This window comes from Coregonus lavaretus (assembly GCF_964263955.1).
Source record: "Coregonus lavaretus genome assembly, chromosome: 20".
Taxonomy (NCBI): domain Eukaryota; kingdom Metazoa; phylum Chordata; class Actinopteri; order Salmoniformes; family Salmonidae; genus Coregonus; species Coregonus lavaretus.
Window position 1 is genome coordinate 37,035,744 of NC_140007.1, and position 128,169 is coordinate 37,163,912.

The window sequence follows — 128,169 nt, forward strand, 5'->3', positions numbered from 1 at the left end:
AAACCCCTTTATAACCCATCCTTAACGCTCTGACAGTGTTCACGATTAAACTTGCAGCTAATATCTGCTGCTTCCTTCCACCTCCATAGGATAAGAGACAATGATCAGCCCTCCATTACATGCACAATTGGCCTTGCTGCTGAGTCGATTACAGCTCAATACATCCGTTTAGATAGGGCTGCTGAGATCTCAGACTGGCTGTGAGGTTGAGGATGGGCCAATAATATTATTCAGTACCGGTAATACCTCTGGGGTGTTTTCAATTCGCACTTCACAGCACTCATTCCATAGACTTATAATAGACTCATCCCTACAGTATGTTCTAGAATGGACTCATCCCCACTGTATGTTCTAGAATGGACTCATTCCGACAGTATGTTTGTTGTAGAATGGACTTATCCCTACAGTATGTTTGTTGTACAATGGACTCATCCTGACAGTATGTTCTAGAATGGACTCATCCCTACAGTATGTTGTACAATGGACTCATCCTGACAGTATGTTCTAGAATGGACTCATCCCTACAGTATGTTTGTGTTTGTTACCTACTGTATGGTTTACTTTACGTGACCTGTCTAGCACGGTCTGTTTAGCGCTCGTTGAAGGGGATGACTTGGCAGGATTTCAGTAATGAATTAGGTCTGTCTTTTCCCTGACACTATTTAATGCTCCTGAGAAGCCCAGGGGTACATCTATATACCTTCCCCTCTACTTACAGCTGTCCCTGAACCCTAACACCTCAGTTATCTACCTAAAGCCAGCAACAGATGGATACATCAGTTATACATTTATCTGATCCACACATCCAGTCTAACGTGGCAGAATAGTGTTACATCTCTCCATCGTCAAGAACCTGACACTAGAGGGATTTACTGTTCCATTCTCAGAAGAGAAATGTCTTTATCTGTGGACACTCCCTGTTATTTGGGGTAGACTATTGCCCTGAGATGAGGCTGTTATGTCTCCTATGGTGCCTAGCTGTTAGATGCCATAGGAGTCTACAGCCATGTCTCAAGGCAAAGGTAGACTTATGCTTGTGGTTACGTAGTGCATTGTTGTTTTGTGAGACGATTGTAACATTAGGAACCACCTTCTTGTGTTCCAGATGAGAACCATGTCTGATGAGACAGAACCAAGGATGTGTGATGAAAACCTGGAGTCAGACGAGGGGGACGTTGAGGACTACCTGGAGGAAGAGGAGGGAGACGTTGAGGACTACCTGGAGGAAGAGGAGAACAGCGGAGAACTGATGGACCGACTCAGAGAGCTGGAGGTGAGTCAACCACCATCACACTTGAATGAATACAAGACATATCAAATTATATCATGTTTTAAATATTATATAATTTCAACACATTCAGTGTATTTATTTATGTTTTCACATTTTAGAAACATATTTTAACATTAAACATTTACATTTATGAATAATCTATTGTCTTCCTGTTGCCAGGCAGAAAACTCAGCTCTTGTGTTGGCCAATGAGAGTCAAAGAGAAGCATATGAGAGATGTCTGGATGAGGTGGCCAACCATGTGGTCCAAGCCCTGCTCAACCAAAAGGTAATTCACAACAAACAATCCACCATTGCCAAAACACAATTTTGAACCACCAGCAGTAAGGCATGGGTTGTCATCGTGGTTAACTTGGTCATCGTGCTATACATTGTGTGTGTGTTCTGTGTGTCTTTGTAGGATCTGCGAGAGGAGTGCATCAAGCTGAAGATGCATGTGTTTGACCTGGAGAGACAGAACAGAGTGTTGTGTGAGCTCTTCCAACAGAAGCTACCCAACCAGTCAAGCTCTCACGACCAGGTATAAAGCAGCGTCACCATTTGCCCTGAGACATGGCTGTAGACTCCTATGGAATTAGACGCTGTAGATTCCAACGGCATTAGAGGCTGTAGCCTCCTACGGGCTGTAGACTCCTATGGCATTAGATACTGTAGACTCCTGCGGCATTAGAGGCTGTAGACTACTATGGCTTTAGAGGCTGTAGACTCCTGCGGCTTTAGAGGCTGTAGACTCCTGCGGCTTTAGAGGCTGTAGACTCCTGCGGCTTTAGAGGCTGTAGACTCCTACGGCATTAGAGGCTGTAGACTCCTGCGGCTTTAGAGGCTGTAGACTCCTGCGGCTTTAGAGGCTGTAGACTCCTACGGCATTAGAGGCTGTAGACTACTACGGCATTAGAGGCTCTATCTACACCCATGTCTCAGGGCTTCTGCTGAGTATTTGAAATGAATCTCTCAGCTGTTATACCTCTTGCTTCATGTTGTTGTAATGTATAGATTCATATAACAATGCTGTGCTTAAAGTGGTGTACATGATTGCATTGAATATCATGTTACAGGTGCAGCCGGGACCCCTCCCAGTGTACAATACACAGCTGCTGCACAATGTCTCTGACAAGCAGGTGGTGTCACAGAGCGAAGCACAAGCCAAGGTGAGGACAGAGCACTGTTAGCACTTAATCCTGAGACATGGCTGTAGACTCCTATGGAGTCAAACACTGTCTGGGTTACGTTAGCAGTCATGACATACTCTGTGGGGTCCAAGGTTTCTCAGAAGAAATTGCATTTTCTTTCTATTTCACTATTGTATTCAAGAGACCTGGACTTTCTAATCTCTGTTAAACAATGAGGCTGCAGTCTTGAAGTGTTATTGAATGAAGTGATTTCAATCTTGTTAATTACCTTTATTTAACCAGTTAGGTTATTGAGAACACACTCCCATAATAACAACCTGACAATCTTTCTCTCCACAGGGAAATGGGTTCCACCGCACACTGCCACAGGCCCCAGCAACTCCCCCCCGAGGCCCAGCTGCATCCATGGAGGCCCTGTCCCCATTCTTCAAGAAGAAAGCACACATTCTGGAGGTCCTCCGCAAGATGGAAGAGACAGACCCCCTCAAGTTTCACCCCTCTGCAGGCAGCATCACCTTCTGTGACTACAGCCAGGTCCTGATGTCCACAGAGGCTGTGCTGGCTGCTGGAGGCCTATGTAAGAAGCACCAGACACTCTGCTCCTGCTCAGACTCCAACACGCAACAACAGCAGCACATGAATGGTGAAGGGCAGTTATGTCCTACGCACCTCAAAAAGAGCACAGACAGTCCAGTAAAATGTAACCATGTTTGTGGTAGTACTGCAAAGCTCAACTTGACCCCGAACCATGTCAAAGGCATATCCACCACAGCTGCTATCAGTGAATGCCACATCAAGAGCACATCAGTGGAGAAACAACTGACAATGAATGATCACCAGCAACCAGCAGGTCCAAACTCTTACTTGTCAGTCACAGTTGTAGATCAGACTAGTCCAGCCAATCAGGGCCCAGAGGCGGGATTAAAGACTGGGCAGGTCCAGGACACAGAGGAGGAGAGCTGTCTTAAAGGGAAGTCTGATGAGGATAGTAGTTTGTTTACCTCCCAGCTGCCTGTCCCTGGAGTGAAGGACAATCCTCAGATAGCATACTGTGAGCTGGAAACCAATGGGTTTCTCCTCTCTTCCAATGACAGTGATAACGTGTTGAGTGATGTAGTTATTCCAGAGAAGGACAGTGGCCCAGCAGAGGAGGGGGCTCTCTCTGGGAGAGCCAACGTGGCCCTCAGCCCCATCCCTTCATCCTGTCTCAGCGATGTCAAAGCCGCTGCCATCAATTCCCCGTCCAAGATCCTCAAGTTCCTAAAGATCCCAACAATGGCAGAGAGGACCCAGGCAGGGGCCAGCCCTGTCCGTCTGAGCCCCCAGCTCACCCGCACATCGAAGATCCCCTGCCGCACTAACAACTATGAGGTGTACCACTCCCCTGTCCCCTCACGCAGAGCCGCCACCACAGAGAGGACCAGGCAGCCTCCCCCTCCACCCGCCAGGTCCGAGTCCTACCAAGCCACCACGCACTCAGCCTCAGCCCCCACCTCCCCGCCCCAGCCTGAGGACGCCTGCTCCCCTCCAGCCAAGGAGCTTTGCTACAGAAGCCTCTCGGCCCTCAAGGCCAGCAATGGTGTCCCTGATCCACTGGCCCCTGGCACTTCGCACACACCAAGGGCCTCTTTGCAGAAGGTCCCGTACTACGAGAACATGTCGGAACTCTCCACCTCGGCTCAGGTAGAAGAATCCAAGGTCCCAGAGAACGTAAACATATCATCTTTCTCTCATACCATAACAGAAAGTGACAGGAAGCAAATTAATTCACTACTACAGAAAGAGAATGTCCTGAGTCTCCAGCAGCAACATTTGTCCCCTGCTTCAGACTCCTCCTCCTCTTCCTCCTCCTCCTCATCTGCGTCTGATCAGGATGGCAACCCAGAGAGCCCAGTCTGGCACGGCCACCACAGTCTGCCCAACCCCTTTGCCCTCAGAGCAGCTCAGTCTCAGGGCAGCCCAGCTCACTACGCCAGCATGAAAGACAGAGGATCACAGGACCAGGATACTAGAGAGGCCACCATGCAGAACTCTGATCTCTCCCAGTCCCAGCCTCCAGCTCTCCCAGCCAAGAGACATGATCCCTCGTCCATTCCCAAAAGGCCTTCTGGGGTAGCATCTCCTGGGAGGCAGCCAGCCGAGTCTAGTCACACATTCAAAGACAGGCTGGCTGCACTTGGCAAGCTGAGGAGCTCTGAGGATTTACAAGTCAATGTGCTGCTGCCAGTAGACAAGCCAGAGCCTCCGAGTGATGAGAGTATAGTCTCTTTTAACGATGACAGGAGTAAGACAGCGGAGAGGCCTGTGGATGGTAATTTAGAGGAGCAGAGACACTCAAAATATACAGACTCTCTGGACGGTAAGCATAAAGGTATTCCTGGTAGTGTTGCTTTGAAGTTCCCAGGTGCCTGTCAGTCCTACGATCCAGCAGCTAAGTCTCTCTTTGGCTCTTCAGTCGGCAAGGCGGAGCTGGAGATGCTCTCATCCAGAGTGGGTGTGGCTAAGATGGACAGCCCCAAAGGTAAACTGGGCCTCCCGTCGCCAAACACTGACACTCCCATAGTTTTACGCAACAACATGAAATGCCCGGCTTCTCTGAACCTGTCTTACCATGGTAAACAACCTGTACCCAGCATCCCTCACAGCACCAGCAGCCCCAGCAAGGTACCTCCTAAGTCCCCGTCTAAACCGTGCCAGGGCCTGGCTCCCTCAGCTGGAACTGGGAAGCCCACCCTGGAGGCCCCGGCCCTGGTCCCACGGTACTCCTCCAAGCCAGAGGACAGAAGCAAACTCAACACAAACAAGAAGAGAAACACCACAGTGTACGGTGACAGCCTTCCTCCCCCGCTCCCAATGCCAACGTCAGAACCGCATCAGGAGGAGGAGAAGAGACACCTTGACCCTATTGTCCCCAGCCCCACACTTGGCCCCACGTCAGCCATCGAAGAGAAGGTGATGAAGGGTATCGAGGAGAACATGCTGAAGCTGGCAGAACAGGACAGAGGACAGGTATAAATGTTTGTTTTTTCTGTGAAATAATGTTGTTTTTCTTATGCATTATTTATTAGTGACATGTCTAATTAATTCAATCTGGAGCTGGAATTTTTGTATGTGTTAGTATAAAGTATTTCAGAGTGTTTGCTGTCAGCAATTCGATAAATAAAGACTTTGAACAGGTTACTGAGGTCAAACTGAAGGCCTCTAACGGGATCGCCAGCTGGTTCGGCCTGAAGAAAAGCAAACTCCCAGCTCTCAGCCGCAAACCAGACACACCACCTAAGGTCAAAGATGAGAAGAAGGGTGGAGAGTGGAGGCTGAATATCCCTTCCAAAATGGCTGGGTCTAAGTCTAAAGGAGAGGGGGTGGGGGTGGAGAGCCTGAATATCTCTATGCTGATGGAGAAGGCGGAGGGTCTGAGGAGAGCTCTGGAGGAGGAAAGGGCCTACGTGAACGGGGTTGGGGGGGTCGGGATGGACCGGTCTGGGAGGGGCCACTCCTGTGAGGTGGTGATGGACCAATCACAGGGCCAGCTGGCTGTGATGTACAGGGGAGCGCGCTCAGACAACTTCATGCAGCAGCTACTGAACAGGTGATGAATAGATATAAGCTATGGGATTCTATGTTTAGGATGGTTTTGTATTGCTTTTGTTTGAAGTAAAACAACTTAAGTTATTTTTTTAAAGTAACTATCGCCAAGCACTATCTGAAGTCGTACTCCAGTCTCTTTTTCTGCTCATTTATCACCTGATTTACTTAATAAATGACACATTTCAATAGGTGGTCAAAGTGTCCTCTGATATGCACAAGTGGGGGGTGGGGGCTTTTCCTCTTTTGTTCTCTATTGCTCCTCTATTGTGCCTCAAGCAAGGGGGGAGGCCGATGACATCAGAGGGCACCATCAGACTAACTCCTTGAATGGCTTACTCCATTAAGTTTGCACTATTTTGCTCAAAACATACACTCATACATTACTGTATTTCTAACAGGAATTTTATTTTATTTTTTATCGCCAGAGTACGTCTTTAATCAAGCTTAATCTAAAAAGGTCAAATGTTTGTGTTGCCTATCCTCTTTTTGAACAACATCCTACCTCTGTGTTGTGTCTGTGTGACTAAAGGGTGGATGGGAAGGACTTCAGTGGCATCAGTGTGGCTCAGAGACGCCTCTCCTTTGACTGTAAGACCTCCAGACCGTTCAGCAGCCACACCACCACCAGCGGAGAGGACATGCAGAAGGTAAGCTACAGATTCATTACAATTAGTATTTTTCTTTACTGTGTGTGTGTGTGTGTGTGTGTGTGTGTGTGTGTGTGTGTGTGAATGGAGAAGGTACAAGTGAAGATTAGTATTTCCACTTTATTCTGTGAGTGGGTTTTGAGAACTGTTTTTTATTTACTCAGGGTTCAGAACATCTGATCAGCAATGTCCCCTCAGATGAGAATTTAGCTGACCCAGTTCACTCTCATCACTTCGCAGGTAAGAAAACTGATCAGATTAATCATTTTATGGAGGCATTCAGTATTTCTCAGATTGTGTTAAACCTTAACAAATCAAATAATCTAATCAATAATCTAATTCGAGAAGGTTTTGAATTGAATCAGCCTGTGAGACATGAAGGGACATAAACTGATTGTCCCTGTTCTCTCCTAGCCTCTGGTGCTTCCACCTACACCCTGGACAGTGGCATTGGCACCTTCCCTCTGCCTGACTACTGTGGTGGTACACCTGGGAGAAGCCTGTCTAAGGTGAGGGGGGCTGGAGCTGAGCATGGCTCCTCTGGTTCTCCTGGCCGGGCAGGGAGGAGGGCTAGGACCCTGGACAGAGAGCCCTCATCAATGGAGCAGTGCTATCAACCTCACAGAGAGATGACTGCCCCGGTAATGTACGGGTCTGTACTGGAGGGGAAAGGCATGTCCAGGCAAACAGCTGGGGTCATTCATGAAGGTACAGTACTGAGAAATACTGTATACATCACAGTTCATAATATCAAATACTGTATATCACAATATGAAATGAATCACAATAACGTTACTCAATCAAATACTGTATATCACACAATACTCAAAATCAAACATATACCCGTAATACGTAATTCAGTATGATTACCGGTAAGAGAAAAAAACTGGAGCTTTTTTACAACCAAATCTCTATTTTTGATGTAAATGGCATGTTATAGAAGGGGCCAGAAACTTTTTTTCCATACGATTTCACTTGTTTTTGAGAAACATACCCAAAACAGCGATTAACTTCCTCATCCTCGTTGTGCAGTATGGGGGCTCTGAAAAAACATGAACAAATGCTGCAAAAATACCCAAATACATCCTTTAAGAAACTGAAAAGCTCTCAGTATAGTAAAATTGTGTCATTCCGAGTTTTATCCGCAACGATATATTCAATTTTGTTGCGACTCGAGCGATACCTCGCTGTCCATTCTAGCAGCAGGCTACACAGAGAATAAAAAATACAAATGAAAACGCTGCACACTGCTGTTCATGCTCCCAGGTGATTTTGTTACAACGTTTTGACCCTTAGGTCTTCATCAGGCATCCATACCCCAGGTGGAAGGTCCTATATATAGGGGCAGTGCTCAGTGACATTACTTCCTGAAACAGGAGGTAAAAATATATAATATCGGTTCACAATATCAACATTCAATATATACAAATACAGTGAGCTCCATAATTCATTGGACAGTGACAATTTTTTTGTTATTTTGGTTCTGTACTCTAGCATTTTCATACATATCGGATGAACCGTTTAGAAATGACAGCACCTTTTGTACATGGTCCCCCATTTTAAGGTACTACAAGTATTTGTTAAATTGGCTTCACAGATGTGTGTCGTTAGGCAGGTGTATTCATTTGTGTCGTTAGTGAATGCAGGAGAGCTGTTGATGAATAGTATTGATTCTAGACTTTGCTATTGCCTTTGGAGGTTGTTGTTGGGGTGTGACAACATGAGGAAGACAGCAGTGTCAATGCAAATGAAGCTGGCCGTCATAAGACTCAGAAATGAAAATCAATCAATCAGGAACATTGCAAAAACCCTGGCCATGCCCAAGTCAACAGTTTGGTTCATCATTAACAAGAAAAAAACAACCGGTGAACTCAATTATGTCAAAAGACCCGGTAGACCGAGGAAGACCACTGTAGTGGATGACCAGAGAATACTCTCTATGGTGAAGAAAACCCCCCTGACAACAGCCCAACAGATCAAAAACACTCTCCTGGATGCAGGTGTAGATGTGTCAAAGTCTACTATACGTAGAAGACTACACCAGCAGGACTACAGAGGGTACACTACAAGATGCAAACCACTGATAAGCCTGAAGAACAGAAAGGCGAGATTACAGTTTGCTAAAAAGCACCTAAAAGAGCCCCAAGAGTTCTGGAAAAAAGTATTGTGGACAGATGAGACAACATGTACCAGAGTGATGGAAAGAGGAAAGTGTGGAGAAAAAAAATTAATGCCCATGATCCAAAGCATACCACCTCATCCGTCAAACATGGTGGAGGGGGTGTTATGGCTTGGGCCTGTATGGCTGCCAGTGGAACAGGCTCACTTGTCTTCATCGATGATGTGACTGCAGACAGAAGTAGAACAATTAATTCTGAAGTCTACAGAAATACACTGCTCAAAAAAATAAAGGGAACACTTAAACAACACAATGTAACTCCAAGTCAATCACACTTCTGTGAAATCAAACTGTCCACTTAGGAAGCAACACTGATTGACAATAAATTTCACATGCTGTTGTGCAAATGGAATAGACAACAGGTGGAAATTATAGGCAATTAGCAAGACACCCCCAATAAAGAAGTGGTTCTGCAGTTGGTGACCACAGACCACTTCTCAGTTCCTATGCTTCCTGGCTGATGTTTTGGTCACTTTTGAATGCTGGCGGTGCTTTAACTCTAGTGGTAGCATGAGACGGAGTCTACAACCCACACAAGTGGCTCAGGTAGTGCAGCTCATCCAGGATGGCACATCAATGCGAGCTGTGGCAAGAAGGTTTGCTGTGTCTGTCAGCGTAGTGTCCAGAGCATGGAGGCGCTACCAGGAGACAGGCCAGTACATCAGGAGACATGGAGGAGGCCGTAGGAGGGCAACAACCCAGCAGCAGGACCGCTACCTTCGACTTTGTGCAAGGAGGAGCAGGAGGAGCACTGCCAGAGCCCTGCAAAATGACCTCCAGCAGGCCACAAATGTGCATGTGTCTGCTCAAACGGTCAGAAACAGACTCCATGAGGGTGGTATGAGGGCCCGACGTCCACAGGTGGGGGTTGTGCTTACAGCCCAACACCGTGCAGGATGTTTGGCATTTGCCAGAGAACACCAAGATTGGCAAATTCGCCACTGGCGCCCTGTGCTCTTCACAGATGAAAGCAGGTTCACACTGAGCACATGTGACAGACGTGACAGAGTCTGGAGACGCCGTGGAGAACGTTCTGCTGCCTGCAACATCCTCCAGCATGACCGGTTTGGCGGTGGGTCAGTCATGGTGTGGAGTGGCATTTCTTTGGGGGCCAGAGGTAGCCAGAGGTAGCCTGACTGCCATTAGGTAACGAGACGAGATCCTCAGACCCCTTGTGAGACCATATGCTGGTGCGGTTGGCCCTGGGTTCTTCCTAATGCAAGACAATGCTAGACCTCATGTGGCTGGAGTGTGTCAGCAGTTCCTGCAAGAGGAAGGCATTGATGCTATGGACTGGCCCGCCCGTTCCCCAGACCTGAATCCAATTGAGCACCTGGGACATCATGTCTCGCTCCATCCACCAACGCCACATTGCACCACAGACTGTCCAGGAGTTGGCGGATGCTTTAGTCCAGGTCTGGGAGGAGATCCCTCAGGAGACCATCCGCCACCTCATCAGGAGCATGCCCAGGCGTTGTAGGGAGGTCATACAGGCACGTGGAGGCCACACACACTACTGAGCCTCATTTTGACTTGTTTTAAGGACATTACATCAAAGTTGGATCAGCCTGTAGTGTGGTTTTCCACTTGTATTTTGAGGGTGACTCCAAATCCAGACCTCCATGGGTTGATTAATTTGATTTCCATTGATAATTTTTGTGTGATTTTGTTGTCAGCACATTCAACTATGTAAAGAAAAAAGTATTTAATAAGATTATTTCATTCATTCAGATCTAGGATGTGTTGTTTAAGTGTTCCCTTAATTTTTTTGAGCAGTGTATTTTATCTGCTCAGATAAAACCAAATGCCTCCAAACTCATTGGACGTAAACATACTGCTAGAGCAACGAAGGGGTTTTTGATGGCCAAAAGGTGGAAAATCCTTGACTGGCCGAGTCGATCACCGGATCTGAATCCAATTGAACATGCATTTTACATGCTGAAGAGGAGACTGAAGGCAATAAGTCCTCGAAACAAGCAGGAACTGAAGATGGCTGCAGTACAGGCCTGGCAGAGCATCACCAGGGAAGATACCCAGCGTCTGGTGATGTCGATGCATCGCAGACTTCAAGCAGTCATTGCATGCAAAGGATATGCGACCAAATATTAACAATGATTACTTTATTCTACATTATGTTAAACTGTCCAATGTTTTTTGATGCCCGAAAATGGGGGGGGACCATGTACAAAAGCTTCTATAATTTCTAAACGGTTCATCCGATATGTATGAAAATACCCTCAAATTAAAGCTGACAGTCTGCACTTCACCCTCATTGTCATTGTATCCTTTCAAACTGAAAGTGCTAGAGTACAGAACCAAAATAACAAAAAAATGGTCACTGTCCAATGAATTATGGAGCTCACTGTATATAACCATACATGAGGAATGTGATAAATACAGTATTTACAGAAAATATTCCCTTTTGAAGTAGTATCCTCTCAATATCCCCTCCGCTGCACGATATCTTGACTATTTCTATTCCAATGCATCTCAGAGAGCTCATAGGATGTCCAGCTTGTACAAAATGAAAAGCAACAGGGTTTTTTGTCTCACCTGTCCGTATATTGCTGCGGTGGTCACAGATCCCGGTCTGCAGGTTTTCCCTATGTAGGACTGACCACAAGGACACTGATCTTAAATCTTTGTCGTGTGCGGGGTGGGTGAGTCACATTGAGCACATTAGCCACATTTGTAATTTCCCTCTAGGACCTTCTTGGACAAGGTTTCCCTTTTCTCTTGTGTGTGTGATCAGATTTGACCACAATGTCTCTCACATTTGGGGTTCTTTTAAAGACCATACATGGGGGTTGTTTAAAGATGGGTTTCAGTTGTGGGTCAGTGTCATCAATTTACCAGTGCTTCCTGATAATGTCCTTAAATGCCTTCCCCAAGGGTGAGTATTGGTTGAAGCATGAGGGGACACGTTCAGCTTTTTCTTTTACTTTTGGTTGAAGGGTATAAAGACAGTTGGGTAAAACATGCCAATTATCGTTTTGAAGGGCTGTGTCTGTTTCTGGTAAGAAGCATCAGAGCTACATATCCTAATAATTTGGCTGAATTGATTTACAGGGAGACTTTTAATGAGTGGACGTGGATGGAAGCGGTCACCTTTAAGGAGGGTGTTCCTCTCCGTAGTTTTCCTGTAGAGATCTGTAGAGAGGGAGGTTTTGTCCTTAATAACCAACACATCAAGAAAACTGAGTTCTTCCTGGGTCCCTGCATAGATCAGGAAATATCATCCAAATATATCTCAGAATGAGGAAAATATTGGGGAGAAAGGTTCTGGATTCATCACCACCTGTTTTTCAAACATTCCTAGATATACTGTACATTCGGAAAGTATTCAGACCCCTTCACTTTTTCCACATGTTGTTACGTTACAGCCTTATTCTAAAATGGATTACATTATTATTTTCTTCTCAATCTACACACAATACCCCATAATGACAAAGTGGAAACAGCTTTTTACCTTATTTACATAAGTATTCAGACCCTTTGCTATGAGACTCGAAATTGAGCTCAGGTGCATGCTGTTTCAATTGATCATCTGTAAAATGTTTCTACAACTTGATTGGAGTCCACCTGTGGTAAATTCAATTGATTGGACATGATTTGGAAAGGCACACACCTGTCTATATAAGGTCCCACAGTTGACAGTGCATGTCAGAGCAAAAACCAAGCCATGAGGTCGAAAGAATTGTCCGTGGAGCTCCGAGACGACAGGATTGTGTCAAGGCACAGATCTGGGGAAGGGTACCAAAAAAGGTCCCCAAGAACACAGTGGCCTCCATTATTCTTCCTAGAGCTGGCCGCCCTGCCAAACTGAGCAATCGGGGGAGAAGGGCCTTGGTCAGGAAGGTGACCAAGAACCCGATGGTCACTCTGACAGAGCTCCAGAGTTCCTCTGTGGATATGGGAGAACCTTCCAGAAGGACAACCATCTCTGCAGCACTCCACCAATCAGGCCTTTATGGTAGAGAGACCAGACGGAAGCCACTCCTCAGCAGCCCGCTTGGAGTTTGCCAAAAGGCACCTAAAGGGCTCTGACCATGAGAAACAATATTCTCTGGTCTGATGAAACCAAGATTGAACTCTTTGTCCTGAATGCCAAGCGTCACATTTTTGTATGTATTTAAAAAAAAGTAATATATATATATATATACAGTGGGGGAAAAAAGTATTTAGTCAGCCACCAATTGTGCAAGTTCTCCCACTTAAAAAGATGAGAGAGTCCTGTAATTTTCATCATAGGTACACGTCAACTATGACAGACAAATTGAGAAAAAAAAATCCAGAAAATCACATTGTAGGATTTTTAATGAATTTATTTGCAAATTATGGTGGAAAATAAGTATTTGGTCACCTACAAACAAGCAAGATTTCTGGCTCTCACAGACCTGTAACTTCTTCTTTAAGAGGCTCCTCTGTCCTCCACTCGTTACCTGTATTAATGGCACCTGTTTGAACTTGTTATCAGTATAAAAGACACCTGTCCACAACCTCAAACAGTCACACTCCAAACTCCACTATGGCCAAGACCAAAGAGCTGTTAAAGGACACCAGAAACAAAATTGTAGACCTGCACCAGGCTGGGAAGACTGAATCTGCAATAGGTAAGCAGCTATTTTGAAGAAATCAACTGTGGGAGCAATTATTAGGAAATGGAAGACATACAAAACCACTGATAATCTCCCTCGATCTGGGGCTCCACGCAAGATCTCACCCCGTGGGGTCAAAATGATCACAAGAACGGTGAGCAAAAATCCCAGAACCACACGGGGGGACCTAGTGAATGACCTGCAGAGAGCTGGGACCAAAGTAACAAAGCCTACCATCAGTAACACACTACGCCGCCAGGGACTCAAATCCTGCAGTGCCAGACGTGTCCCCCTGCTTAAGCCAGTACATGTCCAGGCCCGTCTGAAGTTTGCTAGAGTGCATTTGGATGATCCAGAAGAGGATTGGGAGAATGTCATATGGTCAGATGAAACCAAAATAGAACTTTTTGGTAAAAACTCAACTCGTCGTGTTTGGAGGACAAAGAATGCTGAGTTGCATCCAAAGAACACCATACCTACTGTGAAGCATGGGGGTGGAAACATCATGCTTTGGGGCTGTTTTTCTGCAAAGGGACCAGGACGACTGATCCGTGTAAAGGAAAGAATGAATGGGGCCATGTATCGTGAGATTTTGAGTGAAAACCTCCTTCCATCAGCAAGGGCATTGAAGATGAAACGTGGCTGGGTCTTTCAGCATGACAGTGATCCCAAACACACCGCCCGGGCAACGAAGGAGTGGCTTCGTAAGAAGCATTTCAAGGTCCTGGAGTGGCCTAGCCAGTCTCCAGATCTCAACCCCATAGAAAATCTTTGGAGCGAGTTGAAAGTCCGTGTTGCCCAGCGACAGCCCCAAAACATCACTGCTCTAGAGGAGATCTGCATGGAGGAATGGGCCAAAATACCAGCAACAGTGTGTGAAAACCTTGTGAAGACTTACAGAAAACGTTTGACCTGTGTCATTGCCAACAAAGGGTATATAACAAAGTATTGAGAAACTTTTGTTATTGACCAAATACTTATTTTCCACCATAATTTGCAAATAAATTCATAAAAAATCCTACAATGTGATTTTCTGGAAAAAAAATTCTCATTTTGTCTGTCATAGTTGACGTGTACCTATGATGAAAATTACAGGCCTCTCTCATCTTTTTAAGTGGGAGAACTTGCACAGTTGGTGGCTGACTAAATACTTGTTTTCCCCACTGTGTGTGTGTGTGTGTGTGTGTGTGTGTGTGTGTGTGTGTGTGTATATATATATATTTTTATCACTGAGTTCTCAGAATTCCATTTTCATAGTCTGCAGCATTTTGCATCACTATTACACCTCCCTTGTCGGCAGGTTTTATAATGAAGGTTTTATAATGATAGTGGAGTCATTCTTGAGATGGAACAGCTGAATAGGGGAAACGGCTTGAGTCGCACAAAATTGAATATAATGTTGCGGATAAAGTTCGGAATGACAATTTCATGTGTACAACATCTAAAGACCTGCATCACCATACTGAGCGCATTTCCGTTTCTAAAAGGATGTATTTGGGTGCTTTTGCAGCATTTGTTCATGTTTTTTCAGAGCCCCCATACTGCACAACGAGGATGAGGAAGTTAATCGCTGGTTGGGGTAAGTTTCTCAAAAACAAGTGAAATTGCAAAAAAAGTGTCTGGACCCTTCTACAACACACCAATCACGTACATTCTTACATCAAAAATAGATTTGGTAAAAAAGCAAATTTCTCCTTGAATGACTTTTATACATTAACAATGTACTTTATGTATGGACTTTCATTTAGAATAATTCTGAATAAAATGATCTTTGTAACCTTTGCAGACAAAGAAGCCTATGGAGCTCACATGCTCTCCCCCCGCTCCAAGACCTGGACCTTCCCCAACCTGAAGACCCCTGCAGGGTCCACTGAGATGTACCTGGCCGTGGAGGAAGAGGTGGAGACGGCCCCCTATGGATCCCCATTTAGAGGGGTTGGTTGAAAACATGATAATAATGTCAGACTAACCATTTTGCATTTGTAATTAATTTAGAATATGATTATTAAAAATGTATTGTGGATGTGTGATATTTTACTATTGACAGTCTCCCTCTCCCTCCACTCCCCTCTCCCTCCACTCCCCTCCCCTCTCCCTCCACTCCCCTCCCTTCCCCCCCTTCCCCTCCCCTCCCCCCTCCTACTCTCCCCTCCCCTCCCCTCCTACCCTCCCCTCCCCTCCTACCCTCCCTCCCTCCCTCCCTTATAGAAGGCCTGTGGTTCCTCTGGATCTCGTAACATAGACCCCAGCAGTCTGCCGGTGCCAGCCCAGACAGGGCTGAGCCGACGGGGGAAGATACGCAGTACGCCCAGTGCCCCAGAGATGGGCCTTGGCCGGGAGGCGGGCCTGGAGCTGGTGAGGGAGAGGCCTGAGGAGGCCCTCTCCCCCAGCCGCCCCCAGGTCCTAGAGACCCCCGAGTCGCTCAGTGACTCTCTCTATGACAGCCTCTCTTCCTGTGGCAGCCAGGGATGACGGGGACAGGGGAGCAGAAAGACAGGTGATCTGCAGATCCTACTATGGTACCGACTGACCCACCTTAGTGGAACATGGAATATGGACTGTGCTAAGATATACCCATTTCACAGTATCGTGCCAACCTGAACCATATTGGGCTCCAATATTTTATTTTCACATTGTTCTTTCCAGAATGGTTCTAGCTACTATGGCGGATGATTAACCAGGCCAGCCGGATACAGCTTGGTCCGACCCTTGTCAGTTTGTCTCAGTAGTGTGAAAAGGGTACATGTGACGCTGACCACCATTAGAGGAATATGGACTGTGATAAGATGGTGTCCCCTTAGAACTTTCATGTATGCTTTCTCACCAGCTATGTTTCAAGGTTAACTGGAAATACCAACCTCTCCTCAGGATAACTACAACCCAAAGGATAGACTATTCACAATAATACTGTTTTATGACAGGAGAGAATTGGACAAACTGAACACACTGCTAACCAAAATAGTTATTTATATCATTGTAGGATTATGGAAATAGTGTGTTGAGCGATTAGGGTTTTTCGGTTCAATTATTAAAAAATAATCACTGTTTTCGATTTGTTATTTATTTTTTTGCATTAAATGCACTATGTGGGTTGAATACTGTAACACAGAATAAAACAATTAAAGTCCAATGATGGTAGTTACATTTACATTTGTCAGTGACTGCCCCTTACTGCTTATCACTTATTAACCATTTATTCACATTACTTTAAAATATTTCAGTTGTGTATATTACATTTGTTTTATGATTACTTTATTATTCCATTCCAAGTAATCTCATCTATATTGAGCTGCTGCCTATGCTGTCTGACAAAATCCCTATTTTAGTAGTTCTTCAAAATAAATAAGGCATACTTTTTATGACTGCTGAATACCAACTATCAATCACTTAGATCATATATTGTCAGGTACTGATACCTCACGAAGCAAGTGCTCTCTATCCCCATCCATCTCGATCGCGCATTCTTCTGTCTGCCTCACACTAACCCAAGGTAGCGGGCATAAAAGAAACACGGACCGAACAAGTAGCCGCGTAATGGATTATGGTCATTGTAGTTAATTACCACGTTTTCTGCGCTAAATTGTGTAGAATATTGACCTGTTGGAAACTACAACTCCCTACTACATCGCACAGTTCGGGCTTGATCTGATTTATCTCTAGAGAAACTGCGCATTGAGCTCAGAAAAAAAAAACTAAATGGATGCAAATAATTGAACGGACGTCAGTCAATTAGTTTAAAAACGAAAAATAACTGACATTTCGGTTAATCGCTCAGTACTAGGAAATACACAGATAAGATGACAATATCGAACATTCCCACACAAAAAATAAAATCTTATGTTGAAATTGAATATGCCTTGTTCATCAGTCTTACCCCAACCCTCACCAAAATATCTTACTGTATTTATTAGACTACAGGGCGCTGAAACACTGATCATGCAAGGACTCATTACCAATATAATACCAATAAATAATTCTATTTTCTTTATCAGTTCACACTAATGTACTGATTCCTTCATCTTGAGCTCTTAAAATGTTATTTTTTCCCCCACTATTGAATACATTTTAATTTGATGTATAAAATGATTTGTTGATGGTGTTAAGATTTTTTCTCTAACTGCTAAGAAAAAGCATTTAGTTTAGCTGACCATTCTTTGAAGGTAATATGCCAGCAATAATACTGAAAAGAGACATGGCTACATTATTGTCCAATTAATTATGTATTTATTTTATTGTTATGTTAAATCAACTGCACATTTGGAATTGTCAATTTTTTATATTTTTTGTGTGTAAATGCAGTCATCTGACTAAAATAGATTGTTTAACTTTGGATGTCATAACCTTGAACAGCTAAGATGTCAACATAATTTTTTTAAGGTTTTTATGATTATTTCTTGTTCATGTGTTCTCACTGACGCACAAATAAAAGAAAATTACACCATATACATGGCCCCGTGTAGCTCAGTTGGTAGAGCATGGCGCTTGCAACGCCAGGGTTGTGGGTTCGTTTCCCACGGGGGGCCAGTATGAAAATGTATGCACTCACTAACTGTAAGTCGCTCTGGATAAGAGCGTCTGCTAAATGACAAATGTAAATATATCTGCGTGTTTGCATGCAAGTACTGCAATGAAGAAAACTGCATTTGGTTGATCATTTAACACTTATTTGAATAAATATATCAAATTAGATTCACTGGTAAAGTATGTTTTCACAGTAGGCCTATACAGATAACGAAAATATCAACATCATTTGGCACATATCTTGCAAGAGAACGCATCGGCAGTTGATCCATCTATTCTACAGCCTTGAGCAGTCCTTTTTGTGTCACACAAGCTCAATCTGACCATAAAGTGCAATTGTAAATCTTCATGAAAGGTCAGCCGAATTACCAAAACGTTACCAATAGATTGTTTAGAAGTAAATAAGAGGAAAAGGAGGAGTTGTGACTGTACCGGTACCCCCTGTATATAGCCTCGTTATTGTTCTTTTATTGGTACTTTATTATTTTTTACTTTAGTTTATTTAGTAAATATTTTCTTAACTATTTCTTGAACTGCATTGTTGGTTAAGTAAGCATTTCACTGTAAAATATTTACTAAATAAAGTAAAAAGTAACACAAAATAATAACGAGGCTATATACAGGGGGTACCGGTACCGAGTCACGACTTCTTGTTGTATTCAGCGCATGTGACAAATGACATTTGATTTGATAAAGACATCACAGGTCAGGACGTAAGGTCACATCCCTTCCCTAAACTAAACAGATTGGGGGAATAGCATAAAAAATAATAGAACTTAAAATAAAACTGATTAATCTCCAAAAGATCAAACAGCCTGCTGAAAACCTTGTATTCATTTTTTTTAATGGCACAAAAAGAGTTCAGTTCTGCTTATGTAGGCCTTCATACAACTACTCTCCCTATAGGACAAGCATTATCACTGCAGCAGTGGCCTAAAATACAACCTTATCATAACTTCCTTTTGCAAGCACAAATCAAAGCACAAAAAGTACTGCAGACACTGGTTGTGTTCCTTGTCACAGTTCATTTTTTATTTGAAACTTCAACTGGATCTACTTCTCTTTCTTCTTGTCCTGAAAATATCAAATATCACCATTTGCATATTGTGAAATGTGCTAGTATGAGAAAAAGTCAACATTACATGAGATTAATATTCTGTCTTTGGGGAAAATAAAACATTACCTTCTCATTCATGGCAAGAAGAATCATGAGTTTTCTGAAAATGGTCACAAAGTCGAGGAACAGGTCCACGCAATGCCTTTCAAAAGAAAAACAATTACTTCATTTAAAATATATATTTCATTCTAATACACCAGCAAGTAAAACGTTTTACAACTGCTTATTTGGTGGAATATTATAAAGCTTTACCAGATGTAGTCCTTGTCTCCGTTCTCTGCTTTCTCAATGATGAGCTGAGTGTCGAACAGAACAAAGCCACACATAATGACCAGCCCCAGGTACATGTGAGCCTGTTAGTGAAGAGAAGAGCCATGTTACATCTGAGTCACCTTGCTGAGTGAGACCTCCTCACACAATTATATTACACACTTCCAAATGTATGAGTGGAATCACTTCACATCCAAGTCGTGAGAGATGGCTCTATAAATATTTAGGCTACCTTGAAGAGTATCGCTGATCCAAAGAACATGTTCACCACAGACACCAGGAACAAGATGGATACGCCAGACATCAGAGTACCTGAGAAGAAAACGAACACATTGTTTCAAGATATTTTTGGGGGGTTATATCTTGACTAAATTAACACGAATTCTGTGACATTTGTGAATGACTTGTGCTCCTCAAGGAGCAAAAGGGTTTATTCAAGTTAGTTAAGATATGACCAGAACAGATAACTATGCTACTGAATAGCGTAGAACATCTTTGTACCTCCTAGGAAGAGGTAGCTCCTACGCTTGGCGTACAGGGCACTGAGAGTGAAGCAGACGAAGATGATTGAGGTTCCAAGGAAGGCTGTCACAATGATGCTAGAGAGAGACCAGACAGACAAAGACACAATTTAAGGACAAAGTCTTCTTGACTCAATTGAATAACAAATAGTCCTAAGAAATTATTTCCAACAATATTTAATAGCACATAGGCCTAGATGTTCTACCTTGGGTTAATGGTGATGACAAAGTCCATTGCCGGTCCAAGACCAACACCTGGTGAGAAAGAAAAAGTCAATTTGACTTCAGGGGAGATTAAGTTCATGAATTGCCTGGCTGTGAATTGCAATGGACAGTGGATGCCCATTGATCATTTACATTGAACTGTTAACTGGCCCGGGGATTGTGGTGAATAACTAACTCCCTGCTATCAACCAATCAGCATCCAGGATCCAAACAACCTGTTTTATAACAATTAGTTTTTTACCCCCAATGACTGACAAATTAACAGTCAATAAGAGACAAAATTGTCTGTCTTGAGCCCTGAATTTACCTGTGAAGAAAGCAAACCCTGCAAGGATAGCCAGTCTCTTCTTCTCAGTCTCTGGGTTGTGTGGCGTCATGGACAACCAAACCACCATGCCCAGGGAACCCAGAAGAGTCAGCAAACCACCCTAGTGGAATAGGATAAAGCCAGTAGTATTTTTTAGTAGTTATAGCTTCACCATTGCCTAAAATCTATCTGAACGTTACTGTATTTACCAATGTTTGTCTATTATTATCGGGTGGTATGCTTGCTGTTTACCTGAAAGAGCCGTGTGACAACATGGACGTAGGAGCCTGCTGCAGCCACGAACATGCAAACTGCCAAGCTGGAGTAGACATTCTTCAGGTGTAACTGGGTAGATTGGGAACTGGGAAAAGCATTGTGTTAACCATGTCATCTCAGTAACTTAGCTAGCTACTATAAGTATGGAAAGATAGAACAAGGTTTCACTGGATGTATAAATCTGAAGCATCCAGTTGGAATTTCCATTCCCCATCAAATATGGTGAGGAGAGGAAGCCCAGTCAGTGGCTGGCAGTGGGAGAGTATGGAGCGAGATGGAACTGGGCTGGCATTCTGCTGATTTTCTCATCAAAGTAAAGCCAGATCTCAATACAGTTCTGTTTTGTAGACGTGACCCATGTCAAAGTTTCTAAAAATTGCGTTCTTTGGAAGGAGTGTAAGGGCGAATTGAGTTATTACACACGCACTCCACAGAATGATTTTTTTACTAAAGAAAATAAAAAATGCAAATACATGCTAGTTCGTGCTTGGTTCTGCCCAGGTCCTTACTTGTTCTATCCACTATGTTTCATTTGTTCCCATTGAAAACAACAGATTAACTATCTTGGGTTAGTTGTAATCAGTGGCGGCTCCTGAAAAAATTCTCAGGAGGGGCAATTTTTCTGATGATTTAGGTGACCTACACACATTTAAAAAAAGATATGTCCAGCAACAACATGAAGACAGGGGCAGCATATAAGTCAATACCAGAAGCATTTATTGACTGATCTCAAAAGTGTTGGCTTACCAGGGTTGGTGGAGCCCTCAGTTTCATCTTTGCCTCGCAAAGCTAACTCAAACACTCCGCAAAACTTCACACACTGGATTAGCCGGCTGAGGATGTGGCGGTTCTTGCTAATGTCGTAGTAAATATATTTGTTATAGTGAATATGGAATATGATATGTTGAGTAAAATGTTGTGCTAAGATCTATTTAGGTCAGGAGCTGGTTATAAGTTCTGTTCCTATCCAATAACAATGGACAAAAGGGTCCTATCTTGTCAGCCTTGTCAGCAGGTGGCCAAGGACAACACCCACGCCATAGGCCTCTCAGTTCTTCCAACTCACGAGTTCTTGCTCTGAGGACACACACACACACAAACACACACACACACACACACATCATCACTGTTAAACACACACACACACACACACACACATCATCACTGTTAAACACACACACACACACACACACACACACACAAAAATCCCCTCTCTTAGGCTGAACATTTGAAGACAGAGAACCCGACTCAGAGCCAATGCAACAGTGACAGTAGCCTGCAGGGGACCTCGCCCAACTCATCAGGACCAATCAGAAGATCAGAACTACTAGATTGAACCTACTTCATTTATTGCATAAAATGTCTGCACACAATGTTTCGGGGCTCTCTTCAGATAATAATAATAATAATAATAATAATAATAATATGCCATTTAGCAGACGCTTTTATCCAAAGCGACTTACAGTCATGCGTGCATACATTTTTGTGTATGGGTGGTCCCGGGGATCGAACCCACTACCTTGGCGTTACAAGCACCATGCTCTACCAGCTGAGCTACAGAAAGTGGATACTTATGGATGCGCATTGCAATTGTAAAATGTCAACACAATTGGAGACACCACGTCATTTTTGGAGACATGTTATTGACAGTAAACTATTGTAGATGCGACTGCTAACTAACTAAAACATTTTAGCTGGCTAGCTAATCATCTTAGCTAAATGTGGGGCAAACAATTCAGTTATTTACCGTTAATTTGAGGGATTGGGGTGAAAGAAATCGAGTTACATAGTGATACTTTACGATATACTGTATTGACAATATCGCAATATTTTAGCGCTAGTTGGCTGTACCTGCACCAAAACACCATTATTGTTCCTTCATAGCTTGTTCTCAATCTTTTCACATTGGGAGCCAATTTGTTTTCAGCACTTTTATTTCCATGACTGATCAAAACTCGTTCTCATGGCTTTCTGATCCCTCTGCAACAGACATATGGTGCGCAATAAAATCACAGTATCGAATCGCAATACGTATAGAATCATGAGACTCGCAATGCTGATGCATATATCTTATCGTGAGGTTCCTGGCAATTCCCAGCCCAAGTTCATTTGCCACAACAAATCTCTTCGCTAGCAAACGCGATGTCTTCTCCAAAACGGCAATGTGTCTCCAGCAATGTTTACTTTTTTGACGTTCTATGGCATCTCCACTTTCCAAGCATATATGACCACATGTAATATTTTGGTAAGTGATGCAAATAGTGAACTATGTAGGGCCAGGATGTAAAATATATGTAGCTGCAGCAATTTCTCTTATCTGATATGGTAAGTAATGGGGCTTAATTTATAGCTCCCTAAGAGTTTGACGAACGGGTCCGTGAACGCGATTCCAGATATATTTACCTCTGAATAAACTGCCTTTATTACACCATATCCACATCCAGTAAACTTGTGATTATCAACACTAACCTCATCGTTGTGGCGGCGGACAGCTAGCCTGTATCCCTCGTCATCCAGTTGAGTGAGTGGCAATGTCTTTTTTCGTTCGTACCAATTTTTGGAAAATCCTCGGGTGTAGGACTTTCCGCCTTTAGTAGAAACCTGTTGAATTATTAAATTTGGTCTGGGAGGTCCTAATTGTTTCGTTGCCAATTTATCTTCATTTGTTCGCCGACAAAAAGGAACTTATTTCAAACAATCCACTCTTTTCTCAGTTACGTTCATGGTTACGTAACGTATGACGAAAGTGCGTAAGTGCAAGCCCACAGACACCCATTGAGATTGTATTGAAGGCTCTGAAATTTGAAAAAAATAGATTTTACATGGGAGTCTATGACAGAAGTTCTGGGCGATTTTCAATCTGACTGAAATCGCCCCAAAAGGGGGTGGAGCCATTTGAAGCACGACTTTAGCCTGATTCGACATTTAGTGGCAGTGTGGCACTGTGGCAGATCAGACGTATAGATTACAACACTGATAACTACTGTTGCCGTGATATAATTGATTAGAAAAAAAATCCCTTCCTTTTCCCGTTTGGCAGTGCGTCGCCCATATCGCCCTATTGAACAGGCCGTCCCTGGTTGTAATTATCCTTGGTATGGCGCTGCATTATACAGAGCATTATTATCTGCATTCTGCTTACATTTGGGAGAACTTGAGGAGAACATCCAATTTGATGCTGCGGTCAAACACGTTCATATTGTGTCAGGTTTCTGAGATCTTGGCAGATCTAAAAACAAGGAAATGACAAAGATTCATGTAAAGTTACCAACGAGACTGTGCGTTAGTTAACGTTAACTAACTACACTAGCTAGCTAACGTTACTTAGACAGAATTTAAACTCAAATAGTTACGTTAGCTAAAACAGCATAAAATGTTAACGAAGAAAAGAGTAATACATACCATAAACGTACTTGGCACTAACGTTAGCCAGCTAGCTTTATTCCTTGTCTTTTCTTTCCTTCGACAAAAACTTTATGGCTATCCTTGTTTACTAACTGTACGTGTCATTCGATCTAGCGTCGCTACGTAGTGACATCATCACATTGCAAAAAATGAAGTAAATCTCATTGACAATTTATTCTATTGTCGGTGCAATCCGGAATCCTTGGGACGTCCATCCACGCATCGAAGTTGACGTTTAAATTGTTTAGGTTCGGGTTTAGGGTATGGACGTCCCAATGATTCCAGATAGCATTGACCTTTATTCTACGCCCCAAATGATGAAAATATCGTAAATTCCTTATACAAAACTATTGACTATTTCCACAAAAACACACACCGACAAGGAAATATAATCCAACTTTTATTTGGCAAAATTTGACCAGGTTGGCTACAAAAGACATGTATTTCTTTAAAAATAGTCCAATATTATTAAAAGTAGCTACAGCGTATCCCAAACTCGGTCCTGGGGACGTTTTGGTTTTTGCCCTTGCACTAAAAACAATGTATAGGCCTATATGTGTTACTGATTTACAATTTACATTTTGCTTTATTTTGTTTGATTATAGCAATATCAATGAGGACAACTTAATCTACACAATATCAACAACCAGATAGCTTTGGTTATTCATTAGGATTGTTAAACATTCATTCAAATTTCTTAAGTGGTCAACATGTAGCTACACAATAAAAAGAACATTTAACATTATAAAAACAAACTTGATTGTACCCACATAAAATAATCCAGATTTTGCTAGTTATTTGTCATTGATCTACCCCCTGAACTTGGTTATTGCTTTTTGGATAAACCAATGTCGTTCACATCATCTATGATGATATGAGGAGGCATTGGAAGGTTAAGAGTTGTGTTTGAAAGGCACTCTTTGGAGGAAAATAATCAGTGGTGTTTGATTAACTTGTTTACACAACCCAAAAACTCTTGGCACAAATTATAATTTGGCAGATGTTTTGAATATTGTTGTTTTTATACCCTCACTTGCAGTGGGCAAATAATATACAAATTAATACACAAATTGTAATATATATGTATATGAAAAAAAACATATCATTTCAGAATTAAGAGTACCACAACTACATATCCTTTTTTAAATACAGTATTTGACCACATTCAGTATGGCATTACTGTGCATGATGTCTCTAACTGCATTTGAAAGGTACAGTTGTCACAGTCTTACTTATAAAAACAACAAGTGCAATTTTGTCATTTAGTAATCCAAGAAAAACAGAAAAACATATGTGTTAGACTGGACCAAATATTCTAAGAGCGACAATATAATATACTTGTGCTGAGTAGCCTACCACCATGGCATCCAGTGTGTCTGCCTTCAAGTGACTAGAAAGAAATCCATCTTACAAAATGTGGTCCCAAATGATCAAATCAATAAGCTTTTTAAAGCTTTATAACATCACTGTATGCATGCTATTAATGGTATTCAGAAAAATACATTGCTATAATGTATATAAAGTCTCCAAAACTTGATGAAGACGTTATTTATTCTAATATATTCAGTACTTAATGGAGTGGCATTTTGCTTTGTTAGCCATTTTACAGTAAATAATGCAAATACTTACGTATCAATTAAACGTCTAGTACGTGAGCATATACTAACTGGTCATATATCTAGGAAAATGTAAGGATACATTCTGTTGGCATTCTGGATTAGACTGTGTGAACCGTATAACAAGTAGCACTGTAGTTCATCGTGACTACAGAAGAGGATTGCATAGTGAGAATGGAAGAAAAAACGTTACAAAATACAAATAAAAACAGTTTGAGCTGCTTGGTTTTTGTGTTTGTTTAGGAAAAAGGCACAAAGATACAAGTGTCCTGAGTCAGATCAGGCCATGCAGGCTTCTGATTTGGCAAAAATAACCACTTTATTCATATTCATTTGGAGTGACTGTAGTACTCTACAGTACTTTGGCAGTTCTCGCTCAGAACTATCAGACAGTGGTTGACAGACAGTCAGATGCTCCTAGTCAGAGAAATGGCGTTAGAATGTCATGAAGTGCTCGTCAGCAGGGTCCTCCATCATGGTGCTCGTAGCTCCCCCAGTCTGGTGTAGACATCCTCAGCCTGACTCAGGTCCTCAAACACAGGCAGCAGGTGGAGCAGCTCAACATCCTCCACATCATCAAACCAGGACACCACAGGAACCTGAGGGAGCATCAGAGAAACCATTCACTCACTTACTAATGCTTTCTTTGCAGTGTTGAGGTATTGACAACTGTATTTTCTTTTCGTATATAACTGTACTAAATCCAAAAGTTAAGTGGAATATAAGGTTAAACTTCAAAAAAGTGAATAGAATAGAATCAGAATTCAGTAGAATCAGAACTAGTATCATATTAATAATCACTTTGAATCCTGAAAGAGTTCACATTTGAGTTGACAGAAGTTGAATGAAACTCAAACTCACAGCATTCTCTGGGTGGAAGATGTAGGAGGCAGGAGAGTTGTCTAGGATGAGGGTCTTATGGAGCTCTCGGCCCAGCAGGCTGAGGTCTTTGACGTAGCATCCCTGGTGGAACACACAGGACTCCCGGAACAACCGTGCCCGGAATACCCCGCACTGATCCAACAGGTCAGTCACTGGATCTGCATACTGGGGGCGGGCAAGGAAGAGGGAGAAAAGGAGGAAGACGGGGACCAGGGAAAGGAGGAAATGGCAAGAGGAAGAAGGAAAGGGAGTTTGGTCAGGACTAACAAGGTGTCATCAAGGCACTCATGCTACTAATAATGTAACTATGGGTTACATTATGCAATGTATGCTAGCTCATAATATGCAAATCTACAAAGCAGGCTTTGGTACTACAAAGGTCACCTTGTGCATGGGGAAAAGGCTACGGAGGATTGTGAAAGAGAAAAACTTTTAAAGACTTTCTAAACTAGAATACAATAGGTTTTTTCATTAAGAACAACAAAAAAACAGGGCAAATGTCACGACAAGATAAGGTTTCATTAGAAGGTATTTTCAGCTTACCTTGGCAAGACTGGCAGTGAACAGAATACACTCAAACAGCTCTCCCATTCGTTGTAGAAACTCATCCACATATGGCCTCTTCAGCACATATACCTGAAAACAAACACCTGGCATGAAGCTTTGGTAACACTTTACATTAAGTTGCTCTTTTACCTGTTTAGTAACACAGACATTTCTACTTGTTACGTAGTATTTCAGCAATTGCTTTATAATTGAACAGTAATAAAGTATCTAGAAGAAAATATTTGGAAGCAAACATTAACTCTTCTTTCTCTGCTGTGTCCATTTTGTGTCCATCTCAGTTGCTGGTGGCCGGTTCCTGAAACAAGTAATCAAGAATAGGCCGTGCAGGTGTTAACCAGCCTATCCTGGATTACTTGAACCAGGCAGAGGCCCATGGAGAAGAATCCCAAACACCACAACAGTACTCATGTTGACCTGAAGTGCATGTCGTTTTGCATGTACAGCAGGCTCCAGTACATTTCAATACATAGAGTTCAAATATTACCTCTGGTGAGCAAAATCTTCTGAAAGGTGAACTGACTAAGCTGTATTGAACTGTTTCCTTCCTTTCCCATTCCACTGTTGTCCAGTAGAGGGCTCATCTAGTGCTCATAACAAACATCTGTCCTGAGACCCATCCCATTTTAACCTTGGCAAACACTGAACATAACATACGCATACAATACCCAACCACCTCTACAAGCACACAGATAACATATCCAGATGAGAGATTTTACCTGGTGTGTGGTCCCCTCAATCTCCACAGGCACTATGAAATCTGCATTACTGATAGGCTGAGGGAGAGAAGGAACACCGTGGAAGATTGTTGTTATGATGCTCCTGGGCTTTACAGTCATACTGTATGTAATTACATAGGATCAAATTGCTAAACTATAAATCATTCCATAAATCAAACAATACACACAAAATGTCATGTCATTCAAAATTATAATTCACTTCATGAAATGTCCTCTTTTAACTTAGCATTTGATACAAACACCCCTTACAAAACCACATGTAACAGTGAGTGGGTGAAAAACCGGTAGCTACCTTGAATGAGCTATGTACCAGTGTCTCATCCAGGTCTATGACCACACATATCTTCCCCTGGTCCTGGGGTGTCATCTCAGGCAGCAGGCTGGGCCCTGATGACAGCTGTGGTGGAGGAGAAGACAGGGGACATACACGGTCACTATCTTTAGCCAGTACTACAGAGTACAGTACATGACTGTGCAGAGCATTCATGGAGAACAACACATCTTGCCCTTTTTACTAGGCTTTTCTTATGCTTCATAAACACAGTGCCTCACTCTACAAGCACAGAGAATAACTGCAGTTGAAATTAAATCAATTTTATTTGTCACATGCGCGGAATACAACAGGTGTAGACTTTAATGTGAAATGCTTACTTACGAGCCCTTTCCCAACAATGCAGAGTTAAAAAGTAAGAAAAATTTGCTAAATGTAAAAAGGAAATACGAACACAATAACGAGGCTATATACAAGGAATACCGGTACAGTGTTAATGTGCAGGGGTACGAGGTAGTTGAGGTAATATGTACGTAGGGGTAAAAGAGCTCTAACAGTGTAATAATACTGTAAGAATAGAATATCAGATTCAATTCAGAGACCCAAACAATACCCATGCTTCACATCAGCTACAGCTTCCTCATTGCTCCAGTGCTGCCTGGAGGACACTTAGCAACGTGAACAAAAAAGAGGCAATAGTATTGTTTGTCCCTCTTGAGATGCCAAAGCCAGTTCTTCAATATAGTCCGAATTAAGATAACTCCAGATATATGTAATTCATTTTTACGTGTTTGCCGAGGAGGTCTGTCATGCAATTTTACATCTAACTAAGATGTTTGGTGCAGTATTTCTCAAGTGAAAATATTTGCATGAAAACGAGTCGTCTCTCGTTGAATGACAACAAAACAATTAATTGAAGAATTCCTACGGTTGACCAATTACCGACGAAGGGGCATAGACTTCGGCTACTGAACTTCGGCTTGCGTCAGGAAAACTTTTTGTGTGCACGAACAGCTGAAAAAACCCTTGGCGAAGACCAAAACGAACTAAAACATCACAAAATGTTGTCATAATATATGCAGGAACTGTTTGGGATTGGACGCATGTGGACGCCTTCACATGGTGCTAGCGCCCCTACAACTGACAGCCTCACTAGTGGCCAGTGGGCAACACACACCTTGTCATGCTTCTGTAAACTTCGGTTACGAAACACCAGGTACCAAATACTGTACATATCTAATGTCTCCAACATGAACTGACATGCACATCACATTATCCACTCTTTGTAGGCCCACTGCACCTCTGTTTAGCCTTAGTGGATTGCAAGACACTCAGCTGTCTTATCATCATAGGAGATCAATATGAACAGACCTAAACTACTCTGTATCTGCCAACAGTCATGGTTATAGTGTTCAAGATGTTCCCAACAGGTGCAGAAGCCATTTTATATTGCATCATGCTGTCATAACATCAACGGGCAATAATCCCACACATTCTCACAGGGTATTGCTCAAGATAGGAAAGCTATCAATCACTTGTGTAGTTATTGTCTTATATAAAGATATTACTTTCCTGTAATAATTATGGCAGAGTTGTTAAACACATGATGAGGAAGTTGACAGTTGTAAAATAAATAAAAACTGAGCTAAGCCTGACAGTTATTTGGGTTTAAAAATACTTTGCTAAACTGTACACACGGGATTCATGTCCTGTAAAAAAACTCTATGACTGGGCAAATTACAATGTGTGAAACTTTGTGGCAAAAACAATTATTTTGAATCTGAGGAAGTGGTCCAAACAAGCTTAGCAAACATAACAAAATGGAAAAGGACACTTTTTAGGCTACATAATAGTCCCACACTTGGTTGAAATACAGTAAACTACAGCCCATACACTCTATTTTCGATATGGATAATTACAACAACAATGCTGCTGAGATGTTGAGAGGAATATATTCTGTTACCTTGACAACATCCCCATTGTCCTGTGGCTCCAGCAAGGCATCTTGTGAAGGTGATGGTGGTTTTGGGGCATCCTGTGCTCCTCTGAGGCAACAGAAGAGTGCTTTGAAGATGTTACAGCTCCTAGGCTTCTTCGGAGAAGACCTGCTCACCTCGCCTGTCACAAGACCAAAAGGAAGAATGCTGTAGGCCTATGACACAACCAAGCTTTTGATCCAAACTCTGAGTGATATATGGCTTTGTCCCAAATGAAAATGCTATTCACCAACACATTATGGTGATTCAACCTGCAATGAAGGTTCTTATAATCCAGGTACAGATGTTTTGTTCACCCTGTTGCAGGATAACTTTTCTGCAATGCATTTCAGACTTGATTTTCCCTTACGATACGAAAAATTTATCAACCCTTACAAAAATGTCCATGAATTATAATCCACATTTCCTGTTGCTGCAGGATTATTTTCCTGCTGTAGCAAACTGGCTCAAATTAAGATCCTACATCTGTAGATGCATGGGGTTAGGGAAATGTATAATGTGAATTTCACAAGATTTTCCCATAAAGTAGAAAGGAGGATTTCCCCCATTTTGAGAGACATAGTTACTGCACACATGTAGAACTAACTCCGTGCTCCCTTCACGAAAGGCTTCCCTCTACACTACAGGGATGCCAGCCAGCCTGCACACGCACGTACGGACACACGCACAGTTGCGCACACACACACACACACACTGTCAGAATGCGACGGTGAAATGCGGTAGGCGAAGTCAAACGCAGGACACAGAGCTTACTGGAAACGTACTTTACTCGAAGGTAACCAGAGTAGAAAACAATCTCCACAATAGGAGGAAAAACAACCCGCACACGAAACACTGCCGATGACGAATACAATAACACACAACACACAATGAACGACAGAGGGTTAAATAGGGAATACAATACAACATAATGGGGAACAGGTGTACACAATCAGGACAAAACAAGTCAAACAGCGAAACATAGATCGGTGGCAGCTAGTACTCCGGGGACGACGAACGCCGAAGCCTGCCCGAGCAAGGAGGAGGAGCAGTCTCGGCTGATTCCGTGACACACACACACACACACACACACTCAAACACAAATAAAAATTGGCCTTTAATGAGGTTGCTGCTGCTGGAAGCTGGAAGAGGCTGGTACATGTTATATAATCACAGAGAGGGCGGGAAAACCCACACTCTTCACCAGGCAGTGACTGTGTCTCAAATGGCACCCTATTCCCTACAGGGCCCTTGTCAAAAGTAGTGCACTATATAGGGAGTAGTGTGCCATTTGGGACACAGTCAGAACCTTCTGCTGTAGAAAAAAAACACAGACAGAAAACATTCCAACCGTTTCACTGACTCTCCTGGAACAAGATCTCTGGCTGGTATGGAGTGAGCTGAAGCCAGTCACACCTCAATGCTCCAAGCCCCTTTTGATCAGTCAATGTAAAAATGTGTCATAGTTCACAAAGGTTCCACCACAGGAGGCAAATAGCATCTATTCTTTGGTTGGATATGCATGTATGAGGGTTCATATAAAAATCAAATGCATGGATGGCTCTGATATACAGAACACTGATGGCTGTACTGACTAAAGATATCAAAGGGATTCATTTTAAACAACGGATTAAAAAAGAAAAAAAGTGATTGTTTCAATGCAAATCTTCAGGAGCCTTGTTCACACATTTGAACATGCTCAACATGCTTGTCATATTTTGTGAAGGAGTGTTAGTTATTATGAGTCTCTTGATTCATAACCTCCACCCTTGATCCTAACTTTTAATTTCCCACCTTCCCTCATTCTCTTTGTTACATCTTTGGGGGGTGTCAGCAGCCATAGGAATGATGATGCACTACAAAAGTATGTGGACACCTGCTCGTTGAACATCTCATTCCAAAATCATGGGCATTAACCCTTTGCTGCTATAACAGCCTCCACTCTTCTGGAAAGGCTTTCCACTAGATGTTGGAACATTTCTGCAGGTATTTGCTTCCATTCAGCCACAAGAGCATTAGAGAGGTCGGGCACTGATGTTGGGCGATTAGGCCTGTCTCACTCTCTGCGTTCCAATTCATCCCAAAGGTGTTCGATGGGGTTGAGGTCAGGGCTCTGTGCAGGCCAGTCAAGTTCTCCCACACCGATCTCGACAAACCATTTCTGTATGGACCTCACTTTGTGCACGGGGGCATTGTCATGCTGAAACAGGAAAGGGCCTTCCCCAAACTGATTCCACAAAGTTGGAAGCACAGAATCGTCTAGAATGTCATTGTATGCTGTAGCGTTAAGATTTCCCTTCACTGGAACCAAGGGGCCTAGCCCGAACCATGAAAAACAGCCCCAGATCATTATTCCTCCTCCATTAAACTTTACAGTTGGCACTATGAATTCAGGCAGGTAGCGTTCTCCTGGCATCCGCCAAACCCAGATTAGTCCGTCGGACTGCCAGATGGTGAAGCGTGATTCATCCCGCCAGAGAACGCGTTTCCACTGCTCCAGAGTCCAATGGCGGCAAGCTTTACACCACTCCAACCGACACCTGGTCACGAAGCTCCCGACTAACAGTTATTGTGCTGTGTTGCAACCGAGGACAGTTGATTTTTACACGCTACGCGCCTAAGCACTCGCCGATCCCTTTCTGTGAGCTTGTGTGGTCTACCACTTCACGGCTGAGCCATTGTTGCTCCTAGACATTTCCACTTCACAATAACAGCACTTACAGTTGACCGGGGTAGCTCTAGCAGGGCAGATATTTGATGAACTGACTTGTTGGAAAGGTGGCATCCTATGATGGTGCCACGTTGAAAGTCACTGAGCTCTTCAGTAAGGCCATTCTACTGCCAATGTTTGGCTATAGAGATTGCATGGCTGTTTGCTCAATTTTATACACCTGTCAGCAACGGGTGTGGCTGAAATAGCTGAATACTTTTGTACATATAGTGTACATAACCAAGGAGTTGGGGAAGAACATATGGGAACTCAATAGAAATCATTTTGACATGTAATAATTTTAACGTGTTTTAAGGTGAATTCCTCTAGGAATTCTATAGGATTTTACATGGTGAGTTTACAGAGTGATTTCTTTCCAATTCCACTCCTGTAAACAACCATGGTCTATCTATATAAAGATACAGGACCCTAGGCCCTGGCCTGGGTGACATCGTTCAACACATATAGAATAGAATATATAGAATAGCCCCTCCCTGGGTCACAGGAAACAGATATGCCACGGGTAACAGGTTAAAAGCAGTAAAAAAATGAAATGTATGTTACTTAAAGCATTTGTGGTAACACTATGTGAAGGGTACCTACATAAGGACTTCATAAAGGCACTTACGGACGGGCCACGGTAAACGGCAATTGAACCGGGAGAAAATCTGCCTACCTGTGTAGAGACCAGCGGTCCTGGTTGTTGTCAGCTCGAATGTTGTTATTAAAACATTGGTTGACAAGATGAACTCTGCTCATTGGTCAACCATGTGTGTCGGCCGGTCAAGACTTCAGCTAATTTAATATTTTGGTGCCTCGAGAGCAGAGCCAGCGGCGCCGCTCACGGGAGCGAGCACCAGGAACCACACTGCCCGTACACACTGCCCATACAACCATACTGCCCGTACAAAACATATCTAACTGATGGGATACACAAGCTCCCGTTAGGCTTACAGAAATAACTGCCTATAAAAACATATCTAACTGATGGGATACACAAGCTATATTCCTTGCCAAATGATGACAGTTTTATCACAAATTCAAAATGGACTGGTTGATTGATGTAGGAAAATATGTGTTCCAACAACAAGCTGCAGATTAGGAATAATTGTGTCCCATCTACTTGATTCCTTTTAAAATGAGTTAGCCTAGGCTATAACCCCCCTAAACATAGACAGGTTCCACACTGAAAATATGCAAAAACATTAGTTTGATAAAGACAAAGAGCATATTATCACCAGAATCATTAAGCACTCATCACCATGCAGTGTTCAATGTGAAATTGTTAATCCATTAAAATAATTCCAAAGAATAGGCATAATAAACTAAATTGAACATCTGTATATCGAAAAGACAGATTTTGAATTGTAACCCTGAAAAAATTGTCTTTCAACTTGCCAAATTCAGCCCCATTTCAAATGATCACTCTTTGAGAATAACTTTTCCAGACTCGAAATGCGCATCACCTTACACTGACAGCTTTTTTCATTTGGAAAAATATTCTGTAATTTGTTATATAACATGTTTTCTTTACAATACAATATGTGTGTCTTTTTAAAACGATTGTGTTCCGCGATATAATATAACCAGTTGATAGTATGGTTTCAATAAATTAATCTTAAATGGCACTTGCTTTTTTATTGACTGAATATGGCAATTAGGATTTGTTATCTGTAATGGTTATGATAAATGAGGCATTGTTGCACACTGTTGGCATTGGCCTATAGATAAATGTACACATATGTTTTTCCAGTGCAGGCCTTGTGTTCTAAAAATAGATACTTTTTTCCATTGGAGTACTCGAAAAGAAATCATGCTAGTACTTGAAAGGTCAAAAAAATTAAAATGTCCATCCCTAATTCATGTGGTTGTTGGCATATGCATTTATGAAATGCTCATGTATTGTTTATGGATGCGTTATGAATGTGTTATGAAGTCTCCCTTATGTAGGTACCTGTCAAATAAAGTGTTACCGAAATTGTTTAGGGCTGACATGTATAGGCATATTACCCAGCAGGTTACATGTAATTTTTACAATTATTGATGTTGTGGATATCATGTATCAACACAAACATAACATGCTAGTGCCAAAATGCCATTTTAAAGGGTAGGATAGCCTATTTCTGAATACATCAAAACAAAATTCGAATAAATTAGAAAAGAAACAATCTATAATAATCTATTAGATTTGTATCTGTTGAGCAAACATAGGAGCAGCAGGGTTATCCTATCACACATAATCTGGTATTGTAAATCAACCATAACCATACAGCAGTACCCGTCCCCTTAATTCAAACCGGACTGCCAGAAGCACGAAAACAACGAATCTTTGAAACCGCGCTTTACAATGGGCGGCGGAGGGAGGAGGGCGTGTGCTGAGGGGTGTGCTTGTGCATTCCACTGTCAATATCGACCGCGGCACCTGGCATTTCTACGGTTCTGCTTCTCATCCGCAACGGTTTTCGGTTTATTTTCCAACAGCAAATTGTATATCATACACCTGCCAATCTTTGTATTGTATAGGCCTGTGGTGTGGTATTTTTATAATGACATTCGGATAGTGTGCCACACTGGCGCGCATTGATCTGCCTTGATGTGTCTCTAGCCTGAGCCTGCGAACAAAAACAAGACATGGCTGTGCTGTGTGTATGGCAGCCTAGAGACAGATGTGACAAAGTAATATATGGAACGGCGACATACAACAGCTGGAAATAAGATATATCCCAAATGATAAACACAGGGTAGGCTAAATACGGGGGTGGTTTGGTTGAACATTTTACACGCGAAATTATTCGTCTGTCAATTAATGAAATTATAATTATTAGCTAATAATCATATGCCTAAATGTTTAGAATGATGGCATTGGATGTTGTAGCCTTGTTTTGATCCATATAAATACTGTAGCATCAACATTACTGAATCATTTGATGGCCTTGAAAGTCCAATCATTTGCGTAAAATGGGAAATAAATATTGATTTGAATTGTTTACACTGACTGAATATTCTTGGCAAAATTGCATTCGTGATGACAAAATACATTTTTTTCAAATAGCCTTTACTCTTGCATTGTCAAAAATGTGTTTGTACCAGAGGGGTTTTCCCTTTCCAATTATGCAGGTGTTCAATAACACCTTTGAAAACTAAGCCATGTTCGGCATCAGTTGCATGTGGCGGCTTGAATCATCATGAAATATAATATTGATATTCACCGTAGTCTATTTATACGCAAATTGAATGTGTACATAGCCGACCGTCAAGAAGAGCAGTGAGCTCTAGAATGTCGCGCGCAATATCAGCGACGTTGGAACTGTCAAATGGACGCGCTGGGAACATGTTTACGTCAACGTTAGAGTGCTTGCATTTGATTACTTAACGAACCTCCTCCATATCATAACTATACAATTATAATTAAACCCATGTTTAATCAGAACAAACAATAAAAACGGGGACATATCCTATTCTTACCTGTTTTCGGTGACAATTGAATGTCTTCTTTCTGCACTTGAGTGATGATAGAACTTTCCATCTGACAAGCACAGAGCCCTCAAAATCCAATCCGTTCCCCAAACAGAGATAAGCAGCCTTCATTAGGTTATATTGACAAGTTACTAAATGATTGCCCTGATAACTGTCATCCGTGGCTTTGTTGGATCTGGAAGACGCTACAATTCATCACCAACAATGCATCTTTATTTCTTGCTTCTTCTGGGAGGGGCAGGGCGCTTGGATATGTTTTCGTCTTTGCGTTTCCCTCGGCTGCGCGTCTCAGTTTACTTTATCACTAGTATATTTCTGAACCGAACGGCCCCTTCCTGTCTCTGCGAAGACCTCACTTTTCGCTCCAACAACATGGAGAATACATGCGAAAGAAGAAAAACAACCGAGGAAATGGGGCAAGGGGGCGGTTTCAAGTTCCCCTTACTACAGATAAACAACACAGTCAAAATGCTATTACCGAGAGGACGAAAAGAAAACAGATTACATCGGCGGACATATTTCTCAAAAAGAGAAATGGTTATGAATAGAATTCGATTTTAAATGTGAGATGTATTTGTTTTTTTCGGGGCTTTGTTTTTCTTCGAATGGGACACCAAGGGCGCCTTGAAACCGTTGCTCGTTTTGGATTGGATCTTTGAAAAGTGGGAGTTGCAAAGGCATTCCTCTCTATTCTGCACACTCCACACCAGAAATATGTTCCAGCGCTGGTTTTGTTACGACTGAATAAGCATTTATGATTGTAATACATTGGATTACTAAATTAGGCACTTTTCTTCTTCAATATATCGTCATTATAATAATACAATAATAATAATAATGTTTTCATTGATATTGTCATTGATAATATTATAAATCTTTAGTTAATTGAGATACAAAGGACTTCAGTAATTGCAGTAATGACAAAGAAAAAAACTGCACTTCGAACTTAATCATTCAAGTTTATCCACAGTTTATCCACAGTAGATTGTTTCCTTACAAATAAATGTACATTTGTTGCTAAATATAATGTTTATGTCCATCATAACTAATGGTCATCTGTTTAGTTGATTTGTTGTAATTTTCCAGCACTCCAACATGACAACACTTCATCATATACAGATGTAGGAAGAGGTAGCTAATTAAGTCTTTATTGTAAAATGCAGTTAAAATGCAGTGCTGCACACATCACATACAGTGCATTCAGAAAGTATTCAGACCGCTTCACTTTTTCCACATTTTGTTTTACGTTACAGCCTAATTCTAAAATGGATTCAATTGTTTGTTTTCCTCACCAATATACACACAATACCCCATAATGACAAAGAAAAAACAGGTTTTTAGACATGTTTGCAAATGTATTCAAAATTAAAAACGGAAATATCACATTACATAAGTATTCAGACCCTTTACTCAGTACTTTGTTGAAGCACCTTTGGCAGCGTATACAGCCTCATGTCTTCTTGGGTATGACGCTACAAGCTTGGCACACCTGTATTTGGGGAGTTTCTCCCATTATTCTCTGCAGATCCTCTCAAGCTCTGTCAGGTTGGATGTGGAGCATCTGATCGGGTTCAAGTCCGGGCTCTGGCTGGGCCACTCAAGGACATTCAGAGACTTGTCCCGAAGCCACTGCTGCGTTGTCTTGGCTGTGTGCTTAGGGTCGTTGTCCTGTTGGAAGGTGAACCTTCGCCCCAGTCTGAGGTCCAGGGTGCTGGAACAGGTTTTCATCAAGGATCCAGACGAGCTAAACCACCTCTATGCTCGCTTCGAGGCAAGCAACACTGAAGCATGCATGAGAGCACCAGCTGTTCTGGATGACTATGTGATCACGCTCTCCGTAGCCGATGTGAGTAAGACTTTTAAGCAGGTCAACATTCACAAGGCCGCAGAGCCAGACGGATTACCAGGACATGTACTCCGAGCATGTGCTGACCAACTGGCAAGTGTCTTCACTGACATTTTCAACATGTCCCTGACTTTTAGTCTGTAATACCAACATGTTTCAAGCAGACCACCATAGTCCCCGTTCCCAAGGACACTAAAATAACCTGCCTAAATGACTACCGACCCGTAGCACTGACGTCTGTAGTGCTTTGAAAGGCTGGTCATGGCTCACACCAACACCATTATCCCAGAAACCCTAGACCCACTCCAATTTGCATACCGCCCCAACAGATCCACAGATGATGCAATCTCTATTGCACTCCACACTGCCCTTTCCCACCTGGACAAGGGGAACACCTACGTGAAAATGCTACTCATTGACTACAGCTCAGCATTCAACACCATAGTGCCCTCAAAGCTCATCACTAAGCTAAGGATCCTGGGACTAAACACCTCCCTCTGCAACTGGATCCTGGACTTCCTGACGGGCTGCCCCCAGGTGGTAAGGGTAGGTAACAACACATCTGCCACACTGATCCTCAACACGGGGGCCCATCAGGTGTGCGTGCTCAGTCCCCTCCTGTAATCCCTGTTCACCCATGACTGCATGGCCAGGCACGACACCAACACCATCATTATGTTTGAAACGACACAACAGTGGTAGGCCTGATCACAGACAACGATGAGACAGCCTATAGGGAGGAGGTCAGAGACCTGGCCGTGTGGTGCCAGGATAACAACCTCTCCCTCAACGTGACCAAGACAAAGGAGATGATTGTGGACTACAGGAAAAAAAAGAGGACTGAGCACGCCCCCATTCTCATCGACGGGGCTGTAGTGAAACAGGATGAGAGCTTCAAGTTCCTTGGTGTCCACATCACCAACAAACTATCATGGTCCAAACACACCAAGACAGTCGTGAAGAGGGCACGACAAAGCCTACTCCCCCTCAGGAGACTGAAAAGATTTGGCATGGGTCCTCAGATCCTCAAAAAATTCTACAACTGCACCATCGAGAGCATCCTGACTGGTTGCATCACCGCCTGGTATGGCAACTGCTTGGCCTCCGACCGCAAGGCACTACAGAGAGTAGTGCGTACGGCCCAGTACATCACTGGGGCCAAGCTTCCTGCCATCCAGGAACTCTATACCAGGCGATGTCAGAGGAAGGCCCTCAAAATTGTCAAAGACTCCAGCCACCCTAGTCATAGACTGTTCTCTCTGCTACCGCACGGCAAGTGGTACCGGAGTGCCAAGTCTAGGTCCAAAAGACTTCTCAACAGCTTCTACCCCCAAGCCATAAGACTCCTGAACAGCTAATCATGGCTACCCGGACTATTTGCACTGCCCCCCCCACCCCATCTTTTTATGCTGCTGCTACTCTGTTAATTATTTATGCATAGTCACTTTAACTCTACCCACATGTACATATTACTTCAACTACCTCAACTAGCCGGTGCCCCCGCACATTGACTCTGCACCGATACCCCCCTGTATATATAGCCTCCCTACTGTTATTTTAATTTTACTTCTGCTCTTTTTTTCTCAACACTTTTTTGTTGTTTTTTTATTTTACTTTTTTATAAAAAAATAAATGCACTGTTGGTTAAGGGCTGTAAGTAAGCATTTCACTGTAATGTCTGCACCTGTTGTATTCAGCGCATGTGGCCAATAACATTTTATTTGATTTGATTTGATCTCTCTGTACTTTGCTTCGTTCATCTTTCCCTTGATCCTGACTTGTCTCCCAGTCCCTGCCGCTGAAAAACATCCCCACAGCATGATGCTGTCACCACCATGCTTCACTGTAGGGATGGTATTGGCCAGGTGATGAGCGGTGCCTGGCTTCCTGCAGACGTGACGCTTGGCATTCAGGCCAAAGAGTTCAATCTTGGTTTCATCAGAGCAGAGAATCTTGTTTCTCATGGTCTGAGAGTCCTTTAGGTGCCTTTTGGCAAACTCCAAGCGGGCTGTCATGTGCCTTTTACTGAGGAGTGGCTTCCGTCTGGTCTCTCTACCATAAAGGCCTGATTGGTGGAGTGCTGCAGAGATGGTTGTCCTTCTGGAAGATCTCCACAGAGGAACTCTAGAGTGACCGTCAGGTTCTTGGTCACCTCCCTGACCAAGGCCTTTCTCCCCCGATTGCTCAGTTTAGCCGGGTGGCCAGCTCTAGGAAGAATCTTGGTGGTTTCAAACTTCTTCCACTTCTTCCATCCTGTCTCAATGCTCTATGGACAATTCCTTCGACCTCATGGCTTGGTTTTTGCTCTGACATACACTGTCAACTGTGGGACCTTATATAGACAGGTGTGTGCCTTTCCAAATTATGTCCAATCAATTTAATTTACCACAGGTGGACTCCAATCAAGTTGTAGAAACATCTTACAGATGATCAATTGAAACAGCATGCACCTGAGCTCAATTTCGAGTCTCATAGCAAAGGGTCTGAATACTTATGTAAATAAAGTATTTCTGTTTTTTATTTTTAATACATTTGCTAAAATAAAAAATAAAAAACTGTTTTCACTTTGTCATTATGGGGCATTGTGTGTAGATTGATCAGGGGAAAAAAATATGTAATACATTTTAGAATAAGGCTGTAACGTAACAAATTGTGGAAAAGTGAAGGGGTCTGAATTCTTTCTGAATGCACTGTACCTCCTGAGTTGCACTGTTTCCATTTTTGATTGTTGTCTAAAAATAAATTTCACCAGCTCCACAGAACACACTGAAATGGATGAACAAATGTGTTTCTTATCATTTTTAAATGCTTTTGACGCTGAGATGCTGAGGTGTAACAATAACACCTTCAACAGCAACAGAGGGTGAATTTCAGAACCCCTGTAGTGCAGTAAGGGCTGAGCGCATTAAGCTGCGACTGACTCTGTGTGATGTGAGTCAGGTGTATACTGTGAGTGGGAATAAATGGAAATAAGATAACATATTGATGAAATGAGAGAGGGACATAAATCAGGGAATTCTGCATCTCTTTTGGTTGGGAATTTGGGAATTCTACATCTCTTTTGGCTGGGAATTTGGGAATTCTACATCTCTTTTGGCTGGGAATTTGGGAATTCTATATCTCTTTTGGCTGGGAATTTGGGAATTCTACATCTCTTTTGGCTGGGAATTTGATATTTCTGCATCTCTTTTGACTGGTAATGTGGGAATTCTGCATCTCTTTTGGCTGGTAATTTGGGAATTCTGCATCTCTTTTGGTTGCGGGATGTTTTGGAAGCCAACCTGTGTGTCCTAACAGGAGCACTGAGCAGAGGAGGCAAAAGACGGAAGATGATGTTTCTTTATGACTAACCCAACTAACAACACTGGAGCAGAGAGAGAGAAACTCTGTGGCCCTACTGCCAGAATCATGGATCCGGATCAAAACCCGAACCACAAAACCAAGGCATAAACAAGAATGGCACAGCTGTTTGCATTCCTGCGTTCAGACTGTTTTTACACAGCAACACAGATGCATTGTGAATGTATGTCAAATTAGCATCAACTGGATGACCTGGAAAATGTCATGAGGCTCAACGTAAAAAATGAGGCCACTGATTACACGAATGAAACTTGAAATTGTTTATCTGTGCTTATTTTCTGGTGGTGCTTCTTGTCTGTCTGCCTTTAAAGTGGCTCTCTCCTGGTCATGTTGTCTTTGCATTCCTCCAAGCTATAAGAGCTGAGAGAGAGAGAGAGAGAGAGAGAGAGAGAGAGAGAGAGAGAGAGAGAGAGAGAGAGAGAGAGAGAGAGAGAGAGAGAGAGAGAGAGAGAGAGAGAGAGAGAGAGAGAGAGAGAGAGAGAGAGAGAGAAAGACAGAGAGGGACTGAGAAAGAGACAGAGAGAGGGACTGAGAAAGAGACAGAGAGAGGGACTGAGGAAGATGGAGAAAGAGAGAGAAGGGCAGCTGATGCTGAGGCCCTGTTTAGACTATGAATTGCAAAGTGACACACAAGGGCACAACAGGTATAAGTACTGTTCAGTGTCCAGTAATGGAAGAGCTCAGGTTCAAACACTCAGATTACATGCTATCGTTTCCATTTTTAGCAGCAGTAGTGTATCTATCATCAATTTGGCATCTTTATTTAAAAAGATGAAACCCAATTGTTAACTAGTGAAAGAGAGTAGTGTTCTTCCTGTAGGAAACAAACTTCACAACTTGGTGAGACCTGACAAAAATTCACTCAACAAACATTAGAAGTGGAGCAGGGAGAGAGGATTAAGGACAATGAAAAAAAGCTAAGGGTAATTCAAATCATCATGCGACATTGCTTTAAATAATGTGTTTTTATTATTAGTTTTACTCAAATTATGTAGATTACAAATGAACCATTATGGTGTCACACTAATACTGCAACTAATATACAAGTAGCCTACATGATGTTGCAAAACAGCCCAGCAGCAATTGATTTCCCAAATAATCACTGAAAGATAATTGAGATTAACATTTTATGTTATAAAATTGTGTTATAAACATGATGAGAAGTTCCAAGCAAAGCTTTTTTAAAATAAATAATTAGACAAAGTAATTTGAAATATTATATCTAATTCTTTAGTTCCAATCTTAGTTAACTGAAAAGAGCAAGGTCAGAGCATCAGAGATCCATCAATCTTTGTACAAAACAATACAAATGTGCAGATAATGATCTATTCACCATCAAACTTAATCTTATTAAATTCTGTTTAAAAATAATTAAATGTAACACAATAATAATACAATATTCATTTGAGAATACACTGTTCAGAATAAACATTAACATACAATTATTGCATATCTCCAATCAGACTCTGTAAATCTAGCATACATGTCCAATGTCTGCCCCCTCCATACTTGGCTATGGAGACTATGGAGATTGATCACATCTGAGCTTTATGTAGGACTGGGACTTTAGGTCTACAATCATGTGATTTGCTGGAAGCCCCCCTCCCCTCCCCTCCCTCCTCCCTCCCCTGCCCCTTTGTGGCCTCTGCTGGGCTATGTTTCCAGGAAAGGGGCCTGCTGGACAGGCTGTAAGAGAGGCCTATGCAGGGAAAGATTGGCTCATAGAGAAAAACAAAAACTCCCTCCTCCTTACATAAGGTTGCTGCCTCCATGACAGGAAAACGTTCCCAGCCACCACAATGCAAAGAAAACCTGTTTGGCGCTCTATTTTATAGTCACAGTATTTTTTTTTTTTTTTTTTTTTTAGTCATTTAGCAGACGCTCTTATCCAGAGCGACTTACAGGAGCAATTAGGGTTAAGTGCCTTGCTCAAGGGCACATCGACAGATTTTTCACCTAGTTGGCTCGGGGATTAGAACCAGCGACCTTTCGGTTACTGGCACAACGCTCTTACCCACTAAGCTACCTGCCGCCCTCAGTATGGCACTTGCGGACTGAAATATGCTAAACTCTTATAACAGTGACTCTATCAGTCTTCTAAAAGAAATGTAATGACATAATTGTGCATACCAGCATAATAATTCCAATCAAAAACATGAGCTATGCATGTGAACTTGATGCATACATAATGGTAGCAATTGCATCCAGAAGCAATCAAGACTTATATTCGAGGTGAAATAAGATGAACATGGTGGATCTACAGATTTAAAAAAATAGTGATGCACTTTCACAATATGTAAAAATTAATGGCATTGAATGTTTGTTGTTCAGACTACAGTGCTGGTAGTCTAGTACTTTTAAACATTACCGTGAGTTTGAGTCGACAGTGCCTTCCTGTGGCGGAGTTGAGGAATGCTAGGTTTCTGTCAAGCACATGCGTTATGAAACCTGTGCGTTTGAGGCTATGCAATTATCTTTCGCATTTAACCCAACCCCTCTGAATCAGAGAGGTGCGGGGGGCTGCCTTAATCGACATCCACGTCATCGGCGCCCGGGGAACAGTGGGTTAACTGCCTTGCTCAGAACAACAGATTGTCAGCTCGGGGATTCGATCCAGCAACCTTTCGGTTACTGGCCCAACGCTCCTACCCGCCAGGCTACCTGAAAGTGCTACTGCACAAATTGTACGATACCAAAATGTAATAAAGGTTTTTTTATTTGATATTTTTAAAGATTATACAGACAAAACAGATAGAGGGCAAACACACGGATCCCCTAGCACATCAAACCCAAACTCAAATAGATGGTCCTATTGTTGATGTGATGGTCAATGAGATCTAACATGGAAAAATGGTTTCAGGAGTTGAGGAATGCTAGGCTTCTGTCAAGCCACATATGTTATGAAACCATTTTCCCATGGTAGATCTCACTGACCACCACATAAAAAAATAGGAGCATCTATTTGAGTTAACAATTTCAAGATGTAATTCAGTCACTAAGTGAATAAATAATATATTGACATTTACAGTACCATTTCCCGATCCTTTTCTAGATTCATCACAAAGCAAGTCCTATTACCATTAATATGTCAATTAACTTAAAATGCAATACATACAAATATAAATTAATCATTACATTTACTTAATAAATGTTCTTTACTTATGCATATTCATTAAAGAACAATTGTCATAAAGTGAAATATCCTTACAAAACTTTACAGTCATTTCAAGTAAAAAGAAAATAGAAAAATCATACAATTTGTATATCTGGCAACCTTTCCTATCTTTTGTAGAAGTCATGGACACAGATAATATAATAACTCCATAAACTAACCTAAATAAGAATTTGTATCACTACTTTTCTTTCCTTTTTGTTTGATTATATATTTTCCTTATTTGATTATATCACTTCTAATTCTATGTCATGCCTGTTTAATTAAATTCTGGTATTGGGGTGGGGCTCTGTTGGAGCATGGGGGGGTTGGGATGGGTTTGATGTCTTGTCTGTATAAACTTTTAAAATGTCAATTAAAAAAATGTGTACAACCTGTACAGTAGCACCTTAAAATATCCCAAGGCTCCTTGCATAGCCACACACACACACACACACACACACACACACACACACACACACACACACACACAAACACACAAACACACAGGAGTCACTAGAAATGTCATAGCTACACGAGAAAGGCACACACAAATGTCATAGCTACACACAGACACACTGACACACACAGACACGCTCAGGAGTCAAACACTGCTTGCTGCTGTATCAGAACTGTGGTGTCATTCCTGACCCTGCCGGTGACATCCAGACAGGACGCCCCTAGTGCTATCAGACATAACCACGCCTAGAGAGAGGGAGGGACGGAGAGACAGAGGGGAGAAAGGGGTGTGAGAGCGATTCAGTACAATGTATAATCATTCTACTGCCAGGACGGCATTCCTAAACATAGAACTGTCCTCACGCAAAGTTTGTCAAATGGTTAATAACCGACTCAATGGATGAAGATTAAAGTGGTCCTCTAAATAACCATTTTAGTTTGGTATGCTTCGTAAGGACATAGAAATCAAAGTGTGAAAAACCTTTAAAAATGACTACACAAAGCTATCAGTAATAAAGAAAACAGCCTTAACTTAAATAAATACCTACCAGGTAACCTACAAATCCCAAATATCCTATACAAAGAAAAGCAGCCAGCACATACAGCCACACGCTGTCCAGAGCGGTCACATAGATGACTACAAAGTACATGTTGATACAACACACCAACAAGATCACAACTCCTCCCCCAATCTTCCAAAATCTGAAAGAATGGCGATAGCAACAGAAATCAATCGTATGAAAAAAATTATACGTTTAATCTTCTCATATTATCATATGATGTTCTTTAAAATATACAATTTAATGTAGCTAACATTTTATAGTTTTCACCATATTCCCGGTATACATACAATCCACTGGCAAATTCAGTCATGAGGGATGACAAACTGGTGAAAGTGAGGATGGGAATCAAAGCAAATGGCAGCCATGAAACAGAAAGCAGCCATGAGAAATGGTCCCACTTAAATTTGACAATCCCCTATAGATGTACCAATTATCAACCAACTACTCTGTTGGAACGCAACAGCTTGCCTGGGGTTAGGTTTAGGGTTGAGCTGTCACGACGTCCGCCGAGGCTGCCTCTCCTCCTTGTTCGGGCAGGCTTCGGCGTTCGTCGTCACCGGCTTACTAGCCACTGCCGCTCCATTATTCATCATTCCATTTGTCTTGTTTTGTCAATCACACACACCTGGTTCTTATCCCCTCATTAGTCCGTGTATACAGTGAGGGAAAAAAGTATAGATTCCCCTGCTGATTTTGTACGTTTGCCCACTGACAAAGAAAGGATCCGTCTATAATTTTTATGGTAGGTTTATTTGAACAGTGAGAGACAGAATAACAACAAAAAAATCTAGAAAAACGCATGTCAAAAATGTTATAAATTGATTTGCATTTTAATGAGGGAAATACGTATTTGACCCCTCTGCAAAACATGACTTAGTACTTGGTGGCAAAACCCTTGTTGGCAATTACAGAGGTCAGACGTTTCTTGTAGTTGGCCACCAGGTTTGCACACATCTCAGGAGGGATTTTGTCCCACTCCTCTTTGCAGATCTTCTCCAAGCCATTAAGGTTTCGAGGCTGACGTTTGGCAACTCGAACCTTCAGCTCCCTCCACAGATTTTCTATGGGATTAAGGTCTGGAGACTGGCTAGGCCACTCCAGGACCTTAATGTGCCTCTTATTGAGCCACTCCTTTGTTGCCTTGGCCGTGTGTTTTGGGTCATTGTCATGCTGGAATACCCATTCACAACCCATTTTCAATGCCCTGGCTGAGGGAAGGAGGTTCTCACCCAAGATTTGACAGTACATGGCCCCGTCCATCGTCCCTTTGATGCGGTGAAGTTGTCCTGTCCCCTTAGCAGAAAAACACCCCCAAAGCATAATGTTTCCACCTCCATGTTTGACGGTGGAGATGGTGTTCTTGGGGTCATAGGCAGCATTCCTCCTCCTCCAAACACGGCGAGTTGAGTTGATGCCAAAGAGCTCGATTTTGGTCTCATCTGACCACAACACTTTCACCCAGTTCTCCTCTGAATCATTCAGATGTTCATTGGCAAACTTCAGACGGACATGTATATGTGCTTTCTTGAGCAGGGGGACCTTGCGGACGCTGCAGGATTTCAGTCCTTCACGGCATAGTGTGTTACCAATTGTTTTCTTGGTGACTATGGTCCCAGCTGCCATGAGATCATTGACAAGATCCTCCCGTGCTGATTCCTCACCGTTCTCATGATCATTGCAACTCCACGAGGTGAGATCTTGCATGGAGCCCCAGGCCGAGGGAGATTGACAGTTATTTTGTGTTTCTTCCATTTGCGAATAATCGCACCAACTGTTGTCACCTTCTCACCAAGCTGCTTGGCAATGGTCTTGTAGCCCATTCCAGCCTTGTGTAGGTCTACAATCTTGTCCCTGACATCCTTGGAGAGCTCTTTGGTCTTGGCCATGGTGGAGAGTTTGGAATCTGATTGATTGATTGCTTCTGTGGACAGGTGTCTTTTATACAGGTAACAAACTGAGATTAGGAGCACTCCCTTTAAGAGTGTGCTCCTAATCTCAGCTCGTTACCTGTATAAAGGACACCTGGGAGCCAGAAATCTTTCTGGGGGTCAAATACTTATTTCCCTCATTAAAATGCAAATCAATTTATAACATTTTTGACATGCGTTTTTCTGGATTTTTTTGTTGTTATTTTGTCTCTCACTGTTCAAATAAACCTAACATTAAAATTATAGACTGATCATTTCTTTGTCAGTGGGCAAACATACAAAATCAGCAGGGGATCAAATACTTTTTTCCCTCACTGTAAGTGTTCCCTCTGCCCCCCTTATCCTTGATTGTTTATTTGTGAAGCTACTCGTACCTTGTTATTGCCGGGGTAGATATTTCCCCTGTGCCTGTTAGAGCTACCGTTACCTTGTATTGCCAGGGTAGATTTTCCCCTGTGTTTGTTTCATTTGTTTCTTTCCAGCGCATTTTGTGTAAGACAGAATAAACTCTGCATTCGGTGATTACCCTCCTGCACCTGACTCCTTCTATCACATTTACGTTTTATTCATTTAGCAGACGCTCTTATCCAGATCGACTTACAGGAGCAATTAGGGTTAAGTGCCTTGCTCAAGGGCACATTGACAGATTTTTCACCTAGTCTGCTCGGGGATTAGAACCAGCGACCTTTCGGTTACTGGCACTACGCTCTTAACCACCCACCCACTATGGAGTCAGAGGAAGAAGAGCACATGCCTGGAGTCGTGGCACGGGTCCAGGAGCATTTCACGATGCTGGCCAGCTTGGGGGAAGCGATGGATCAGGTTCTTCAGGTCGTCCAACGCCTGGAGAGGAGAGGACCCGATCTGTCGAGACCAGCTGGCCAACCGGATCCAGCCACCTACACCCCAGCACCCGGAGGGATCCAGATATCCCGACCACGGGCGTTCGACGGGACGGCGACGATCCGCCAAGGATTCCTCCTCCAACTGGAGCTTTACTTCTCCTGCATCAGGCCGGCGCCATCGGAGTAGGAGAAGGTGTCTGTACTCGTTTCCTGCCTCTCGGGGAAAGCCCTGGAGTGGGCCAACGCGGTTTGGAACGAAGGACGAGCCGCGTAGGAGGCGGGTGAGCGGCTGGTCCACCTGAGGCAGGGGACGAGGACCGTGCAGGACTTCGCGTTGGAGTTTCGGACGCTGGCAGCGGGGTCCAGGTGGAACGAGCGGGCCCTGATCGACCATATCCGGTGCCATCTGTGGGAGGACGTCCAACGGGAGCTAGCATGCCGGGACACCATGTTGTCTTTCACGAAACTGGTGGACATGGCCATCCGTTTGGACAACCTGCTGGCAGCCAGAGGACGTCCTAGTAGGGGTCTGCCTGTTTCCACCCTGGACGACTCGGATCCCGAGCTGATGGAGCTGGGTGGAGCCGCCGTCCGAGAGAGAGGAGGACAACAGCGACAGTGCCACTCTGGTGGCACTAAGGGACAGTACACCACACGTCGTAGTCAACGCTCTTTTGGGCCTGGAGGCGGCAGGCAGGGCACTCTTGCATCACCCCAGGTATCGAACACCTACACTCGTTCAGAGCTCTCTGCTGCACACTGTACCCTACCTATCCACTTTCCCAATCACATGGTAGTTCCCCAGTGTAAGGCGCTAGTCGATTCAGGCGCAGCTGGGAAGTTTATGGACAGAGCATTCTCACGCCGTCAAGGCATTTCATTGGTTCCCCTATCCATTCCACTCCCCATCAGAGCACTTGATAGTCGACCATTAGGGTCTGGGTTTGTAAAGGAAGTCACTGTACCAGTCACCATGATCACCCAGGAGACTCATTGTGAGCAGGTTACTTTTTCGATTATTGAGTCTCCTGCTTTCCCTGTGGTATTAGGTATCCCTTGGCTAGCACTCCACAACCCCACCTTCTCAGAGGGTTCTCATGGGGTGGTCGCGAGAGTGTCAGGGTAGGTGTCTAGGTGTTTCCCCCCCCAGAATACCTTGATTTGGCGCACGCGTTTTCAAAGACGCAAGCGACTAAATTACCACCTCATCGGGCGGGGGATTGCGCGATAAACCTTTGGGTAGACGCTGTACCTCTCAGGAGTCATGTGTACCCCCTGTCGCAGGCTGAAACGGAGGCTATGGAAACATATGTCACCGAGTCCCTGGGCCAGGGGTATATACGTCCCTCCACTTCACCCGCTTCCTCGAGTTTCTTCTTTGTGAAGAAGAAAGACGGTGGTCTGCGCCCGTGCATTGATTATCGATCACTGAACAAGGAAACGATAAGATTTAGTTATCCTCTTCCCCTCATTCCTTCAGTGATTGAGTCAATGCATGGGGCGCGCTTCTTTACTAAACTAGATCTGGAGTGCATACAACCTGGTGCGTGTTCGGGAGGGGGACGAGTGGAAGACAGCATTCAGCACAACCACGGGGCATTATGAATACCTGGTGATGCCCTATGGTTTGATGAATGCCATATCCGTCTTCCAGTCCTTTGTGAACGAGGTGTTTCGGGACATGCTTGGTCGTGGTGTGGTGGTCTACATCGATGACATCCTGGTGTATTCCGCTATGCGCGCCGAGCATGTGTCCCTGGTTCGCAAAGTGCTGGCCCGACTGTTGGAAAATGACCTTTATGCCAAGGCAGAGAAGTGTATGTTTTTCCAGCAGTCCGTCTCCTTCCTCGGATACCGCATTACCACCTCAGGTGTGGAGATGGAGGGAGATCGCATTTCAGCCGTGCGTAATTGGCCGACTCTTAAGGAGGTGCAGCGCTTCCTTGGCTTTGCCAACTACTATCGGAGGTTTATCCGGGGCTTTGGCAAGGTCGCAGCTCCCATTACATCCCTGTTGAAGGGTGGGCTGTCCTGGCCTTCAGGAGACTGCGGGGTCTGTTCACCTCAGCCCCGGTACTGGCCCACCCCGATCCATCACTACCGTTCGTAGTGGAGGTGGATGCGTCCGAGGTAGGGATAGGCGCTGTCCTATCCCAACGCTCGGGCACACCACCCAAGCTCCGCCCCTGTGCCTTCTTCTCTAAGAAGCTCAGCCCGGCGGAGCAGAACTACGACGTTGGTGATAGGGAGCTGTTGGCTGTTGTCCGAGCTTTGACCGTGTGGAGGCATTGGCTCGAAGGGGCGAAACACCCTTTCCTCGTCTGGACGGACCACCGTAACCTGGAGTACATCCGGGCAGCAAGGAGGCTGAATCCTTGCCAGGCCAGGTGGGCCCTATTCTTCATCCGGTTTGATTTTACACTGTCATACATTCCGGGTACGAAGAACGTGAAGGCAGGCGCACTGTCCCGGCTGTATGACACAGAGGAGAGGCCCAGAGACAACACTCCCATACTTCCGTCCTCCTGCATTGTGGCGCCGGTAGTATGGGCGATGGACGCGGATATAGAGCAGGCATTACGCACAGATCCATCTCCGGAAAGTACTGGTGGCCTACCTTGGCTAAGGACGTGAGGGTGTACGTCTCCTCCTGCTTGGTGTTTGTCCAGAGTAAGGCACCAAGACACCTCACAGCGGGTAAGTTACAACCTTTACCAGTTCCACAACGACCATGGTCTCACCTTAGTGTTGATTTTTTGACTGATCTTCCCCTCTCCCAGGGTAATACCACCATCCTGGTCGTTGTGGACCGCTTCTCCAAGTCCTGCCGCCTCCTTCCTCTGCCCGGTCTCCCCACGGCCCTGCAGACTGCGGAGGCCCTGTTTACTCACGTCTTCCGGCACTACGGGGTGCCAGAGGATATAGTGTCCGACCAAGGTCCCCAGTTCACGTCCAAGGTTTGGAAGGCGTTCATGGAATGTCTGGGGGTCTCGGTCAGCCTGACCTCTGGGTTCCACCCTGAGTGAAATGGGCAGGTGGAACGGGTAAATCAGGATGTGGGTAGGTTCCTGCGGCCCTACTGCCAGGACCGGCCGGGGGAGTGGTCGGTGTTCTTGCCATGGGCAGAATATGCCCAGAACTCTCTCCGCCACTCCTCTACTAACCTAATGCCATTCCAATATGTTTTAGGTTACCGACTGGTTCTGGCACCGTGGCACCAGAGCCAGACCGAGGCTCCTACGGTGGATGACTGGTTTCGGCGCGCGGAGGAGACGTGGGACGCTGCCCACGTTCACGTCCAGCGCGCCGTGCGTCGTCAGAAGGCCAACGCTGACCGTCACCGCAGTGAGGCCCCTGTTTTCCTAACGGGGGATCGGGTCTGGCTCTCGAACCGGAATCTGCCCCTCCGCCTGCCCTGGCGGAGGCTGAGCCCGCAGTTTGTGGGGCCGTTCAAAGTCCTGAGGAGAATCAACGAGGTCACATATAGGTTATTACTTCCCCCTGATTACCGTATTAACCTCTCGTTTCATGTGTCTCTCCTCAGGCCGGTGGTGGTTGGTCCGCTCCAGAAGTCTGAGGTGCGGGAGGTTCCTCCACCTCATCTGGACATCGAGGGGGCTCCGGCGTACTCTGTCCGTTCCATCCTGGATTCGAGGCGTCGGGTGGCTGGCCTTCAGTACCTCGTGGAGTGGGAGGGGTACGGTCCGGAGGAACGGTGCTGGGTCCCGGTGAGGGATAACCTCGATTACTTCCTGTTGCAGGGTTTCCACCGTCGCCATCCGGCTCACCCTGCTCCGCGTCCTCCTGGCCGTCCCTGAGGCTGCGCGTCAGGGGGGGGGGGGGGGGGGGTACTGTCATGACTTCCGCCGAGGCTGCCTCTTCTCCTTGTTCGGGCAGGCTTCGGCGTTAGTCGTCACCGGCTTACTAGCCACTGCCGCTCCATTATTCATCATTCCACTTGTCTTGTCTTGTCAAACACACACCTGGTTCTTATCCCCTCATTAGTCCGTGTATAAGTGTTCCCTCTGCCCCCCTTGTCCTGGTGGGTATCGTTTATTTGTGAGAGTAGTGTAGCTCGGTGGAGCTACTCGTACCTTGTTATTGCCGGGGTAGATATTTCCTCTGTGCCTGTTATTGTTGGAGCTATCGTTACCTTGTATTGCCAGGGTAGATTTTCCCCTGTTCCTGTTTCGTTTGTCGCTATCCAGCGCATTTTGTGTACGACGGAATAAACTCTGCATTCGGTGATTACCCTCCTGCGCCTGACTCCTTCTATCACACTCGTCACATGAGCCAGGGTGTGGAGATGAAGCTAGTGCTAGGGTTAGAGTTAGGGTTGTGGTTGAGACTGGGGTTAGGGTTGGACCGGGTTGTGGACATGAAGCTAGGGTTAGGGTTAGGGTAATGGCTAGGGTTGAACCGGGTTGTGGACATAAAACTAGGGTTAGGGTTATGGTTCAAATTCAACTTTATTTGTCACATGCGCCGAATACAACAGGTGTAGTAGACCTTACCGTGAAATGCTTACTTACAAGCCCTTAACCAACAATGCAGTTCAGGCTAGAGGGTTGAGGCTAGAGTTAGGGTTGAACCGGGTTGTGGACATGAAGGTAAGGTTGAGGGTTAGGTTTGAGCTGGGGTTGTGAGCTAGGGTGACCACATTTAAAATAACCAAATGCGGGACAACAGGATGATTTTGCTGGACATTCGTGGGACATTGTAGCCTACATGAATTTTTTAAAAAAAAGGTCAGCACCGATGTTCCCTCTAATTCCTTCCGGCACTGAGCAAATTTCAGGTCTGCCGAGCGCAAACTTGAACATTGTGAAAATTCTGTGCAACTTCCAGCGCACGTTTACTGTGAACAATGAGGCTGTACCCACTTTAAGTAACAGTTTTAACAGTAGCCAAGTAAGCTACTGTGGCTATTTTATCATAATGTAGGCCTACCATAAAAAAATAATGGAGAAAATGCATCCCATAACATTTTAACATTGAAATAGCTGTTCTATCATTCAGCCTACAGTAGCAGCCAATGTGTGTTGTTCAATGTAGGCCTACATTCCATGAGACTTTTGAAAAAAACATGCAGGGCTTGACATTAACCGGTTTATCCACTTGTCCTTCAGACAAGGAGGTGACTGAAAATGTTTTTGTGTTGTTTGATGCAAGAAACCACTTTACAAAATAAAAAGCATTATAATTCCCATTCCACTAGTACAGAGAATCAGACAAATTATGCTACCCTCTGCCTATTGGCTACTTAGCTTATTCAAGCCTGTCTCAAAATGCAACACTGCCCCTTTAAGACAAAAAAAAGCTCTCTACCTGACTTGCTTTTCAAAGATGTCTAGAAATGTACATGTTTTGTGCTCTTGTAGGAAGCAATCACTCCCCTATTGCTGACTACAAATTATCTATAACTGGGCTAATAACTCACTAACTAGCAAAGGATATGAACAAAATGTGCACGTGGCTACATGCAGCTCTTGTTTTGATCTCAAAACAAGCACATCTACTCACAACCACAGCTGTAAACACAGCCCAGTTCAAAGTAAATGGCACAGATCCATATATGGCAATGGTCTATTTGCATATAGGCCTACTGCAGCTCTGATTGGTTATGGCGTACTCTACATGCAACCAGGTTATTGTGAGTTTTTAATTTTAAATTTTTCCCCCTCAAAGATTTCAGTTTGTTTTTCAATTGAATTGTTCACGTTATAGGTCACATTAAAGGTGGAAAAAGTTCTGACATGTTTAATCTTTGTCTCACAAAAACCTGGCATTTTAACAGGGGTGTGTAGACTTTTTATATCCACTGTATCGTCTCAAGAATGTTCTATTTTTTAACACCCTCAACACCAAGTTAGGCATATCTAATTTCAAAATAGGCCATCATCACTGTACATTTTGAATGATAATTCTTCACGGTTTACCGGTCCAAACTGCATCTGCATGCCAATCATTTGATCTCAATCAGTTTCATGGGAATATCAGTTTCTTGAATTACTGTTTTGTGAGCAAATTAGAGCAGATGGTGTTAACTAACTGTAGTCTTCCTGTATTTTGTTAAAATCAATGCGCATTCTGCCTAGTGGCGCACGCTTATTTGTTTTTGCTACATAAAAAAAAATTACGACTATTCAGCTAACCATCCTAAAGTCTCATAAGAAATTAGGTGGTGTTTTTGGTCTAACAGTAACGTTATACTATGCTATTATACTTGGTTATGTTATGTAGAATACTAATGAATCATTATGTGATCTTCCAAGACATTGATTCAGCTTTGATCTAACTTTACCAAAAGAGCACCATTGCGAGAAGTGGCTGAGCTCCGGTGTGCTCCAGCAGCACCACACCCCTGATCCCACACCTAGCCTACTATTTGGTGATGCAGAAACGAGAGACCACACGTGTGGCTGTTTTATTAAAATCTGGGAATATTTGGCCAAGGAAACCTTTCTGGTTGGTCTCAGGGAATGTAAAGCAGTTAGGAAGGATAAGGGATACTTTAAAAACGGGATTGAGTGAAGCAGCAGCAAATATGTTGAATGAGCAACTAATGAGCATGGAGACTGACTCGTCTGGTTAAAGATTTGTATTTTTTAAACCAAAAAAACCTGCATGCTCTGCAGCACTTTGTGGAAGTTGTTCATGCCCGTCAGGTGGGTGACGTCCTGTCAGAGTGCGACGGTGAAATGCGGTAGGCGAAGTCAAACGCAGGACACAGAGCTTACTGGAAACGTACTTTACTCGAAAGTAACCAGAGTAGAAAAACAATCTCCACATAAGGAGGATTAAACAACCCGCACACGAAACACTGCCGATGACGAATACAATAACACACAACACACAATGAACGACAGAGGGTTAAATAGGGAATACAACATAATGGGGAACAGGTGTACAACACCTGAAACACCGAAACATAGGTGGCAGCTAGTACTCCGGGGACGACGAACGCCGAAGCCTGCCCGAGCAAGGAGGAGGAGCAGCCTTGGCTGATTCCGTGACAGTACCCCCCCCTTGACGCGTGGCTCCAGCCGTGCGCCGACCCCGGCCTCAGGGATGGCCAGGAGGACGCGGAGCAGGGCGAGTCGGATGACTCCGGTGGAAGTCCCTCAACATGGAGGGATCTAGAATGTCCCTCCTGGGGACCCAGCACCGTTCCTCCGGACCGTACCCCTCCCACTCCACGAGATACTGCAGGCCCCCCGTCCGACGCCTCGAATCCAAGATGGAACGGACTGAGTACGCCGGAGCCCCCTCGATGTCCAACGGGGGCGGAGGAGCCTCTCGTACCTCACTCTCCTGGAGTGGACCAGCCACCACCGGCCTGAGGAGAGACACATGGAACGAGGGGTTAATGCGGTAATTAATGGGCAGTTGTAACCTATAACATACCTCGTTCAATCTCCTCAGGACTTTAAAGGGCCCCACAAACCGCCAACCCAGCTTTTCCTGCAGGGCAGGCGAAGGGGCAGGTTTCAGGTCGAGAGCCAGACCCGGTCTCTCGGTGCATACACCGGAGCCTCACTGCGGTGGCGATCGGCACTCGCCTTTTGCCCCCTGATGGCCCGCTGCAGATGGACATGCGCAGCGTTCCAAGTTTCTTCCGAGCACCGAAACCACTCGTCCACCGCAGGGGCTTCGGTCTGGCTCTGATGCCAAGGTGCCAGAACCGGCTGATAACCTAACACACACTGGAAAGGCGTAAGGTTAGTGGACGAATGGCGGAGGGAGTTTTGGGCTATCTCTGCCCAGGGAATATATCCCGACCACTCCTCTTGCCAGTCCTGGCAATGTGACCTCAGAAACCTACCCACATCCTGGTTAACTCTCTCCACCTGCCCATTACTCTCGGGGTGAAAACCTGAGGTAAGGCTAATCGAGACCCCCAGACGTTCCATAAATGCCCTCCAGACTCTAGAGGTGAACTGGGGACCCCGATCAGACACTATATCCTCAGGCACCCCATAGTGCCGGAAGACGTGTGTAAACAGGGCCTCAGCAGTTTGTAGGGCAGTAGGGAGATCTGGCAGGGGAATGAGACGGCAGGCTTTAGAAAACCGATCCACAACGACCAAGATCGTAGTGTTCCCCTGGGAGGGGGGAAGGTCCGTGACAAAATCCACCGATAGGTGAGACCACGGCCGTTGTGGAACGGGTAGGGGTTGTAACTTCCCCCTGGGCAGGTGTCTAGGTGCCTTACACTGGGCGCACACCGAGCAGGAGGAAACATAAACCCTCACGTCCTTAGCTAAGGTTGGCCACCAGTACTTCTCACTAAGGCAGTGCACTGTCCGACCAATACCCGGATGACCAGAGGAGGGTGACGTGTGAGCCCAGTATATCAAACGATCGCGAACCTCGAGCGGCACGTACCTCCGACCCTCTGGACACTGTGGAGGAGTAGGGTCGGCACGTAACGCCCGCTCGATTTCCGCATCCACCTCCCACACCACCGGTGCCACTAAACAAGACTCCGGGAGTATGGGAGTGGGCTCAATGGACCTCTCCTCTGTGTCATATAGTCGGGACAGGGCGTCTGCCTTAGCGTTCTGGGACCCTGGTCTATAGGTGAGCTTAAATACAAAGCGGGAAAGAAACATTGACCACCTTGCCTGGCGAGGATTCAGCCTCCTCGCTGCCCGGATGTACTCCAGGTTACGATGGTCAGTCAGAATGAGAAAAGGGTGTTTAGCCCCCTCAAGCTAATGTCTCCACACTTTCAGGGCTTGAACCACAGCCAGCAGCTCCCTATCCCCCACGTCATAATTGCGCTCCGCCGGACTGAGCTTCTTAGAATAGAAAGCACAGGGGCGGAGTTTAGGTGGCGTACCCAAGCGCTGAGACAGCACAGCGCCGATCCCAGCCTCGGAAGCGTCCACCTCCACCTGGAATGCCAAAGAGGGATCCGGATGCGCCAGCACCGGAGCCGAGGTAAACAGGTCCTTCAGACGTTTAAACGCCCTGTCCGCCTCAGCTGACCACTGCAGGCGCACCGGACCCCCCCTTAGCAGAGAAGTAATGGGAGCTGCTACCTGTCCAAAGCCCCGGATAAACCTCCGGTAGTAATTGACAAAACCCAAGAAGCGCTGCACCTCCTTTACCATGGTGGGAGTCTGCCAATTACGCATGGCAGAAACGCGGCAATCTCCATCTCTACCCCTGACGCGGACAACCGATGTCCCAGGAAGGAGATGGACTCCTGGAAGAACAGACATTTCTCCGCCTTCGCATACAGGTCATGCTCTAACAGTCTACCAAGCACTCGACGCACCAGGGACACATGCTCGGCTCGTGTAGCGGAGTATATTAGAATGTCATCAATATATACCACAACACCCTGTCCATGCAAGTCCCGGAAAATCTCGTCCACAAATGATTGGAAGACTGAAGGAGCATTCATTAACCCGTATGGCATGACGAGGTACTCATAGTGACCCGAGGTGGTACTGAATGCTGTCTTCCACTCTTCCAATCGCGCCCCGTGTAATGACTCCGTCATACTAGCAATCAGAGGGAGAGGATAGCTGTATTTGATGGTGATCTGATTTAGACCACGGTAATCAATACACGGGCGTAAACCCCCATCCTTCTTCTTCACAAAAAAAGAAACTTGAGGATGCAGGGGATGTAGACGGCCGTATGTAACCCTGTCTCAAAGATTCGGTGACGTAGGTCTCCATAGCGGCTGTCTCCTCCTGAGACAGAGGATACACGTGACTACGTGGAAGCGCAGCGCCTACCTGGAGGTCTATTGCACAATCCCCCTGTCGATGAGGTGGTAATTGAGTCGCCTTCTTCTTACTGAAGGCGAGAGCCAAATCGGCATACTCAGGTGGAATGTGCAAGGTGGGAACTTGGTTCGGGCTCTCCACCGTCGTTGCCCCTACGGAAACGCCTACACACCGCCCAGTACACTGATCAGACCATCCCTGGAGAGCTCTCTGCTGCCATGAAATGTTGGGGTCATGAGATGTTAACCAGGGAAGCCCCAACACCATGGGAAACGCAGGAGAATCAATCAAATACAAACGTACTATCTCCTCATGACCCTCCTGCGTTTTCATCCGGAGAGGTGCCGTGACCTCTCTAATCAATCCTGACCCCAACGGGCAGCTATCTAGGGCATGAATGGGGACGTGCACATCAACAGGTACGATAGGAATCCCTAACTTATAGGTGAACTGGCGATCGATAAAATTCCCAGCTGCGCCTGAATCTACTAGCGCCTTATGCTGGGAGTGAGGAGAAACCTCGGGAAACACCACTTTAATACACATATGATCAGCAGAGAGCTCTGGGTGAGTTGGGTGCCTACTCACCTGGAATGACTCATCAGTGCGTCGCCCACTGCCTCGATTCCTAGGAGACCCTCCCCAGCACCGACCAGCAGTGTGTCCTCTGCGGCCACAGTTGGTGCAGGGGACGGCCTCCCTCCTGGTCTCCCTAGCACCAGCACCCCCGAGCTCCATAGGGGTCGGCTCGGAAGTGCTGGGGGATGGAATGGACGGCCCCGAATCCGGACATCCGCGGGTAGCCAACAGGGTATCCAGGCGAATCGACATGTCCACCAGTTGATCAAAGCTGAGGTTGGTGTCCCTGCAGGCCAATTCCCGACGCACGTCCTCCCTCAGGCTGCATCTGTAGTGGTCGATGAGGGCCCTCTCATTCCATCCCGTGTTGGCAGCTAGCGTCCGGAAGTCCAGCGCGAACTCCTGCGCGCTCCTCCTCCCCTGTCTAAGGTGGAATAGACGCTCACCCGCCGCTTTACCCTCTGGGGGATGATCGAATACTGCCCGGAAGCGGCGGGTGAACTCTGCATAGCTGACCGTAGCGGCGTCTATCCCACCCCATTCGGCGTTGGCCCACTCCAGCGCCTTGCCGGACAGACAGGAGATGAGGGCGGACACGCTCTCGTATCCCGAGGGCACCGGGTGAATGGTTGCTAGGTAGAGTTCAACCTGGAGTAGGAAACCCTGACACCCGGCCGCGGTGCCATCATAAGCCCTCGGGAGCGAGAGCCGAATCCCACTGGACTCCGGAGATGGAACGATGGCTGATGGTGGTGGTATCATAGGAGGAGGTGTGGGCAAACCTCCACTCTCCCATCGCCTCAAGGTGTCCATCACCCCTTGCATGGTGGTGCCCAGGTTCTGGATCATGGCCTCTTGGTGGATTACACGCTCCTCCAGTGATCCCCTTGGCACCGCCGATCCTGCTGACTCCATGATGGTGTGTTATTCTGTCAGAGTGCGACGGTGAAATGCGGTAGGCGAAGTCAAACGCAGGACACAGAGCTTACTGGAAACGTACTTTACTCGAAGGTAACCAGAGTAGAAAACAATCTCCACAATAGGAGGAAAAACAACCCGCACACGAAACACTGCCGATGACGAATACAATAACACACAACACACAATGAACGACAGAGGGTTAAATAGGGAATACAATACAACATAATGGGGAACAGGTGTACACAATCAGGACAAAACAAGTCAAACACCGAAACATAGATCGGTGGCAGCTAGTACTCCGGGGACGACGAACGCCGAAGCCTGCCCGAGCAAGGAGGAGGAGCAGCCTCCGCTGATTCCGTGACACGTCCTGGAAGATTGCTACCAGCAGGGTGGGTGTGATGGCGATCGAGCGGGTCAGCAACACACGAGAGAAACGAGACCAGTGTAGGTTCAGAAAGCCCTGTAGGGACGAGACAGGGTTCAAGATATGTAACTCTGATTTTCATTTAGCTAATATAAGGTTTTATATGATGTTTCTAGTGAGAGAGCTGAGCCACTGTCATTTTATCTTCTTACCATCACAAACGCACCACAGCCTGATTCCTGATATCATTTAGTCAAAGACAGCTAGTTAAAGCAATTAACAGATCAATACATCTAATTGATCCAGGGGTTGACTTGTAATTAGGGCAGAGTTAAACGTGAGTCTAAGAGGATCTCATCTGTCAATTCAATTGACCTTGAATGAATGAACAAATTATTTATTTATTTATTTTATTTCACCTTTATTTAACCAGGTAAGCCAGTTGAGAACGAGTTCTCATTTACAACTGCGACCTGGCCAAGATAAAGCAAAGCAGTGCGATAAAAACAACAACAACACAGAGTTACATATGGGGTAAACAAAAAGTAAAGTAAATAACACAATAGAAAATCTATATACAGTGTGTGCAAATGTAGTAAGTTATGGAGGTAAGGCAATAAATAGGCCATAGTGCAAAATAATTACAATTTAATATTAACACTGGAATGATAGATGTGCAGAAGATGATGTGCAAATAGAGATACTGGGGTGCAAAATAAATAACAATATGGGGATGAGGTAGTTGAGTGGGCTAATTACCGATGGGCTGTGTACAGGTGCAGTGATCGGTAAGGTGCTCTGACAACTGATGCTTAAAGTTAGTGAGGGAGATAAGAGTCTCCAGCTTCAGAGATTTTTGCAGTTCGTTCCAGTCATTGGCAGCAGAGAACTGGAAGGAATGGCGGCCAAAGGAAGTGTTGGCTTTGGGGATGACCAGTGAGATATACCTGCTGGAGCGCATCCTACGGGTGGGTGTTGCTATGGTGACCAATGAGCTAAGATAAGAGTGATTTATAGATGACCTGGAGCCAGTGGGTTTGGCGACGAATATGTAGTGAGGGCCAGCCAACGAGAACGTACAGGTCACAATGGTGGGTAGTTTATGGGGCTTTGGTGACAAAATGGATGGCACTGTGATAGACTACATCCAATTTGCTGAGTAGAGTATTGGAGGCTATTTTGTAAATGACATCGCCGTCAAGGATCGGTAGGATAGTCCGTTTTACGAGGGTATGTTTGGCAGCATGAGTGAAGGATACTTTGGTGTGAAATAGGAACCCTCTCTTGGCAGGTTTGTTGTGGTGCCATATTCTTTCCATTATTTAATAATGAATTTAATGGTGCTCCGTTGGATGTTAAAAGTTTCGGATATTTTTTTATAACCTAACCCTGATCTGTACTTCTCCACAACTTTGTTCCTGACTTGTTTGGAGAGCTCCTTGGTCTTCATGCTGCTGCTTGCTTGGTGGTGCCCCTTGCTTAGTGGTGTTGCAGACTCTGGGGCCTTTCAGAACAGGTGTATATATACTGAGATCATGTGACACTTAGATTGCACACAGGTGGACTTTATTTAACTAATTATGTGACTTCTGAAGGTAATTGGTTGCACCAGATCGTATTTAGGGGCTTCATAGCAAAGGGGGTGAATACATATGCATGCACCCCTTTTCCGTTATTTATTTATTATAATTTTTTGAAACAAGTTATTTATTTCATTTCACTTCACCAATTTTGACTATTTTGTGTATGTCCATTATGTTACATCCAAATAAAAATCAATTTAAATTACAGGTTGTAATGCAACAATATAGGAAAAATGCGAAGGCGGATGAATACTTTTGCAAGGCACTGTAGTTGTAGAAAATATTGTTGAGTTTTTTTAGTGATTACTGATCGATTCATTTATACATTTATAATTAGTAGGTTTTGTTATCTGTTTTAACAAACTTTTTTTTTTTTTTTTTTTTACTTATGTATAGGTCCCGTATAGCTCAGTTGGTAGAGCATGGCGCTTGCAACGCCAGTGTTGTGGGTTTGTTTCCTACGGGGGGCCAGTATGAAAAAGTAATGTATGCACTCACTAACTGTAAGTCGCTCTGGATAAGAGCGTCTGCTAAATGACGTAAATGTATCATATATAGTTTTTTGTGGTGTGGTTTTCATATAAGCCCTTGGGCTTCCAACCACACCTGCACACCGTTTTTTATTATTGTTGTCTATCACTTGTTTTCTTTGGTGCAAATAAATAAATAAATAAGACTAATACAGAAAGTAACAGATTATGAGCTACTGTCAATGTATGAAAGGCTGTGGAGGAATTAGATTCAGTTCATTCAATATTGTCAGGTTTCCATGAGAGTGTGAGCGACAAAAAAGGATGCTCACGGTGGGGTAGTGGTGGTAGCAGACTTCTGCCAGGTGCATCCCAGTGACCACGCCCAGTCTGGCTGCCAGCCCCTGTAGCAGCACACCAATGATGGTGGCTCCCAGAAGAACCCACAGCAGCTGGATAGATGGTAGATGGGAGGAGAACAGAGGTGTCAGTTGTCTACAATCAACCCCTGAATGCTTCTGGTGTTAACTCAGAGGATTAGGCTTATACTAAACTTAGTTGAATGCTCTGACTGTAAATGTAATGCAAATATAAATACACTGTGAATGTAAAGGCCGGTTTCCCAGACCCAGATTAAGTCTGATCCCAGCAATTGAGCTTGCTTTTTAGTCCAGGAAGAGGTTTAATCTGTCTCCGGGAAACTGGCCTTTTGGGTTTGAATGGAACGTTGAAACTTCATGTACCTTGAACCCTGCTTTAGCAGCTGACTGAAGGTCTGACTCTATATTTCCTGGGTCTAGATAGGCGATGCTCATCAGGAACCCTGGTCCTGTGAAGGCCCACAGTTTACGGAAACTGAACCACATCTAAACCAGGAGGAATAGGGGTATAAACATTCATTGCTCAAACATAACACTGTATAACATTTTAAAATATACTTACAATTTCGAAAATGTTGTACAGTGTTGTATAATATTATTCTGATGCACTGTTGAGGTCATTTGATCCACAAAGAGCTAAAAGAGCCCTTTCCCCCTCATACCTGACTGCCATCACCTGGAATAGGGACCCTCTGGTCGAAATAGGTACTAGATACATCAACCCCTCCATTCTGGCCCTCTGGGAAGACAGAGTGGGAGGGGGCTCCTCGTTGTGTCTGTGTGGTCTCAACTGCTTTCCCTTGTGCCATGTCTCCTGAAATAAGAGGCACAGTGAGAGAAATGTAATTAAAACAGCTGAACAAGTCAAAGTGGTCCTCTGTAGCTCAGCTGGTAGAGCACGGCGCTTGTAACGCCAAGGTAGTGGGTTTGATCCCCGGGACCACCCATACACAAAAATGTATGCACGCATGACTGTAAGTCGCTTTGGATAAAAGCGTCTGCTAAATGGCATATTATTATTATTATAAAGTCAAACCAGTTCAGGATATTACATAAGGTTTAACAATGTCACAGAACGTGCACCATTTTATTTTACAACTTAAAACTTTACAACTTTTACAGCGCAGTAATGTCATCAAGGAAACAAAGCGACAATGTTACAAACAAAACACGGGTTACTCTACATTTATATTTAAATATATGAATAAGAAAACATTTATCAATCCAACCGGGCGGGGATCTTTGTCGTTGATGTCACGTAAAAATACAAAAAACTTGCTATTGGTATGTCACAACCAAATAAGGTGTGTTAGTGTGTTATTTTTAATTTTTTTAAATCTATGTATAGTTAGACGTAGAATGTGGGGTTGTGATGGTCCTCTGTAGCTCAATTGGTAGAGCATGGTGCTTGTAACGCCAGGGTAGTGGGTTCGATCCCCGGGACCACCCATATGTAAAAATGTATGCACACATGACTGTAAGTCGCTTTGGATAAAAGCGTCTGCTAAATGGCACATTATATTATAAGGAAGTCTTCAAGTGAGTTCCTTCCTGCCAGTACAGCTGAGCTGACAATTATGAACTCAGTGGCACCTATAAACATTATCATGGATAAAATCCAAGCATGCTGATTGCAATAAATAGAATTCAGTGGTAGAGATTTGATTGCAAGAGCAAACACAGTACAACATTGACAAGCACAAGCCGATCTGAAAGTTATTTGAGCCAGCAGAAAGTACTGTTATGACACTGTAAAACAGCACTCAACGTTGAAAGGCTCAGTGGCAGTCCAAAAGACACACCAACTCAAACAGCTTCCTTTCTGTAACGTGTAGCCTACTTACACTGTTTGGTTTCTGGGATGTGTTTGTCATGGTAAACCCTGAGTTCTGTGTTGTGAAACAAACAGTCAACGTAACAGAAATACTGCTCCTACCATAGTAGACTTTACTGTTCTATTTCTAGTGCTCCCTTACCTTCTCCATGCTTTGGCTCCTGGCCTGTGGGGAGACTGGGAGGTAGAGAGGAGATGTGGATGTTCTCAGGATGGGGGTTTCTCTCTGCAAACACAAAGATATATAATTTAGGGTAGTTTATGGCGTGGTAGGCTACACAAAAGATACCATAGTTTACTGTACACAAAACTAATCCAACCCATTCAAAGAGAACTGGGACTTTCCACAAACTGTGCATTACAGGGTCTTGTGGAAAAATGCCACCCACAAGCAATTGGACTGACTGAGTTGAATAAAAAGCATACATTTTTTTGGTGTCAACAATTCATCAAATTATGGTGCCAGTTAATAAATCTTGTCCTCAAACATGGTGACAATCGAAATATGTTTTATACTTCATGCACTGAATAAGGAAATCATAATAATGCATTGAACATGGTGCCGCTATAGAGCTCTGATTGATACGTGCCACCATCGCAGAGTCACGACTTCCGCCGAGGCTGCCTCCCCTCCTTGTTCGGGCAGGTTTCGGCGTTCGTCGTCACCGGCTTACTAGCTGCTGCCGATCCATTTATCATCACTCCACTTGTCTTGTCTAATTATTCACACACACCTGGTCCTTATCCCCGATTAGTCATTGTATAAGTGTTCCCTCTGCTTCCTTGTCTGTGTGGGTGATTGTTTGTTGTGAGCTGTGTGTAGCTCGGTTGAGCTACCCTTACCTTGTTGTTTGCCAGGGTAGATATTTCTGTGCCTGAGTTTTGTTTTCGCATGCTTGCGTAACTGTTTATCGACGGAATAAACTCTTTGGATGCGTATTACTCTCCTGCCCCTGACTCCTTCTATCACACGCATCACAGAATCACCCACCCGTTATGGAGTCAGCGGGAGAAGAACGCATGCCTGGAGTCATGGCACGGGTCCAGGAGCACTCCACGATGCTGGACAGCATGGGGGAAGCGATGGATCGGGTTCTTCAGGTAGTCCAACGCCTGGAGAGGAACAGACCCGATCTGTCAAGACCAGCTGGCCAACCGGATCCAGCCACCTACATCCCAGCACCAGGAGGGATCCAGATATCCCGACCACGGGCGTTTGAGGTGACAGCGGCGCTGTGCCAGGGATTCCTCCTCCAATTGGAGCTTTACTACGCCAGCATCAGGCCGGCACCATCGGAGCGGGAGAAGGTGTCCGTCCTCATTTCCTGCCTCTGTGGGAAAGCCCTGGAGTGGGCCAGCGCGGTGTGAAATGAAGGAGGAGCTGCGTTGGAGGACTACAGGGAGTTCGCTCGCCTCTTTCGGGCGGTATTCGACCACCCGCCCGAGGGTCGAGAGGCGGGTGAGCGACTGGTCCACCTGAGGCAGGGGACGAGGACCGCGCAGGACTTTGCGTTGGAGTTCCGGACGCTGGCAGCGGGATCCGGGTGGAACGAGCGGGCCCTGATCGACCATTTCCGGTGCCATCTGCGGGAGGACGTCCGACGGGAGCTAGCCTGCCAGGACACCATGTTGTCCTTCAATAAACTGGTGGACATGGCCATTCGGTTGGACAACCTGCTGGCAGCCAGAGGACGTCCTGATAGGGGTCTGCCCGTTTCCAACCTGGAAGACTCGGACCTCGATCCGATGGAGCAGGGTGGAGCCGCCGGCCGTGAGAGCGGAGGAGGACAGCGACAGTGCCACTCTGGTGGCAGGAATGGACAATCCACCACACGTCGTAGTCAACGTTCTTTTGGTCAAGGAGGCGGCAGGCAGGGCACTCACGCATCACCCCAGGTATCGAACACCCACACTCGTTCAGAACCCTCTGCTGCGCACTGTAAAATACTTGTCTCCTTTCCTGAGCACATTGATGTTCCCCAGTGTAAGGCGCTAGTCGATTCAGGCGCAGCTGGGAACTTTATGGACAGGGCATTCGCACACCGTATAGGCATTCCGTTGATTCCCCTATCCATTCCACGCCTCATCAGAGCACTTGATAGTCGACCATTAGGGTCCGGGTTGGTTAAGGAAGTCACTGTACCAGTCACCATGATTACCCAGGAGAATCATTGTGAGCAGGTGATGTTTTCCATTATTGAGTCTCCTGCTTTCCCTGTGGTATTAGGTATCCCTTGGCTAGCACTCCACAACCCCACCTTTTCATGGCCGCAGAGGGTTCTCACGGGGTGGTCGCGAGAGTGTCAGGGTAGGTGTCTAGGTGTTTCCGTTGGTGCAGCCACAGTGGAAAGTCCAGACAGTACCTCCACTGTGCGCATCCCCCCTGAATACCTAGATCTGGCGCAAGCGTTCTCTAAAACGCAGGCTACTAAATTACCACCTCATCGGGCGGGAGATTGCGCGATAAACCTCCGGGTAGATGCTGTACCTCCCAGGAGTCATATATACCCCCTGTCACAGGCTGAAACGGTGGCTATGGAAACATATGTCACCGAGTCCCTGTGCCAGGGGTATATACGTCCCTCCACTTCACCCGCCTCCTCGAGTTTCTTCTTTGTGAAGAAGAAGGACGGAGGTCTGCGCCCTTGCATTGATTATCGACCACTGAACAGGGAGACGATAAGATGTAGTTATCTTCTCCCCCTCATTCCTTCAGTGATTGAATCAATGCATGGGGCGCGCTTCATCACTAAACTAGATCTCAGGAGTGCGTACAACCTGGTGCGTATCTGAGAGGGAGACGAGTGGAAGACAGCATTCAGCACAACCACGGGGTATTATGAATACCTGGTGATGCCTTACGGTTTGATGAATGCTCCCTCAGTTTTCCAGTCCTTTGTGAACGAGGGGTTTCGGGACATGCTTGGTCGCGGTGTGGTGCTCTACATCGATGACATCCTGGTGTATTCCGCTACGCGCGCCGAGCATGTGTCCCTGGTTCGCAAGGTGCTGGCCCGACCGCAAGGTGTGGAGATGGAGGGAGATCGCATTTCAGCCGTGCGTAATTGGCCGACTCCAACCACGGTTAAGGAGGTGCAGCACTTCCTTGGCTTTGCCAACTATTATCTGAGGTTTATTCAGGGCTTTGGCAAGGTCGCAGCTCCCTTTACCTCCCTGTTGAAGGGTGGGCCGTCCCGGCTCCGCTGGTCTGCTGAGGCTGACCTGGCCTTTAGCAAACTGCGGGGTCTGTTCACCTCAGCCCCAGTACTGGCCCACCCCGATTCATCACTACCGTTCGTAGTAGAGGTGGATGCGTCCGAGGTTGGGATAGGAGCTGTCCTGTGGCCGGGCTACCTGGCTGGCTTTGTCCGAGCCTTAGGACTAGGTCATGTTTAGGATGGATACAGCTTTTGTCAAATTTGACGTCAAAAGTTTAATATTTTTAGCGTTTTAGCTAACCTTAACCCTAACCCTTTTCCTAACCTTAACCTAATTATCCTAACCTGCTACGTTAATTCTCCTAACCTGCTGCTTAAATTATCCTAAACCTGCTACGAAAAGTCAATTTTGACAAAAGCTGTATCCCTTTATAAACCATAGGACTAGAGACGTTGAGGTAGTCAACAATGAATGTATGGCATTGGGCCGCCATCTATCAGAATGATTAGGCCATACACCTGAATTAGACTACATTATGAAGAGACAATTAGGTGGTAAGGTCTCTAGGTGGCGACAAATAGCCAAAACATAACTTGTCCTTTCCTCAGTATGCAGAGTGCAGAGATCATACCATATTACATAGTAATAATGGGCCTATGACAGAACCTCTATTGTAATAATGGGCCTATGACAGAACATCTAATTTAATAATGGGCCTATGACAGAACCTCTAATGTAATAATGGGCCTATGACAGAACCTCTAATGTAATAATGGTCCTATGACAGAACATCTAATGTAATAATGGGTCTATGACAGAACATCTAATGTAATAATGGGTCTATGACAGAACATCTAATGTAATAATGGGCCTATGACAGAACTTCTAATGTAATAATGGGCCTATGACAAAACGTATAATGTAATAATGGGTCTATGACAGAACATCTAATGTAATAATGGGCCTATGACAGAACATCTAATGTAATAATGGGCCTATGACAGAACTTCTAATGTAATAATGGGCCTATGACAGAACCTCTAATGTAATAATGGGCCTATGACAGAACTTCTAATCTCCATAAATTACCTACCTATATGTAATTGTATTTACAACATGAAGCAAGATACAACTTGCAAGAGGGCAATGTTAATAATCAGATGAATGAGCCACTCATTTCATACTGTGTAAGTAAATAAAAATAAAAAACAATGACACAGGAGTGAAATAGTGAATAGCAAGAGATTACATAGATCTCCATCTTTAATCCAACGCTTTACTTTTTATCAAATCTGAATCGTCAGCACACAGCAGCGAGTTAGTCATCTCTGTTTTAGCTGAAATAACACACTGCCATTTGACAGATTCAAAAAACAGTTTGGTGCAATGAAACCAGATGAATAAAAGCTTTTCTGAAAAAGCACCATTCTGAATAGAGCAAATTTGTAGAAGTGCTTAAATGTTACATGATGATGATGCTGCATAAAAAATTATATACCCATGCAAAATTCACCGTGAAATGTACAGATATCTTTATTGCAGAGAAGATAGGACTAGGAGTCATTTGAATGTTACTAAATTCATTATTTTCATTTTGTAGTATATCCCTTGATCCCTGTATTTATTGTTTGCAGTAATAACTGCTGTTTTCATATGATATCTTAGATATGATGTGTTCGTTGTCCTCCGGTCTGTAGCCTAATCATTGTTAGCTACAGCAATATTTCAGTACTGCAAAACTCGATAAATAAGAATTATTCAGTTGTTTGAAAATGCTTGGCGTGGCATAAGGAGTTTCAGGCACCTCCTTAAATCATACTCCCTTTAAAAAATTCTAAATGAGTAAAAAAGAAATCATACCAAAAAAACGCAGGAGAAAATAAAACTAAAACAAACATTTATTTATTTGTGCATCCTGAAATCGGGCCGAAAAATATCTGTTGTCACCTTGGATTACGTTGTTATAAAGCCTTGCATGTTTTACGTTGTTCATAATATCAGTTTTTCAATTATTACAAATGTGCATCTCTAAACAAACTCCTGGAAAGATCCTCATAGTTCAGTATATTGTTGTTTCAGGGCATTCCCAAACATCCAACATATTGTCGCGAACCCGGGTCGCCCAGCCCTTAGGTAAACTCGCTAACCACTGCTCCAGTAGGATTAACCCACTTGGGAGGGATCATAATGAGCCTACCAAGGCAAAGGTCGTTACAATATCATAGTAGCTTGACTGCAGTGCCAGACATTGTCTTGTCTGTACATGTCCTTCCCTGGGCTGGGTATCGAAATCCAGTTCCTCAATGGTGTTGACAGAATCACTTGAAAGAACCGACCAGATTAAAAAAGAAAACAGGATACCCAGCTTTAGTCTTTTCTTCCAGCCCTTCCACGTTCAGTCTCATACCGTTGTCACCCTCATCACCACCTCCCGGTTGGCTGTGGAGCCAAAGCGTGGGTTGTGGGGCCGTAGCTGGCTGAGGATGTGCAGGATGGTGTAGCCACAGTGGTGGTCTAGAATAGTCCTGAACCTCCGGTTCCGTCTCCCACTGCCGCCACTACCCAGGCCATGGGAGTTACTCCGTGAGCCCCGACCCCCACCCTTACTGCTACTCAGCGGGTCCCCCAAGTCATTGGCTTTTATATAGTTCAATACTTTCCACTGCTGATTGACGGCCTGCCAGCGCTTGAATATTCGGTACACTGATGAGCCCTCGTGGATTATAAGGCCTGGGGAGAGAGATGTTTTTTTTTACAGATACGGGAAAAGGCAAGATATCCAATGGTTTTAAAGGCTTTTGCATGAAATACTTTCAGCAACTAATAAGTAAGAATCAGCCAACTACAATAGCACTAGTATATAACTGGCATTTGGCATAATCACACCGTGCAGATACGTAGCTAGTACCATCTGTTTTCAGGTTGGCAATGCACCATTTCACACAAAACAAATCTATCTACAAAGCTTTACGTGTGTGTGTGTGTCTGGGCGTGTGCATTTGTGTGCATGCCTGCCTTCCTGCCTGCCTGTCTGCCAGCCTGCGTGCCTGCGTGCATGTGTGTGTGTGTGCAGGTGCCTGTGCATGAGAACTTGTGTGACTGTGCCAACGGTCCAGTTTCATATGATTCATCCTCCTCACCTATGCACACAATGTCCATAAAGCCATACATGCCGTAGCAGATCTGGAAGAGCAGGTCCTGGCGCTGCCACTTGGCCGAGGGGCTGAGGGAGGACCAGATGAGCCAGGAGATGCTGGCGATGAGGAACAGGGAGCCCAGGATGATGGCAGCGATCTGGACCTTCTCAATCACCGTCAGGGAGATGGCCTGCCACTGAACAGAACAAACACGAGGGCCAAGAAAGGGACAGTAAGAAAGGGACGGTAAGGGACAATATGGTGAAGTCCAGTCCTCACACCTTCATCATTGCGAGTGCCCAAGATTTGTTCTACCAAAGTGAGTATCTGTAACGCCTAGACTCGTGCACCAGAGCAGAGCACTGCATACTCCTGATTGCGGTATTGTGCATTGTTTAAAATCAATGCATCAGCAGAAAACTGTGAGATAAAATCTGTAGCTACTAGAAAAATATCCATTCATTTGGAAGATGAGAGTAGACCTAGTGCACAATGCACATACGACTGGAGTGGATGAGAGACCCCTAGCCCCTACACCCTAGACACTTGTGTAGATCTGAAAGGATAGGTATGAGCAATATGTTGAAAATCATGCAGTGGGAAAGGTGGTGCTACTACCATATTGTACTGCATGAAGTACCTAGGAGCTAGGGTCTCATTCTAGCGAGAGAATGAGGGGTTGGACGGACTGAGGAGATGTACCTGCAGTGGGTTCTTGGTGCTGATGGCCAGAACATGGTACTTGAAGTAACACAGCTCACAGCTCCAGGAGCCTCTCTCGCTGATCCAGCGGATGAGGCAGGGCTGGTGGGTGCAGCGCACAGAGCCCTTACAACGACACGGGCTCAGCAGCTCTCCCTGCATGAGACAGAGGGGTAGAATCAGAATTACTAGAACATATATTTCTATTCAAGTCAATGTTCTGTGATGTGCGTCTGAATTCAAAATATTTTGGGAAAAAAACAATATTGGATTATTGATAGCCCTCAATGTCTCTCCAAAGCTACTGGTTTGGTGTATGTCTGTCTGGCACACTCAGTAAAAAGACAATGGGTGGGTCCACACAGGTTATGGGACCTTAACTCAACATCACAATCCTCCCACTTATCCTCCTGAGAACCAAGGAAAATATTGTTTTTCCTAATCATATTTTTTGTGATCCAATAACTGTTTAGGGTTAAAAAAAGCATCCTACAATTTCCACATTTTAATTTTAATTTTATTTTTTTATTTTACAGCATGTCCACTGTAGTGGACAACAGGATCATTTGAGTACGAAAAGAGACACATTTGGTAGATACAAATTTTTACAGAGTTCTTACAGATTACAGAGTTTTTATGAACTAAGAATACATACATTTTGGGCTGTAGATTGATTATTATCCAAGAATACAGACATGTTGATTATACAATACACATTAATCATTCTTGAATCCTTTTCCTTACATTTCACAAGGATAGCTTTACTATTAAAGCTTAACACTTTGTTATGTCCATATCCTTTGATTGGTCCCCTTGAATCCTTTCAGTGTTATTTGAACAATGAACATATAACTAATGTGTAACAGATTTATTTTGGATTTTTTCCTTCTGTCAAACTGAATCCAATCTAGCTTTTTCCTTCACTCTTCATTTTGTTCTTAGTATTTTCTTTGTTAGTGGTGAAAGTCCTGGAAGCAATTTCTCTTTTTGGTAATGCAGAGGAACATCTTGCATTTGGTACATCTCATGTACGTCTTGCTCTTGCAGCCCTTATTTCTGCATCTTTCTGCATGCTTGGTATCCATCATCTCAGGCATGTGCATGGCTCCTAGTCTGCGCACAGATGGCTCTGGTTGTGGGATCCTCATTTTAGATGGTGGCTCATACTCATCCTCACTCTCTTCACAGCTGTTTTCCAGTTCCGGACTCTCCAACAGCTCCTCAGCTAGGAGTAGTTTGAAGTCCAGGTACTGATGTGTGTTCTTGGATGGTCTGTGCAGAGCTTTGCTGTCAGACTGGTATTGTATCCAGGAGTTGGTGATGGCAACATCAAAGAAGTGACTGATCACGTGCGATGTCCACTTCTTGGTCCTGCTTGACATACGATAGAAGCTAAGCATGCGATCACAAAGATCTACGCCACCTCCTGAGACCCAGCCCATTGACTTATGTCCACTGTAGTGAACATTTGAGTTTCATCCCTCTTCTTGGAATCTTTTGTGCAAGTCTCTTAATTCCTGATGTACTGTACAGAGGACATCCTGGGCTTTTCAGTGATATGTCATTTGATTGGCTGGGAGGCCGGGAACCGCCTCTATCTTTCCTTTCAAAATGGACGGCATAGGAACAAGCACATTTTATGGAAAGATGAGAGGTAAGTCAAATATTGTTTGTCTATGGTTTTGTTACTATGATAATCATATATTTTCTTGTTCATGAAGGTGTCATGGATTTAAAATCATTACAATAGTGCAATATTAAAAACGACCCTCACTAATTAAGTTGGTTGTCTTGTATTTTTACATTTTAGTCATTTAGCAGACAGTCTTATAAATAAAATGCCATTTAGCAGACGCTTTTATCCAAAGCGACTTACAGTCATGCGTGCATACATTTTTGTGTATGGGTGGTCCCGTGGATCGAACCCACTACCTTGGCGTTACAAGCGCCGTGCTCTACCAGCTGAGCTACAGAGGACCACCACTTATCCAGAGCAACTTACAGTAGTAAGTGCATACATTTTCATACTGGTCTCCCATGGGAATCGAACCCACAACCCTGGCATTTCAAGTGCCATGCTCTACCAACTGAGCCACACGGGACCCACAACTTGCACAACTAACTTAATTCGTTTTTATTATTTTACACATTTATTTTGGGATCCGCCTGTAAATGGAATTTACCTGATGACGTGTGAGTGTTTAAGTGTTTATTTGGATCCCCATTAGCTTTTTGTTTATTTGGATCCCCATTAGCTTTTTGTTTATTTGGATCCCCATTAGCTATTTGTTTATTTGGATCCCCATTAGCTATTTGTTTATTTGGATCCCCATTAGCTTTTTGTTTATTTGGATCCCCATTAGCTATTTGTTTATTTGGATCCCCATTAGCTTTTTGTTTATTTGGATCCCCATTAGCTTTTTGTTTATTTGGATCCCCATTAGCTATTTGTTTATTTGGATCCCCATTAGCTATTTGTTTATTTGGATCCCCATTAGCTTTTTGTTTATTTGGATCCCCATTAGCTATTTGTTTATTTGGATCCCCATTAGCTTTTTGTTTATTTGGATCCCCATTAGCTATTTGTTTATTTGGATCCCCATTAGCTTTTGCAGCGGCAGCAGCTATTCTACCTGGATAAGGCGTGGAGAAGGAGTGTCTCATTTCATACAAGCGCATTTTGTCCACTTTCCGTTCTAGCAAAAATGTTGACCATTTTAATTGAAAACAATCACAGTAAGGTACTTCATTGTTACCCAGAAATGATTTGATATTGAGATAAAAACAGCTGTATTGTACCTTTAACATTGATTTCCCCCCTGGTTCCCTTGTTAAAAACGTGTTATTATAAGATACTTTCATTGACTAACCACATACCGATTTGAGTGGGGGAGAGGAGCTACAGGCCCTTCAGTCATAAACGTTATAATAACTGAACTGAAATTATAAAGACGTTATAATAACTGGGCTGACATTATAAAGACGATCTAGAGAAGGTCAGCAGAATATGAGGAACTGAATAAAAACTTAAACAAACATTTGTTGTACAGTAAAATGTCAAGCCAGGTAAAAGTAATCCAGTATATCCAACCACCCATCCATCCATCCATCCATCCATCCATCCATCCATCCATCCATCCATCCATCCATCCATCCATCCATCCATCCATCCATCCATCCATCCATCCATCCATCCATCCATCCATCCATCCATCCATCCATCCATCCATCCATCCATCCATCCATCCATCCATCCATCCATCCATCCATCCATCCATCCACCCACCCACCCACCCACCCATCCATCCACCCACCCACCCACCCACCCACCCACCCACCCACCCACCCATCCATCCATCCACCCACCCACCCACCCATCCATCCAGGCACCCATCCAGTCTGAAGCAAATGCTGCCAGGCATTGCCCAGAGCCTTATATTTGGCTTGTATTCAAAATACAAGGCTCTGGTACAGCCAATACTGAAGCTAGCTGTGTACACCAGTAAGTCAAGTGGAATGGTTGGTGATGGTGCACACATAGAACTAGAATTACTAGAACGGGCATAGCCCCTCAGACCACAGAACTAGATTATATTTCTATGCCTCATACCCCTTCACCCATCACCCACATTGACTTGAATGGGAATTCCCGTTCTAATTCCCGTTCTAAATGTTTTATCTCTATGGGTGATGGTGCACATGCCATGGAGTCCTCCTCTCCTGACAGTTCATAAGTACGTCCCACAGAGCAAGGTTATTATATTTGTAGAAGTAATTGGCCAACTGACAGGGACATGACTCTGTCCCCTGTTGTGATGTGACCCACTTAAATAATGAAATAACAATTAAATGACAAAGTGACTGGGACTAAGATAATAGCTCATCACTGTAAAAAATTATCTAGTTGTTTCAACTAATTATTATTAAGTAACTGGTCCCACAACTTTTCTTTTTTGTTTACTAAACTTTTCAGTCCAAGTGTTAACTGAACAAAAAAAAATAGTTGGCACAAGCTCCAACTTTAGAAAACTTTAGCAAAAATTCAGTCAATTTAAAATCATGTGTTTGTTCAACTTGTCTCATTCACCTAGAAATTATTATTTGGGCATCTTACCTAAAAAATGCTGTGGAACTACAGAAGTCAGAAGTTTGGACACACCTACTCATTCAAGGGTTTTTCTTTATTTTTAAAAATTTTTACATTGTAGAATAATAGTGAAGACATCAAAACTATGAAATAACACATATGGAATCATGTAGTAACCAAAAAAGTGTTAATCAAAATATATTTTATATTTGAGATTCTTCAAATAGCCACCCTTTGCCTTGATGACAGCTTTGCACACTCTTGGCATTCACTCAACTAGCTTCATGAGGTAGTGACCTGGAATGCATTTCAATTAACAGGTGTGCCTTCTTAAAAGTTAATTTGTGGAATTTCTTTCCTTCTTAATGCGTTTGAGACAATCAGCTGTGTTGTGACAAGGGGGGGGGGGGGGGGGGGGGGGGGGGGGGTATACAGAACATAGCCCTATTTGGTAAAAGACCAAGTCCATATTATGGCAACAACAGCTCAAATGAGCAAAGACAAACAACAGTCCATCACTACTTTAAGACATGAAGGTCAGTCAATCTGGAAATTTTCAAGAACTTTGAACGTTTCTTCAAGTGCAGTCGCAAAAACCATCAAGCGCTATGATGAAACGTGCTCTCATGAAGACCGCCACAGGAATGGAAAACCCAGAGTTACCTCTGCTGCAGAGGATAAGTTCATTAGAGTTACCAGCCTCAGAAATTGCAGCCCAAATAAATGCTTCAAAGAGTTCAAGTAACAGACACATCTCAACATCAACTGTTCAGAAGAGACTGTGTGAATCAGGCCTTCATGGTCGAATTGCTGCAAAGAAACCACTACTAAAGGACACCAATAAGAAGAAGAGACTTGCTTGGGCCAAGAAACACGAGCGATGGACATTAGACCGGTGGAAATGTGTCCTTTGGTCTGGAGTCCAAATTGGAGATTTTTGGTTCCAACCGCCGGGGCTTTGTGAGACGCGGTGTGGGTGAATGGATGATCTCCGCATGTGTATTTCCCACCATAAAGCATGGAGGACGAGGTGTTATGGTGTGGGGGTGCTTTGCTGGTGACACTGTCTGTGATTTTATTTAGAATTCAAGGCACACCACAGCATTCTGCAGTGATACACCATCCCATCTGGTTTGGGCTTAGTGGGACTATGTTAGATTAATTTGTATTTTAAGATATTTTAAGAATAATGACTAAAGGATTTCACCCCAAATACAGTATAAATGTGTAAACTGTGTTAGAATTATAATGTATTGTCAACCTACTAACAGAGGGGGGCGGGACTAAACATTCTAGGGTGAAGGGGACTGAGAAAACGGGTTACAAAAATGCCTTTGTGTGTCAAGGGGTATAAAACAGGAGTGTATGGGTTTTGGCGCCAGAGCTCTCCATGAATAAAAATACAGATCATTCTTGCTGGTTGTGGACCTTGAATAATTTAGGATTAAAACCAGAGCCTTACAACCTCTGGTAATGATTCAAGCTTAGGTTGAATTAGAGATAGAAATTCTCGTAACAGAGTGGTCCTTTGAGCGGAGCTTAAATACGTCTTTGTCGTTCTAAGGACACCGAAACCGTGCACGGGCGGATGATTGCATCCGTGGAGAATAGTCCTGGCCTTTGACGTTAAGGTTATAAACAGGCCGGTGATTACTCTTATGAACGATAAAGACGTTAACTAGTTTGAAAAAGCATTTAAATCCAAACTGCAAGGAAAAGGTCAATAATTTTTATTCGTGGATTTTGGTGAAATGATTTGAACTTGTATAAGAATAGTAATTATTGTGAAGGGCAGAGAATAGTTACCAAAATCTCAAAGGAAGTAATAATTATTATGATGGAAGGAAGGAGGGTCCGTAATTGACCCTAGGTAAATAGCTATTACCAAAATAATCTAGTCTGAAATGACACGAGGTGAATGGCCATCACCAAAGTAAACTAGTTAATATTTAGATTGTACGAGGTACAGTGTTACGATATAAACAGGAAGGGGGATAATTTTCGTCGTGTGCTATGGATACATTAAACAGGTCAAAAGTCGCGCAAACAACTGGGGATTTGCTCTAACTCTGTCTGTTTCATGAAACTGGAGCAGTTACGACCTCTAGGTTACAAATAGGGTTAGCAAATGATTGTATAATGTTGTGTACGTGTGAGACTTGAGAATCCATCGGAATACGTGATAATTGTTTCAAGGAGGGATTGAATTAGTTGCGTGAGAAAAAATGGTTATCTGACTCCTTTCATGAAACCGGAGTTTAAAAAAAACCTCTGGGTTACGGGTAAAATAATTTTAAATGGTTAATTACAAAAACAGATCATAACATTGGCTCAAGAGACGCACTAATAATAGCTCCTAGGAAAATAATTCTGGATTGAATTATTACTAAACGGGGGGATTTCTTATTTTTCCACCATGGGAAAGAAATATTCTAAAGAGGTCCGAGAATTAACGGGGGATAAAATATATATGTTAGGAGGAGATCGAAGAAATATGTTTTATGGATCCATTTGGGAGAAGAGGTATGGATTTATTGGGCATCTCGGTGTGGAAAAGGTAAAAGTTATGATTAAGCAGATGCATGTAAACTGTGGAACGGATTTGAAAAAACAGCAAGGGGAGGGGCTAGAGACAGCGAGGGTCTTTTTGAAGCGCGAAGGAGAGAGGAAGTGCTTTAACTGTAACAAAGGAATATTTGGCAAGGGTGTATGGCCCCGTGTAAATACTGTAACAGAACAGGTCATAACCATCGTGACTGCAGGGGTAAAGGAAAGGGCAGTGTCGGAGATAGGACAGTCTATTTTTTGGTTCAACGGGTAAAATGTTTGAAAAAATGATTCGTGTCGATTAAGAATTGGCTAAAAACACCACGAAGCGATTATTTGAGAGGTACCTATAAAATTCCAACGATATATACGTATGAACTTTCTCACCCAAACGTAGACGTACGTCATGACTGAGAAAGTAGAGAATATTTACATTTGCATTTTTGGTCATTTGGCAGACGCTCTGGTCCGGAGCGACTTGCAGGAGCAGTGGGGGTTGGGTGCCTTGCTCGGGGGCACATCGGCAGATTTTTCGCCTGGTCGGCTCGGGAGTTTGAGCCGGCGACCTCTCGGTTGCTAACACGGTGCTCTTGGTTACTGGGCTACCAGCCGGCCGATATGAGTTTAAGGTTGTGCCGTTGTTTGATTAGGTGATAAGGTTATGTGATAAGGTTTAATGGGTAATCGGACCATAACTAAAGTGGTTATAGAAATAATGTATAAATAGTAGAGAGCCAATAGAGGGTTCCATTGAACTATTATGTTGTGTTGGGCATTTGAATGTCATAAGGTGAAATCTGTGTGTATGAGGGAATTCAACGACTGGTATTGTCACGCTCGTCGTATACAGAGGAGGACCAAGGCGCAGCGTTGCAGGCAAACATACTCTTTATTTAGAGACACGATCAAAAACAACAAAACGATAACGTGACAGTTCACGGTCTAACACAAACAGACTAGAAACAAGATCCCACAACATTTGTGGGCAAATAGCCTCTATAAATATGGCTCCCAATCAGAGACAACCAGCCACAGCTGACACTCGTTGCCTCTGATTGGGAACCACTCTGGCCAACACAGAAATACAACCTATAGAATATCCACACCCTGGCTCAACATATAGAGTCCCAGAGCCAGGGTGTGACAGTGCCCCCCCCTAAAGGCGCGTACTGCGACCGCGCCTAAACGTACACACACCAGGGGAGGGCTGGGTGGGCATTCCTCCTCGGAGGCGGTTCCGGCTCCGGGCTTGACCACCACCCTTCCACCATCCCCCCGTGGCGCCCCTGGTCCGGTCTGGCCCCACTGGCTGGAGCTGGACCGGACATCGTAGAAGCGGACCGCTTTGGCTCCGGTGTGGAGCAGCTGACCGGTACCTTACCAGGCACCGGTGACCCAGGCACGGGTTGTGCTGGACTGACGACGCGCACCCCTGGCTTGGTGCGTGGAGCCGGAACGGGCCGGACCGGGCTGACGACTCGCACCCCTGGCTTGGTGCGTGGAGTAGGAACGGGCCGGACCGGGCTGACGATGCGCACCCCTGTCTTGGTGCGAGGAGCAGGGACAGGCCGGACCGGGCTGGCGACGCACACCGTAGGCTTGGTGCGTGGAGCAGGGACAGGCCGGACCGGGCTGGCGACGCACACCGTAGGCTTGGTGCGTGGAGCAGGGACAGGCCGGACCGGGCTGGCGACGCACACCGTAGGCTTGGTGCGTGGAGCAGGGACAGGCCGGACCGGGCTGGCGACGCACACCGTAGGCTTGGTGCGTGGAGCAGGGACAGGCCGGACCGGGCTGGCGACGCACACCGTAGGCTTGGTGCGTGGAGCAGAGACAGGCCAGACCGGGCTGGCAACGCACACCGTAGGCTTGGTGCGTGGAGCAGGGACAGGCCGGACCGGGCTGTGGAGACGGATAGGAGACCTGGAGTGAAGAGCTGCCACAACCCGTCCTGGCTGAATGCCTACCCTCACACACTCTGTGTGAGGCATCAGCACAGGACGTACAGGGCTGTGTACCCGTACTGGCATAACAGCACGTGACACTGGCGCAGGATATCCGGGACCGAGGAGAGGCTCTGGAGGCCACGAGCGCTGAGCCGGCACACTCCGTCCTGGCTGCATGCCCACCTTCGCACAACACGTGCGGGGTGCTCGCACAGGACGTACCGGACTATGCCGGACCACTCGTGGCACAGTGCGCAGCTCCGCATACTGCGGAACCTGCCCAGTCTCATGCTGCCATGCCTGAGTACGGGGAGTTGGCTCTGCTCTCCATCCAGGCTCCGCCAACCTGCCTTCTGGCCCCCAAAACCCGGTGGCCTCCTCTCCTAATCTCCCAATTCGCCCTGTGGCAGCCTCCTGCTGCCCAGTCGCCCATGCCGTGTGCCCCCCCATAAAAAATTATTGGGGGTGCCTCTCGCCTGTCCGACCACGGCCCGGTTGACGCCGCATCTCCACTCCTGCCTGGGTCTCCCCCTTCATCGCCTTCCGGTACCGGACGGCCTCCTCCTTCGTAATCTGCCCCCAGCCGAGGAGGACATCCACCAGCGTTACCTCCTGCGTGTGTTCCTGGACACGCTGCTTGGTCCTGGTTTGGTGGGATCTTCTGTCACGCTCGTCGTATACAGAGGAGGACCAAGGCGCAGCGTTGCAGGCAAACATACTCTTTATTTAGAGACACGATCAAAAACAACAAAACGATAACGTGACAGTTCACGGTCTAACACAAACAGACTAGAAACAAGATCCCACAACATTTGTGGGCAAATAGCCTCTATAAATATGGCTCCCAATCAGAGACAACCAGCCACAGCTGACACTCGTTGCCTCTGATTGGGAACCACTCTGGCCAACACAGAAATACAACCTATAGAATATCCACACCCTGGCTCAACATATAGAGTCCCAGAGCCAGGGTGTGACAGGTATGAATGATAACCGGATACTACTTAGTATTTGAAGGAAATCAATTCCACAAATTAAACTTTTAACAAGGCACACCTGTTAAGAAGACGCACATATTCAATGGGGAATGGGTGTAGGGAGAGAGAGTTTTTACGGGTATTAAAAGTTGCATTAGATAGCTTTAGTAGTATTCTAAATAGGTCTATGAAAATATGTTACAAGTACGAATGACATTATGTCCTAAGAAGGAAGATTTGTAGGGAAGGTCCCCGCGCCTCCCCCATAATGTAGGAAGGAGCAGGAGAGGGGGGGGAGAGGTGAGAGACAGTACATAGTTCAGATGGTAGCAATGTCAAGTGTATGCTTATCAACGATATCAAGTATTTGTTTTATTGATTGGGGCCGAATCAGAGAGAACGGTTAAAGAGATTGAATAGCGAACTGAAATGGGTTAGCGGGAAAATACAAATAGTTGGTAAATTTTAGAACGATAATTTATTTTTGTTACGGGGAAGCAAGTGGCATTGGCTGTTGTGCTGGGGGAATAGCGCCAGCCTGTGGTGGGTTCTGGATTTGTTATAAAGAAACGTATATTTTAAACTAAAGTGATGGAATAGGCTACAATTATAACATTATCAGTAAAAGGGCACAATATAATTTGTAATAGTTATTACAATCATTATTGATAGTTATTACAGTTATTATCATTGATTCAGTAATGATAGAAGGATAGTAGAGGAAAGGCAAGGGATTAAATCTCATTTAGGGAAATAAGAAGAGTATGAAATTTTAGGGAGAAAATACCATTAACTGAGGGAACATTTGATGTAACCGTGATTGTATTGGCTAAAAACTGAAATATGACATTTACAGGGGGGACAGGAACAATAGAAGGGGAGACAGATTTTCCTAAGGGGTTGAACAAATAATTGATAATGGATCATTTGAGATGAGATCACATGTAGCAGATTTAGGGTAATCAATTAAATAATCATTGTATACTCGAGGAATTTTGAGTGGTTTTATGGATTAGTTATGAGGAATTAGATTGATACAAACATTATTGATGGTTTAGGACTGGGGATATCTGTATCATGTTTTGTGTGTACTACCATCTTTAGATTACTGGTGGTAATTGAAGGTTAACAAAATGTATAACCAGGAGAAAGAGATTACCTTATCTCATTGGAATGTTGCTAAGGGTGAGGGGGAGCAGTAGTGATGTTAGGCAGTATTTAGGTCATAAAAGGGAGCTACCAAATTAAGTTGAGCCTGGCTATCTTTGATTGTTGTTTTTCAATTGGGTTTTTCAAATAAAAATAACAACACACCCAGCATGATGTTTATAAAGGGTTGTTATGTTGAATTTAGGGGATTTTCAACAGTTCATAGGTGGTATTTACTATGCTGTGGGATGGAACGGTTTGTTGGGGGATATTTGAACCTAAATTAATGCAATAAGCTGCAGTAATCAGAGGAATGTACAATCTAAGGTGAGACAGCTATTGCCTAGATCATTGATTTAGCAATAGGATCAGGAAGATAGGGACTAGAGAAAAAAAAATAGATGAAGAATTATGAGCTTTTTGGTGAGGATGGACTGCTGTAAAGCTTGGGTACTCCATTATGTACTGCATACTGGTAAATTAAGTGATCTTATCTATGGGAAGGCAATGGCAGCCCATGGTAAAATCATTTGGAACTCTGAGGAGGAAGAACAGTTTATGTTGTTGCTCTCTTCCCAAACAGTCTTAGCTTTTCATACATGTATCAGGGAGGTTACCAAAATGGTAGAGAGTAAATAGGGATATGACATTGGTCATGATTTAAAGATGGTGAGTTTTTTTTTTGTGGGCTATTAGATATAACTGGGTCAATCACGAATAAAGAGGCAAAAGACAGTCTCAAAAATGAAAGGCATGGCAATTGGTTGATAAATTACCTAAGTGATTGTTTAGGTAGGTGGTAATATTGACACATGAGCAGAACTATGTGTCAAGAGGGGGGGAGAGGCTAATGGTAGGATTAAATAATATACGAAGGAGAGGACAAAATACTTTTAAAAAAAAACATTTTTTTAGATACAGTCTAGAAAGAGAATGCAGTCAGAAATTGTTAGATTAATCTGAACATGTGTGAAGATAGTTTATTAACCACACCCGTATGTCAGAGGTTTTTTGCCCCACAGGTGAACTAAAGGAGAAGGTGACCCACTCTATCTAACCAGGTGACTGGTGAGCATCCAGTCACTAGAAGAATAACTGGAAGGAGGCCTGTTGGGAAGGGCCCTATCAGGTTATATTGGTCACTGCCTTGGCTATTAGAATAGCAGAGAGAGTAACCTGGGTCCATGTTACCCACTGCAAGAGGTAAGACCACATACAAGCACCACTGAAACACACACAGAATTGGAGAGCAAAACTGGACCAATAAGGTCCGGGGATCACCTCTGTCAACGAAGATCTCCTACCCCGACCTATCATCACTGTAGTGTGTTCTTAGGGTGTGAGTATGGGGTGGTACCAAGCAGAAGGACTAAAGGCAGGAGAGGGTTGGCGGTTTTGGGGAATATGGGTGACCCTGAGCTGCATCATAGTCTCGGCAATAGTCTTGGTATGTCAAGATCCACCACCACCTTGCATCAATTACGCTATGGCCTTACCATTATTAAGAAATAAAAGGGAAGCGACCCGACATACTGACCGTCAAGGACGAGTGATCTACAAAATAGGAGTCAGAGAAGGGTGGGGAGTAAGATTCAAAATTAGGATTAGGGATCTTATCAGGATGGATAAGCAAGCAACGTGGGATTATAAGATCCCATTGTATTTATGTTGAGCTCCCTCGGCGGATTGTTCCTGGGCTCAGGTATTTAGAGATACTGGGGGACGGAGATATGAGACGGGGGGGGGGGGCTGGACGATGTCCAGATGGAGGATAAGAAGGTATAACAACATCCCCACGGAGATGGTAGTAACAATAGTAAAGGTCACTAAAGAGGATGTGAAAATAACTTACTGGGCTTGCGCGGACGAATACGGACAGGACACTTGTCTAAGATTACATTTGATGGAGTCAAAAGATATGGAGGGAACAGGTACTGTCATTAATCCATTAATAGCAATAGATCAGTCAAGGGATGACGGAGTCAATTCGACTAACCCGTCCACTATGAAAGATTTTCTCCTCCAAGAATGGAACCAAGGGGAAGTGGAGGGGGTCCCTGATGAGAATCTCTGGTTAAAGTGGATGAAGTACACCGCTAGGGCCTTGGGGGAGACCAATTGTTATGCATGCTCCATTGGGCGACCGACAATGTTGACCGCCCCAATGCCAAAGGCAATGTTTCCCTGTGTATTAGACCTGGGGTCCAATCAAAAAGAGCCCAATTGCACAGGGATTGGGCTGGCAAAGTTGACTTACTCGGCCAGCCCACCTAGATTCACTTTAACTCCTGGCGAATACCAGTGTTACAGACATAGAAATGGCACCCGTAACTTGGGTGATTTTGATGGCTGTAAAGAGATAATTAATGTGACTGATTTAGATAAGGAAGGGAGGGGAAAAATTAGGAACCTTACCATCCCTCTGACTGATGTAATAATAAATAAATAATATGCCATTTAGCAGACGCTTTTATCCAAAGCGACTTACAGTCATGCGTGCATACATTTTTTTTTTTGTGTATGGGTGGTCCCGGGGATCGAACACACTACCTTGGCGTTACAAGCGCCGTGCTCTACCAGCTGAGCTACAGAGGACCACGTGTGGTGGGCATGTATTAACAAAGGGAGCATTCGACAGACATTACCAGAAGGATGGGTGGGTACTTGTGCACCAGTATTGTTGGTCCAAACCTGTAAGAATTAGTCATCAAAGACCAGTGACAGGAAGAATAATCAGGAGGAGGAGAAATATAGGTCAGGAAGGAAATAGCCCAATTTGGATAGATGGTATAGGCATCCCCAGGGGTGTTCCAGACGAATACAAAGCTATGAATCAAATATGGGAGGGTTTTACCACAACATTTTTCTGATGGGTGACAATAAACAAGAATGTGGATTGGAAAATTATATCTATTACAACCAACAACGATTTATTGACCAGACTAGAGATGCAGTAAAGGGGATCTCCGAGCGATTATCCGCCATCCTGCTCATAACTTAGTAGAGGTTAGTTCTAAATCAGGCAGAAAGGGCCGGTGTCTATAGAATGATAAGCCATTGTTGCACATTTATCCCTAACAACACAACACTGGATGGGACAGTCACCAGAGCTCTTACAGAATTAACTGCACTAAGTGAAGAATGAACTGAGAACTCAGAAGTTAGTACATCGTGGATAGGGTGGTTTGATTAAATATTTGGTCAATGGAAAATATTTGGTCAATGGTGTTTGTATGGGTATTCTTGTATTATGTGGTTGTTGTCTTGTTCCCTGTGTCCGAGGATTGGTGAGTCAGGCGTTGGTGAAATGCAGTATCTAAACAATGATGAGAGATGGACTGACTCCGGACTCTGACCAGGGGAATGTGGAAAACGATCCTCCAGGCTTGGTGGATGACGAGGATTTGGACCCTGAAAGACCGCAATTGGATGAAATGTTTATTAGTTCTGACGTGATATCTGAGATTAATCATGCTTGTAAAATACATTTATCCTGAATGTGAAGACATTTAGTCAAAGGGGTGGATTGTTAGATTAATTTGTATTTTAAGATATTTTAAGAATAATGACTAAAGGATTTCACCCCAAATACAGTATAAATATGTAAACTGTGTTAGAATTATAATGTATTGTCAACCTACTAACAGAGGGGGGCGGGACTAAACATTCTAGGGTGAAGGGGACTGAGAAAACGGGTTACAAAAAGCCTCCTAAAGGTGGGCGGAGCAAAATGCCTTTGTGTGTCAAGGGGTATAAAACAGGAGTGTATGGGTTTTGGCGCCAGAGCTCGCCATGAATAAAAATACAGATAATTCTTGCTGGTTGTGGACCTTGAATCATTTATGATTAAAACCAGAGCCTTACAACCTCTGGTAATGATTCAAGCTTAGGTTGAATTAGAGATAGAAATTCTCGTAACAGACTATCATTTGTTTTTCAACAGGACAATGACCCAACACACCTCCAGGCACTGTAAGGGCTAATTTACCAAGATGGAGAGTGATGGAGTGCTGCATCAGATGACCTGGCCGCCACAATCCCCCAACCTCAACCCAATTGAGATGGTTTGGGATGAGTCGGACCACAGAGTGAAGGAAAAGCAGCCAACAAGTGCTCAGCATATGTGGGAACTCCTTCAAGATTGTTGGAAAAGCATTCCAGGTGAAGCTGGTTGAGAGAATTCCAAGAGTGTGCAAAGCTGTCATCAAGGCAAAGGGTGGCTATTTGAAGAATCACAAATATAAAATATATATTTTGATTTGTTTAACACTTTTGGTTACTACATGATTTCGTATGTATTATTTCATAGTTTTGATGTCTTCACTATTATTCTACAATGTAGAAAATAGTAAAAATAAAGAAAAACCCTTGAATGAGTAGGTGTGTGTCACGGATTCTGCCGAGACTGCCCTTCCTTCTGGCTCGGGCAGGCTTCGGCGTTCGTCGTCACCGGAGTTCTAGCTGCTGCCGCTCTATGTTAGATGTTTCTATGTTCACTTGATTGTTGTCTGTTGTTGCGCACCTGTTCCCCATTATGTTAGTTTGTCTGCCTATTTAACCTGTACACGTCCACTGTTTGGTGTGCGTGTTTATTGTATGTACGAGTGTCATTAGTGTGAGCGGGTTTTGCTCCTCCTTTGTTGTTTTGGAGGATTTTCCTTGTATTTCTTTACTACTCAGTAAAGTGGTTCTTCATCTCATTCTGTGTCCTGCGCTTGACTCTGGCCTACCGCATTCCACCGACATTCGTGACAGAAACACGCACCACTATGGAGTCAGCAGGAGCAGCAGTAATAACCGAGACGATGGAGCAACAAGTCCATCGTCAGGAAATCATGATTCAGACACTCGGGGTCACCATGGAACGAGTATTCCAGACAATGGAACGATGGGAGAGAGGTGGTTTCTCGTCACCATCTCCAACCACTCAACCACCTACAACACTGGTCAGCGCTTCGCCATCTGGGTCCAGTGGGATTCGGTTCTCGCTCCCAATGGCATATGACGGAACACCTGCCGGGTGCCAGGGATTTCTCCTCCAGGTCGAGCTGTACCTGACCACCATTCACCCGGCGCCCTCGGGATACGAGAGCGTGTCCGCCCTCATCTCCTGTCTATCAGGGAAGGCGCTGGAGTGGGCCAACGCCGAGTGGGGAGGAATAGACGCACGTACTGTCCGCTACAAGGATTTCACCCGCCGCTTCCGGGCGGTATTCGATCATCCACCAGAGGGGAGGGTGGTGGGTGAACGTCTGTTCCATCTATGACAGGAGATGAGGAGCGCGCAGGAGTTCGCGCTGGAGTTCAGAACTTTAGCAGCCAGCGCGGGATGGTATGAGAGGGCCCTGATCGACCAGTATCGCTGCAGCTTAAGGGAGGACGTCCGTCGGGAGCTGGCCTGCAGGGACACCGATCTCACCCTGGACCAACTGGTGGACATGTCCATCAGGTTGGATAACCTGTTGACAGCCCGCGGACGTTCTGATCAGGGGCCGTCCATTCCATCCTCCAGCACCTCCGAGTCTACCCCCATGGAGCTCGGAGGTGCTGCGGTTAGGGAGACGGGAAGAGGGACCGTCCCCTGCACCAACTGTGGCCGCAGAGGACACACTGCTGGTCGGTGCAGGGGAGGGTCCTCAGGAAGTCGAGGCAGCAGGCAGGGCACTGGTCGACCGTCTCAGCTGAGTAGGCACCCGACTCACCCAGAGCCTCCTGTTGCTAATTTGTGTATAGATATTGTTTTTCCGGAAGTTTCCCTCCATTCCCAGCATAAGGCGCTAGTACATTCAGGCACGGCTGGGAATTTTATTGATCGCCAGTATGCTCGTAGTTTAGGGATTCCTACTGTGTCTGTTGATAAACCTTTCCCTGTGCACGCTTTAGATTGTCGCCCGTTAGGGTTAGGCATAATCAGGGAGGTCACCACCCCACTTCTGATGATGACGCAGGGGGGTCATGAGGAGAGGATTAGCCTCTATCTGATTGATTCTCCTGCGTATCCTGTGGTGTTGGGACTTCCCTGGTTAACCATTCATGACCCCACGATTTCATGGCAACAGAGGGCTCTTAAGGGATGGTCCGGTCAGTGTTCAGGGAGGTGTGTAGGAGTTTCCTTGGGGGCAACTACGGTGGAGAGTCCAAACCAGGTTTCCACTATGCACATTCCTGCCGAGTATGCTGATTTGGCTATCGCCTTCAGTAAAAAGAGGGCGACTAAATTACCACCTCATCGTCCGGGGGATTGCGCGATAAATCTCCAGGTAGGAGCTGCACTTCCCCGGAGTCACGTGTATCCTTTGTCTCAGGAGGAGAAGGCGGCTATGGAGACATATGTCACTGAGTCTCTGAGACAGGGATGCATTCGGCCATCCACTTCACCTGTCTCCTCAAGTTTCTTTTTTGTGAAGAAGAAGGATGGTGGCTTACGCCCGTGCATTGATTACCGTGGCTTAAATCAGATTACCATCAAGTACAGCTATCCATTACCCCTGATAGCTAGTATGACGGAATCATTGCACAGGGCACGCTTCTTCACAAAACTGGATCTCAGGAGCGTGTACAACCTAGTGCGTATCCGGGAGGGAGATGAGTGGAAGACGGCATTTAGTACCACCTCTGGACATTATGAGTATCTTGTCATGCCATACGGGTTAATGAATGCTCCATCAGTCTTCCAATCATTTGTGGATGAGATTTTCAGGGACCTGCACAGACAAGGGGTAGTGGTGTATATTGATGACATACTTATATACTCCACTACCAGGGCCGAGCATGTGTCCCTGGTGCGTAAAGTGCTTGAAAGACTGTTGAAGCATGACCTGTATGCTAAGGGAGAGAAATGCTTCTTCTTTCAGGAGTCCATCTCCTTCCTAGGGTACCACATGTCCGCGTCTGGGGTGAAGATGGAGAGTGACCGCGTTTCGGCCGTGCGTAATTGGGCGACTCCAACCACGGTAAAGGAGGTGCAGCATTTCTTGGGGTTTGCCAACTACTACCGGAGGTTTATCCGGGGCTTTGGTCAGGTAGCGGCTCCCATTACCTCGTTGCTGAAGGGGGGACCGGTGCATCTGCGGTGGTCAGCTGAGGCGGACAGGGCTTTTAGTTGCCTGAAGGAGCTGTTTACCTCGGCTCCAGTGCTGGCTCATCCGGATCCCTCCTTGGCCTTCACGGTTGAGGTGGACGCGTCCGAGGCTGGGATAGGCGCTGTACTTTTTCAGCGCTCGGGCACGCCACCCAAGCTCCGCCCCTGTGCTTTCTTTTCGAAGAAGCTCAGCCCAGCGGAGTGCAACTATGATGTGGGGGACTGTGAGTTGTTGGCGGTGGTCAAAGCCCTGAAGGCGTGGAGACATTGGCTTGAGGGGGCTAAACACCCTTTTCTCATTTTGACTGACCACCACAATCTGGAGTACATCCGAGCGGCGAAGAGGTTAAACCCTCGCCAGGCAAGGTGGTCCATGTTTCTAACCCGTTTTGTTTTCACCCTTTCTTACAGGCCGGGCTCCCAGAATGCTGAGGCAGATGCTCTGTCCCGACTGTATGACACGGAGGAGAGTTCCGTGGAGCCCACTCCCATACTTCCGGCGTTGTGTCTGGTGGCACCGGTGGTGTGGGAGGTTGATGCGGACATCAAGCGGGCGTTACGTAACGAACCCTCTCCTCCCCAGTGTCCAGAGTGTCGTAAGTACATACCGTTAGAGGTCCGCGATCGTTTGATCTATTGGGCTCACACGTCACCCTCCTCTGGTCATCCTGGCATCGGTCGGACAGTGACCTGTCTTAGTGGGAAGTACTGGTGGCCCACCTTAGCCAAGGACGTGAGGGTTTATGTTTCTTCCTGCTCGGTGTGCGCCCAGTGTAAGGCTCCTAGACACTTGCCTAGAGGGAAATTACAACCCCTACCCGTTCCACAGCCACCGTGGTCCCACCTATCGGTGGATTTTATGACTGATCTTCCTTCCTCAAGGGGGAACACAACCATCCTGGTCGTTGTGGATCGGTTCTCTAAGTCCTGTCGCCTCCTTCCTCTGTCCGGACTCCCTACGGCCCTACAAACTGCCGAGGCCCTGTTTACACACATCTTCCGGCACTACGGGGTGCCTGAGGATATAGTGTCTGATCGGGATCCCCAGTTCACCTCAAGGGTGTGGAGGGCGTTCATGGAACGGTTGGGGATCTCGGTTAGCCTTACCTCAGGTTTTCACCCCGAGAGTAACGGGCAGGTGGAGAGAATTAACCAGGAGGTGGGTAGGTTTCTGAGGTCGTATTGCCAGGACCGGCGAGTGGAGTGGTCGGTTTTCCTACCCTGGGCAGAGATGGCTATAAACGCCAACCGCCACTCCTCAACTGACCTCACACAATTCCAGTGTGTGTTAGGTTATTAGCCGGCCCTGGCACCGTGGCATCAGAGCCAGATCGAGGTACCTGCGGTGGACGAGTGGGTTCGGCGCTCGCAGGAGACCTGGGACGCTACACATGAACGCCTGCAGCGGGCCAGCAGGCATCAGAAGGCGAGCGCCGACCGCTACCGCAGTGAAGCTCCGGTGTATGCACCGGGGGACCGGGTCTGGCTCTCGACCCGAAACCTGCCCCTTCGCCTGCCCTGCCGGTAGTTGGGTAGGCGGTTTGTGGGCCCATTTAAAGTCCTGAGGAGATTGAACGAGGTATGTTATTGGTTACAACTTCCTGTTAATTATCGTATTAACCCCTCATTCCATGTGTCTCTCCTCAGGCCGGTGGTAGCTGGTCCACTCCAGGAATCTGAGATACGGGAGGTTCCTCCGCCCCCACTGGACATTGAGGGGGCACCGGCGTACTCGGTCCGTTCCATCCTGGATTCGAGGCGTCGGGTGGGGGGCCTGCAGTATCTCGTGGAGTGGGAGGGGTACGGTCCGGAGGAGCAGTGCTGGGTTCCTAGGAGGGATATCCTCGATCCCTCCTTGTTGAGAGAATTCCATCAGAACCATCCCACTCGCCCCGCGCGTCGGGGGGGGGTACTGTCACGGATTCTGCCGAGACTGCCCTTCCTTCTGGCTCGGGCAGGCTTCGGCGTTCGTCGTCACCGGAGTACTAGCTGCTGCCGCTCTATGTTAGATGTTTCTATGTTCACTTGATTGTTGCGCACCTGTTCCCCATTATGTTAGTTTGTCTGCCTATTTAACCTGTACACGTCCACTGTTTGGTGTGTGTGTTTATTGTATGTACGAGTGTCATTAGTGTGAGCGGGTTTTGCTCCTCCTTTGTTGTTTTGGAGGATTTTCTTTGTATTTCTTTACTACTCAGTAAAGTGGTTCTTCATCTCATTCTGTGTCCTGCGCTTGACTCTGGCCTACCGCATTCCACCGACATTCGTGACAGTGTGACCAAACTTTTGACAGGTACTGTAGTTACACACACAGTGCTTTTAACATAGTCCTTCTAACATGGAGTTGCCACCCCCACCCCCCCCCCCCCTTTTGCCCTCAGAACAGCCTCAATTCGTTGGGGCATGGACTCTCCAGTGATCCTCCAAGTAATCATTAAGTTGAAGTGGTGGAAAGCGGTGCTGAAAGAGAGGTTCATATCATGTCAGTCTAAAGAAGATTGATGCTACTTTTAAATCACTGTTAAAATGTATTCTGAATATGTTTGTTTGCCTCTGCTTCATAGTCTATTCACTGAAGGCCCGATCAACTAGCCTGAGAACCAGACCATGTGGTACAGCTGGCCAGAGCCAGGTAACTGATCAACGTGTCTTAAAGGTTTAATGCAGCCGTTTTTTTCTCAATGTCAAATAATTTCTGGGTAACCATATAGTAACTAACTGTGATTGTTTTCAATTAAAATGGTGAAAAAGAAACAAAAATAGCTTCTTAGCAAAGAGCAATTTCTCAAGCAAGAATTTTGCTATAGGACTGTCTGTGAGTGGTCTGAGTGGGGAGGGGAAAGCAGAACATTTGCTGTTATTGGCAGAGAGGTTCGAAACTCTCTTTCTTATTGGTCTATTAAGTAATTCACTGCCTGGTGATGTCAACAGGCAGGCCAAAATGTCATCCCACCAAAACAGACTGAAATTTCAGGCAGTCTTTTCTTACACTAAAAGAGCATGATCATCATTATCACAATTTCACAGTATTATTCCAACCTCATAGTGTGGAAATACATTTTTATATTTATTTAACTAGGCAAGTCAGTTAAGAACAACCCGGACGACGCTGGGCCAATTGTGTGCCGCCCTATGGGACTCCCAATCACAGCCGGTTGTGATACAGCCTGGAATCGAACCAGGGAGTCTGTAGTGACGCCTCAAGCACTGAGATGCAGTGCCTTAGACCACTGTGCCACTCGGGAGCCCTTTATACATTGAGTGTATAAAACATTAAGAACACCTTCCTAATATTGAATTGCCCTCAGAACAGCATCAATTCATCGGGGCATGGACTCTACAAGGTGTTGAAAGCGTTCCACAGGGATGATGGCTCATGTTGACTCCAATGCTTCCCACAAACCGGTGTGCCTGCCACCTACTACCATACCCTGTTCAAAGGCACTTAAATATTTTGTCTTGCCCATTCATCCTCTGAATGGCACATACACAATCCATGTCTCAATTTTCTCAAGGCTTAAAAATGTTTCTTTAACCTGTCTTCTCCCCTTCATCTACACTGCTTGAAGTGGATTTAACAAGTGGCATCAGTAAGGGATCATAGCTTTCACCTGGATTCACCTGGTCAGTCTATGTCATTGAAAGAGCAGGTGTTCTTAATGTTTTGTACACTCAGTGTATACATAAATCACGTTTTTGACTGCACTGGGCCTTTAAGGTTAAATTACAGGTGTAAAAAAACTGCCTGTTCCTTTCTGTAGTTTTTCATTTCTGAAATGTCCCATTGAGTTTGCAGATGCTATGAATTAGCACCTACTGTAGATTGTAATAACACTAGGACAAACATAACATTTTAGAAAGTGATTAAGTGGTGATTTCCATCTGTGCTCCAGTGGCACGTACACCATAGCTAATTATCTCAAGACCATGATTATCCAGCTCAGCCAGGCTGTACTGTTTCTGCACATCTGTTGTGTCAAGCTTTGGCTGAGGACCAAATATTTGTTCATTGTTCTGCATCATGCCTATACTTTCCTTGGCTTATAGGCCCACAAACATAGCCTGGGTACCAGTCTGTTTTCCGCTCTTCTGCCATTCGTTACAAGTTCATTGCCAGGACAATTATTATTCACGTTTACACGTGGACCGTGACATCAGTCATGCGATAATCCACGTTTTTGTATAGAGTACTACAAGAAAAATAATAGTTGTCAGTATTTTCTCAACCAAATCAATTTGTCAACACAGAACACACCAACTCAAAACTGGTCAAAATATAGCCAGGGCATATAGGTTAACTATAGGCCTATAGGTGCACTAACATTCAGCACCATGGACAGCGTAGGGCTATTGCCTATGGTCCAATTGAGCAGTGTTGTGTTGTGGCGCGAAAAGCGGGACAACGTGAAGGCGTATGTATCTATCTGGGACAGTACCTGTTCTGGGCCCTGGAAGCAGATACGACAGCGCAGGCTGCTTGCGGTGCTGGTGAGCGACACGGTGTCCATGCCTACTTGCAGTTTGGGGCCCTTCTCCTCAAAGCCCAGGCTCCGAGGTCGAGGTTCCGTCCCGTAATACTCCTCCTCGTCATCCCGGGAGGAGCAGTCCACAAAGGGAGGCCAGCCGCAGCCGCCCATCCCTAGACCCCGCATGCTGGACCCTCTATCTGCGTCGGATCTGTCGGGCTGTCTCGAATTGTCTCGCATAAAAACCAGTACTTTCAGTTCATTGAAAAACATTCGGATCCGATATTTGAACATTTTTGACTACATTAATTCTTCAGAAGGGAATGAAACCTATTTGACAATAAGGTGTCATCAAGAAAAGAGAAAATATGTATTTGATTTAGAAATGTTATTATTGTTATTATTATTATTATTATAGTTATTATTATTATTATTGGTATTATTATTGTTGTTATTATTTTTAGCCAATTATTGTACTACATAGGCTATGGCTATTTTTCACCAATACATCTTCTGAATAACATCACTGATAAGCTTAAAAAACTTGTAGGTTAGGCCTACCCTACTGTAAATATGCTGTCAAATGGTAAGAAATAAAGGACCACGTCTTGGTTGTTGTCTCTCTGATGGCATGTGTTTCTAAAACAATGCGGAAGAGAGATTTTCCTCTTAAGAAGCTCAAGACACTCAATATTCATTACCGAACAACTCTGCGAATGCAGCCTAGTTATATGTTTCCTCCACACCTACCACCACAAATACGTGACAGGCCTATAACGTACAATTTCAGAGTCCATTGCCTGCACTATCGATCTTAATTCTACACAACGTCAAATGCATTGCAGTTGGGGTTTGCAGCAAAAATCCATGTTTTGCTACCCAAAGCAGAAGACAGCCAGAGTGTGACTAGTGGAAGAGAGAGCAACATAGAGCCATAATAAAATGTAGAACGAGGTGACGTAGAGCCATAATAGAATGTAGAACGAGGTGTAAAAAACAACAACATTCCATTTCCAGCCACACAGTCATATCTGAGACTGTTGTCAAGAATCATAATCCAAAAGGTTGCCGACAAAACGATATAATGGAAGTTAGGTGAAGACGTGTGATTATATCGTTTTTTTATTGTTCTTAAGTAGCATCCCAGCGGTCAGATCATGATTATAATTTTTTGTCTATTCCTCCTCGGTAATGTTTCGGATTGATCCATCAAGAATGATCCACCCCATTGCACCCAACGTCCACCCAGAGTGGATCCAATTTACAATCCAGTGAATTTGCATGTTAAGTATAGCTGTAAATACAGCCACCCAAAACAGCGATACATCACATCTTCATTTGATATCCATCAGCATTTCTCTTCTGTGTCTTTTATCTTTGCGTTGAAAATATGGTGCACTGAAATTTGAGAATAACAGACCAGAATTCAAAACAACAGTTGCTGCAATCTTTTAATTACAGACCCATAGATAGAGATGTCTACGCATCCGAGAGGGCAATTACAGCGGTAATGCCATTGATATGGTAGGCTAGCCTCTCAGATGGTGACGATGAGGATGATAGCCTACTGCTCGATCGCGCTGCCTGATTTATCCTCGGAATGGTCGACTTTGATAGTGAACCAACGCAGCACCTATACTTCCGGAATTAATTCTAGCCTACTAGAATGAAAAACGGTATGACACTCCTATAATTTTCATATTTTCTACTCTACAGTCATTAGTCTGTTTCTTCTGTATGATATGGATGCACCCTCTCTGGATCCCTGTAGTTAGGGATGGGGAGGGCAGATTCCGTTTGGCTGTTGTAGTGACAGGAGACGCTGTCGTTGTCCAAGGTGCTGATCTCGCCTAGTGACGTCTACAGTCACAGTGTCACATGGACTACTACACTCCCGGGAAATATAAAGGATGATGCCTGCCTGAACGTTTCTTTCTTTCTTTCTTTCTTTCTTTCTTTCTTTCTTTCTTTCTTTCTTTCTTTCTTTCTTTCTTTCTTTCTTTCTTTCTTTCTCTCTCGCTCTCTCTGTGCGTGCCGGTGATGTTACGAATTCACTTCCCTTCTTTTCCAACATTCTTTCTTAGACCTGTTTCTACACTCCGCATAATCAACGACATTTGATCTATGGGGTCTGTCTAATTCGACCAGGACACGTTATCATTAATACACCAGCAACAATAACACTACTTCACTATAAGATCCATGAGATTCATAGTGTCATGGTGACGGAAAAACCACTGAGAAAGCCACACACACACACACACACACACACACACACACACACACACACACACACATACACACACACACACACACACACACACACACACACTCAATTATTGGCTGTTGCTTGACCACTGGCCGGCCCCCACACTCAACATTCTGAACCCATAGCAATGCCCTGCCTCCCTGCACAGAACCCCCTTTACTCTCAGATTGATCGGAATGGATTTTTCAGACATACTCTTTGCTCTTGAAGATCTTTGGACATGGAGCTTGGCTTGAGATGCAGTGCCATGGGTAAGCTACTATGTGAAGTCTCCATAAACGGTGGAGGAAGCTGATACCATATTGGAACTGTTTTATAATGAGGTATTCATGATATGTGGATGTTTATTTTACATATCATGATTCCTATAATTCTCATAGCCTCTCACAGATCATATTAGCTCTGGTCCAGGTAGTTCCTCCATGCGCACTAACGCCCTGGACCAGAGCTACGATCATATTTGCTTTCCATATTCCTACACGAAAATCCCTGACAGTAATTTGAGGAGTAGTTTCAGTGACTCACAAACATCCTGCCCAATCCCCACTCTCATCATCTGGCCCCATATGATCACTTAATGTACCATTCCTACCAATGACTGTATGGGATGTGATTCATACTGTAATAGAATGATGGGATCACAAGATATCCTTCCTCTCTCCCATACTGCCAGGCATAGCAGGGCTGTCTTTAGTGAGCCCTATAACAAGCACCCACCACCATCGTCATGGAGGAATTATGATCACAACAGGATATCGTCTCCCATACTGCCAGTACCAGGCGTAGCAGGGCAGAGCCCTCTTTAGGAGCATCCTGTCTCTTACATTATCACAATGCATCCTCTATCACAGTGCTAGGCTGGATGATTATTGCAAGCTATCCTCTCTCTCATAGTGCCAGACGTAGCAGAGCAGCCCTCTTCTCTTTATGAGCACTAACAACATCCAACCCACCCACCCACCCACCCATCCATCCATCCATCCATCCATCCATCCACCCACCCACCCACCCATCCATCCACCCATTCATCCACCCACCCATTCACCCACCCACCCACCCACCCATCCACCCACCCACCCACCCACCCACCCATGTACCCTGTTGGTCTGTTACATTATTGATAGGCTTATTGAGCTGCTTGTCTCCTCTTACTGAATCGATGACAATGATTTCCTCTCCTGTTAGCCCTGGCTGCATTGTGACTGAGAGGAATCTACATCTAAATCCAGACACATCATTGTTTTCTCTTGTCTCATGGTTGCATGGTTTCATCTATAGAAATAGTGTGAATTACATTCTTGTCGTTCTATTTCTATGGTTTTAACATCATAATTCTTCCTTCTGTTATGTGAAGAGCTCAGTATAATATAGAAATATCAGTTACTTTTATGTGGGTATTGATGCCCTGTTGCAATGTGTATTATAATAATTGACAATTAAATGGCCATGTAATCAGATCGATAATATAATCCATAATTTTAACATAGGACGCATATGATATTCCTTACTTACAGCTTTGAAAAGGTATTGTACAGCACACAACACAGCCACATAAAATGGTTGACCACAGCATATTCAGTAATTTCCACAGAATGCAAAATATGTGGTTTATCTCTCGTCTTCTTTCGTGTGCTGCCTTGCAGAGCTCTATGCTATATCTGTATGGGGCCAGATGGTCGTCCCTGTTGGTGTAAATCTCCACAGCTCCTCCACTCCTCCAAGTTAATACTCCCGGCATATGGACATTCATCACAGGGTAGGGACAGGGCTGCGTCCCAAATGGCACCCTATTCACTATATAGTGCACTACTTTTGACCAGAGCTCTATAGGCTAGCCCTATGAACCCTGGTCAAAAGTAGGGCACTAAATAGGGAATAGGGTGCCATTTGTGACAGGGACTGGCAGTGGGCCCGCAGGAGAGCACGCTGACAGGATGGGGGATGATGGAGACCAGCTAGGTGTCCGAACCACACACACACATACACACACAGCAAGGTGTCCAAACCACACTGCCGTACGCACACAGGAAACTTAGAGGACCCAAAGCCCTTACTAGGCACATTTCACTTACATAAATGTTCCTACGTCACCCTAGGGGACAAGCCCGGCCTGTATGAAGGTAGACCACCCGGCCAAGTCGTATACATAGCCTATTAAAATGCCATCATGTGATTTGGTTACACTTAAAACAGCCCATTTAAGGGCGGGCGTTATACATTTGCATGAGCTATGGTGCAACTAATAATATGATTGCTCAATATGTCAATATCTTTCCCCTATCCAGATAGCCATAAAATCCATTTATACAGTGCCTTGCAAAAGTATTCATCCCGTTTTTCCTATTTTGTTGCATTACAACCTGTAATTTAAATGGATTTCTATTTGGATTTCATGTAATGGACATAAACAAAAAAAGTGAAATGCAAAAATAACTTCTTTAAAAAAATTCAAATAAATAAATAACGGAAAAGTGGTGCTTGCATATGTATTCACCCCCTTTGCTATGAAGCCCCTAAATAAGATCTGGTGCAACCAATTACCTTCATAAGTCATATAATTAGTTAAACAAAGTCCACCTGTGTGCAATCTAAGTGTCACATGAGCTCAGTAATTATACACCTGTTCTGAAAGGCCCCAGAGTCTGCTACACCACTAAGCAAGGGGCACCACCAAGCAAGCGGCACCATGAAGACCAAGGAGCTCTCCAAACAGGTCAGGGACAAAATTGTGGAGAAGTACAGATCAGGGTTGGGTTATACAAAAATATCAGAAACTTTGAACATCCCACGGAGCACCATTAAATCCATTATCAAAAAATGGAAAGAATATGGCACTACAACAAACCTGACAAGAGAGGGCCGCCCACCAAAACTCACGGACCAGGCAAGCAGGGCATTACTCAGAGAGGCAACAAAGAAACCAAAGATAACCCTGAAGGAGCTGCAAAGCTCCAGAGCGGAGATTGGAGTATCTGTCCATAGGACCACTTTAAGCCGTACACTCCACAGAGCTGGGCTTTACGGAAGAGTGGCAAGTAAAAAGCCATTGCTTAAAGAGAAAAATAAGCAAACACGTTTGGTGTTCGCCAAAAGGCATGTGGGAGACTCCCCAAACATATGGAAGAAGGTACTCTGGTCAGATGAGACTAAAATTGAGCTTTTTGGCAATCAAGGAAAACACTCTGTCTGGCGCAAACCCAACACCTCTCATCACCCCGAGAACACCATCCCCACAGTGAAGCATGGTGGTGGCAGCATCATGCTGGGGATGTTTTTCATCAGCAGGGACTGGGAAACTGGTCAGAATTGAAGGAATTATGGATGGTGCTAAATACAGGAAAATTCTTGAGGGAAACCTGTTTCAGTCTTCCAGAGATTTGAGACTGGGACGGAGGTTCACCTTCCAGCAGGACAATGACCTAAGCATACTGCTAAAGCAACACTCGAGAATCTGTGGTATGACTTAAAGATTGCTGTACACCAGCGGAACCTAACCAACTTGAAGGAGCTGGAGCAGTTTTGCCTTGAAGATTGGGAAAAAATCCCAGTGGCTAGATGTGCCAAGCTTATAGAGACATACCCCAAGAGACCTGCAGCTGTAACTGCTGCAAAAGGTGGCTCTACAAAGTATTTACTTTGGGGGGGGGGGGGGGTGAATAGTTATGCACGCTCAAGTTTTCTGTTTTTTTGGCTTATTTCTTGTTTGTTTCACAATAAAACCTATTTTGCATCTTCAAAATGGTAGGCATGTTGTGTAAATCAAATGATACAAACCCCCCAAAAATCCATTTTAATTCCAGGTTGTAAGGCAACAAAATAGGAAAAATGCCAAGGGGGGTGAATACTTTTGCAAGCCACTGTAACTATGGTGGTAGCAATCTGTCATGGATGGATAGAATAGGGAATTAAGGAAACTCAAGTTATGTTCCCTTTGTTAATAAACTTGTTCATGCTTACTCAACAGGATTTGCCATTCATTTGAATTGGTAAAGTAATGCATGCAACTAAATGGTGTATTATTACCCAGAGTCTGCTGTCATGGTAACCAACAAAAGGATCAATAGACTTACACTACCGTTCAAAAGTTTGGGATCACTTAGAAATGTCCTTGTTTTCAAAAGAAAAGCAATTATTTTGTCCATTAAAATAACATCAAATTGATCAGAAATACAGTGTTGAAGTTGTTAATGTTGTAAATGGCTATTGTAGGTGGAAACGGCTGATTTTTAATGGAATATCTACATAGGCGTACAGAGGCCCATTATCAGCAACCATCAGTCCTGTGTTCCAATGGCACGTTGTGTTTGCTAATCCAAGTTTATCATTTTAAAAGGCTAATTGATCATTAGGAAACCCTTTTGCAATTATGTTAGCACAGCTGAAAACTGTTGTGCTGATTAAAGAAGCTATAAAACTGGCCTTCTTGAGACTAGTTGAGTATCTGGAGCATCAGCAATTGTGGGTTTGATTACAGACTCAAAATGGCCGGAAACAAAGAACTTTCTTCTGAAACTCGTCAGTCTATTCTTGTTCTGAGAAATGAAGGCTATTCCATGCGAGAAATTGCCAAGGAATTGAAGATCTCGTACGACGCTGTGTACTACTCCCTTCACAGAACAGTGCAAACTGGCTCTAACCAGAATAGAAAGAGGAGTGGGAGGCCCCGGTGAACAACTGAGCAAGAGGACAAATACATTAGAATGTCTAGTTTGAGAAACAGGCGCCTCACAGGTCCTCAACTGGCAGCTTCATTAAATGGTACCCGCAAAACACCAGTCTCAACGTCAACTGTGAAGAGGCGACTCCGGGATGCTGACCTTCTATGCAGAGTTGCAAAGAAAAAGCCATATCTCAGACTGCCCATCTTAATCTTTTCTTTTTATTGGCCAGTCTGATATATGTATTTTTCTTTGCAACTAGAAGGTCAGCATCCCGGAGTCACCTCTTCACTGTTGACGTTGAGACTGGTGTTTTTCGGGTACCATTTAATGAAGCTGCCAGTTGAGGACCTGTGAGGCTCCTGTTTCTCTGATATTTTTCCCACTAATTGGTATTTTGGCCAGTCACATCAGATCTTTTCACATCAGATGTTTTTCAAAGCTAATCTGATCGATCAAAATAACAATTATTGAAAAAAAAGATCAGAATTGGGCTGCCTGTCTAAATGCAGCCTTATACTCATAGATCCATGTTTCCAGACACAGATTAAGGCTAGTCCTGCATTCAAAAGCACTTTCAATGGAGATTCTCCATGGAGTATGCCTTTTAGTCTAGGACTAGGCTTAATCTGTGTCGGGGAAACTGTCCCATACTCTTGTGTCAGAGAATTTCCTAAATATTTGTTCCAGTCCCGATGCTTTATAACCTGACATCACACTTACAGTATGTGGTATTTACATTCAATAGACAAAGTAGGACAAATGAACAACCTCTATCACAGTGTTCCACAACTGGTGCGTCGCAGGATTTCAGTTTTTGGTCGAAAAAGACTGTAAAATCACCAGGGATTTAGCTAGATGTGTTTCATTTAGGAAAGCTGTTCCCAAGTATTCCCACGAATAAAGATAAATATGTGAAAGTGTCTCAATGTAATCAACGTACAAAATGATTATTTTCAAATACAATCTATTTTTGGCTGTAGTTGTGGTCAATTTGCAGTGTACAAATTATTAGAATTAGGACTATATTCCGCCCCCTCCGACCATCTGCTCTGACAAAAATAGGCCAGAGGCTGAATCTAGTTGCCTACCCCTGCTCTATCATATTGATTGCTGTGTGAATGTGAGTTAGTCAGCTGATCTCCCAGGGATATATTTTTATAAAGTCCATCTATTCTATACTGAACAAAAATATAAATACAGTTCATGTAAGGAAATCAGTGAATTGTAATAAATTCATTAGGCCCTAATCCATGGATGACTGGGCAGGGGCGCAGCCATGGGGGGGGGGGGGGGAATTCTCTGGTAACAGCACTGGTGGACATTCCTGTAGTTAGCATGCCAATTGCACACTCCCTCAAAACTTGAGACATCTGTGGCAAAACTGCACATTATAGAGTGGGCTTATATTGTCCCCAGCACAAGGTGCACCTGTGTAATGATCATGCTGTTTAATCAGCTTCTCGATATGCCACACCTGTCAGGTGGATGGATTATCTTGACAAAGGAGAAATGCTCAAATTTGTGGACAAAATTTGACCGAAAATAACCTTTTTGTGCATATGGAACATTTCTGGGATCTTTTATTTCATCTCATATATGTAGCGTATATATTTTTGTTCAGTATTGTTCCTCTCGGCTCCTTTCAGGGAAGTGAATGTGGATGTTATGCAGCTGAAATGGTGTAAGTGCTGTGCTGCCACCGTGTGGTACATAGATAGAGCTGCACATTGTAAAAACAAGCAAATCCTTAGCTGGCCAGGGATAAAATATGTTTATTACACAATATTTACTCAAATGTGAATTGAGATCATTTTCTGCCCAGGAGTGAGTCTCAAATAAGTCAAGGTAAAACATTTCTCCCATCTTGTGATTTTTATTAGGAAATGTCAGTCTCATAAATTCCAAATAGGTACAATTGGGATAACAAGTGCACAGAGGGTATAAAGTAGGGTACATAGTCTATAAGGTACATAGTTAATATAATGCATACTCACACACACACACACACACACATACAGTGGGGAAAAAAAGTATTTAGTCAGCCACCAATTGTGCAAGTTCTCCCACTTAAAAAGATGAGAGAGGCCTGTAATTTTCATCATAGGTACACATCAACTATGACAGACAAATTGAGGAAAAAAAATCCAGAATATCACATTGTAGGATTTTTAATGAATTTATTTGCAAATTATGGTGGAAAATAAGTATTTGGTCACCGACAAACAAGCAAGATTTCTGGCTCTCACAGACCTGTAAATTCTTCTTTAAGAGGCTCCTCTGTCCTCCACTCGTTACCTGTATTAATGGCACCTGTTTGAACTTGTTATCAGTATAAAAGACACCTGTCCACAACCTCAAACAGTCACACTCCAAACTCCACTATGGCCAAGACCAAAGAGCTGTCAAAGGACACCAGAAACAAAATTGTAGACCTGCACCAGGCTGGGAAGACTGAATCTGCAATAGGTAAGCAGCTTGGTTTGAAGAAATCAACTGTGGGAGCAATTATTAGGAAATGGAAGACATACAAGACCACTGATAATCTCCCACGATCTGGGGCTCCACGCAAGATCTCACCCCGTGGGGTCAAAATGATCACAAGAACGGTGAGCAAAAATCCCGAACCACACAGGGGGACCTAGTGAATGACCTGCAGAGAGCTGGGACCAAAGTAACAAAGCCTACCATTAGTAACACACTACGCCGCCAGGGACTAAAATCCTGCAGTGCCAGACGTGTCCCCCTGCTTAAGCCAGTACATGTCCAGGCCCGTCTGAAGTTTGCTCGAGTGCATTTGGATGATCCAGAAGAGGATTGGGAGAATGTCATATGAAACCAAAATAGAACTTTTTGGTAAAAACTCAACTCGTCGTGTTTGGAGGACAAAGAATGCTGAGTTGCATCCAAAGAACACCATACCTACTGTGAAGCATTGGGGTGGAAACATCATGCTTTGGGGCTGTTTTTCTGCAAATGGACCAGGACGACTGATCCGTGTAAAGGAAAGAATGAATGGGACCATGTATCGTGAGATTTTGAGTGAAAACCTCCTTCCATCAGCAAGGGCATTGAAGATGAAACGTGGCTGGGTCTTTCAGCATGACAATGATCCCAAACACACCGCCCGGGCAACGAAGGAGTGGCTTCGTAAGAAGCATTTCAAGGTCCTGGAGTGGCCTAGCCAGTCTCCAGATCTCAACCCCATAGAAAATCTTTGGAGGGAGTTGAAAGTCCGTGTTGCCCAGCGACAGCCCCAAAACATCACTGCTCTAGAGGAGATCTGCATGGAGGAATGGGCCAAAATACCAGCAACAGTGCGTGAAAACCTTGTGAAGAAAACGTTTGACCTGTGTCATTGCCAACAAAGGGTATATAACAAAGTATTGAGAAACTTTTGTTATTGACCAAATACTTATTTTCCACCATAATTTGCAAATAAATTCATAAAAAATCATACAATGTGATTTTCTGGATTTTTTTTTCTCATTTTGTCTGTCATAGTTGACGTGTACCTATGATGAAAATTACAGGCCTCTATCATCTTTTTAAGTGGGAGAACTTGCACAATTGGTGGCTGACTAAATACTTATTTTCCCCACTGTACATATATATATATACAGTACCAATCAAAAGTTTGGACACACCTACTCATTCAAGGGTTTTTCTTTATCTTTACAATTTTTTACATTGTAGAATAATAGTGAAGACATCAAAACTATGAAATAGCGCATATGGAATCATGTAGTAACCAAAAAAGTATAATATATTTTATATTTGAGATTCTTCAAAGTAGCCACCCTTTGCCTTGATGACAGCTTTGCACACTCTTGGCATTTTCTCAACCAGCTTTATGAGGTAGTCACCTGGAATGCGTTTCAATTAACAGTTGTGCCTTGTTAAAAGTTAATTTGTGGAATTTCTTTCCTTCTTAATGCGTTTGAGCCAATCAGTTGTGTTGTGACAAGGTAGGGGTGGTATACAGAAGATAGCCCTATTTGGTAAAAGTCCAAGTCCATATTATGTCAAGAACAGCTCAAATAAGCAAAGTGAAATGACCGTCCATCATCACTTTAAGACATGAAGGTCAGTCAATCCGGAAAATTTCAAGAACTCTGAACGTTTCTTCAAGTGTAGTCGCAAAAACCATCAAGCGCTATGATGAAACTGGCTCTCATGATGAATGCCACAGAAAAGGAAGACCCAGAGTTACCTCTACTGCAGAGGATAAGTTCACTAGAGTTAACTACACCTCAGAAATTGCAGCCCAAATAAATGCTTCACAGAGTTCAAGTAGCAGACACATCTCAACATCAACTGTTCAGAGGAGACTGAGTGAATCAGGCCTTCATGGTCAAATTGCCGCAAAGAAACCACACTAAAGGACATCAATAAGAAGAACAGACTTGCTTGGGCCAAGAAAAACAAGCAATGGACATTAGACCGGTGGAAATCTGTCCTTTGGTCTGATGAGATCTTTGGTTTGTGAGACACGGTGTGGGTGAACGGAAGATCTCCGCATGTGTATTTCCCACCGTAAAGCATGTAGGAGGAGGTGTTATGGTGTGGGGGTGCTTTGCTGGTGACACTGTCTGTGATTTATTTAGAATTCAAGGCACACTTAACCAGCATGGCTACCACAGCATTCTTCAGTGATACGCCATCCCATCTGTATTGGGCTTAGTGGGACTATCATTTGTTTTTCAACAGGACAATGACCCTACACACCTCCAGGCTGTGTAAGGGCTATTTTACCAAGAAGGAGAGTGATGGCGTGCTGCATCAGATGACCTGGCCTCCACAATCCCCCGACCTCAACCAAATTGAGATGGTTTGGTATGAGTTGGACCGCAGAGTGAAGGAAAAGCAGCCAACAAGTGCTCAGCATATGTGGGAACTCCTTCAAGACTGTTGGAAAAGCATTACAGGTGAAGCTGGTTAAGATAATGCCAAGAGTGTGCAAAACTGTCATCAAGGCAAATGGTGGCTATTTGAAGAATCTCAAAAATAAAATATATTATGATTTGTTTAACACTTTTTTGGTTACTACATGATTCCATATGTGTTATTTCATAGTTTTGATGTCTTCACTATTATTCTACAATGTAAAAAATAGTAAAAATAAAGAAAACCCTTGAATGAGTAGGTGTGTCCAAACTTTTGACTGGTACTGTATATATATATATATATATATATATATATATATATATATATATATACAGTTGAAGTCGAGTCTAATACACTTAGGTTGGAGTCATTAAAACTTGTTTTTCAACCACTCCACAAATTTCTTGTTAACAAACTAAAAGTTTTGGCAAGTCGGTTAGGACATTTACTTTGTGCATGACACAAGTAATTTTTCCAACAATTATTTACAGACAGATTATTTCACTTATAATTCACTGTATCACAATTCCAGTGGGTCAGAAGTTTACATACACTAAGTTGACACTGTCTTTAAACAGCTTGGAAAATTCCAGAAAATGATGTCATGGCTTTAGAAGCTTCTGATAGGCTAATTGACATCATTTGAGTCAATTGGAGGTGTACCTGTGGATGTATTTCAAGGACTACCTTCAAACTCAGTGCCTCTTTGCTTGACATCATGGGAAAATCAAAAGAAATCAGCCAAGACCTCAGAAAAAAAATTGTAGACCTCCACAAGTCTGGTTCATCCTTGGGAGAAATGTCCAAACGCCTGAAGGTACCACGTTCATCTGTACATACAATAGTACGCAAGTATAAACACCATGGGACCACGCAGCCGTCATACCGCTCAGGAAGGAGACACGTCCTGTCTCCTCGAGATGAACGTACTTTGGTGTGAAAATTGCAAATCAATCCCAGAACAACAGCAAAGGACCTTGTGAAGATGCTGGAGAAAACAGGTACAAAAGTATCTATATCCACATTGAAAAAAGTCCTATATCGACGTAACCTGAAAGGCCACTCAGCAAGGAAGAAGCCACTGCTCCAAAACCGCCATAAAAAAGCCAGATTACGGTTTGCAACTGCACATGGGGACAAAGATCGTACTTTTTGGAGAAATGTCCTCTGGTCTGATGAAACAAAAATAGAACTGTTTGGCCAATGTCAAGGTATTGGAGTGGCCATCACAAAGCCCTGACCTCAATCCTATAGAAAATGTGTGGGCAGAACTGAAAAAGCGTGTGCGAGCAAGGAGGCCTACAAACCTGACTCAGTTACACCAACTCTGTCAGGCGGAATGGACCAAAATTCACCCAACAAATTGTGGGAAGCTTGTGGAAGGCTACCCGAAACGTTTGACTCAAGTTAAACAATTTAAAGGCAATGCTACCAAATACTAATTGAGTGTTTGTAAACTTCTGACCCACTGGGAATGTGATGAAAGAAATAAAAGCTGAAATAAATCATTCTCTCTACTATTATTCTGACATTTCACATTCTTAAAATAAAGTGGTGATCCTAACTGACCTAAGACAGGGATTTTCTACTAGGATTAAATGTCAGGAATTGTGAAATACTGAGTTTAAATGTATTTGGCTAAGGTGTATGTAAACTTCCGACTTTTACAATTACATTTACATTTACGTCATTTAGCAGACGCTCTTATCCAGAGCGACTTACAAATTGGTGCATTCACCTTATAGCCAGTGGGATAACCACTTTACAATTATTATTATTATTATTATTATTATTATTATTATTATTATTATTATTATTATTATTATTTTATTTTTTATTTTTTGGGGGGGTGGGGTAAGGGGGGGGTTAGAAGGATTACTTTATCCTATCCCAGGTGTTCCTTAAAGAGGTGGGGTTTCAAATGTCTCCGGAAGGTGGTGAGTGACTCCGCTGTCCTGGCATCGTGAGGGAGCTTGTTCCACCATTGGGGTGCCAGAGCAGCGAACAGTTTTGACTGGGCTGAGCGGGAACTGTGCTTCAGCAGAGGTAGGGGAGCCAGCAGGCCAGAGGTGGATGAACGCAATGCCCTCGTTTGGGTGTAGGGACTGATCAGAGCCTGAAGGTATGGAGGTGCCGTTCCCCTCACAGCTCCGTAGGCAAGCACCATGGTCTTGTAGCAGATGCGAGCTTCAACTGGAAGCCAGTGTAGTGTGCGGAGGAGCGGGGTGACGTGAGAGAACTTGGGAAGGTTGAACACCAGACGGGCTGCGGCATTCTGGATGAGTTGTAGGGGTTTAATGGCACAGGCAGGGAGCCCAGCCAACAGCGAGTTGCAGTAATCCAGACGGGAGATGACAAGTGCCTGGATTAGGACCTGTGCCGCTTCCTGTGTAAGGCAGGGTCGTACTCTCCGAATGTTGTAGAGCATGAACCTACAGGATCGGGTCACCGCCTTGATGTTAGCGGAGAACGACAGGGTGTTGTCCAGGGTCACGCCAAGGCTCTTCGCACTCTGGGAGGAGGACACAACAGAGTTGTCAACCGTGATGGCGAGATCATGGAACGGGCAGTCCTTCCCCGGGAGGAAGAGCAGCTCCGTCTTGCCAAGGTTCAGCTTGAGGTGGTGATCCGTCATCCATACTGATATGTCTGCCAGACATGCAGAGATGCGATTCGCCACCTGGTTATCAGAAGGGGGAAAGGAGAAGATTAGTTGTGTGTCGTCTGCGTAGCAATGATAGGAGAGGCCATGTGAGGATATGACAGAGCCAAGTGACTTGGTGTTTAGCGAGAATAGGAGAGGGCCTAGAACTGAGCCCTGGGGGACACCAGTGGTGAGAGCACGTGGTGCTCTTCAGAAAGTGCCTTCAGAAAGTATTCACACCCCTTGACTTTTTCCACATTTTGTTGTGTTACAGCCTGAATTTAAAATGGATTAAATGGAGATGTGTTTGTTACTGTCCTACACACAATACCCCACAATGTGAAAGTGGAATTATGTTTTTTGTAATTTCTACAAATTAAAAATGAAAAGCTGAAAGGTATTCAACCCCTTTGTTATGGCAAGCCTAAATAAGTTCGGGCGTAAAAATATGCTTAACAAGCACATAATAAATGGACTCTGTGTGCAATAATAGTGTTTAACATGATTTTTTTTCAACTAGCTCATCTCTGTACCCCACACATACAATTATCTCTACTCAGTCGAGTAGTGAATTTCAAACACAGATTCCACCACAAAGATCTGGAAGGTTTTCCAATGCCTCGCAAAGAAGGGCACCTATTGGTAGATGGGTAAAAAAATAAATAAAAGCAGACATTGAATATCCCTTTGAGCATGGTGAAGTTATTAATTACACTTTGAATGATGTATCAATACACCCAGTCACTACAAAGATACAGGCGTCCTTCCTAGCTCAGTTGCCGGAGAGGAAGGGAACCGCTCAGGGATTTCACCATGAGTCCAATGGTGACTTTAAAACAGTTACAGAGTTTAATGGGTGTGATAGGAGAAAACTGAGGATGGATCAACAACATTGTTGTTACTCCACAATACTAACATAATTGACAGAGTGAAAAGAAGGAAGCCTGTACAGAAGAAAAATATTCCAAACATGCATCCTGTTTGCAACAAGGCACTGAAGTAATACTGTAAAAAAAATGCGGCAAAGCAATTCACTTTTTGTCCTGAATACAAAGTGTTATTTGGGGTGTATGGGAAATGTGAGTGTCCTCTGTGTCTCTGCAAATGCGTGACTACATGTAGCGTGTTGAGTCCTGATTATTGTGTTAGGATGTTCTGTGACTTTGCTCTCAGGAAGGGAACTGATAGGAGAACAGAACGAAGGGAACACATTGTTACTTTGGCCCAACACCTAGAAACTGTGTGTGCAAGGTCATGATCAGCTTGTTGCACCCTGAGAGCAGCGATGCCTAGTTTGTGCATGCGTTTAAAGAGTGTTGAAGGGGATCAAACCCCTTCAGAGCTTCTGATAGACTTTTACTTTGAGTATTATGTTTGTTGTAACCTCTCCGGCTGATATCAATAAAGATTGGTTCATTTAACTTTGACTTGGAGTCATTAGTGGTAATTCCCAAAACAATTTGTCGTGACGAAACAGGATGATTGATTCTACCTGTGGAGCTTGGCAGTGAGGGTCTGCGAGGGAACACCGTGGTGCATTCCATGTGAAGGCATGCAAGGGACATTTCCGTCTGACCAAAGACGACAGGGACCCACCCAGACCAGACCTCCGCTGTGGGCTGCCCGGGAGAAACACCTCATCTACCAAACCTGGAAGGACTGACAACTGAATTTTAGTAAGTCAATTTAAATGATTTTTGAACAATAAGAACTGTTTTGAGAAGCTTAGAAAAAGATCCAGAGTCTTAAGAGGGGACTAGGCGGGGGTAGAGAGACCCCGTCGGCAACGTTGTCTGTAGGTAATCAGGGAATACTTACGTAGTTCTGGGAACTACATGGAAGTTCTGAGAACTCCATTTTAGTATTTAGAGAATAGTAAGTGATTGAGTGGAATGATTTTTGAATTATTGACATATTATCGTGGTCCTCTGTAGCTCAGCTGGTAGAGCACGGCGCTTGTAACGCCAAGGTAGTGGGTTCGATCCCCGGGACCACCCATACACAAAAATGTATGCACGCATGACTGTAAGTCGCTTTGGATAAAAGCGTCTGCTAAATGGCATATTATTATTGACTAATTTACTGAAAAAGGGAAATTAGTTCCCAGAAGGATTGAGGTATGAATGTGATAATTGATAGAGTAAAGTAAATTAAAACAGATTGGGCACCAAAGGGACCCAGTAAAGTGATGGCAAAAAAGTTTTGTAAGGGGGTACTGTACCAGACAGAAGATCGGACAGCATGGACTGATGGTGGTTTCCTTGAGGCGGTGACCAACAGCCAGGCCAAAACCAATCCCTGGCTGCCGGACCAGTGAACCCCGGGCACTTGCCCGTTCCACAACCATGGAACCTGCCCGCAGCGCAGCCACCCCCAGCCTATTATGGGCAGGGGGCGGGAGCCGAAGTAGAAGAGGTGAAATCCCAAAAAGATGGAAAAACCCAAGATTACATTTACATTTTAGTCATTTAGCAGACGCTCTTATCCAGAGCGACTTACAGTTAGTGAGTGCATACATTTTCATACTGGCCCCCCGTGGGAAACGAACCCACAACCCTGGCGTTGCAAGCACCATGCTCTACCAACTGAGCTACACGGCGCCCAAGATAAGGCCAAAACCAAAGACTGACTACGACCTTAGACAAAGACGAAGGGTCGGAGTACTCTCTGGATTTCCGGACGGTGGCTGCGTCCACTGGCTGGAACGACCAGGCCCTGTTGACGGTTTTCCGCAGCGGGCTACATGCGGACGTCCAGACCGAGCTGGCCTATCGCGATGAGGACCTCACGCTGGACCAGCTCATTGCCATGGCCATCCACCTGCATGCCCGCCGTCGCCCATCCCAGGGGTTCGGGTCTCTCCCAGGAACCTCCAGCGAGACTGAGCCCATGGAGGTGGGCACAACTCACCTTCCCCCAGAGGAACGTCAACGCCACCGTCAACAGGGTCTCTGCTCCTACTGCAGGGAGTCGGACCACCCCTGGAACACCTGTGCCAGAAGGAGAACCAGCGAGGAAGTGACAGGCCGAGGAACGTTCCTGCACCTTCCCAGGTAGGCGTGGACGTGCCTTGCTCCTCTCTGTCACCTTCCCGGACTATCCTGGTCCCCCACTGAGTCCTGCCCTAGTGGACTCAGGTGATGCAGGCAATTTCCTAGACCGGTCAGTGGCCTTATCATTACGCATTCCTCTAGTCCCTTTACAACCCCCTATCCCAGTCCATGCCCTAGACAACCGTCACCTAGAAACAGGACTGGTGAGCCAGACCACGATTCCCATTTCCCTCACAGTTGATCACAACCACCATGAACGCATCACGTTCCTCATCTTAGACTCTCCTGCACATCCCGTAGTTTTAGGTCTCCCCTGGTTACAGTTGCATAACCCCAGTAAATCGTGGACAGAGAGGAGGTTGTTAGGTTGGTCGCAGGAGTGTCAGGGGAGGTGTCTATCTGTGCCACCTCCGTGGAAATTCTGGACCAGGCCACCCACGTCCCTATCCCGGAGGAATACTGGGACCTACAGGTGGCTTTTTTGAAGACTCGTGCCACGTGCCTGCCCCCTCATTGCACATGGGACAGCACTATCGACCTACTGCCTGGATCTACCCTCCCGCGGGGGCAAATCTACCCTGTCTCGCATGCAGAGACCGAAGCCATGGAGGTCTACATCCAGGAGACGCTGGCCCAATGATTCCTCCGTCCGTCCACCTCTCCGGCCTCTTCCAGCTTATTTTTTGTGATGAAGAAGGACGGAGGTCTCCGCCCCTGTATCGATTACCAGACACTGAATAAGGTTACGGTTAAATTCAGTTATCCCCTGCCTCTCATACCCACTGTGAACGAAAAGATGCACTGTGCAAGTACTTTACCAAATTGGATTTATGCAGTGCCTTCAACCTGGTGCGCATCAGAGAGGGGGATGAATGGAAGACCGCCTTCAGCACGAGCACCGGGCACTACGAATACAGGGTAATGCCCTACGGCATGAAAAATGCACCCTCTGTGTTACAATCCTTCATTAACGAGGTGTTTAGAAACATGTTGGGTCGCTCTGTAGTGGTGTACATAGACGACATCTTGTGGTACTCCACTACACGCGAGCAATATGTCTCTCATGTCAGGTCCGTTTTGGAGAAGCTGATAGGGCATCACCTGTATACCAAGGCGGAGAAGTGCCTTTTCTTCCAGCAGGCGGTCTCCTTCCTGGGCTATTGGATATCCACCATGGGAGTGGACATGGAAGAACAGAGGGTCAGTGCAGTACGGTCGTGGCCTGTTCCCTCCAACATCAAGGTGGTGCAGCGCTTCCTACGTTTCCAACTATTTCAGGTGCTTCATTAGGGGTTTCAGCACAGTGGTGGCCCCTCTCACCTCCCTCCTGAAGGGAGGTCCTCGACAGCTGCACTGGACTGGGGAGGCCAAGGAAGCCTTTCATGTTCTCAAGGAACAGTTTACGAATGCACCGGTTCTGGCTCACCCTGACCCGTCTCTGCCCTTCATCGTGGAGGTGGACGCCTTCGAGGTTGGAGTAGGGGCTGTTCTCTCCCAACGTACTGGATCGCCAGCTAAACTCCATCCATGCGCCTTTTACTCACGGAAGCTGTCTCCCGATGAGCGGAATTACGACATGGGGGATCGTGAGTTGTTGGCCGTCAAGAAGGTGCTGAAGGCATGGCAGCACTGGCTGGAAGGTGCTCAACACCCATTCCTTGTCTGGACGGACCACCGGAACCTAGAGTACATTCGAGCAGTGAAGAGTCTGAAGCCGCATCAGGCCAGGTGAGCCCTATTCTTCACCAGGTTTGACTTTATCCTCTCCTACCGGCCGGGATCTAAGAACGTTAAGGCCGATGCGTTGTCCCGGGTGCATGACACAGAGGATCGGAGGGAGGAAGTGACATCCATTATTCCCCTGTCCCGCATTGTGGCCCCTGCCGTGTGGAATGTGGACGCGTACATCTGTCGAGCCCTGCGACAGGAGCCCTCACCTGCCCACTGTCCCGAGGGGCGTATCTACGTGCCCTCTGATGTGCGGGACCGTCTGCTCGCCTGGGCACATACACAGCACCTGTGTCGGGGCACCCGGGTATAGCCCGTACTATCGACTGTCTCTCCACCAAGTACTGGTGGTCCACCTTGGTCAGGGACGTCCGGAAAGGGTAAATCAGGAACTGGGTAGGTACCTTCTTAGTTACTGTCAGGACCGGCCGGGGGAGTGGGCTGCGTTTCTGCCTTGGGCAGAATACGCACAAAACTCCCTCCGTCACTCCTCCACTAACCTCATACCCTTTCAGTGTGTTCTAGACTATCAGCCGGCCCTGGCACCCTGACACTGGAGTCAGATCGAGGTTCCTGCGGTGGACAATTGGTTCCGCTTTCCTCGAAGGACTTGTCCCTCAGCCTGCCCTGCCGGAAGCTGAGCCTGCGGTTTGTGTGGCCGTTCAATGTCCTGAGGAGAATCAATGAGGTGACGTACAGATTAAAGCTCCCCGTCAATTACCGTATCTCACCCTCATTTCATGTATCTCTCCTCAGGCCGGTTGCAGCGGGTCCCTTGGCTAGTGCTGGACCCCACGATGCACCTCCCCCTCCCTTGGACATCGAGGGAGCCTCGACGTACTCCGTCCCCAAACTGTTGGCCTCAAGGCATCGTGGGGGGTCTTTCCAGTACCTGGTCGACTGTGAGGGGCACGGTCCCGAAGAGCAGTGCTGGGTTCCGTCGCGGGACGTCCTGGACCATTCTCTCATTTGGGATTTCCACAGGCGTCGTCCCGACCGACCCGCACCGCGTCTCCGGGGTCGGCCCCAAGGTCGCCGGCGCCCCGCTGCTGGAGCAGCGCCTCAGGGAGGGGTGTTGTCACACCAGCCTTCACTTTGGCTCCCCCTCTTGTCCAGCTCAGGCGTTCGGCGTCTCTGGCCTTCGAGCTGCTGCCGAACCTGCTGCTGGCAAACACCCTTCACTCATCAACCCCAGACTTGTCTCGTCATCACTACACACACCTGGTTCCAATCCCCACTCTGTCACTGTATATATACTCCCTCTCTCATTTGTCTTTGTCGGTCATTGTAAATGTTGCTTGTTTTCCTGAGAGGAATCTCTCCTACTATTTCCTGAATACTTTATATTTTGCACTGTGGGTTTCATCCTGCTTTAGCTATGGTGCTTTAATAAATTCAGTAGTTCTAAACCTGCGACTGCCTCCTGCCTACTCTCTCTACACTTGTAACAGTCTGTTCCTTATCGGAGGAGATCTGTCATGAAGATACCAAGACATTGTTGATTTTCTTAGCTGAAAATTGTCACAAAGTTTCCCCCTCTAAGATGCAGTTGTGTAGAAGTTTGGTTAAGTATTTGGGTCATGACATTACTTCTGAGGGTCACGCCCTCTCTAAAGATAGGCTTGAGATGATGAAGTCCCTGCCTAAACCTGTTACTAAGCAGCACATGATGTCGCTGTTGGGAGTGGCTGGCTACTGTCGCCCATGGTTGAAAGACTATGCGGCGACAGTACAGCCTCTGCAGGATTGTATTTATGGCAGAAAGATGGAAGTGTCTGAAGTGCCAAGCACACACTTCTGCAAAGGACAGGGAACGCTAAAGCTGATTGTGTGGCCAAGCTAGCTGTTTCCTCTTCTGTTTCCCCACTTCTACAGACGGCAGCATTTCCTGTTTCCACTAACCCCTTCTCTCCTAATGATGTTGTTGTTTTGCAGACAGCAGCTGAAGTGACTGAGAAAAGGCGGTGGGCTGAACACTGTCACAAGGACACCTCGGGTGTATGGCTTGATGATTCTAATAGACCTGCCATGCCCCGTTGTACTTTCCAATACCGTGATAAATTGTCACATGGTCAAGACCATGTGTCAAAAGGAGGGATGGTGGATATTGTCAATAAATATTGGAGTACAGTAGGATTTACTGTGTTTGCTGAAAATGTTGGTAAGAAGTGAGTGATCTGTATGACTAATAATGTTGGACACGGCATTTCAGTATCCCCCGTGTCCCATCCCAGGCCAGAGGGCCCCTTTGAGCACTTGATAATGGACTTCATTGAGTTGACCCCTTGTTAGGGGAACAAGTATTGTTTGGTGATTGTTGACACATTTTAAAAATGTATTGAAGCTTTTCCTTGTAGGAGAGCTGCAGCAGCAGGCTCTTCTGAGAGAGATCCCACACAGTGACTGGTCCCTCTCCCGATGAGGTGCTGACAGGGCGAGAATGACTAACAAGCCATTTCCTCAAATATAAGACTTCTTGTTGGGTATGAGGGTTGGGTCCTGTGGGAGTAGGTAAGGGTCTCCCATACAGTGAGGGAAAAAGTATTTGATCCCCTGCTGATTTTGTATGTTTTCCCACTGACAAAGAACTTATCAGTCTATAATTTTAATGGTAGGTTTATTTGAACAGTGAGAGACAAAATAACAACAAAAGAATCCAGAAAAACGCATGTCAAAAATGTTATAAATTGATTTGCATTTTATTGAGGGAAATAAGTATTTGACCCCCTCTCAATCAGAAAGATTTCTGGCTTCCAGGTGTCTTTTATACAGGTAACGAGCTGAGATTAGGAGCACACTCTTAAAGGGAGTGCTCCTAATTTCAGTTTGTTACCTGTATAAAAGACACCTGTCCACAGAAGCAATCAATCAGATTCCAAACTCTCCACCATGGCCAAGACCAAAGAGCTCTCCAAGGATGTCAGGGACAAGAATGTAGACCTACACAAGGCTGGAATGGGCTACAAGACCATCGCCAAGCAGCTTGGTGAGAAGGTGACAACAGTTGGTGCGATTATTCGCAAATGGAAGAAACACAAAAGAACTGTCAATCTCCCTCGGCCTGGGGCTCCATGCAAGATCTCACAGGAGGATCTTGTCAATTATCTCAAGGCAGCTGGGACCATAGTCACCAAGAAAACAATTGGAAAACAACAACAAAATCCAGAAAAACGCATGTCAAAAATGTTATAAATTGATTTGCATTTTAATGAGGGAAATAAGTATTTGACCCCTCTGCAAAACATGACTTAGTACTTGATGGCAAAACCCTTGTTGGCAATCACAGAGGTTTCTTGTAGTTGGCCACCAGGTTTGCACACATCTCAGGAGGGATTTGTCCCACTCCTCTTTGCAGATCTTCTCCAAGTCATTAAGGTTTCAAGCCTGACGTTTGGCAACTCAAACCTTCAGCTCCCTCCACAGATTTTCTATGGGATTAAGGTCTGGAGACTGGCTAGGCCACTCCAGGACCTTAATGTGCTTCTTCTTGAGCCACTCCTTTGTTGCCTTGGCCGTGTGTTTTGGGTCATTGTCATGCTGGAATACCCATCCACAACCCATTTTCAATGCCCTGGCTGAGGGAAGGAGGTTCTCACCCAAGATTTGACGGTACATGGCCCCGTCCATCGTCCCTTTGATGCGGTGAAGTTGTCCTGTCCCCTTAGCAGAAAAACACCCCCAAAGCATAATGTTTTCACCTCCATGTTTGACGGTGGGGATGGTGTTCTTGGGGTCATAGGCAGCATTCCTCCTCCTCCAAACACGGCGAGTTGAGTTGATGCCAAAGAGCTCGATTTTGGTCTCATCTGACCACAACACTTTCACCCAGTTCTCCTCTGAATCATTCAGATGTTCATTGGCAAACTTCAGACGGGCCTGTATATGTGCTTTCTTGAGTAGGGGGACCTTGCGGGCGCTGCAGGATTTCAGTCCTTCACAGCGTAGTGTGTTACCAATTGTTTTCTTGGTGACTATGGTCCCAGCTGCCTTGAGATAATTGACAAGATCCTCCCGTGAGATCTTGCATGGAGCCCCAGGCCGAGGGAGATTGACAGTTATTTTGTGTTTCTTCCATTTGCGAATAATCGCACCAACTGTTGTCACCTTCTCACCAAGCTGCTTGGCGATGGTCTTGTAGCCCATTCCAGCCTTGTGTAGGTCTACATTCTTGTCCCTGACATCCTTGGAGAGCTCTTTGGTCTTGGCCATGGTGGAGAGTTTGGAATCTGATTGATTGCTTCTGTGGACAGGTGTCTTTTATACAGGTAACAAACTGAAATTAGGAGCACTCCCTTTAAGAGTGTGCTCCTAATCTCAGCTCGTTACCTGTATAAAAGACACCTGGAAGCCAGAAATCTTTCTGATTGAGAGGGGGTCAAATACTTATTTCCCTCAATAAAATGCAAATCAATTTATAACATTTTTGACATGCGTTTTTCTGGATTCTTTTGTTGTTATTTTGTCTCTCACTGTTCAAATAAACCTACCATTAAAATTATAGACTGATAAGTTCTTTGTCAGTGGGCAAACGTACAAAATCAGCAGGGGATCAAATACTTTTTTCCCTCACTGTATGTAGGGGTTCCCTTGGGTGTGAACATAACAATTTCACTGTGTTCGGTTCTAGTTTGAAATACCTGCTATACTAGAAGTTAATGGTTACATGTATTAGGAATGTATATTCTGGGGTCAATGGAAGGTGAATAAGAAGTATGGGTCTGGAAAGTTACTAAGTGAGGGAAAAGGCAATCACTTGGTTGCGGTCAGTGATAAGGTTGATAGCTGTGGGTTAGTGAGGAATGTGGGCCGAGGTCAGGTCAGATGAAGGGAGAAGGAATAGTTTTATTACAAACATCACTCAACTTCCTGCCTAGCAACAAATATGTAGTGTTTAGAGGTGCAAGGTGGAGACTCCGCCTAAAGGAGGGTATAAATACTTGTTTCTTGTGGAAACATGTCTTTGTCTTTTCAGCTGTTTGACCCAAACTTGGTTTGAGCTTTGACTAGTTGTTTGTCAGAACCTAACAACTGTCCCCAATACTGTCATTGGCTACTTCCCCCCCAAGGAATGCTGACCCTATTACTTATTTTGCAATGTACAATGCTTCTGTCAGCCCTGCATATCCTAGACCAGCCAACCCCAATAAGCGGCCCGCGGGCCAGATCCGGCCCGCAAGAGCCAAATGTCTGGCCCACACTGACAGCATTGGCATTCACTTGTTATAATAAACATGAATTTAATATCCGCGGCTCTGCTTTATTTTGAAATTATCCCACACCTTGACCTGTGGCCTTTACCGCATGCATACGTAAGACGTGCTTCGCGCGCTTTGCGTACTCGTCTCCACTCGACTAGCTACCTAGTGTAGTGTCACACACACACAGTAGCCGCAGCCGCTCGCCAGTTAACCCTCTTTCATCAAAAGGACTGACCACTTCCTCACAAAAAATTATTAAATCCAGTCAAACCAACATGGCATTCACCAAGATACGCAAGGTAGACCAGGAGAACCGTCAGTTCAAAACTGACTGGACTGAGAGGTATTGCTTTTTTTTACCAGACCACAACAGTGCTAAGCCCACATGCTTAATATGCATGCAGACTGTAGCTGTAATCAAAGCGGACAATCTGAAGCGGCATTTTAACTCTATTCATGCTGCCAGTTTTAATGCAAACTACCCAGAAATATCTGACCAGCGCAAACAAAAAATTGCAAGCATGTTAACGTCATACAAGCACTCGGTTTTAACTATGTGTAAAACAACATCGGCACAAGAGAGCGCAACAGCTGCCTCATTACACGTTACAATGTGCAATCGACATGGCTGCCGAAGTTTTAAACCAAGAGGAACCAATCAAAAAAAAGTTGTTGAGCTGTTGAAGCAAGTGCCGCTGTCGGCTAACATGGCAACCAGAAGAGTCGAAGTTTTAGCGGAGGAGTGTTTTTCCAGTCTACTCACAGATTTGAGGAAAACCGTACCATTCTCACTGGCAATAGACTCGTCTTGTGACCGAACCGACATGGAACAGCTGTCTGTGTTCGCAAGATTTTTTGATGGGAAGACATTCCGGGAGGAGCTGCTGTGTTTGATTTCTCTACCCGGGCGTACAACCGTGGAAATAATATTCAACGAGCTGACACAGTTCTTCGAAAGGAATGGCTTAGATGTGAGTAAAATTGTCTCTGTTGTACCAACGGGGCTCCGTCAATGGTGGGACACCGCCAGGGCTTGGTAAGCAGGCTTTCTGCCGTTAACCCAGCACTCCTGGCATTTCACTACGTTATTCAAAAGTCAGTTTTGTGCGCAAAGCATGGGTGTTCCAGACAGAAGTGGGCGCTGTGTGTGTGTGTGTGTGTGTGTGAATGTGTTTGCTGGACTTTTTGTTTGCTGACTGTTTGCACAGAATATGCTCCAGGGGCATTTCATAATTAAATAGTTGGTTTTGGACTAATTTAGTATTTTTCATTTTTCTCTTATGTGACTCCTAACACCACTGCTAATAATTATAAAATCACAATAGAAGTGAAAACTGATCAAACATAAAACTGTCGCCAAAAAAACAAACATGTTGGCCCTCAGCTTGGCATGCCTGACCAAATTTGGCCCTTTTGGAAATCTAATTGGGGAACCCTGTCCTAGACCAAACAACTGCAGTGACCCACCCATCCCTATAGTAGGATCCCTGGTAGCCCCCTGGTGTATAAGAGGAAATGGGAGTAACCATTTGGGTGAAAACGTTTGTAAATGTACTATGTTGGTTAATGGTAGCAATAACTGCTCTCTTGTAATACATGATTCGGTCACAGGAGCACCAGGAAATGTGAGTTATACAATTTCTGTCTACAATAAGTCCATAGCACTGAAAGGAGCCCCAAATGGTACCTATTGGTTGTGTGGTCGATTTGCTTATTATAGTTTACCACCTAATTGGGGAGGGACGTGTACTGTTGGGTTTGTGGGGCCGGCCATGAGAGTCCTTGGAAACACTGAAACAGAATTGAGGGTTCTGTTCAGGGACTATCATCAGCCGACCCCTCGTTTTAATAAGCGATCCCTTGAAGATGTCACTCAAGTGCAGACCTTCTTCTTCCGATTCACTGGTGTTTTGCTGATCCAATATGTAGTTGCATGTGCCTTAGATCAAATTAGAGATTTGACTATTAAAGTTGAGAAAATGGGAAATTCTATTAGAGACGCCTTGGTTGCTCTGAATGAGGAAGTGAAAGCACTCCGCAAGGTGGCCCTTCAAAACAGGGAGGCACTTGACTGCTTATTCAATCAATCAATCAATCAAATGTATTTATAAAGCCCTTTTTACATCAGCAGATGTCATAAAGTGCTATACAGAAACCCAGCCTAAAACCCCAAACAGCAAGCAATGCAGATGTAGAAGCACGGTGGCTAGGAAAAACTCCCTAGAAAGGCAGGGACCTAGGAAGAAACCTAGAGAGGAACCAGGCTCTGAGGGGTGACCAGTCCTCTTCTGGCTGTGCCGGGTGGAGATTATAAGAGTACATGGCCATTAAGGCCAGATTGTTCTTCAAGATGTTCAAACGTTCATAGATGACCAGCAGGGTCAAATAATAATCACAGTGGTTGTAGAGGGTGCAACAGTTCAGTACCTCAGGAGTAAATGTCAGTCGGCTTTTCATAGCCAAGCATTCAGAGGTCGAGACAGCAGGTGCGGTAGAGAGAGAGAGAGTCGAAAACAGCAGGTCCGGGACATGGTAGCACGTCCGGTGAACAGGTCAGGGTTCCATAGCCGCAGACAGAACAGTTGAAACTGGAGCAGCAGCACGACCAGGTGGACTGTGGACAGCCATGAGTCATCAGGCCAGGTAGTCCTGAGGCATGATCCTAGGGCTCAGGTCCTCCGGGAGGGGAGGGAGAGAGAGAGAATTAGAGGGAGCATACTTAAATTCACACAGGACACCAGATAAGACAGGAGAATTACACCAAATATAACAGACTGACCCTAGCCCCATGGCACATAGACTATTGCAGCATAGATACTGGAGGCTGACACGGGTGAGTCGGGGGATACTGTGGCACCATCCAATGATACCCCCGGACATGGCCAAACAGGCAGGATATAACCCCACCCACTTTGCCAAAGCACAGCCCCCACACCACTAGAGGGATATCAACTGATCACCAACTTACTACCCTGAGACAAGGCTGAGTATAGCCCACGAAGATCTCCTCCACTGCACAAGCCCGAGGGGGTGCAAAACTGGACAGGAAGATCACGTCTTTGACTCAACCCACTCAAGTGACGGACACCTCCTAGGGATGGCATGGAAGAGCACTAGTGAGCCAGTGACTCAGCCCCTGTAATAAGGTCAGAGGCAGAGAATCCCAGTGGAGAGAGGGGAGCCAGCCAGGCAGAGCCAGCAAGGGCGGTTCGTCGCTCCAGTGCCTTGCCGTTCACCTTCGCACCCCTGGGCCAGACTACACTCAATCATAGGACCTACTGAAGAGATGAGTCTTCAGTAAAGACTTAAAGTCTGAAACACAGGCTTCCAGGGTAGGCAATTTTGGGGCTTCACCATGTTTCATCGAAATGTATAGCTGTGTGTCGTCCGCATAGCAGTGAAAGTTAACATTGTGTTTCCCGAATGACATCACCAAGATGTAGAATATATAGTGAAAACAATAGTGGTCCTTAAACGTAGCCTTGAGGAACGCCGAAACGTACAATTGATTTGTCAGAGGACAAACCATCCACAGAGACGAAATGATATCTTTCCGACAGATAAGATCTAAACCAGGCAAGAACTTATCCGTGTAGAACAATTAGGGTTTCTAATCTCCCCAAAAGAATGTGGTGATCGATTGTGTCAAAAGCAGCACTAAGGTCTAGGAGCATGAGGACAGATGCGAAGCCTTGGTCTGACGCCATTAAAAGGTAATGTACCACCTTCACGAGTGCAGTCTCAGTGCTATAATGGGTCTAAAACCAGACTGAAGCATTTCGTATACATTATTTGTATTCAGGAAGGCAGTGAGTTGCTGCAGAACAGCTTTTTCAAAAATAATTGAGAAGAATGGGAGATTCGATATAGGCCTATCGTTTTGACATTTTCCGGATCAAGGTTTGGCTTTTTCAAGAGAGGCTTTATTACTGCCACTTTTAGTGAGTTTGGTACACATCCAGTAGATAGGGAGCCATTTATTATGTTGAACATAGAAGGGCCAAGCACAGGAAGTAGCTCTTTCAGTAGTTTAGTTGGAATAGGGTCCAGTATGCAGGTTGAGGGTTTAGAAGCCATGACTATTTTCATGAATGTGTCAAGAGATACAGGGTTAAAATACTTGAGTGTCTCCATTGATCCTATGTCCTGGCAGTTCTGTGCAGACTCAGGACAACTGAGCTTTGCAGAAATAGGCAGATTCAAAGAGGAGTCCGTAATCTGCTTTCTAATGATCATGATATTTTCATCCAAGATGTTAATGAATTCATCACTGCTGAAGTGAAAGCCATCCTCTCTTGTTGAATGCTGCTCTTTAGTTAGCTTTGCGACAGTATCAAAAATAAATGTAGGATTGTTCTTATTCTCCTCAATTAGGTTGGAAAAATAGGATGATCGAGCAGCAGTCAGGGCTCTTCGATATTGCACGGTACTGTCTTTCCAAGCTAGTCGGAAGACTTCCAGTTTGGTGGAGCGCCATTTCCGATCCAATTTTCTGGAAGTTGCTTCAGGGCTCGGGTATTTTCTGTATACCAGGGAGCAAATTTCTTGTGACAAATGATTTTTGGTTTTAGGGGTGCGACTGCATCTAGGGCATTATGCAAGGTTAAATTTAGATCCTCAGTTAGGTGGTTAACTGATTTTTGTACTCCGACGTCCTTGGGTAGGTGGAGGGAGTCTGGAAGGGTATCTAGGAATCTTTGGCTTTTGATGATCCTTGGTTGGGGTCTGAGCAGATTATTTGTTGCGATTGCAAACTTAATAAAATGGTGATAAGATAGTCCAGGATTATGAGGAAAAACATTTAGATCCACAATATTTATTCCACGAGACAAAACTAGATCCAGGGTATGACTGTGGCAATGAGTAGGTCCGGAGACATGTTGGACAAAACCCACTGAGTCGATGATGGCTCCAAAAGCCTTTTGGAGTGGTTCTGTGGACTTTCCAATGTGAATATTAAAGTCACCAAAAATGTGAATATTATCTGCCATGACTACAAGGTCACTACAAGGTCACTCAGTGAGGAACGCTGGATACTGCCCAGGAGGCCTGTAAACAGTAGCTATAGAAAGTGATTGAGTAGGCTGCATAGATTTCATGACTAGAAGCTCAAAAGACGAAAACGCAGTCGTTTTTTTTTTGGTACATTGAAATTTGCTGTCGTAAATGTTAGCAACACCTCCGCCTTTGCGTGATGCGCGGGGGATATGGTCACTAGTGTAACCAGGAGGAGAGGCCTCATTTAACACAGTAAATTCATCAGGCTTGAGCCATGTTTCAGTCAGGCCAATCACATCAAGATTATGATCAGTGATTAGTTAATTGACTATGACTGCCTTGGAAGTGAGGGATCTAACATTAAGTAGCCCTATTTGGAGATGTGAGATATCACAATCTCTTTCAATAATGACTGGAATGGAGGAGGTCTTTATTCCAGTGAGATTGCTAAAGCGAACACCGGCATGTTTAGTTTTGCTCAACCTAGATCGAGGCACAGACACGGTCTCAATGGCGATAGCTGAGCTGACTACACTGACTGTGTAAGTGGCAAACTCCACTAAGCTGGCAGAATGGCTAACAGCCTGCTGCCTGGCCTGCACCCTATCTCATTGTGGAATTAGAGGAGTTAGAGCCCTGTCTATGTTGATACAGTGGGGGAAAAAAGTATTTAGTCAGCCACCAATTGTGCAAGTTCTCCCACTTAAAAATATGAGAGAGGCCTGTAATTTTCATCATAGGTACACGTCAACTATGACAGACAAAATGAGAAAAAAAATCCAGAAAATCACATTGTAGGATTTTTAATGAATGTATTTGCAAATTATGGTGGAAAATAAGTATTTGGTTTCTCAATACTTTGTTATATACCCTTTGTTGGCAATGACACAGGTCAAACGTTTTCTGTAAGTCTTCACAAGGTTTTCACACACTGTTGCTGGTATTTTGGCCCATTCCTCCATGCAGATCTCCTCTAGAGCAGTGATGTTTTGGGGCTGTCGCTGGGCAACACGGACTTTCAACTCCCTCCAAAGATTTTCTATGGGGTTGAGATCTGGAGACTGGCTAGGCCACTCCAGGACCTTGAAATGCTTCTTACGAAGCCACTCCTTCGTTGCCCGGGCGGTGTGTTTGGGATCATTGTCATGCTGAAAGACCCAGCCACATTTCATCTTCAATGCCCTTGCTGATGGAAGGAGGTTTTCACTCAAAATCTCACGATATATGGCCCCATTCATTCTTTCCTTTACACAAATCAGTCGTCCTGGTCCCTTTGCAGAAAAACAGCCCCAAAGCATGATGTTTCCACCCCCATGCTGCACAGTAGGTATGGTGTTCTTTGGATGCAACTCAGCATTCTTTGTCCTCCAAACACGACGAGTTGAGTTTTTACCAAAAAGTTATATTTTGGTTTCATCTGACCATATGACATTCTCCCAATCCTCTTCTGGATCATCCAAATGCACTCTAGCAAACTTCAGACGGGCCTGGACATGTACTGGCTTAAGCAGGGGGACACGTCTGGCACTGCAGGATTTGAGTCCCTGGCGGCGTAGTGTGTTACTGATGGTAGGCTTTGTTACTTTGGTCCCAGCTCTCTGCAGGTCATTCACTAGGTCCCCCCATGTGGTTCTGGGATTTTTGCTCACTGTTCTTGTGATCATTTTGACCCCACGAGGGAGATTATCAGTGGTCTTGTATGTCTTCCATTTCCTAATAATTGCTCCCACAGTTGATTTCTTCAAACCAAGCTGCTTACCTATTGCAGATTCAGTCTTCCCAGCCTGGTGCAGGTCTACAATTTTGTTTCTGGTGTCCTTTGACAGCTCTTTGGTCTTGGCCATAGTGGAGTTTGGAGTGTGACTGTTTGAGGTTGTGGACAGGTGTCTTTTATACTGATAACAAGTTCAAACAGGTGCCATTAATACAGGTAACGAGTGGAGGACAGAGGAGCCTCTTAAAGAAGAAGTTACATGTCTGTGAGAGCCAGAAATCTTACTTGTTTGTAGGTGACCAAATACTTATTTTCCACCATAATTTGCAAATAAATTCATTTAAAATCCTACAATGTGATTTTCTGGAAACAAAATTCTCAATTTGTCTGTCATAGTTGACGGCTGATTAAATACTTGGTGGCTGATTAAAATACTTTTTTTCCCCACTGTAGATAAGATGAGAGCACCCCTCCAGCTAGGATGGAGTCCGTCACTCCTCAGCAGGCCAGGCTTGGTCCTATTTGTGGTTGAGTCCCAGAAAGAGGGCCATTTATCCACAAATTCTATATTTTGGGAGGGGCAGAAAACAGTTTTCAACCAGCGATTGAGTTGTGAAGCTCTGCTGTAGAGCTCATCACTCCCCCTAACTGTGAGGGGGCCAGAGACAATTACTTGATGCCGACACATCTTTCTGGCTAATTTACACACTGAAGCTATGTTGCGCTTGGTGACCTCTGACGGTTTCATCCTAACATCGTTGATGCCGACATGGATAACAATATCCCTATTGGTTGGTCAAGGGGGTACTTGTGCACTCATTGGTATTGAATGCTGCACTTTTGTCCCAGATGTGTCATCAAATGTGTCTGATCTTGCTAACTACATCGCCACTGTTGCAAAGTCTCATTCCGGGGAATCAGAGTGGGTGTTTACTGGTTGGCTGAAAGGCCTCTTTGGAGCTTGGGGCTCCCAGATAGCTCAGTGGGTGATAGCTGGAATATTTTTTTTTATGTGTTTGATCGTTTTGCTTTCTTGTTGTAAGGCCATTTGTACTTCCCTTGCAACTGGAGTCTCAGCAACTATCATGTTCAATGCTACTAAAGAAGGTGATACTGGTAACTTGCTGTCTCTCCAGGAACTCCCCTTTCGCCCTATAATGGAAGATAATATGCAAGAATGACTTAGTATCCATGTTTGATTAAGTACCTGAAGGTTTTAAGTTAGGTTGTTAAACGACAGCAACCTTATAATGTAAAGGGTAATGGAAAAAGGATCAAATATGAAGATGGATTTTTGCCTATTGCTATGCCTCTTGTATGTAATAATCAGTATTTACTAAAAGCACTCCTGTTGATAGACTGAATGTATGTTAAGGAAAATCAATTTTTGTTATCACATATAGTGATAAAAGGAGGGAGTGTAGGGGAAATTTGTGTCCTCTGTTTCTCTGCAAATGCGTGACTACATGTAGTTGAGTCCTGATTATTGTGTTAGGATGTTCTGTGACTTTGCTCTCATGAAGGGAACTGATAGGAGAACAGAAAGAAGAGAACACATTGTTACTTTGGCCCAACGCCTAGAAACTGTGTGTGCAAGGTCATGATCAGCTTGTTGCATCCTGAGAGCAGCAATGCCTAGTTTGTGCATGAGTATAAAGAGTGTTGAAGTGGAGCAAACCCCTTCAGAGCTTCTGATAGACTTTTTTACTTTGAGTATTAAGTTTGTTGTAACCTCGCCGGTCGATATCAATAAAGATCTGTTCCTTTAACTTTGACTTCGAGTCCTTAGTGGTAATTTCCACAACAGGGGGAAATCCAATACAACACATTACTGAGTACCACTCTCCATATTTTCAAGCATAGTGGTGGCTGCATCACGTTATCAGTATGCTTGTAATCGTTAAGGACTGGGGAGTTTTTCAGGATAAAAAAAATAAACGGAATGGAGCTAAGCACAGGCAACATCCTAGAGGAAAACCTGGTTCAGTCTGCTTTCCCCCAGACACTGGGCGATGAATTCACCTTTCAGCAGGACAATAACCCAAAGCCAAATATACAGTGGAGTTGCTTACCAAAAACACAGTGATTGTTCCTGAGTGGCCGAGTTACAATTTCGACTTAAATCTGCTTGAAAATCTATAGCAAGACCTGAAAATGGTTGTCTAGCAATGATCAACAACCAATTTGACAGAGCTGGAATAATATTTAAAAGTATAATGGGAAAATGTTGGACAATCCAGGTGTGGAAAGCTCTTAAGACTTACCCAGAAAGACTCACAGCTGTAATCGCTGCCAAAGGTGATTCTCAGGGGTTGAATACTTATCTAATCAAGATATATTAAAGTTTTATTTTTCATAATTTCTTAAAAACAAATGTTAGAATTTTTCTTTCACTTTCACAGAGTATTTTGTGTAGATTGTTGACAAAAAAATTACAATTAAATCCATTTGAATCCCACTTTGTAACAACAAAATGTGAAAAAAGTTAAATGGTGTGAATGCTTTCTGAAAGCCCTGTATATGTATTAGACCTTGCAGTGGCTCCAATCAAGCACCATATCCACCATCACAACCATATTCATCCAACATAACTGGTTAAAGTAATACAAGCACTGACTTTTCAATTAATGTTAGTCCTAACGGTTGACCCAGATCAATAGAGGCCAGATGAGATGAAATGACACTCCTCCACACTTCTGTGTAAGACGTAGAACAAGCAGTGATGTTTTAGCAGTGAGGTTAACTAAATAACAAACATCTAATGCTAGAAAATAAACCAAATAAAAACAATTTATTTTGCCTGCTGTGCATTATTGGCACTTAAATTGCAAAAATACACAACATTTTAAAATGAGTTTGACACAGTTGAACAAAAACACAAGATGGCAAATGAGAACAAAACCAAAAACATAATTCAGCGTTCAGCCACAAGAGCATTAGTGAGATCGGGCACTGATGTTGGGCGATTAGGCCTGGCTAGCGGTTGGGGTGTTCGATGGGGTTGAGGTCAGGGCTCTGTGCAGGCCAGTCAAGTTATTCCACACCGACCTCGACAAACCATTTCTGTATGGACCTCGCTTTGTGCACGGGGCATTGTAATGCATAAACAGGAAAGGGCCTTCCCCAATCTGTTGCCAGTTTTAACTTAAAGACCCAATGCAGCCGTTTTTATATTAATATCAAATCATTTCTGGGTATTAATTAAGTACCTTACTGTAATAGTTTTCCATTTAGATTTCCATTTAGCAAAAAACGTATTCTCTCTTTGTTATTGGTCTATTATTAAACTCCACTCATGCGAAACCTGCTGATTAGAAGGTCCTGTGTATTTTCAAGCAGCAACTATCAGGAAATAACACAGATTATTTTTAAATGTACACTTTTACAGTGTTAGTTTCATTAGCTGTTGTACAATATGATAAAAAAC

General features: G+C 44.6%; 5 protein-coding genes across 6 annotated transcripts; 1 reads left to right on the top strand and 4 right to left on the bottom strand.

The window, feature by feature from the left end:
- Positions 1 to 1,105: 1,105 nt before the first annotated feature.
- On the top strand, positions 1,106 to 16,116 carry LOC311147406 (nck-associated protein 5-like; the record flags this gene model as incomplete). The annotated part of the gene is made up of 11 exons (XM_084184106.1): positions 1,106 to 1,273; positions 1,451 to 1,558; positions 1,691 to 1,810; positions 2,346 to 2,438; positions 2,760 to 5,429; positions 5,597 to 6,009; positions 6,538 to 6,655; positions 6,820 to 6,895; positions 7,070 to 7,363; positions 15,219 to 15,367; positions 15,641 to 16,116. 11 exons carry the CDS (start codon positions 1,106 to 1,108, stop codon positions 15,902 to 15,904), a joined length of 4,473 nt encoding a protein of 1,490 aa, XP_084040232.1. The 3' UTR covers positions 15,905 to 16,116.
- A 2,838-nt stretch (positions 16,117 to 18,954) lies between these two features.
- On the bottom strand, positions 18,955 to 24,202 carry LOC311147414 (putative Bax inhibitor 1). Of its 2 annotated transcripts, none has more exons than XM_084184114.1 (10): positions 24,072 to 24,202; positions 23,812 to 23,898; positions 20,646 to 20,754; positions 20,394 to 20,514; positions 20,068 to 20,116; positions 19,842 to 19,939; positions 19,573 to 19,652; positions 19,323 to 19,423; positions 19,137 to 19,212; positions 18,955 to 19,027 (listed from the first exon to the last, which is right to left on the bottom strand). In XM_084184114.1, the coding sequence occupies exons 2-10, from the start codon at positions 23,865 to 23,867 to the stop codon at positions 19,007 to 19,009; spliced, it is 711 nt and encodes a 236-aa protein (XP_084040240.1). In that variant the 5' UTR covers positions 23,868 to 23,898; positions 24,072 to 24,202; the 3' UTR covers positions 18,955 to 19,006. The 2 variants fall into 2 exon arrangements, with proteins under 2 accessions (XP_084040240.1, XP_084040241.1); XM_084184115.1 differs by having other exon boundaries at positions 20,646 to 21,746; positions 23,139 to 23,898; positions 24,072 to 24,186.
- A 259-nt stretch (positions 24,203 to 24,461) lies between these two features.
- Positions 24,462 to 36,720, bottom strand: LOC311148239 (carboxy-terminal domain RNA polymerase II polypeptide A small phosphatase 2-like). The gene is made up of 7 exons (XM_084185138.1): positions 36,299 to 36,720; positions 30,111 to 30,265; positions 28,169 to 28,273; positions 27,856 to 27,912; positions 27,116 to 27,208; positions 26,552 to 26,737; positions 24,462 to 26,289 (listed from the first exon to the last, which is right to left on the bottom strand). Exons 1-7 carry the CDS (start codon positions 36,357 to 36,359, stop codon positions 26,164 to 26,166), a joined length of 783 nt encoding a protein of 260 aa, XP_084041264.1. The 5' UTR covers positions 36,360 to 36,720; the 3' UTR covers positions 24,462 to 26,163.
- An 8,544-nt stretch (positions 36,721 to 45,264) lies between these two features.
- Positions 45,265 to 64,938, bottom strand: LOC311148148 (natural resistance-associated macrophage protein 2-like; the record flags this gene model as incomplete). The annotated part of the gene is made up of 6 exons (XM_084185040.1): positions 45,265 to 45,372; positions 62,461 to 62,580; positions 62,872 to 62,994; positions 63,171 to 63,322; positions 64,485 to 64,568; positions 64,929 to 64,938. 6 exons carry the CDS (start codon positions 64,936 to 64,938, stop codon positions 45,265 to 45,267), a joined length of 597 nt encoding a protein of 198 aa, XP_084041166.1.
- Positions 64,939 to 69,902: 4,964 nt separating this feature from the next.
- Positions 69,903 to 93,887, bottom strand: LOC311147355 (E3 ubiquitin-protein ligase MARCHF9-like; the record flags this gene model as incomplete). The annotated part of the gene is made up of 4 exons (XM_084184041.1): positions 69,903 to 70,231; positions 70,642 to 70,834; positions 71,341 to 71,496; positions 93,564 to 93,887. The coding sequence occupies 4 exons, from the start codon at positions 93,885 to 93,887 to the stop codon at positions 69,903 to 69,905; spliced, it is 1,002 nt and encodes a 333-aa protein (XP_084040167.1).
- Positions 93,888 to 128,169: the final 34,282 nt, after the last annotated feature.

Excerpts from the sequence above, each read along its gene's own strand:
- LOC311148239 (XM_084185138.1), bottom strand. The coding sequence starts at position 36,359 with ATGGAAAGTTCTATCATCACTCAAGTGCAGAAAGAAGACATTCAATTG. Across the intron at positions 30,266-36,298 it reads TCAATTGTCACCGAAAACAG|GCGAGGTGAGCAGGTCTTCT; the intron begins GTAAGAATAGGA and ends GTCTTGTGACAG. Across the intron at positions 27,913-28,168 it reads TGGTACATAGCTCATTCAAG|CCTATCAGTAATGCAGATTT; the intron begins GTAGCTACCGGT and ends TCTCTCCCTCAG.
- LOC311147414 (XM_084184114.1), bottom strand. The coding sequence starts at position 23,867 with ATGAACGTGTTTGACCGCAGCATCAAATTGGATGTTCTCCTCAAGTTC. Across the intron at positions 20,755-23,811 it reads CTCCTCAAGTTCTCCCAAAT|TTCCCAATCTACCCAGTTAC; the intron begins GTAAGCAGAATG and ends TGCTTTTCCCAG. Across the intron at positions 19,424-19,572 it reads GATCAGCGATACTCTTCAAG|GCTCACATGTACCTGGGGCT; the intron begins GTAGCCTAAATA and ends CTTCACTAACAG.